The sequence below is a fragment of the Lepus europaeus genome, chromosome 13 (assembly GCF_033115175.1).
Source record: "Lepus europaeus isolate LE1 chromosome 13, mLepTim1.pri, whole genome shotgun sequence".
In the NCBI taxonomy this organism is placed as follows: Eukaryota; Metazoa; Chordata; class Mammalia; order Lagomorpha; family Leporidae; genus Lepus; species Lepus europaeus.
This window is the reverse complement of record NC_084839.1, coordinates 17,156,659-17,271,847: the sequence shown is the minus strand read 5'-3', so window position 1 is coordinate 17,271,847 and position 115,189 is coordinate 17,156,659. Positions and strand designations below refer to the sequence as shown.

The 115,189-nt window shown below is 44.3% G+C and overlaps 3 protein-coding genes across 3 annotated transcripts in view; all 3 read left to right on the top strand.

The window, feature by feature from the left end:
* Nucleotides 1–7,089: 7,089 nt before the first annotated feature.
* MATN3 (matrilin 3) lies at nt 7,090–34,106 on the top strand. The gene is made up of 9 exons (XM_062208815.1): nt 7,090–7,264; nt 12,888–13,454; nt 16,102–16,227; nt 17,574–17,699; nt 18,478–18,603; nt 21,268–21,393; nt 24,746–24,871; nt 32,053–32,163; nt 33,283–34,106. The coding sequence occupies exons 1-9, from the start codon at nt 7,090–7,092 to the stop codon at nt 33,336–33,338; spliced, it is 1,539 nt and encodes a 512-aa protein (XP_062064799.1). The 3' UTR covers nt 33,339–34,106.
* Nucleotides 34,107–36,026: 1,920 nt separating this feature from the next.
* On the top strand, nt 36,027–110,046 carry WDR35 (WD repeat domain 35). The gene is made up of 27 exons (XM_062209001.1): nt 36,027–36,175; nt 36,798–36,915; nt 41,835–41,906; nt 45,571–45,663; nt 47,267–47,395; nt 48,328–48,461; nt 50,479–50,644; nt 51,062–51,207; nt 56,343–56,468; nt 59,472–59,657; nt 62,795–62,855; nt 72,828–72,972; nt 76,984–77,053; nt 79,106–79,159; nt 80,370–80,479; nt 81,254–81,464; nt 86,786–86,866; nt 90,841–90,977; nt 91,293–91,496; nt 94,073–94,219; nt 94,839–94,971; nt 97,393–97,503; nt 98,425–98,589; nt 99,409–99,549; nt 100,406–100,562; nt 106,306–106,546; nt 106,867–110,046. Exons 1-27 carry the CDS (start codon nt 36,152–36,154, stop codon nt 107,015–107,017), a joined length of 3,513 nt encoding a protein of 1,170 aa, XP_062064985.1. The 5' UTR covers nt 36,027–36,151; the 3' UTR covers nt 107,018–110,046.
* A 4,557-nt stretch (nt 110,047–114,603) lies between these two features.
* The window catches only part of TTC32 (tetratricopeptide repeat domain 32), a 4,489-nt gene continuing 3,903 nt past the window's right edge, over nt 114,604–115,189 (top strand). The window contains exon 1 of the mRNA XM_062209000.1: nt 114,604–115,098. Within this exon, the coding sequence (XP_062064984.1) occupies nt 114,884–115,098 (215 nt within the window). The 5' untranslated portion in view covers nt 114,604–114,883. The remainder of the gene's footprint in view (nt 115,099–115,189) is intronic.

Genomic DNA, 115,189 nt, shown 5'->3' with positions numbered 1-115,189 from the left:
CAGTTTCTGCACCCATGAAATCAGGAAGAGGCAGATCCCCGACCTTGGTACTTCTTGGAGTTGTTCTGAGGATCAATTGAGGTGACAGACTGGGAGGGTTGGCAGACTATAAATCACTGTGCAAATATTATCAGAGGGTGTGCGAGAACAAGGAATGGCTGAGGAAGGGGTGAAGGGGGAGAAGAAAAGTGTTTGACCTGGACACCAGAGAAAGAGTGACTTTGTTTCTTGTCCTCTAGAAAAGAGCTGTGTATCTGTCGTCCCTCAGCTAGGTGACATCAGGAAACGATTTCTATTCCTGGGCCTCCGAAGCCACTGCATAACCTTAGTTAAGTAATTCAGGTTGGGGGAAAAAAGGTTCCTTCTTCCTTCTCCCTCTGATCTGCTGGGACCCTATTTTTGGTTATATAGTTGCCTTTTAAAGAGAAAATTAATTATTAAACTACCGGGTGGCCCCCTGTGTTTGTGGAGCCCTGCATTTCTTTGTGTACATCCACATTTCCCTCTGATGTAATTTTTCTTCTGCCAGAGATGTTTCCTCTAAGTTTGTTTTTCAGCGTGGTTCTGCTGCTGGCGAATTCTGTTGGCTTATGTAATCTGAAAGTGCCTTTATTTTCACCCTCATTTTCAAGAGATTTTCATTAGGCACAGAGTTCTAGTTGACACGACTTTTAAAAATTTCCTCTCACTATTTCAAAGATGCTGTTTCGTTGTCTTCTTGTACACATTGTTTCTGATGAAAAAATTTGCTGTCATTCTTAACTTTATTCCTCTATATGGAACATTTATTTTCAGATATTAAAAACCCTATTTTAGCACCAATTTGGAATGATTTGTTTATGATATTCTCTAACATAAGCTTTTTAATTTTTCATGTTTCTTGTATTTGGGGTTCACCAAGTTTCTTGAATGTGTGTTTGTAGATTTTTTTTTATGTCTAGAAATTTATTAGCCATTATTCCTTCAGCTGTTTCCTGTGTCCTCTCCTGTCCCACCTTTGGGATCCTGTGTGTCTGGAGAGATCCAGATATGTTTCCTACTCTGAGGTGATTTGAGACAGCCTGTGAGGGAGGCTTAGAAAGGATTTGAGTTGGTGGAAGCTTGGATAGAAGACGTGGCAGCTTATTTGATATAAGGGGATCAAGGGAGAAGGAGGACATCACGATTTTATGCCTGTGTGGCCAGGATGATAATGGCAAACATGGTGCATAAAAGAGGGAGGTCAGGACTGGCATTGTGGCGTAGCAGGTAAAGCCACTCCCTGTGAGGCTAGCATCCCCATATGGGCACCAATTTGAGTTCCTGCTGCTCAGCTTTCAATCCAGCTCCCTGCTAATGCACCTGGGAAAGCAGCAGAAGATGGCCCAAGTGCTTGCAAAGCCCCTGCACCCACGTGGGAGACCCAAAAGAAGCTCCTGGCTCCTGGCTTTGGATTGGCCTAGGTCCAGCACTTGTAGCCATTTGGGAAGTGAACCAGCGGATGCAAGAGCTTGTTCTCTGTAACTCTGCCTTGCAAACAAACAAATAAAAAAAAAAGGGGGGGGGTGGGGTGGGGCGGGGCGGAGAATTCATTGGACAGGAAGATGTTGAGTCCTTTCTTGGGTATGGCTGGGCCGAGGTACTCTTGGGACCTTTGGACAGTGCAAAAGGCAGAGTTGCAGAAGGAGTTCTCCTTTCCAGGAGCAGAGTTGGCAGGGAGACCAGGTTTAGAGATGCGCAATATAGAGGTGGTAGATTCCTAACAAGGGACCTAAGAACACACAGCGCCTCACTTGTAGCCTTTTCTTCTGAGGAAATAATGATCCCCAAAGATTCACAGAAGACTCACAGGAGCACTGTTCGCAGTTAAAAGCAAGTTAGTAAGTAAGTGTCCCACAAAGGAGAATTGACTAAATAAATGGAATATACAATGAAATATAATGCAGCCACTAAAAATGATGTATTAGAAGATTACTAACAATAGAAAAATGCTTACAACGAGTACTGAAAGCTAGTTACAAGACTGCAGTTTGGAATGTAATCTCATATTTGGTAAAATATAGGAATATGTGAGCAGAAGGAAAAGAAACATTGCCACATAACTTATCTTTGTGTGATAGTATATATGTGTTTTTTCTTTCCTTTTTTTTCTTTTCTATATTTTCTAAATTCCCCACTCTAAGCGTGTTACTTTTATAATAAGAAAAATATCCATTATAATTTTGCAAAAGCTGAACTAGATAAAAAGGCTGTGGACTTCGACATGGTGTGTGGAAATGAGAGGAGATGGATCCTTACTCTGGAGTCAGGACTGTGCACCTGCCTAGTTGGAAGGGGCACTGCTGGAAGTAGAGCAGTCTGAATGGGAGGCCTTTGCACTGAGTGATCTGAATCAGTGGTGCACTTAGAAGAGTACTTTTCCTGGGGATATGGAGAAAAGGCAAGGAGGAATAGGTCAAGAAGTGACAGTTCTGGGAAAGTGTGGTGGCAGAGAGAAGGAGGAGAAAAGACAGTCACTCCCTGGCTGCAGGAGACTCACGACCACAGGTCCAGCCCCCAGCAAGACCTGTTTGTAAGAGGCAGGCAGCATCACCACACACAGTTCTCTGTACCAGCTGTTACTGTACATAGACCCAGACCTGTCGCCAACACCATGAGACCAGATAGCACAGTCTTCCTGAGTGGCAGGTGCCTCCAGAGATTGTTAAATTCTTATTCCTGGCCCAGCCCCCAACCATCTAAATCAGAGAATCTGGGGTGGGGGTGGGAGCCCAGGAATCTGTTCAAGTTCCAGAACGCAGAGGCATTAGGACACGTACCTGACCACGCAGCTGACCTCCCCCTTAGGTGTCCTTGCCCACAGTCAGAGAGCACAGACTTCTACTGCAAGTTTCTTTAAACAGCACGACTGGATGTTCTAAATCCAGGGTGTGGCGGAAACACATCTTGGGATCTAACTCGCCCATGGCCTTGTGTGTGCCCCAGCAGCTTCTGGAGCTAAGCAGTTGAAGACAGGCAAAGAGGGACAGCTTGCTGGAAGAGGTTTGGTCACGCGTCCCAATCCCCAGGGCTGAGAGCCCTGAGCAGCCCTACTCCAGGATGCCAAGCCACACAAGCTAAGGCTAGCTAGGTAGGAGAGTGCCAGAGAGCAGCTAGGATCCGATCAGCCTAGTGAGAGGCCTCTTGCTGAGAAACTGATGTGAATTTCCAGAGACCAAAGAAAGCTCCTATGGAACCTCTGCGAGTGGGGACTGTCCACCCCCATCACAGACAATGGGTAAACAAACGTGCCAGGTCTTGTTATGGCTCCCAAAGCCTTGCTATCCTTCTAGTAATTCAGGTGAAAGTTCACACTGCCCAACCCAGGACCTCAGCCTTGACCACCTGACTCGCTTAGTGACATAGGAGTGGAACTGATTTACCACTGAAGTGCAATCAGCCACATATGTCAGGGTGCCAGAACGAAGTACAAAGGACACAGAACAAGATATCAATGCTTGGAGGCCGTGTGGCGCAGTGGGTTAACACCTTGGCCTGCAGTGCCGGCATCCCATGTGGACATCAGTTCAAGTCCCAGCTGCTCTACCTCTGAAGTGTTATGGCCTGGGAAAGCAGTAGAAGATGGCCTAAGTGCTTGGGCTCCTGCACCCATGTAGGAGACCTGGAAGAAGCTCCTGGCTCCTGGCTTTGGATTGGCTCAGCTCCAGCCATTGTGGCCAATTGGGGAGTGAACCAGCAGATGGAAGATAAAGAGCTCTCTCTCTCTCTCTCTCTCTCCTCTCTCTCTTTCTCTTTCTGCCTCTGCCTCTCTATAACTCTGCCTTTCAAATAAATAAATAAATAAACAAACAAACCTTTAAAAAAGAAAAAAATAAATCAGTACTTGTTGTAAGAAGACCCTGGGTCTGTGGGGTCTTCAGTTACCACGGTGGACCTAGCCATGGTGACAAATAGACACAGCCTATTAGAACCATAAAAACTGTACAGCAATCTTGTTAGAAGTGACCCAATGGTGCCTTTTCATAAGAACTTAGCTTAGCCTAAGTACAGCCATGATGATGGGGCCTAGTCCCCAGCTGCAATAGAGCTAAGTGAAAAAGCTGATGAGCTTTCTTAGTGGAGATGAGTGGAACAGGTTCTTGTCTTCAAGCAAGAAGTTCAGACATGAGAGAGAGGAGTGGTCGGCAAGGCAGCACAGGTTAGTGGGGGTGGGGTGTCCGTCAGAACGGATGGGCACCCAGAGAGGATCTGAGAGACAGTGCCCTGTATACATGTGGACTGGGGCTTATAAGGGAATGGGGGAATGGGATCCTGTTCTTCCCTGCCATGTCTTCTTTCCTTACCTTCCTCTTCCTGGACAAAGGGTTCGCTGAGTGCGAATTAGTTAAAATTCCTCCCAAGGTTTACTGCCTACTGTTAAACTGGGCGCCCCACCTGGCAAAGGGGAAAAGCAATCCCCTTGGGGGAAGGCTGGGACCACCTGCAGAGCTACTGGGGTATGGCAGGACTTTGTAGTGCAAAATACCCCATGCTTCTAAGGTGGGCCTCCAAGGCTTTTACCTTCCTTTTTGGGAGAAACTTGTTTTCAGGCCCTCACTCACACATAGGCTAACTGTTCCTACTATGTACCTCTCCCTCCCCTGTCTCATCTGCCCAGCCTCTCCTTCCCCAAGGAAACTGTGTCTAACACATACTAGAGGAACTAAACTTCTGAGAGCCCTGCTGGCGTCCACCTGCTGATCATTGCTCTGGGTATTAATAAACACCTCGTGTTTTGCTCCCTTCCTGTTTCTGAGTCCTTCCTTGGGGGTGTAGGTGGCCTCAGGGAGACTTCTTTCTCAGAAATACTACGTTTTCAGACACTACCCCTAATGCGTTCCTCACCTTTGGGGAACGGGTTTTAATTTCTCCAGATGCTTGTTGCCACCACGCTGAGGCAGAGCCCGACCCTCTCACTGCTTCCCCCTCTCTCCTGCCCATGCTTTCCCCAGAAGGAGCCTGCTGGGGGCAAGGACCAACCCCTGCTGGAGGAGGCTGAAGCGAGCGGCCAGCACAGAACCCACTGTGGTTGCTCAGTGAGGTGGAACTGCGCAGAGCTTTTCCTCTGGGCACAGCCACGCCAGGATGTGGTTTTTTTATGCATCATGTACTGCATTTGCAAGGCTCACTGTCAGCCCTGAGCTAGAATCTTCCACTTGTGAAGTCTTCGTCCTATCAGACTGTGAGCCCGTACGTGCAGGCCTTACCTCTGTGCTGCTGGGCTCTACACCCCAGTGCCCAGTGCCTGGTGAGGCAGACCCTGCCTGCTACCTGTGTCGCTGTCCCTCTCCTTCTAAAGCCACCAGTTCTTTTATGGAGGACTGCCATCAGGGTCTTGTCTAACCCCCCCCCCCCCATGACTCACTGCCAGACTATGAACGAACGGATGTAAGGATTCCATTTCTTTTCTTTTTTTTTTTTTATTTGTTAAAGATTTATTTATTTGAAGGGGAGAGAGAGAGAGAGAGAGAGAGAAAGAGAGAGGGAACACTTCCATTCATTGGTTCACTCCACAAATGGCTGCAAGCGCTGGGGCTAGGCCAAGCTGACACCTGGCACCTGGAACTCCACCTGGGTCTCCCACATGGGTGGCAGGGGCCCAAGCACTTGGGACGTCGTCCACTGCCTTCCCAGGTGTGGTAGTTGGGAGCTGGATCAGAAGTGGAGCAGCCTGGGTTCAAACGGGAGCTCCAATATGGGATGCCAGGGTTGCCCTGGTGGCTTAACCCCCCGTATTCAGTGTCTAACTCGCCCGAACTTTTGGGGGACACATCCCAGCCATGGCATTGCATCCACCTCACTGTGCAACCAACTGATCCGTGAACATTTCCAATCGCTGTAAAACTGAAACTATAAGCATTGACCAAGTCCCCATTCCTGCTTCTCCCCAGCCTCTGACAACCACTCGGGTACTTTGTGTTTCTACAAACTTGGCTTCTCCAGATGGCCCCTGTCCGAGGGGTCGTACAGTACTTCTCCCTCTGCGACTGTCTTATTTCACTTAGCACAATGTCCTTAGAGCCCATCCCTGTGCCAACACGTGTTAGAATTTCCTTCCTTTTTGAGGCCAAATACTATTCCACTGGGCCTAGAGGCCACATTTTCCTTGTCCACTCATCCAAAGGGAGGCGCCAGCTGCTGTCACCTCTTGGCTACGGTGCATAATCTCCTATGGACATGACGTCCAAATACGGCGAGTGATCACGGGGTTACTGTGAGCGTGGTTCGTAAAAGGCCAGTAGTGGACGCAGGAAGGCCGGAGTGGACCTGCTGGCTCTCAGGTTCACGCTGATGGTCAAGGCCCACCTGACTTCAGAAGTCCTCCTGTCTTTCCTGCGCCCGCCACGTTCCCTTAGACGGAACACCAACCGTCTCTGCGGGTTTCTCTCCCTGTCCGGGCGGTGAGGGTCGCCAGGGCGACTCCAGCCCTGAGCGACCGCAGCGGTTTCCGGAGAGCAGGGGCGATGGAGCTTGCGGCCCAAGGGGCTTTTGGGGGGAAAAGCGTGTTTGACTTTCTATTCCCGGCAGCGCGAGGCCAAACGTCTACGCGTTTGAAGACGGATGAAAGCGTTTCTGTGCACGACGCTAGAATCTGTGAGGCCTTTTCTTTCTTCCTCTTCGAAAAACAGGAGCCCACAGCAAACCCCGGGTGACTTGGCCCGGGAAAGGAATGCAGGGCGAGGGGCAAGGGCTCACCGCGGCGGGGCCCGGGGACCCGCAACCGGCGCGGAGACGGACGGCGGCGTCCGCGGGACCCCGCGCTGGAAGGGGACGCCGAGGGTCCGAGGGTCGCGGCCTCGGATAGGCGCCCCCGGCCCCGCGCCGGACAGGGTCAGGACAGGAGCTTGGAGAGAAGCGGAGCCCGGCCAGGAGGCGCCCACCGCGTCGCTGGCCGCCGCGCCCCAGACATTCCGCTCCCGCCGCTGGAATGCGCGGCCCGGGCTCCCCGGGCGCCGCGGGCGGGCCGGGGCGGGGCGCCGGGGCGGGGCCCCCGGCCGCGGGACCTTTAAATTGGGCGCCTCCGCACGCGCCCCAGGCCTGCGCCCGCCCCTGCCCCAAGCTGAGCCGGTCATGCCGCTCCCGCGCCTCCTCCTGGTGCTGCGGCCGCTGCCGCTGCTGCTGCTGCTGCTGCCGTCTCCCACCACCCCGGGCCCCCTGGCCCACCCGGGCTCCCGGCGGCTGGGGACCCGCGGCCCCGGGGGCAGCCCTGCACCCGCGGCGTCCACCCGCGCGCCCTACTCCGCAGGTACAGTCGGGCGCGGTGGGAGCGGCCCCAGCCCGGGGGGCAGCGCGCGGGGCGTCCGGCAGGGCAGGGGTGGGGACGGTCTGGGTCCGGCCAGGGGCGTGGGGGAGTCGCGCGGCCGTCAAGTTTCGCTGCATGAGGGCCTCCATCTCCTGCGCGAGGATCCTGCGGGGACCGGAGAAGGATGAGGGGATCCTCTGGGCGGGCTAGGATCCAGGCCAGCTCCAGCGTCCGACCCCGGAGATCCGCCTCCCTGCCCCGTGCCAGTCTCTTAGTTCAGCTGAACCAACCCTTCCTGAGATGCCCTTTTTGGCCCTCCTGGACTCCAGCACCCTGGGATCCTGTGGGGTCCTCCCCGTGTCCTCCGGTGCTCCAGTGGATTCGGCCAGGCAGGAGGGCATGGGTGTGAGGAGAGGCCAGGAGAGAAACCCGAGGAGCCCCCGGGTGCCGCCGACCTGCCCTGTAACAGTCCTGGCCTCAGCCCGGTCCGCCTCACCCTAACCAGATCCTCTGCCTAAGCCTAGGCTCTCTGAGATCCCCAGGGCCCCAAAGTGCTTTGGGGTGTTTGGCGAACATGGCTTTGCTTTTGGGCCAGTGGGTTTCCCAGGCAGAGCAAAGCTCCCGGCGTCGCACACCAGGCAGCTCAGCCACTACCTCCATGCCGTGCCCTGGGAAACTGGGGCTTGTCCCAGCGAAGGCACCCGCCAAGCAGGATCAGAGCCCAGAGTGAAGCTCCGGGCCCCCAACCCCCAGGCAAGAGCTCTTGCTGGTGCTTCAGCCTCCCGGGCTCCTACCGTGCTTTGTGTGATTTTGCTTTTCTTACCAAAGGCCAAGGGCAGTCCTGCTCAAGAGAGGCTGCATGCAACCAGTTCCTGGGGGTCCAGGGTTGACTTGCGGGTCTGTCCCACCTGCACCTTCTGGCCGGATTGGAAGGAGCTCTAGGGGCCGTGGGCTGCATCAGCCATGGATTAGAAGGAGCTCTAGGGACCATGGGCTGCATCAGCCATGGATTAGAAGGAGCTCTAGGGGCCGTGGGCTGCATCAGCCATGGATTAGAAGGAGCTCTAGGGACCGTGGGCTGCATCAGCCATGGATTAGAAGGAGCTCTAGGGGCCGTGGGCTGCATCAGCCATGGATTAGAAGGAGCTCTAGGGGCCGTGGGCTGCATCAGCCATGGATTAGAAGGAGCTCTAGGGGCCGTGGGCTGCATCAGCCATGGATTAGAAGGAGCTCTAGGGGCCGTGGGCTGCATCAGCCATGGATTAGAAGGAGCTCTAGGGACCATGGGCTGCATCAGCCATGGATTAGAAGGAGCTCTAGGGGCCGTGGGCTGCATCAGCCATGGATTAGAAGGAGCTCTAGGGGCCGTGGGCTGCACCAGCCATGGATTAGAAGGAGCTCTAGGGGCCGTGGGCTGCACCAGCCATGGATTAGAAGGAGCTCTAGGGGCCGTGGGCTGCACCAGCCATGGATTAGAAGGAGCTCTAGGGGCCGTGGGCTGCATCAGCCATGGATTAGAAGGAGCTCTAGGGGCCGTGGGCTGCACCAGCCATGGATTAGAAGGAGCTCTAGGGGCCGTGGGCTGCATCAGCCATGGATTAGAAGGAGCTCTAGGGGCCGTGGGCTGCATCAGCCATGGATTAGAAGGAGCTCTAGGGGCCGTGGGCTGCATCAGCCATGGATTAGAAGGAGCTCTAGGGGCCGTGGGCTGCACCAGCCATGGATTAGAAGGAGCTCTAGGGGCCGTGGGCTGCATCAGCCATGGATTAGAAGGAGCTCTAGGGGCCGTGGGCTGCACCGGTCCCAGTGATTGAGCGGGCAGCTTTGAAATGCTGAAGCCATCGCCGCTGAGGCAGGAGGTGCTGGGCTCAGAAGGGTTAAACGTGGCTGATGTGGCCAGGATGGGGACGACTGTTCTGGAAGCTGACCTTACCTTAGTCCTGACCCACCGCCCTGGGAGATGGGGCTGGGAGATTCTGCACGGTGGCCTTGCTCTTGTTACCCCAAGTCCAGCCCTGACCTTGGATGCTGGTCCCTCGGTGAGCACCACAGCCGACCCCTTGCCAGAGCCCGTCGTTCTGGTACCCAGAAGCCGCTGAGCTTTGCCACGGCCCTTTGTGTCCAGCAGGACTGTGGGAGACTAGTCTAGTGTGAGTGTGGAAACCTATTGTGGGAAACTTTCTTTGTTCTTGAGGATCAAACTGCTGCTGCTTAGTAAATGGGAGTGGGATTATAAGCAACTCATGGGGCCGGCCTTGTGGCACAGCGGGTTAAGCTACCTGCGACGCTGGCATCCCATGTCAGAGCACCAGCTGAGTCCTGGCTGCTCTGCTTCTGACCCAGCTCCCTGCTACGGCCTGGGAAAGCAGCAGAAGATGGCCCAAGTGCTTGGGTCCCTGTTTTCCGTGTGGGAGACCCGGATGGAGTTCCTGGCTCCTGGCTCCTGGCTTCAGCCTGCCCTGGCCCAAGTTTTTGAGTCCCTTTGGGGGGTGAAGCAGTGGATCGAAAATCTCTCTCCCTCCATCCCACTGGGTCATTCTGCCTTTCAAATAAATATTAAAAAAAAAAAAAAAAGTAATCTTTGTTGAGGGGGTACCAATCAGGAAGGCACCAGATGTTCTCAGAATCCCTGCCACCCTGGTGAAGCATCCTGAGTTTTCTATTGCTTCCAGAACCAATTACCATGACTCTCGTGGCTTAAAACATCACAGTGCAGAGTTCTGGGGGCGGACGCTGACTCTGGTCTCACTGGGGTGAAGTCAAGGCGTCAGCGGGCTCTGCTCCTGTTTGGGAGCTTCCGGGGAGAACGTTCCCTGCTTTTCCAGCATGGAGAGTCCTGCCGCATTGCTAGGCTCCTGGCTCCCTCCACCCTCAAAGCAGCAACTGCAGGTTGAGTCCTTGTTGCATCGTCAGCCCTCCTCTGCCTCCCTCTTCCACTTTAAGGGGCCTTGCAGGGGGCCCGCCCACGCCATCCGTCTCCTTCCCAAGGAGGTTTTCACCGCATCACACCGGCAAGGTCTCTTGCCCTGCAAGCTAACCCATGGGCACCTTTGCCGGGGGCCTTTCTGCCCTCCGCACCTCCTGTTTGTAGCCCCCTGAAGACAGGATTCAGGGTGCAGAGCCAAGTGCAGAAGGAAGAACTACTTCCATGTTTAATTAGAAGAACACAACCGTGATATTCATAAGGTCACCATCTGGGTGTTAGTGCCGCGTTGTCAGTTCTAGGGTTTGTATCTTTTGATTTTCCTTTTGCACCAATCTTGTAAAATATCCAGACCCATCTCCAGGAAGGATTTCCCCGCACAGCTCTTCCTTGCTCCTGACTCCTGGGAAATCTCTAAGGACGCAGTGGAATTCTGAGGTTGTTTAAAGAAAGATTAAAAATTCCCTTGTGGCCGGCGCAGCGGTTCAATAAGCTAATCCTCTGTCTTGCGGCGCCGGCACCCCGGGTTCTAGTCCCGGTCGGGGCGCCGGATTCTGTCCCGGTTGCCCCTCTTCCAGGCCAGCTCTCTGCTGTGGCCAGGGAGTGCAGTGGAGGATGGCCCAAGTGCTTGGGTCCTGCACCCGCATGGGAGACCAGGATAAGCATCTGGCTCCTGGCTTCGGATCAGCGCGGTGCACCGGCAGCAGCGCGCCGGCCACGGCGGCCGTTGGAGGGTGAACCAACAGCAAAAGGAAGACCTTTCTCTCTGTCTCTCTCTCTCACTGTCCACTCTGCCTGTCAAAAAAAAAAAAAAAATTCCCTTGCGCTTAACCAAATGTATGACATAGGGCATATTGCAGGGTATGTGTCAAAATCAACATGAGGTCCATGAGTTCATGTGGATTTTTGTGGTGGAAAATGTTGCCTCACAGAGATGCAACCTTGATGCAGTGCACAGCCCAGGTCGGGAGTCAGGAGGCCTGGATCCCGACCCGTGCCCTGCTGCTCTGCGGTCCTCACCTGTCCCCGAAGCTCAGGCTTCTCATCTGTGAAGTGGGCACGGGAATCTCTGCACCCCCAGCATCTCAGGGCTGTGTGTGGGTACTGTGATCCCCAAAGTGTGACCCGAAGCGAGGTATTATTTCCTAATGCCACCAGGCGGTGGGATAGATCCAAGAGGGTAATTTTCAGATTTTTAAGACAATGATACAGAGGTGAAAATGCGTGCTCCAGATAAGGCATTTTATTCTATGAACTGCCTAGCCTAGGGATTTATCTTTTTTTTTTTTTTTTGACAGGCAGAGTTAGACAGTGAGAGAGAGAGAGACAGAGAGAAAAGTCTTCCTTCCGTTGGTTCACCCCCCAAATGGCTGCTACGGCCGGTGCACTGTGCTGATCTGAAGCCAGGAGCCAGGTGCTTCCTCCTGTCTCCAATGCGGGTGCAGGGCCCAAGCACTTGGGCCATCCTCCACTGCACTCCTGGCCACAGCAGAGAGCTGGACTAGAAGAGGAGCAACTGGGGCAGAATCCGGCGCCCAGACCGGGACTAGAACCCGGGGTGCCGGTGCTGCAAGCGGAGGATCAGCCTAGTGAGCTGCAGCGCCGGCTGGGATTTATCTTGAGTCCACTCAAAACTTTACTCTCTGTGTAAACTGCCTTCTTAGAGTTGCATCAGCTTCCAGCCCCTTCTTAGGAGAGAGCCCTGTTTGACACTTCTTGCCCAAAGGTCTCATTTGCATTCAGGGCTGCACGTGTGTGCATATGCATGGGCACGTGTGTGCCTGTGCTGTGCATGTGTGTATATATATTGAGCAAGAAGGGGTCATGGCTTGCCAAAGTACCTGGTTTTATTTCTTGTATTCACGGAGGACTTACCAGCTGAGTTGAGGAAAACAGCAAAGAATAGATGACAGGGCCGGCTCTGTGGCATAGCGGGTAAAGCCGCAGCCTACAGTGCCAGCATTCCTTATGGGTGCCAGTTCAAGTCCTGGCTGCTCCACTTCCAATCCAGCTCTCTGCTGTGGCCTGGGAAAGCAGTGGAAGATAGCCCAAGTCCTTGGGCCCCTGCACTCATGTGAGAGACCTGGAAAAAGCTCCTGGCTTTGGATTGGCACAGCTCCGGTCATTGCAGGCAATTGGGGAACAAAACAGTGGATGGAAAATTCTCTCTCTCTCTCTCTCTCTCTCTCTGTATAACCCTGCCTCTCAAGTAAATAAATAAATCTTTAAAAAAAATAAAGACAGGGAAGCCACCCATAGCACGTAAGAGTGTCTTCCTCAATTTGCCTTTGGATGCCTGAACAGGGCTGGTGTGGTGAGGCTGGCCATCGTAGACCCTGCTCAGGGACGCCTGGTCTCATCTCCTCAAATAGCCAAGGTGCCCAAGAGATGTCTGGGATCCATTCACTCCTAGGAGTCACGAGGGACCTTGGAGCAAGCCCCTAAGTGTTTAAGTGAAATTTCAGGGCTCAGCCAGCCTATAGGTGAGGGATCCGGGAGACCCCACAACTCTTTGTGCACTGTCGCTAGGGGGTGCTGAGTGTCTTGGTGCTTTCAACACCTAGATGGGGGGAGGGTAGTGGGGAAGGCAGCAGGGTTGGGGGCTGCACCCAGCCTGGCCTCCTGGCGTTCTGTAGGAGTGAGGACTGGACCATTGGTCTTATCCCTGCCTGGTCTTTTCTGCTCCCACGCCCTTCTTGGCAGGTGTATGCAAGAGCAGGCCGCTGGACTTGGTCTTTATCATCGACAGTTCTCGGAGTGTACGGCCTCTGGAGTTCACCAAAGTGAAAACCTTTGTCTCCCGGATCATTGACACTCTGGACATCGGGGCGGCCGGCACACGGGTGGCCGTGGTGAACTACGCGAGCACCGTGAAGATCGAGTTCCAACTCCAGACCTACTCAGACAAGCAGTCCCTGAAGCAGGCCGTGGCGCGGATCACGCCCTTGTCGACAGGCACCATGTCGGGGCTGGCCATCCAGACAGCCATGGAGGAGGTCTTCACGGTGGAGGCGGGAGCCCGGGGGCCTGCCTCCAACATCCCTAAGGTGGCCATCATCGTGACAGACGGGCGGCCCCAGGACCAGGTGAATGAGGTGGCGGCTCGGGCCCGGGCATCCGGCATTGAGCTCTATGCCGTGGGTGTGGACCGGGCAGACAAGGAGTCTCTCCAGATGATGGCCAGTGATCCCCTGGACGAGCACGTGTTGTACGTGGAGACTTACGGGGTCATCGAGAAGCTGTCCTCCAGATTCCAGGAAACCTTCTGCGGTAAGTCAGTAGATCTTTCTAGGATGTTATAGGCCAGCATTAGGTAACCAGAGAAAGAGTGATTTATTCATTTTTTTCCCTTTGGTAGAAATTATATGGGAAATTTAAATATATGCAATAGTTTTTGGATGACTTTCCCCTATTTAAACACAGCTATGTTGGTGTGGGAATATAAGAGCTGCATTATATGGAACTCGGTTTGCTCATAAAACCTCTATGTTTGCATTACAAGTGGGAAGGTCTGGAAATGTCCAGGATAAATAATCCTGCTGTTGCCTGATGGGATCAGAAAAAATAAAACAAAAATCAAGACGCCTCTCTCCAGATATTTTCTTTCACTTTACCATCTCCAGGTGGAACAGAACCCCACTTGTTCTCCTTCCAGAGGTGGGGGTGATGGCTGCGCGCGGCAGACAGCGGCTTGTGGTCCAGCATAACCGTGGGTGTGGACCTGTGCAGATGGTGGCTGGTTTTCCAATTGGCTCTTTCTCTGGTTATTTCTCTGTGGAAGCACAGGATATGAGACTGAGAAGATTGGGGGTCTCAGCTCTGTTACCCTCCATTTATTTCTTTCTCCCTTTAGCACGGAGTTTGAATATGAATGTTGCTAATTTCATGGGAATTTTTGAGCATGAATTAGCCAAATCCATGAATATGAATTCACTCAAGGATGAGGTTTATTTTCAGTCACTGTCAGGATCATGATTTGTGGGGGTCATGCTTTATTTTTTGTCATTTGGTGATAACTTTTTGAAGCCCTCTGTGGAATTATCCAAGGAGGTGTGGACCAATGTCTAGTTCAGGTGAATTTTCACACGTAGATACCTTTTTGCCCACATTTGTGTGTTCAGCATGCGTTGATCACTGATGATACAAAGATACAAGTGGTCCCCACCATTCAGTGACTTCTGGCGCCGGGAGGGAAACCAGAAGTGAGCCGGTTGGGACAGCTGTACAGCGCAAGGAGAGTTTGCACTGAGATCACTGTGAGCCCAGCGACAGTGGTGGAGATGGGAGGTGAAGTCCTGGCCTGAGGCGAAGCCTGGCCTCATCTCAGCCACACCTGGCCGGCATGCCCTTGTCTTTCCTGCCCAGCACGCGGGGCCCTCACAAGCTGTCACTGGCTTTGGTGGCTCCTACTTGGCATTCATGAGCTTCCAAAAGAAAGTGGCTTTCTTTCTCCCAGGAAAGCCCCCAGGCTTGCTTGTGGGGGAGAGCTTAGGGATGCTGGTCTGCGGCAGAGGGCAGAGGTGGGTCTCATCGCCAGCATGGGGGGGGTGGGGGTGGGGGTGGCGAGAAGGCCATAAAGCAGCGAGCAGCGAGTCCGTAAAAGAGATGCTTGTTCTGGGGGAAAGATGCCTTCCCTATGGAAAAAGACTGAGGGGCAGCTTGTTGTAGTCCACAGGCTGGAAAGATCACGCCGTGAAAAGGCCCTTCTTGGGAAAATATTGGCTTTGTCCTGTTGCCAAGGGCAATGGAGGCTGGGTTACCTGCCTGGGGAGCGCCAGCCTCCTCGGTCTCAGAAATGACTAAATTCATTGATTCATCTTTCAAAACAAGTCACTAGGAGAAACCCAATGAGATATAAATGGGTCCAGGAGCAAACAGATGTAAGCCTAGCTAATAGAATCTCATTATTTTGTCCTTCCTTGTTTTCAAACAACCTGTTTGTACTCAACCCGGGAGTTCATTCTTGCAGATACCAGAGCCTTGAGGTTGAAGACGTAAGGCATGTGGCCTCTGTCACCCGTGCTGCATGTTCTGAAGGCGGCTCCCCGGATTGCCTTCCACCATTTGCTTGTCCCCATGTGTGTCACCTGCCAGGTGTGAATGAGTGGCAGACGCAGCAGCACACCTGTGTGTGGATGCTGTTTAGATGCGAATTGCAGAACCCCTGTGTAGCCACTTTCTTTTGGAAGCTCATGAATGCCAAGTAGGAGCCACCAAAGCCAGTGACAGCTTGTGAGGGCCCCGCGTGCTGGGCAGGAGAGACAAGGGCATGCTGGCCAGGTGTGGCTGAGATGAGGCCAGGCTTCGCCTCAGGCCAGGACTTCACCTCCATCTCCACCACTGTCGCCGGGCTCACAGTGATCTCAGTGCAAATTCTCCTTGCGCTGTACAGCTGTCCCGACCGGCTCACTTCTGGTTTCCTTCCCGGCGCCAGAAGTCACTGAATGGTGGGGACCACTTTTATCTTTGTATCATCAGTGATCAACGCATGCTGAACACACAAATGTGGGCAAAAAAGGTATCTACGTGTGAAAATTCACCTTCAATGGGGTGACTACCTCATGGCACTGCGGGCAGACGTACTTCCACGTCAGATGGCTGGGAAGCAGATGCCTTTTCCTCGGGCAGGTGGATGAAGCTGGATAACACATCCACCCGCTTGATCCGGGGTCCACAGTCAGAGTTCCCTTTCTGCTCTGAGGAAGTCCATAGCAAAATCAGTGCTTTTTGAAGTGAGGACCCTTTCTACTTTGAGACTGATGCTTGTAAGAGGCCCGAGGTAGAAGACACATAGCCGAGCCTTAGTGTGAGTGTAGGGAATTGGAAAGGCACCTGAAGAGCGATGCCTTTGGGATGGGGAGAAAGGTTCTTCAATGTTTCCTGCGTGTTGACACCATCGCTCCCTCCTTTTACACAGCTGTGGACCCCTGTGTGCTTGGCACGCACCAGTGCCAGCACGTGTGCATCAGTGATGGGGACGGCAGGCACCACTGCGAGTGCAGCCAAGGCTACACCTTGAATGCTGACAAGAGAACGTGTTCAGGTGAGGCCTGCTGGGGGCGCCAGGGCCTGCTAGAAGTTATCTGGGGGGACATACGCTCCAGGGTGTGGATTGGCCCCACACTTTGACTCCCTGACCCTTTTTTGCCTCGTTGCCTTTGGCTGGTGTACTTTTGATGATCAAACATTTTCCTTGGAAGGGAACACAGGGATAAAATCGAGATAAAACATAAGCCAGCTATTGCAGTACTTAATGCTAGTGTCAGAGGAAAGAGAAGGGGAAAAGGCTGGTAAGGATGGGCTCCTTTGAGAATTTGGAGTTTTTCCTGGATTTCATTTAATTAAGTACAAGCTATGGCTTCTTCTCTAGGGTCATAGATGCTCATGGAATGTAGAAGGAAAAGGAGATTTTGAGAAGTCCCTCACTAATCTGGCACATGGAGCCATGAAAGATGGGGAGTCAGTTCATTTGTTGTAGTCCACAGGCTAGAAAGATCACGCCATGAAAAGGCCCTTCCTGGGAAAATATTGGCTTTGTCCTGTGGCCAAGGGCGATGGAGGCTGGGTTACCTGCCTGGGGAGCGCCAGCCTCCTCCAACAGGCCTCCTTGGGCTCAGAAATGACTAAATTCATTGATTCATCTTTCAAAACAAGTCACTAGGAGAAACCCCAATGAGATATAAATGGGTCCAGGAGCAAACAGATGTAAGCTTAGCTAATAGAATCTCATTATTTTGTCCTTCCTTGTTTTCAAACAACCTGTTTGTACTCAACCCGGGAGTTCATTCTTACAGATAGATACCAGAGCCTTGAGGTTGAAGACGTAAGGCATGTGGCCTCTGTCACCCATGCTGCATGTTCTGAAGGCGGCTCCCCGGATTGCCTTCCACCATTTGCTTGTCCCCATGTGTCCCACCTGCCAGGTGTGAATGAGTGGCAGACACAGCGGCACACCTGTGTGTGGATGCTGTTCAGACACGAATTGCAGAGCCCCGGGAACCCGGGTTTTAGTTGCAATGGGGCGACTACCTCATGGCACTGCGGGCAGACGTACTTCCACGTCAGATGGCTGGGAAGCAGATGCCTTTTCCTTGGGCAGGTGGATGAAGCTGAATAACACATCCACCTGCCTGATCCGGGGGTCCACAGTCAGAGCTCCCTTTCTGCTCTGAGGAAGTCCATAGCAAAATCTGTCCTTTTTGAATTGAGGACCCTTTCTACTTTGTGACTGATGCTTGTAAGAGGCCCGAGGTAGAAGACACATAGTCGAGTCTTAGTGTGAGTGTAGGGAATTGGAAAGGCACCTGAAGAGCGATGCCTTTGGGACGGGGAGAAAGGTTCTGCAATGTTTCCTGCGTGTTGACACCACCGCTCCCTCCTTTTACACAGCTGTGGACCTGTGCGTGCTTGGCACGCACCAGTGCCAGCACGTGTGCATCAGTGATGGGGACGGCAGGCACCACTGCGAGTGTAGCCAAGGTTACACCTTGAATGCTGACAAGAGAACGTGTTCAGGTGAGGCCTGCTGGGGGCGCCAGGGCCTGCTAGAAGTTATCTGGGGGGACATACGCTCCAGGGTGTGGATTGGCCCCACACTTTGACTCCCTGACCCTTTTTTGCCTCGTTGCCTTTGGCTGGTGTTCTTTCGATGATCAAACATCTTCCTTGAAAGGGAACACGGGGATAAAATCGAGATAAAACATAAGCCAGCTATTGCAGTACTTAATGCTAGTGTCAGAGGAAAGAGAAGGGGAAAAGGCTGGTAAGGATGGGCTCCTTTGAGAATTTGGAGTTTTTCCTGGATTTCATTTAATTAAGTGCAAGCTACTGCTTCCTCTCTAGGGTCATAGATGCTCATGGAATGTAGAAGGAAAAGGAGATTTTGAGAAGTCCCTCACTAATCTGGCACATGGAGCCAGTGAAGGATGGGGAGTCAGTTCATTTGTCATTTAAACCCTAGGGAAATGTATTTCAAAGAGGCTGCCCTTGATCTCAGAAACTAAGCAAGGTCGGGCCTGGTTAGACTTGGATGGGAGAGGAAGAAAATGTAGAGATCATTTAATTCTACCTACTCACTTCCAATGAGATGCAACGAAAAAGCTTGCCCAAGTCACCAGAAAATTGGTACCCAATTCCGAGTCCAGTCCACTTTCTCTGAAACAAGCTGCCCCGCCCCCTGCACCTGCCGTTTCATTATCACTGTGTGTGTGTAAGAGTGTGGCTCATCATTGTTTGTTTACCCCTCGCTGTCTCTTTTTACCTGTTCACTTTTGTCCCGGCCATCTTTTATTAGCTATCAATAAGTGTGCTCTTAACACTCATGGATGTGAACACATCTGTGTGAATGACAGAACTGGCTCTTACCATTGCGAGTGCTACGATGGTTACACCTTGAATGAAGACAGAAAAACCTGCTCAGGTGAGTGGAGGAGGAGTCCCTACAGTCGCTCCTTGCCTGTCCACCCTGTGTTGAGAGTGGAGGGGACTTGGCCTGGGACCTTGGTCTGTTTTCTTCTGCTGCCACCTTTGGGCTTTTCCCATTTCTAAAAAAAGTATTTTTATTTATTTAATTGAGAGACAGATGGAAAGAGATCTTTCTTTGCTGGTTTACTCTCCAGATGCCTGCAGCAGCTGGGGCTGGGCCAGGCCAATGCAGGGAGCTGGGAGCTTAAATGAGTTCTGCCATGTGGGACATGGGGACCCAAGTACTTGAGCCATCACCTGTTGCCTCCCAGGGTGTGCATTATCAGGAAGCTGGAACATAAAGTGGAATTGGGACTCAAACCCAGACAATCTAATATGGGGTGTGGGTATCCCAAGCAGAGTGCTAACTGTCATGCTAAAGGCCCACCCCTTTTAAAATATTTATTTATGTATTTATTATTTATTTAAAAGTCAGAGAGATCTCCTATCTGCTAGTCCACTCTGCAAATGCCCACAACAGTTAGGGCTGGGCCAGGCTGGAGCCAGGAGCCAGGAGCTCAGTCTGTGTCTCCCATGTGAGTGGAAGAGCCTTGAGCACTCTTGCTATCCCCTGCTGCCTTCCAGGGTACACGTTAAAAGGACGCTGGAAGTGGGAGTGGACCTGGCACTTGAACCCAGGCATTCTGATATGGGTTGTGGCCATCAAGCAGTGTCTTAACCATTAGGCCGAATGCTTGCCCCTGCTGTGCCTGGTAGTAATAGTAATGCTTGTGTCTAATGGCTCACTTGGATAAATGAGTTGCTCCTCTCCTGTGTATTCAGCCCTACAGCCTTTCCGAATGCCACAGAAAATTTCGTCAGTTAAAACCCACAAACTCTTATGGCTTTCAAAGCCAAAGACAGCAACTTGATAGTGGTAAAAAAACAGGCAGATGCCACCTTCACCAGGTGAGCCGCGTGAACATTGTCAGTGATGACGCACAGTGGTGTCCTGCGTCCCCTGACGTGATAGGTGACACCACTGCAAGTCTGTGGAGAGCTTGCTAGAAGTTCACAGTCATAAGGAAACATCAGATAAACACACTGAGAGCCAGTCTGCGAAATCGTTTTCCAGAGCTTTTCCAATGGACAGCCGTAAAAGACAAAGACAACTGAGGGAATGTCCCAGAGTCGAGGAGACTGGCAACTTACTGCAGTGTGTGAGCCCGGGTTGTAAGGATTTATCTATTTATTTGAAAGACAGAGTTAACAGAAAGAAGGAGAGACAGCCAGAGAGAGAGAGAGAGAGGGAGAGAGAGAGATCCATCTTCCATACTGGGTCACTCTCCAGTGGCCACAGTGGTCAGGGCTGGGCTAGGCTGAAGCCAGAAACCTGGAACTGCAGCAGGGTCTCCCATGCGGGTGCAGGGGCCCTAGCACTGCGGCCATCCTCTGCTGCTTTCCCAGGCTCATTAGCAGGGAGCTGAATTGGAAGTGGAGCAACTGAGATTCGAACCTGTGCCTATATGGGATGCTGGCATTGCTGATGTTGGCTTAACCTGCTGTGCCACAACACCGGCCCTGGAGGAGCCCAGGTTGGACCCTGAATCAGACAGCGGACATTCCTGGGTTGATTGGCAACATCGAATGAGTCTGTAGATTAGTGCATCAGGTCGCATTCACATGGAAGTCCTGCTTTTCACAATCATACTACAGTTGTCAAGGTGTTAACATTTGGGGAAACAACACTCTTTTTTTTTTTTCCCCAATGATTTTGTTTTTTATTTATTTTTTTAATTTTAATTTTTTTTTTTTTAATTTTTGACAGGCAGAGTGGACAGTAGAGGGAGACAGAGAGAAAGGTCTTCCTTTTTGCCGTTGGTTCACCCTCCAATGGCCGCCGCGGTAGGCGCTCTGCGGCCGGCGCACCGCGCTGTTCCGATGGCAGGAACCAGGTGCTTATCCTGGTCTCCCATGAGGTGCAGGGCCCAAGAACTTGGGCCATCCTCCACTGCACTCCCTGGCCACAGCAGAGAGCTGGCCTGGAAGAGGGGCAACCGGGACAGAATCCGGCGCCCTGACCGGGACTAGAACCCGGTGTGCCGGCGCCGCAAGGCGGAGGATTAGCCTACTGAGCCGCGGCGCCGGCTTTTCCAATGATTTTGTAAGTCTGAACTTATTTAAAACATGAAAAGTTAAGAAAATAGGATAGAGTTGGAAGCATTTCGGGCCAGAGGAGATGCATTGAGTGCAAATTTGTGTCTCTCCTCTGGACTCATTTGCCTCTCTGAGCAAGCAGGAGAGCAGTGGACTGGACTTCTTCAAACTCGAGTTCTGTTTTTCTGATCCTAGTGCAATGAGCCACACAACTGCTGGTCTCCCTCTGAGTTGAGGTAACTGTGGCAAACCTTAAAGGAGTGTTGTAGAAAACATTGAGCAGATAGTAAGGCTATGAAAGCTTAGCATCGGTGGCTTTGACAAGGAACTGGGGATGGTCAGAGAATACTTATTTATTTACCCCAGCTAACTGCCACTCATCATGAATAGTACTGATTGCTTTGAATACTTTCCAAAAAGTTTTGCTCTTACAAATTTCTAGTAGCAGAGAAGTTTTCTATCTATGGATGATAAGACATGCTGCCACATTTTGTTTCTCTTTTCTTGCACTTTTGTTTGACAGCTCAAGATAAATGTGCTTCTGGCACCCATGGGTGCCAGCACCTTTGTGTGAATGACAGAGACGGCTCCCATCACTGTGAATGCTATGAGGGCTACACGCTGAATGCAGATAAAAAGACATGTTCAGGTGAGCTCCGAGCAACACACTCTCATCTCTGCCTGATTCTGACAGGGAAACTAAGGTGCGATTTGCCAGAAGCCAGGTTCTTCAAGGTAACTTGGGGATCAGATCTTCCACCCTGCATGTAGATTGAAGCGCACCCTGCCCAAAGGGTAGTGAGCCCAGTGTGTTTTGCAAACATAGATTACTTCAGAAAATTACTGTGAAATGGGTAGGGAATGGGGGATATGAGAAAAGTCCGTTAACTGTAGAGTCCTTGTCCAGGAAAAACTTAGAGCTACACACACTGGGGACTCTTGAAGTCAGTGGGAGACTTCGGAGGAGGTCAGTTGGACAGTAACCATTTGATGTGATAGGCAGAACTGATCGTCTTCCAGCTAAAACTTGGCCTAGAACTCTTCTGTAGCGTTCATCTTACAGCTGCCTCGTTCTAGCAAAGGAGACTTTGTCAGTGGCTGAACTGGACCCACACAGATGTTCCAGCAAGTTTGCAACAAGTCATTCCCTGCTGTTTCTACATGATTACTCTTAGTGAATCTGAGCCTTGTGACTTGGCTAACCAGCCCGTGCCAGGACTGCTAATCCTCATTAATTTGATTTAAACTCGCTGGCGGAACAGGGTGGCATTCATAAATGGAAGAACACACCTAAGAGAAGTTCCTAGCTCTCTAGGTGGTGTGTGCACTGGGTGTGTTGAATTTTTTTTTTTTTTTTTAGCTTTAACGTATATTTTCCTCTCCTTGAGGACGCATTCCTGTGCTCTGGGATCTTATCAAGACAGATGTGGGATGCATTTCTTAGAAATTGCAGTCAGTGTGCATCGAGCAGACATGCCCCAAGCACTGTGAGGACCCAGAAGACGTGTAATCATAGCCTGGGTGCAGAGAGCCAGCTCCTTTGTGAGCAGAGAGGAAAGGGCTCCGGAGAGCAAGTGACAGGAGCTGAGGGCTGTAAGTGTGGCGGAGCCTGGGAGGGACCCAGGGCGCTGGGGCCGGAACTGGGCCTTGAGAGGAGAGGAGAGCAGCAGGGCAGGGCCGGCTTGTGCTGGTTTGTCCAGGGGAGTGGCACAGGGCCCGCTGGGGTGGAGAGGGCTCACCTGCAGCCCTGCTCCTCAAACTGGTTCCCAGGATCCCAGCTGCAGATGCCAGGGACATTGAGGAGCTGTGAAATTGAAACAAACCCCAAATTCATTTAAACTAACAGATACCATGGAATAGAGCGAAGCACGTTACTTCCAGAAAACATAAAAGAGAAGTGTGACTTAAGGCTGACCCCTGAGGCCGCAGTCCCAGGGGACTGCTGCCAGCACTCCTCAGAGCCTCCTGTGGGCACGCCTCGTGCTAGGCGTTTGAGACACAATCGTGCCTTTAATTCGTGATCTCAGCAACTTTAGGAGGAAGCCGCAGCGCAGGCAGGGTGAGTTGCTTGCCCGTGGTGCTTGGTTGGTAGGGAGTAGAGCCAGGGTTTGAAGCCAGGCACTTGCTCCAGTGTTCCGTACACTCTTAACCACTGAACCACACTGCCTCATTGTACAAAGCACAGGTTAGCACAAAGGGATAGGAGAGAAAGACAGGGTGGCAGGAAACCAAGGATGTCTATACTTTAGGTTTTTTTTTGTTAAAGATTTATTGATTTACTTGAAAGGCAGAGTTACAGAGAAAGAGAGGGAGAGACGGAGAGAGAGAGGTCGTCCGTTCCTCTGTTTTATTCTCCAAATGGCCACAGTGGCCAGAGCTGGGCCAGTCCAAAGCTAGGAGCCAGGAGCTTCTTCCAGGTTTCCCACGTGGGTGCAGGGGCTCAAGCACTTGGGCCATCTTCCACTGCTTTCTCAGGCATATTAGCAGGGAGCAGGATGGGAAGTGGAGCAGCCAGGAGTCAAACTGGCACCCATATGGAATCCGAGAGCCACAGGCAGTGGCTTTACCTGCTGTGCCACAATGCTGACCACTGTGCTTTAGTTTTGAAAATAATTTTTTATTTATTTGAGAGTGAGAGGCCACTCTCATTTGCTGGTTCACTCCTCAAATGCCCGCAGTGTCTGGAGTTGGAGCCAGGAGCTGGGAACTCAATTCAGGTCTCCTACACAGCTGGCAGGAATCCAATTACTTGACCCATTGCCACCACCTCCCAGGGTCTGCATTGGTGGGAAGCTAGAGTCAGGAGCCAGAGCCAGGAGTCGCACCCAGATACAACGTGGGCATCTTAGTTGCAGGCTCTACACCACTCCCTGTACTAAACATTTTAAAGTTCTAAAGCTGAAGTGTATACCTTAGGTCTCATCATCCCTCGTGGCCTGCTTTCTCCTTGCGGGGAGGCGGGAAAGCTTGTGAATTCCACGTGGAGCCCCAGCCCGGGGCAGGAGCCAGAAGCACATCCCGTCATTACCTGTTGCCTGGGTACTGAGCTAGGATGTGAGGGAAGAGGAAACACTGTGCTCTGAGACATTTTACCGAACAAAATCTGAACGGCAGTGATGGTCGGGAGCGTCCGTGCTAGGGATGGAAAGGAGTTTTTGCATGGATTACACAGAACCTCGCATCTCACACAAAGCTGTTCTCAGGCGACAGGGAGCCGTGGGAGGTTTTGAGCATGGAATGACGCTGAAGAGATTAGAGGGGAATGAAGAGAACTACGATGGCTCCTGCAATGGCAAAGGAAGAAACTGCATCTCTCAGGAAGCCTTTCTGGTTCTCCTAAGGGCAGAGTTGCTGTATTCACTTGTCCTGGGCCAGACTGGACACAGGAGCAGCCTGGCACTTAGCCCTTGGGCTGCTGTCTCCTCCTTGACCAATTATTTCCTTGCAGTAGATAATACGTACGACCTGATCCAGCCCTACAGATCGCACAGATTAATATCATTAACACTGCAATTGTTTTTCTCTCTGTCTGTGCTCATGTGTGTGTGTGTGTGTGTGTCGCTGTTTTCCCTCCCATGTTGTAAGCTATCGAGGGCAGGCTGTTGGTCAGTAGCCCTTGTTTGTGCAGCGTGGAACTTAGCTCCCCGTGCAATTAGGTAAATTATTTGTGGTGATGGCGATGATGATCCACGGGTAGCTGGAGATGCTGGAGATGCCGACAGTCACCGGGAGGGCAAAGGTGAGTGCGGAGGATGGCCGAGAGCCAGGGACACCTGTGTGTTAGGAGGAGGAGGAGGCATCCTCAGAGCTTGCACGAGAGAGGAAGGAAGGGGAGTCTGTGACGGATGGGGAGGCCAAGGGAGCTGAGACGTGGAGAAGGAACCAGCTTTCGTCCTGAAACACAGGGCTGATACGCTGTCGGCCCCAAACCGCAGCTTCTTGCTCCCGCACGTTTGTGTTTCGTTTTCTCTGTGGCTGACCGTGACTGTTCTCTTCCCCAGTGCGTGACAAGTGTGCTCTGGGCACCCACGGCTGCCAGCATGTGTGCGTGAGCGATGGGACGGCGTCCTACCACTGCGATTGCTTTCCTGGCTACTCCCTGAATGAGGACAGGAAGACGTGTTCAGGTGAAGACGGGCCCTGAAAGCCCATTTTGTTTGGTGGGAGACTCTTCGAGGCACGGGCTTTTCTTCCTTCCGGTCCCAAGCACAGACACGATCCTTTGTCCTGGGCAGAATCCTCTAGCGGTTCCCAGTTGGCTGCAGAATAGAGCAGTGGTCCTCCTTGGCTACATAGCATCCGCCTTCCTGGATCCGAGTCCATCCTCTTTCTTTTTTCACTTGAATTAAAGTCTCTCTCTAAGACTGGATTTCTTTTTTTTGTGGTAAACACAACATCAAATTTACTTTTGATCATTTTTAAGTGTATAGTTCAGTGGCGTGAAGCATCCTCAGTTGTACAAATGTTATCACCATCCGTCGCCAGAATTTTTTTATTATCTCAAACTAAAACCTTGTACCCATTAATCCATTACTGCCCATTCCCCACTGCCCCCAGCTCCTGGTAACCACTGTCCCACTGCCCCCAGCTTCATTTCCTTCTAAAGCTTCTTTTCTGCTATATTTGCCCCAGACCACTCCTTCTCCCCTAGTCTTGTGGTGTGTTTGTTTGACATCGCAGTGGACTCCGACAGTCCAGCCCTTGCGCTTTCCTTCCTTCCCCGTGAGCCTCTTGCCTCACCCTGCTTTGCTTACAAAAGCCCAAGAGCCACGTCCGTGCCGACATTTGGTTTTGTCGTGTTACGTGTTTACCAGTCTACTAGATGCTGTCCATGTCCTTGTTCCTAAGGAGGGGAGGCGTCTGCCCTGTGTATATTAGTCATCAAGTTCTGTATCTGGAAATGCTACCTTTTTTTAAAAAAAATTTCCTGTTGGGTTACCTATATTTTTCTTGTTGATTCATAACAGTCCTTCACAGTGTAAGTTCTTTGTTGTTAATATGTATTGCAAACATCTGATTTATTGTATTCATCTTTTTTCTGTTTTAAAATGATGTCTTTTCCACAAGATTCATGTTTAATTCTTTTTTTTTTTTTTTTTGACAGGCAGAGTGGACAGTTAGAGAGAGAGAGAGACAGGGAGAAAGGTCTTCCTTTACCATTGGTTCACTTCCCAATGGCCGCTGCAGCCGGCGCGCCGCGCTGATCCAAAGCCAGGAGCCAGGTGCTTATCCTGGTCTCCCATGGGGTGCAGGGCCCAAGCACTTGGGCCATCCTCCACTGCACTTCCAGGCCATAGCAGAGAGCTGGCCTGGAAGAGGGGCAACCGGGACAGAATCGGCGCCCCGACCAGGACTAGAACCGGGTGTGCCGGTGCCGCAGGCAGAGGATTAGCCTATTGAGCCGCGGCGCCGGCCTCATGTTTAATTCTTAAGCTAGACAGTAGATTTGTTAATGTTTTTGTTTTGATTCATAGCATATATGTGTCCTACACAAGTTAATTTTCATGAATCAAACATTCCCAAACGATGTTTGTATTTTGAATTTCCAGGGCTGTCTTCATTTCCATCTCCTCTACTAGAGTTTCTCTTAAAATTCCATCAAACTTCATCTTGCTCTCAGCACAGAAGTTGGTGTGTTCTAATTCCTTCAATAATCTCTTCCTCCACCCAATTCATAGTACAGCGCCTACTGTGCTCTGGGTGCTAGCAAGAACATCTCTGAACAAAGCATGTGCGGTTCTGGATAACAGAATGAGTGCAGACAGGTGAACATGCACCCGGCAGCTCAGCAAGAGCAATGCTGACACACAGCAGGGAACGGAGAGGATGGGCCTGGGGCGAACTCGCTTCCAGTGGAGAGGGTCTCCCTGAGAGCTGGCTTCTGAGAACTGAGGGGAGCAGTGGCGAGGCTGGCATTTGGCATGCTGGGGAAAAACGAAGGAGAGAATTGAACGTCCTGTGTGGTGGCAGCCCTCGTGATCGGAGTGCAGTCAGCCGGAGCAGGCGTGGCTGAGACTGTGGGGAGCTGGGCAGGCGGGGGCCGAGTCTTGCTGCCTGTCTGGGCTCGGGGGACAGGACTTCACGCCTTGTTCCAAGGGCCACGGGAGCCCTGGAGGTTCTTAGGCAGTGAAGCAGTAGCGTTCCGTGCCTGCTTTCCAAGTCCCTCCAGCTGCTGCGTGAAGAGTGGATGGGGGAGGATGGAAAGCCGAAGGGAGACCAGTTAGGAGGCCATTGCAGCAGTCAGCCTGGAGCTGGGAGGCACCAGTGCTGATGCAAGTAAACTGGTCCACAGTCTATTATGGGTACAATGGACAGGGCTTAGTTGGAAGTTGGATGTGAGGGAGGGCAGGGCAGGAATAAGGATGCCGTTCAGATTTCAGATTTGAGCGACTGGAGGATGAGGGCAGATAGATGTGGGGTAGAAAAGGTCAGCAGTTCAGTTTGGACTTGTGTGTATATGCATGTTCAAATGTTTATTGTATGAGAGAGAGGGAGAGAGAGAGAGAGAGAGAGAGAGAGAGAGAGAGAGAGTTGTTTTATCTGCAGGATCACTCTCCAAATGCCTGTGCTAGACTGAAACCAGCAGTCAGGAACTCCATCCTGGTCACGTGGGTGGCCGGGGACCAAGTGCCTGCACCATCTTCTGCTGCCTTCCTAGGCACATTAGCAGGAAGCTGGATCAGAAGCAGAGAAACCAGGCCTCAAACTGGCACTCTGATATGGGACGCTGGTGTCACAAGTGGCCGCTTAACCTGTTGTGCCACAATGCCAGCTCCTTATCTTTTTTTTTACTTAAAAGTTTTGCTGAGATGCAATTTACATACCACAAAATTTTCTCTTTTAAAGTATACATTTCAGTGTTCTGTTGGTTTTTAATATAGTCATAGAAGTTGTGCTATTATCACCACTGTCTAGTTTAGAATATTTTTATGACTCTGAAAATAAACTTAAGCTATACTGACAATCACTCTTCAGTTCTTCTCAACCCATAAAGTGTTTCCACAAACACTAATTCTGTCTTTGTGAATTTGCTTATTCCAGACATTTGTTATAAATCATCATACAATATCATGTGATATGCATTTTTTTCTTCCCATTCTGTGGGTTATCTTTTCATTTTCTTGAAAGTGTCCTTTGAAGCAAACAGGTTTTAATTTTGATAAGGTCCAATTTATTTCTTCTTTCATTTGTTCTTATGCTTTTGGTGTTATCCCTAAGAAACCATTTACCTAAGTCATGATTTACTCCTGTTTTCTTCCCAGAGTTTTAGTCTTTACATTTAGGGCTGTGCTCTGTGTTGAGTTAGTTTTTTTTTTTTTTTTTTTTTAATATGGTGTGAGGTATGAGTCCAAGTTCACTCTTTTTTTTTTTTTTTTTTTTTTTTGACAGATAGAATTAGACAGTGAGAGAGAGAGAGAGAGACAGAGAGACAGGTCTTCCTTCTGTTGGTTCACCCCCTAAATGGCTGCTACAGCCGGAGCTATGCTGATCTGAAGCCAGGAGCCAGGTACTTCCTGGTCTCCCACACGGGTGCAGGCGCTCAAGCACGTGGGCCATCCTCTACTGCCTTCCCGGGTCACAGCAGAGAATTGGACTGGAAGAGGAGTAACTGGGACTAGAACCTGGTGCCCATATGGGATTCTGGCGCCATAGTCGGAGGATTAGCCAAGTGAGCCACAGCGCTGGCACCCCTAAGTTCACTCTTGTGCCTGCAGCTGTTTGGTTATCCTGGCATCCTTTGTTGAAAAGACCATTCTTAATTGCTTTTCAGCCTTTTGGCTAAGATGAAGTGAAGATCATTCTTTCCCTCGTTACGCTGGTACACTTGTTGAAAATCAACTGACCATCAATGTAAATTTATTTCTGAATTCTCTGTTCTTTCCATCGATCCACAACCTTATGCCAGAACCATACACTCTCAATTACTGTAGCTTCGTAATAGGATTTGAAATCATGAGTGTGAGTCCTTCAACTTAGTTCTTCTTTTTGGGAGGTTTTTTTTTTTTTTATCCTAGAACTTCTTTTCTTTTCTTTTTCCAAAGAAACCTTTTATTTGAGTAATACAAACAATGCATTTCATAAGTACAGCCTTAGGAATATAGTGATTCTTCCTGCCGTACCTGCCTCCCACCCATACTCCCACCCTAATTCCTCTCCCTCTCCTATTCCCAGTCTTATTTTTACTAAGATCTATTTTCAATTAACTTTATTAACAGAAGATTATACTAAGTAAAGAGTTCAACAATCTGTATGAAAAAACTAAAGAACTGTTTTTCAACAGTTGACACAAGGGCTCATTGCATCTCAAAGCTAATTTCACTTCTTTTTTTTTTTTTTGAGAAAATTAACTTTAAAGAAGCACTCAAGAATGATACATCTTTTGTGAGCACTTAGACATAACTATAATTTATGAGATATAAGAATATCCTCCACTTAACACATTAAAAGAAAGTAAGTCTTTGAGAACAAGTTTTATCATTAATTAAAGAAACACCCAAGAAAACAAGCAATGGAGTTGGACACTTAGGCATAACTAAAACTTATGAGACATAAGCATATCCTCCATTGAATAAACTAAAATGAAATAAATCTTTGAGAAAAAGTTTTTTTGTTAACTCTCATAATATAACTCTGAGGACAGAGGTCCTGCATAGGAAGTTAGTGCTCAGTGACTCTTGTTAATTTAACAACACGTTTATGTATGATGTCAGTGATCACCCGAGGCTCTTGACATGAGCTGCCTAAGCTATGGAAGTCTTTTGAATCCACAGACTCCGTCAGTATTTAGATAAGGTCATAAGCAAAGTAGAAGTTCTCTCCTCCCTTCAGAGAAAACTATATTCTTCTTTGATGACCACTTCTTTCCACTGGGGTCTCACCCACTGAGGTCCTTCATGTAGGACGTTTTTGCCACAGAGTCTTGGCGTTTCATGCCTGAAATGCTTTGAGAGTGTTTTGACTTTTCTGGGTCTCTTCTGTTTCCAGATAATTTTAGGATCCGTGTGTCAATTTCTACAAAAAATAGTGAGGACATTGATAGACATCATGTTGAAGCTATATATTAATTTTGATAGTATTGCTATTTTTTTTTATTTGACAGCTAGAGTTAGACAGTGAGAGAGAGAAACAGAGAAAGGTCTTCCTTCCGTTGGTTCACCCCCCAAATAGCACCGATCCAAAGCCAGCAGCCAGGAGTTTCTTCCCGGTCTCCCATGCGGGTGCCCGCGCCCAAGCACCTGGGCCATCCTCCACTGCCTTCCCAGGCCCCAGCAGAGAACTGGACTGGAAGAGGGGCAACCGGGACTAGAACCCAGCGCCCATATGGGATGCCGGTGCTGCAGGCGGAGGATTAACCAAGTGAGCCACGGCACTGGCCCCCGATAGTATTGCTATTTTAACAGTCTTCTAGTCCATTAACATGGAGTGTGTTTCCATTTATTTCAGCCTTCATTAATTTCTTTCAACAATGTTTTGTAGTTTTTAGTGTATAGCACTTGTACTTCTTTTAAATGCATTCCTAATTATTTTATTCCTTTTGGTGCTATTATGAATGGATCCAACTTTCAACTTTCAAATTTGCTACATCCCAGTTTGTGACATACATACATACAACTGTCTATGTTTTAATTAGAATATCCCACTGAGCCCATGCCCTATCCAGGCAAGACAACCACTGGGCGAGTATTGTAGGAGCTCATTTTATACTCTGTAAGGAGCGACAGGCATGTTGTGGAAGTTCAGTAGCTACTTTCTGGTTTGTAAGATGAGATTCGGGCTGGTTGTCCTTGTAAGGTGCAGTTGGATTTGGACAGGAAAATAGATTATATCTCATTAAGTGAATTTATGGTCTCCAGCCCAAAATTTTTGTAGAATGTGGGAGAAAATGTTAGAGCAAAGGCCCATTGCCTGTCCTCAGGCAAAGTATCACTCAATGGAAGATGATACAAGGTCTTCAGAGCTGGGAAGTAACTCATATCTATTTGTAGCCCTAGGGGCTATGATACTGAATAGAAACATCTGCTTTACTGAAAGAAATTGGAGTTACTTTTATCACTGTCTCTGAATTACTTAAATGTCAACACAGACCTGAAATTTAGTTTGAAAGTACTTATGGTTAAGAACTAGAACTCTCAATTCAAGCTATCAATAGAATAGCAGACTTGTTCGGGACATCAGAAATTACCTAGTTTCAATCTCTGAAATATTGAGGTCATAAAAATAGAGGACAATTGCACTTTTTTTCAGTTCTTAATGAGGACATAGTATCAGAATTGTCATGCCTCTGTATCCTGGGCCTTCACTATACCAGCTTTTTTGTTTTTCTTATTTAAATTTTTATTTGAAGGTGGGGAGAGAGAGCAAGAGCAAGAGCGAGAGCAAGAGAGAGAGAGAAATAGACATACATATATAGAGAGGCCTTCTATCCATTGCTTCACTTCAGAGATGCCTTCAACAGCCAGGGCTGGGCCAAGTACCAGCTAGGAGTCCAGATCACAATCTGAGACTCCCCTGTGGGTGGCAGGGACCCAACTACTTGAGCCGTCATCTATTGCCTCCCAGGGTCTGCATTAGTAGGGAGCTAGAATTGGGATTGGAGCTGGAACTTGAACCAAGGCATGTGGGATGTGGGCATCCCAAGTGGCATCTTTACTGTTGAGCAAAACACCTGCTCCCAAATAGCTTCTTAATAATTTACTTTTATTATCATGGATAACTGATGACAATCACAAAAGCATAGAGAATAATATAATGAACCTTCATAGAACCATCACCCAGCTCCGACAATTACACACATTTCCCTGTGTCTCCTAATACAAATTTCTCTGTGGCATTAACATTCCAAAGTATTCTCTCCTCCTTCTATTTGGTTTTACATCCTTTTGCTTCCTGGAAAATGAATTTAGATAAACCTTACAAATAGAAATATTGGAGATGGGTGTTGTGGCACAGTGGGATAAGCTGTATCCTGTATTGTAGTGCCTGGGTCAAGTCTCAGCTACTCCAGGATTCTGCTATAGCTTCCTGCTGCTGTGCCCTGGAGGCAGCAGATGATAGCTCATGTGCTTTGGTTCCTGGCTTGGATGGAGTTCTTGGCTGCTGTCACCTGGTGCAGCTCTGTTTGTCAAGGGTATTTGGGGTGTAATGGCAGACATCTCCCCTCTGCCCTCTGTCTTTCCTTCTCTCTTTCTGTCACTCTGCCTTTCAAATAAATGAATCTTAAAGAAATGGAACTGTTGAATTGTAGAGTTCCTGATTTGTTATAATTCCGGCATAGCTGTGACATTTTGCATACCGTCCTTGTCTTCAGCTGTTGAAGAAGCACGGAGACTGATTTCCACTGAAGACGTCTGTGGGTGTGAAGCCACGGTGGCTTTCCAGGAGAAGGTTAGCTCGTATCTTCAGAGACTCAACACCAAACATATCCTTTCTGGAAGGTTTTCTGCTTCTGCTTGAAGCCACACTAGGTGCTACAACTGACCAAAGATTTTAGGACATTCCACAGGCAAGTGTCCCGTTGGTTAAGTTTTAGGACAGGCAGTAGTAACACGTGGCTTTTTGTTTTTTAAATTTGTGGTTCTTTGGCAATGGTTTAATAGATCATTTTCATCCATGTAATATTTACAGGTAAAAGCTGCCCAGCTGTTACTTTCTCTAATGCTGTTTCATTCAGTTCTGTTGTATGCTTCCAATCAAGCCCTTATGTAACAGATAGAGGGCATTATACCATAATTCTTTAATATGGCTTTCTTAGTTCATAATCTGTATATACATAGAACAAGTCAGCTCATTAATGGGGTCTAGGATCTCAGGTTACACAGACCTGCACACTTGGCTAACAAAGTGATCAAAAGGCAGATTTCAACATCTAACATGCTATGGTCTCAGAGACTTTCAAAAATTAGTTCTTAAGTCAAAGGAGTAACTCAGGAAAAGTACTTTTTACCACACAGCTCAAGTTAATAACGTTTCTCTTATGTACTGTTGAAGAATGGAATCCACGTTGTGGTAGGTATAACTGGGGGTATGAAAAGACTTTTGGGGTTGGGGGAAGGCACAGTTTTAAAGGAATCGATTTTCCAGACCCATCCCTTGCTTAAGAAGCTCCTTGGACTCAATTGGAATTCTCTTGGCTTTATACAAGAAAGGCATTCCCTTCACTTACCCTGACTCGACTCAGCTCCATTTCCTGGAAAAGTCAGATCGCCAGAGAACCAAACAAAGGAAGAATTCAGTGATTCCTTTAACCAAAAGTTCATTATTAATATTGTTTCCCCCACCTACCCCACCAAGAGGTAATTTTAGAATTAAACTTTATATGGGCAAAAGCATTTGAAGATCACTGCAGTGGCCAGATTTTATCACGATCTGAAGATTAGAATTTCCAAGTTGTAGATAAAGTTGTACTTGCAGCAAAAAGGTCTTGTTCTTTTCCTTCATTTATAATAGGATGTAATTATTTTACCTTGAAGCTTTTGCAAGTGTTATCTCTGTTTTCTAATGTGTAGAAATAAATGCTGTTGCCTTAACAATGACCCACTTGATGACATCTTGGAGAAGCTGCAAGTAAATGAATATGGACAAATACATCGCTAACTTGCTCAAAATTTTCACCCAGCAGTGTGGAGAGCGTGGCGTACTTAATACTCATTCTTTTGCACACTTGTATCTTCAGTGTTCCTGCTAATAATTTGCCTTTATAAATGCTTGAAAACTACTGGGTAAATAGTATGAGGATCTTCTGAAAACCAGTATAATTTTTCCAAGGAAGTAAACTCTTCATTAAGAGCAAACTTTAGTGTCTCTGAGCTACAACTGTGAAATGTTTGGTGGGAAAGAGAAGAAAAAGTTTACTATCTCTTTCTTTATCTACTAATTGAGCCATTTAATTTTAAATGTTTATATTAGTAAGATAAACATGTTCACGATGGAGACTTTAGATCTACTCTTGACAGTATATAGAATATAAACCAGTTTTATTACTGAGAGTGCAAATTGTACAAATTACACATAAAAAAGTTTATATAATTGAGATAAGTACAATTTAGAAATGTTTCTTTGAACACTTTTTGGCCTTTGCTGAAGTATCATTGAAGTTGTGAGCAACGGATTGTAATTCATATAGCTAAAATGGGATAACAGATGAAGTGACCATTACATGACATTTTTTATTCATTCTGGTCTTCAAAATGCACAAACAGCAATAGATGTGAATTTAGGATGTTAAGCATTTTACCAAGGACAAAAAAATACAAATTTATCATTTTGCTTCAATTGATAAAATTATATATTTATAAAGTTGATATAACAAGCAACAAAATCTAACGTTGCTTTTTAATGTCAGCGATACACCTTTTTCACTTATGTATTTGAAACCTGTAACTTTTAGAACAAAACAGTCCTTTAAATTGTGTTCTTGGTTTGTACTGTCTTTAATAAAAGTTATTGTCTTTATATATTGTTGTCATGTTTGTTTTTTGATGACATATCAGTTTTGTTCACTCAACATCTTTCCTTAAATGGAATTAACAATTATTTTGAACGTGTAACCATTTCTTGTCGGAGAGGATGTTGAGACTCTTCCTATAATTTAATCTCACACTCCTCATGCAAAAAAATCTAAGTTCAGGTTAAACAGAAAGGTTTTAATCAAACATGATATTGTGGGAGAGGGAATAACATAAAATTTTAAAAAATTAAATAATTCTGAACTTTAATGAATATAAACTCCTGAAGAGCAAAGATAACCTATCAATGTAAACCTCAGATATAAACTTTAAGAAATGAAATAAATAATTCAAGGGAATATGTATTCTTTGAAACTTTTACTTTCCAGAATTTTTTAAGGACATGACTTAGAGCTACAATATTATTTTCCAAACTTAATTATGGACACAGAATCAGTAGTACACATTACTGTCTCAGAGGAGTGGTACCACACAAGGGATCAGCGAGAACGCATGGACAAGGAAGGAGAGGTATTTAGAGGGAGGGATGAGTTGGCCCAAGTGTGAGACTATCAGTAACTACCTTCACCTAATTATGTTTAACCACTTGACTGGAAACACCTGGCTTAGATTTGTAATCAGGTAAGTCCAGACCGGGAGCCTATGAGCAGGTGCCAAGGTATCTTAGGTGTTTGCAGGTAAGTGCTGAATGGCATACTGCCAGGTTTGGAAAGAATTCCTCAGGGAGACCTGACCTGTGCCCGTTTGGCTCCCAAAGGGCCAGGAGCAGCATCCGGTGCAAGTTGGTCTGGGAGGCACAGCCTGGTAAAACGCTGGGGGCAGGGAGCATCCTGGCTCGCTGGGCGCGAGGGCACCAGTGAAGGCACTTTAGGATGGACGAGAGATCTGATCTAAGAGGGAAAGCACGAGGGACCACTGTCAATCCTAGGACGTGCCAGGCGAGGCAACAGACCCACGTCCGCACGTTTGAAGATTATTTGAGATGGCGAAAGATTCCAGGTGCAGAAACTGCTCCTGCGTAAATTGCACGCTAGATTAAACTGGTGCAGATCAACAGTGATAATAAAAGGGAAAACTAGAAGTAAGAAGACGGGTGAGGCCACATAATGTCGCAGGCATGGCTGTGTCTGGGTCTCTGCCGTCTATGCCTTAGGTTTGGAGTCTCTGAAGCTCTCGGGCTTTCTAAAAGGATAAAGGAGAATGAAAAAAGAAATAAAAAAAGAAAACTGGACCAAGGCGAGGGAAGACTACACAGCTCAACATTTTAAAGGTGGAGGCTGCGCCCCAAGGCCAGTCATGTGTTCTGCAGGACTGGGGCTGCGGCAGCAGCTTAATTAAACTGTGAAAAAAAAAAAAAATCCAAAACAAACAACAAAATCTCCTCATTCCAAAGACACCGGGAAGGTTTGAAACCGCACGTTTGCTCCGCCACTGGGTCCACGGCGCAAGTATAGCGTACTGAATACAGTGAGCGACGTCTCAAGCGCGCTGGGATGGCGGGGCTTGCAAAAACCTCACTGGGACCCCCTCGGGACGGGTGCCTCTCCTGGGTCACAGCTCCGGACACGGGAGGCGCGGCTACACCGCAACCGCCCCAGCTGTGGCGTGTTCTCCCGCCCGCGCGCCTACGGCGGGCAGCCGCAGCTCGCCCAGCAGCCCCGGGGGAAAGCAGGAAGGCCCGCAGCCTGGGGGTCCTGCACCCCGCGTCCCGGCGCGCCTAGCCCCCTCCGCCGTCTGCGCAGGCGCACGACGCCGAGGAGACACCGGAAGTGTCCCTGGCCACACCGGAAGTGTCCCTGGCCGCCCCGGATGCGACCGGTGGCGGCGGTTGCCAGGGCGACGGGAGCTTCCCCAGGGCGCTGGGGCTGGTGACTGGAGACGCAGACGCGCTTAGCTGTGGCGGGCCTCGAAGGCGGCGGGCAGCCTCTCGGGGTTCCCACGATGTTCTTCTATCTGAGCAAGAAAGTGAGTTTCCCAGCGGCCGCCCGCGGGCGATTCCCGCCTTCCCTCCGCCAAGCCGGGCATCTTCACCTGGCTCCGGCAGCAGCGGCCAGCCTTCCCGGCGGGGCCAGCCTTGGGCCTCTTCCATGGGACCCAGAGCCCCAGCTAGCGTTTGTCCGAGCCAGCTGCCCTCCCGCACGGTTCTCCCATTCCTGCCCCGGCCGGGTCCTCGTGGGTGGCCAGCAGGACGGACCACAGGGCCCGCCCTCGCCTTCCTCCTCCGCTTGTTGCTGCTCCAGGCGAGACTTTGAGGGGAAAAGAAAAGTGACAGAAGGGTGGCTTACGTTTTGTGTGCGGAGAGGGAGAACTGATGGGCGGTACCGAGTCTGCCCGCAATCCCGGCCACTCCGAAAATCCATCAGGTGACACCCGCCGCGGGCTTCCTTCCTCTGCTGTCCGTGCGTGTGCACTTCTTTCCCCCTTCCCCAGTTGGAAGAGGCCAGGGTACTTCAGGGGACCATGCCCATTTTAATTACAGCTCATTTTTTCTGCAAAGCCATACGTTTTTCTTCTTGGAAGATTTTTTTCCCCCGTGGATTCCCAGTTCTCTTGGGAAAAGTTGCTAGAGTGCTGGTTGCTTTTACAGATTGCCATTCCCAACAACGTCAAGTTGAAGTGCATATCCTGGAACAAGGACCAAGGGTTCATAGCATGCGGTGGTGAAGATGGATTACTGAAAGTTTTGAAATTAGAGACACAGACAGGTAAATGCATGCAAGCCCAAGTGTTTGGTTCTGTGGATTTTTTTTTTCTTTATGGCTGCAACGGCTATAACCCGCGCCAATCCAGAGCCAGGAGCTTCTTCCAGGTCTTCCTACAGGGGTGCAAGGCCCAGGCATCTTCTACTGCTTTCCTAGGCCATTGCACAGAGCTGGATTGGAAGTAGAGCAGCTGGGTCTCGAACTGGCGCCCATATGAGATGCCTAGCCCTGCAGGTGGTGGCTTTACCCGCTATGCCATAGCGCCAGCCCCCGGTCCTGTGGGATTTGACATGGCATTTGTCAGCATGTGGTTCTGATTGTACTAAAAGGAATAAAAACCTGAACGCCTTGTGATGTTTTTTCCAGTGTGTTTTTGCAATAAAGTTCAGACAGTGTTGGATATAAGCATCAGATGGCTCTTGCTGAAGGAGTTGATGGAAAATGAAATAGAATGAAGAAAGAAAATGGAGTCATTGTGTTCTCTGGAGTTATGTCTCATGATTGTGCTATGCAGCTAGGAGTAGAGTAAAAATCATGAGTTAACATTCCTGTAAAGTCACGGGATCCCACATTTCATTACATGTAACATGTGTTCACAGTTAGGCACTTTGTGCCCAAGAACAGAGAATGGAATATGTTTTGCATTTTTGTTCATAAATCTCTTGTCTTTGTGGCTTCATTTCTTTTCCATGTCTCTGAAATTGCAGCAAACAGTCTAATTTTTTTTTATCCTCCCTATTGTTGCTCCCAATTGGGGATTCAGATCACCCCTGGTTTAGTTTGGAGAGAGAGATAAGGAGACTGAGTGATTTGCACTCTCAGCTCTGCCACAAAACTCTGCCTGGCTCTCAGCGAGTGCTGCGTGGCTTCAGACTTCAGTTCACGCTTCTGTAAAGTGAGGGGTTAAGTTAGGTTGCCTTTTGGAGTCCTTGCATCATTGCCTCTCCAACTTTATTGGGCGTAAGAATCACTAGAGGGCCGGCGGCCGCGGCTCAATAGGCTAATCCTCTGCCTTGCGGCGCCGGCACCCCGGGTTCTAGTCCCAGTTGGGGCGCCGGATTCTATCCCGGTTGCCCCTCTTCCAGGCCAGCTCAGAGGAGAAGCACCTGGCTCCTGCCTTCGGATCAGCGCGGTGCGCTGGCCGCAGCGCGCCAGCCGTGGCGGCCATTGGAGGGTGAAGCAACGGCAAAAGGGAGACCTTTCTCTCTGTCTCTCTCCCTCTCTCACTGTCCACTCTTCCTGTGGAAAAAAAAAAAAAGAATCACTGGAAGAGATTGCTAAAGTGGATTCTTGGGCTCTAATCCCCAGAGCAGATCTGGGATGGGGCCTGCGCATTTGCGTTTCTAGTGGTGCTCGTGTTGCTGGCCCTCAGGCCGCACTTTGAGAAGCACTGCCTTGGACTTTGAATCACAAACACTTATTTAATATTTCCCCATACTGATGTGTAACCTTTGCTGTTTCACTGGACTTCACAGGAGTCTTGAGAGGAAGGTGTTCCAGGTGAGAAATGGGGGCTCTGATTAGTTAATAACTTACCCAGGGTCACGCAGCCTAGAAGTGGTAGAGCTGGGACTTGAAACTCACTTTGCCTCACTTTTAAGTCCTTATTTGTAACCACTCTCCAGAGGGCTCATGGACAACATACACAGAGAAGAGCATATTTGTTTTGATGTAGTAGATTAATAACATAAAGGGCAAGGTTGGAAGATATAAGTACCGATCGAAGTTTAGCTTCTGATGTTTTGTAGTTTAATCTCTCAGTGTTTTAGTTTTCTTAACAGTGTTAAAAATGAATTCTTTCTATTATGGTTCTCAGATGTCTGTATAGATGTTCATATGTGTGTATTATGTTCTTATTTTGCTTAAAATCTGTGGTAAGCTTCAGTTACATTAAGAAATACACGGGAGGCTGGCGTTGTGACAGCGGGTCAAGCTGTCTCCCGCGATGCGCGCATTCCATATGGGTGCTAGTTAGAGTCCTGGCTGCTCCCCCTTGATCCAGCTCCCTGCTAATGCATCTGGGAAAGCAGCAGAAGATGGCCCAAGTCCTTGGGCCTCTGCACCCATGTGGGAGACCCTAATGAAGCTCCTGGCTCCTGGCTTTGGCCTGGCCCAGCCCTGGCAGTTGTAGCCATTAGGAGGAATGAAACTGAGGATGCAAGATCTCTTTCTTTCTCCCCTTCTCTGTGATTCTGCCTTTCAAATAAATAAATAAACAATCAAGCCTTTCTTTTGAAAGGAAGACTTGATTTTGTTCAACATTGAAGGCTTTTCAAAAAAAAGATTTATTGTATTGAAAGGCAGAGTGACAGAAAGGAAGAGACAGGGAGGAAGAACTTCCATCTGTTGGTTCACTTCCCAAATGGCTGCAATGGTTGGGGCTGGGCCAGGTACCAGGAACTCCATTCAGTGTTGCATGTGAATGGTAGGGCCCTAAAATACTTGGGCTATCTTCTTTTACCTTCTCAGATGCACTGCCTTCTTGCTGTGCACTTTTGATGAGTTGTGGTCAGAGTATTCTTTGGGCTTAGTGAGCAAGATTCACGGGAGATTTGGGAGATGGGGTAAATTATTTGTTTTGGAACTTGATGATTGTGAATCATGCTGGAAAAGATAAATATGAGAGAGATGGCTGGGGGGGGGTTCTCACGAGGTCACACCATATTTATTTACTAATATGGTGATGAGGTAGTAGATTCTTGTAGTAATAACCACCACGTATTACATCCCTACTACTTATCAAGCACTATCTGTGCTGAACAGGTTGTTTTGTAGCTTTGCTAATATAAGATAGTTAAGCTATTATCACTCAACAGTATGGTAACAGTCCTGTACTTCAGTAAGTCCTCTATGGCACCATTTTTAGTGGAGAGTTAGAATTGCATTCTATTGCGATGTTGTAATTTGCTTAGCCAGTTCTGGTGTTGAGTGCTTCTTCATCAGTGACTTTCATGTTTTAGACCTGTTGGAAAGTGTTTTCTCTCAGCATTGACCTTTCCTTGTGTTCTGAATGTTGTTCCCAAGACAGGAGAATTCAGACACTTCGCTTTATTATGTGTAAGCACGCTGTCCCCACCATTCTCTGGTAGTCCCCGCAGTCTTTTCTGGAGTCCCCCCTTCTAGCTGTCGGAATTCCTGCGGACTTGCGTCTGCGTCTCCTTATTCGCTCTCCGGATATTTTTCATTCCCATGGCCTTAAGTGCTACCGCTGGCATGAGGATCCCAATCTTCAGCCCAGTCTTGATTTTTCAGATTTGGACATCTCTACTGGAGTCTTTCACAGACATCTCATACTGATTTTGACCAAACATTGAACATTTTTCTTCAGGCATTTTTACTTATTTGTTGTACTTTTTATTTGAAAGATACAGACAGGGAGAGAGACCAATGGAGAGAGATCTCCCGCCTTTTGGTTCACTTCCAAAATGCCCACAACTGCCAGAGCTGAGCTAGGCTGAGGCTGGAGCCTGGAACTCCACCTGGGTCTTCCATGTGGGTGGCAGGGACCCAAGTACCAAAGCTATCACCTGCTGCCTCCCAGGATTCATATTCCAGGAGGCTGGATTGGAAGCAGAGTAGCTGGGACTCAAATCAGGCACTGTACTGTGTAATGCAGCTATCTCGAGCAGCGACTTAACCGCTGTGCCAGGAACCACTCCCAAAATCGAGATCTTCATCACCTCCAAAATAGCTTCCTTTATTTATCTCTGTTTGAACATATCTATAAAAATTTTTTCATTAATTTATTTATTTTCATTTTATTTGAAAGGCAGAGAGAAGAGAGAGAGGGAGGGAGGGAGAGAGAGAAAAGGAGAAAGAGAGAGAGATGGAGAGAGATCTATCTGCTGGTTCATTCTTCAAATGCCTGCAACAGCCAGGACTGGGCCAGGCTGAAGCCAGTAGTGACTCAACTGTTCCCAAATGTTAGCCATCCTAGCTGTGGTACACACACTTTGTTTCATGAACATAATTATTTAAAATATGGTGTAGGGTGGGTGCTGTAGCACAGCGTAGAAATCTGCTGCCTGGGACACCAGTAACCTACCTTGGAGTATGTGGTTCAGGTCCTGGCTACTCTGCTTCTGACCCAGCTTCCTGCTAATGCGCATCCGGGGAAGGCAGCAGATGACCGCTCAAGTGTTTGAGTCCCTATCGCCCACTTGGGAGTCCCGGGTGGTCACAGCTGCTATGGCATTTAGGAGAATGAACCAGCGGATGGACGATCTCTCTCTTCATCTCTTTCTTTCAGTTGCTCTACCTTTCAAATAGATAAGTATATATATATATATATATATATATATATATATATATATATATATATTTTACAGGCAGAGTGGACAGTGAGAGAGAGAGACAGAGAGAAAGGTCTTCCTTTTCTGTTGGTTCACCCTCCAATGGCCGCTGCGGCCGGCGCGTCACGCTGATCCGAAGCCAGGAGCCAGGTGCTTCTCCTGGTCTCCCATGGGATGCAGGGCCCAAGCTCTTGGGCCATCCTCCACTGCCTTCCCGGGCCATAGAGAGAGCTGGCCTGGAAGAGGGGCAACCGGGATAGAATCCGGCGCCCCAACCAGGACTAGAACCCGGTGTGCCAGCGCCGCAAGGCGGAGGATTAGCCTGTTAAGCCACAGCGCCGGCCAGTAAATATATTTTTTGAAAAAATGCATAAAATTATCTCCAGGCTATGTATATAAGGAATAGATGAAACACAAATAAATTTTATGTTTAGACTTGGTTCTCATCCCAAAGGTATATCATTATGTATATGCAATATTCCAAAATCTGGTTTCAAGCATTTCCGATAAGGGATAGTCAACCTGTAATATCTTCCAAGAGTAGTGAAAGAACTCAAGAAGTGTCAGAACCTTGTAATTGGTGACTTCTACAAATGCATCATAGTAGCTTATGTTTTGTTTTGTTTCCAGATGATGCAAAACTGAAGGGTCTCGCAGTTCCTAGTAACCTGTCCATGAATCAGACTCTGGAAGGTCATAGTGGTGAGTAGTGCAACCTTGATTTTTTTTTTTTTTTTTTTTTTTACTTTTATTTAATGAATATAAATTTCCAAAGTATAGCCCATGGGTTACAATGGCTTCCCCCCTCCCATAACTTCCCTCCCGCCCGCAATCCTCCCCCTTCCCGCTCCCTTTCCCCTTCCATTCATGTAAAGATTCATTTTCAATTCTCTTTGTATACAGAAGATCAGTTTAGTATATATTAGGTAAAGATTTCAACATTTTGCCCATATAGCAATATCAAGTGAAAAAACTACCATTGGATTACTAATTATAGCATTAAATAGCAATGTACAGCACATTAAAGACAGAGATCCTACATAATTTTTTTTTTCAAATTAATTAATTTTCTATGCCATTTCCATTTTAACACCAGGTTGTTTTTTTTTTTTCATTTCCAATTCTCTTTATATACAGAAGATCAATTCAGTATATAATTAGTAAAGACCTCATCAGTTTGTGCCCACACAGAAACGCAAAGTATAAAAATACTGTTTCAGTACTAGTTATAGCATCACTTGGCTTTAGACGACACATTAGGGACAGATCCCACATGGGGTGTAAGTACACAGTGACTCCTGTTGCTGATTTAACAATTTGACACTCCTGTTCATGGCGTCAGTAATCTCCCTAGGCTCTAGTCATGAGTTGCCAGGGCTATGGAAGCCTTTAGAGTTCGCTGACTTTGGTCTTATTCCGATAGGGTCATAGTCAAAGTGGAAGTTCTCTCCTCCCTTCGGAGAAGGGTACCTCCTTCTTTGATGGCCCCGTTCTTTCCACTGGGATCTCACTCACAGAGATCATTCATTTAGGTCTTTTTTTTTTTTCCATGATATCTGGCTTTCCATGCCTGCTATACTCTCATGGGCTCTTCAGCCAGATCTGAATGCCTTGAGGGCTGATTCTGAGGCCAGAGTGTTGTTTAGGACATCTGCCATCCTATGAGTCTGCTGTGTATCCCACTTCCCATGTTGGATCTTTCTCTCCCTTTTTGATTCTATCAGTTAGTATTAGCAGATACTTGTCTTGTTTGTGTGATCTCTTTGACTCTTAGACCTATCAAAACTATCAATTGTGAGCTGAAATTGATCACTTGGACTAGTGCGATGGCATTGGTACATGCCATCTTGATGGGATTGTGTTGGAATCCCCTGGCACATTTCTAACTCCACCATTTGCGGCCAGTCCGATTGAGCATGTTCCAAATTGTTCATCTCCTCCCTCTCTTTTTCCACTCTTAGATTTAACAGGGATCACTTTTCAGTTAAAATTTAAACACCTAAGAATAATTGTGTGTTAATTACTGAGTTCAACCAATAGTACTAGAACAACAACAACAACAACAAATACTAAAAAGGATAAAGTATTACATTGTACATCTAAAGTCAGGACAGGAGCTGATCAGTTCATTGTTGCTTATAGTGTCCATTTCACTTAACAGGTTTCCCCTTTGACGCTCAGTTGTCACCGATCAGGGAAAACAAATGATATTTTTCTCTTTGGGACTGGCTTAATTCACTCAGCATGATGTTTTCCAGATTGCTCCATCTTGTTGCAAATGACTGGGTTTCGTTGTTTCTTACTGCTGTATAGTATTCTATGGAGTACATGTCCCATAATTTCTTTATCCAGTCTACTGTTGATGGGCATTTGGGTTGGTTCCAGGTCTTAGCGATTGTGAATTGAGCTGCAATAAACATTAATGTGCAGATGGCTTTTTTATTTGCCAAATTAATTTCCTTTGGGTAAATTCCAAGGAGTGGAATGGCTGGGTCGTATGGTAGGGTTATGTTCAGGTTTCTGAGGAATCTCCAGACTGACTTCCATAGTGGCTTAACCAGTTTGCATTCCCACCAACAGTGGGTTAGTGTCCCTTTTTCCCCACATCCTCTCCAGCATCTGTTGTTGGTCGATTTCTGAATGTGAGCCATTCTCACCGGGGTGAGATGGAACCTCATTGTGGTTTTGATTTGCATTTCTCTGATTGCCAGTGATTTTGAACATTTTTTCATGTGTCTGTTGGCCATTTGGATTTCCTCTTTCGAAAAATGTCTATTGAGGTCCTTGGCCCATCTTTTAAGTGGGTTGTTTGTTTTGTTGTTGTGGATTTTCTTGATTTCTTTGTAGATTCTGGTTATCAATCCTTTATCTGTAGTATAGTTTGCGAATATTTTTTCCCATTCTGTTGGTTGCCTCTTCACTTTCCTGACTGTTTCTTTTGAAGTACAGAAACTTCTCAATTTGATGCAATCCCAAATGTTAATTTTGGTTTTGACTGCCTGTGCTGTTGGAGTATTTTCCAGGAAGTCTTTGCCTGTGCCTATATCTTGCAGGGTTTCTCCAATGCTCTCTAATAATTTGATGGTTTCGGGTCGTAGATTTAAGTCTTTAATCCATGTTGAGTGAATTTTTGTGTAAGGGCAACCTTGATTAAAATCACCTTTGCATAGTATTGTCTTAGGCATTTAGAAGCTATCTGCTTAATACAGAATTGTCAACATTTTAAATAATATTTAAAAAAAGCATTTTTAGTGACTCTATGACCTAGAGTCATTTAGTAACTTTTACATGATTAAGCAAGTCTTCAATAAATCTAAATTTGCTAGCTTTTATTTGGTATATTAAAAATACTGTTAGCTGCTATGGATGTTATATAAATAATCTTTTTATACTATGTCCTATGATTCCAGATTAAAGGAGGGTAAAGAGACATAGCAACTGAATGCATTGTATGATTCTGGATTGGATCACGGAAAGAGAAAACTAATATCTATAAAGGATATTATTTGGACCATTGATGAAATTTTAGTATAAACTATATGTTAGATAATAATAGTGTATCAGTGTTAAATTTTCTAATTTGTAATTTGTAAAATGTCATTAATCTTGGGAAATAATACCCTAACGTATTTGGGAAAAAACTAAAATAAATCAATTATTCATAAAACTCAGAGGTTGAACATACACTGAAGAGTATTACTAATAGAATGAAAAATACAGGGATGGAGAGGTGAAGACGTATCAACCAAAACAGATAGAAAAAAAATAGCCCAAACAAGTACTTAGTGTAGTGCCCCTTGGACATCTTATCTGTGTGAGGCAGAGCAGGGCAGTTGCGTACATCACGCTTCCCTTTGTTCTGTGATCAGACAGGTACACAGCAGCTCCTGCATCTGGCTGTGATAGGTGCCTCTGCTGGCATGAAGTAGGGATACATTTGAAAAGTATTATTATGCATTATTGTAGAAAGTTAGTGATATCAGCAACTGTATCCTATGCATTTTAAAAAATATTTATGTATTCAGAAGATAGTGGGGGGATCTTTTGTCCACTAGTTCATTCACAAAATGGCTCCAATAGCCAAGGCTGGCCTATGCTGAAGTCAGGAGCCAGGAACCCCATCCAGGTGTCTCACGTGGGCAGCAGGGAGCACTTGGCCCATCTTCCCCTTCTTTCCCAGGTGCATTAGCAGGGAGCTGGCACCACAATGCTGGACCCTGCTCTGAGTTTGCTGGATAATATTAAAGACCAGTTAGTTTCAGAGGAACCATATTGGTTTTAACATTCCTTTGGTGTGTATGTATATAAAGTATAACTAAAATTAATTGTCTTCTTAAAGTCTCAAAATTGTTTTGTAATGTTCTAGGTTCTGTTCAAGTTGTAACATGGAATGAACAGTATCAGAAGTTGACTACCAGTGACCAAAATGGGCTTATCATTGTGTGGATGTTATATAAAGGTACATTAAGAAAGCTTATTTAGTATTTCACAAATTGGAGTCTGCATCCCAGGGTTGGGATGGGGAAATAGCAGCTCTGAAACTGGCCCTTTTAGGCAGCAGCAGGAGTCATCCTGACTGCACAATTTCAGGTTTTAGTGCGGCCAGCTTTTTTCTCTTCACTTTAATTTCCTTTGAACTGTAACATACTGTGTTAAGAAAGTGAATTAGGTGACCACTGGTTGTCTCCAAAATTGACTAAGACATTAGTAGAAGAATAATTTCTACCTGAGATTGCTCCCTCCCTGTCCCCACCTGGATTTCCAGTAAGATTCATCACTGTGTGTTTGGTGGCTGGTGTTAGCTCATTAGATGAAAAATGCGTTTATATATTTATGAAGAAGTCCAACATAATAATTCACTGGGCCAGTTAACTTTCTTTTCTTTGATGGATGCAGATTTTATCTCGGCTCTTACTGCTGGCTCACCATTTGTGCGTCTTGTTCACAAGAGAGCATGAGAGAAGGATTAATTTGGCTACATCACTGTTAACCAGGAATAATGCTGGTATATGTTCTCCTGATTCCAAGTTACATTATTATTTCCTTGGCCACAGACCTGAGTTGCTTGTATCAGAGTCTGGTAAAAACTTTAAAAGACATAAAAACCAAATTCTCTGATTTTTGCCTCTAATTTGATTATACTATGAAACAGTTCACATCTCACTCCAACCTGTGCACAGCTGGAATGTTTTTATCGTCAGTATTAGTGATGGATATCACTGATGTAATATGAGCTGTTAAAATTTTTTTCAGTCAGGATTAGAGTTTTGCCTAATATGTTATGCTTAACATGCTTATAATTAATCATTGGAGGATTTATGCAGGCGTATAAAGTTGTTATTATGTTTTTCCCTTCGTTTTGGTTTAAAATATGCTGTCCAAGTGGGAAAAGTTAGACATTCAGAAAAATCAATTTTTTGGGGGCACTACAGAAGCAATTAAAGTTTTATTTAAAAAATTTTTAGGTTTATTTATTTGAAAGGCAGAGGGAAAGAGAGAAAGAAGAGGGAGGAGGTGTAGGGGAGGGGAGGGGACGGGAGGGGAGGAAGGCTTCCATCCGCTGATTCACTCCCCAAATGGCCAAAATAGCCACAGCTAGTCCAGTCCGAAGCCAGGAGCTGGAAACTCTGAGTCTCCCACGTGGGTTCAGGGGCCAAAGTGCTTGGGCCATCCTCCTCTGCCTTCCCAGGCGCATTAGCAGGAAACTGGAGTGGAAGCAGAGCAGCCAGGACCCATGTGGGAAGCTGGCATCACAAGTGGTGGCTTAGTCTGCTGTGTGTCAACACTGGTCCCAGAAGCTTTATTTTCTTAAATGAAAGAAAAAAGATGGGTGTTTATTATATTTTCTGTGATAATCTTTGAAGCAATTGTTAGTCAAGCCAAGTTCATATTTCATTTTGTGTATGTTGGATTTGAAGGCTTTGTAGTTTAATGTCTCCGGTTGTAGAAAACTTTGCAATTATTTGTCCTACAGTATACTTTATGGAATTTTTTCAGGTCTGAAGTACCACTTAATGGATGTGAAAGTTTTGACCTGTAATTTTTTTGACTTCTAAAAATAGGCTCTTGGTATGAGGAGATGATCAACAATCGAAATAAATCAGTGGTTCGGAGTATGAGCTGGAATGCCGACGGGCAGAAGATCTGCATCGTGTATGAAGATGGCGCTGTGATAGTTGGTTCCGTGGACGGTAATGCATTAATTGGATATTTAGGCTTTTTTCCTAACCTAATCTTTAGAAATTTAAGTTAATTATCTATGTTAGAATTATTTTTTTTTTAAGATTTTATTTTATTTATTTGAAAGAGTTACAGAGAGAGGTACAGACAGAGAAAGAAGTCTTCCGTCTTCTGGTTCACTCCTCAGATGGCTGCAACAGTTGGAGCTGCACCGATCTGAAGGCAGGAGCTGGGAGCTGGGAGGTGTGAACTCTTCCGTGAAGTCGGGTTGGGAAAGGAGTGGTAGACACTGGATCATCATCAGAGGGGAGATTTAGGATTGAGGGAAATGGTTTTTTTAATTTTGTTTTTATTTGAGGTAGTTTTGGAGAGGAAGAGGTCTGGTATGTGTAAGTGCTCATAAGAAGGGGCCTGGAGAGATGAGTGTAGTGGAGAGGAAGGTGAGAACAAGCGATAGAAGGAGGTCTGCTCAAAGCTAGGGGGGTTGGCATTAGGTCAGAGCACAGTGGAGGGATTATCCTCAGACGGGGACTGGCTGGTGGGATTCTTCTTGCTTTCTATTAGGGCCAAAAGCAGAAAGGGTAAGTGTGCATTCAGTCATGTTCTGTGTGTTTGAAAATGTGAATGAGGAATTTCTTTTTTGAGAACGTTTATTTGTTTTTTCTTAAGCAGAAGATGGGCCTATCTACTAATTGGCAGTGAGATTTGCATCACAATTTGGAAGAAGAGGGAAAAGCGATTGAACAACTGCTATTTCAAATGTCTTGTGGGGAATTAGCTCAGATAGGTGCTCAGTAAACATTTATTGACCAAGTAAATTGAATAACTGTAAGAATGCTTTGAAGAATGGGAAGGCTTTTTGGGTGTAACAAAGATTTTGAAAGCAGGTGTTGGAGAAACATGACTTTGAGCTTTTAATAATAATGTTTATGTTTTGTTCTAGGGAATCGTATTTGGGGAAAAGACCTGAAGGGCATACAGCTGTGCCATGTAGCATGGTCTGCGGATAGCAAAGTCTTACTTTTTGGAATGGCAAATGGGGAAATACATGTTTATGATAATCAAGGGAATTTTATAGTAAGTATATATTTTCATTAGTTTCATTAATATAATTTTACTATTTCTGTATTTATACACATACATATACACAATTATTTATTGTGACGGTTTGTATTATCAAAGTCTTCAATTCAGGATTTATATTTTTTTCCAATCACCTGTTTAAAAATGCCTTATTTATTTTCTCTCTCTCTTTTTTTGAAGATTTATTTATTTATTTGAAAGGCAGAGTTACAGAGGCAGAGAGAGAGAGGTCTTCCATCTGCTGGTTCACTCCCCAGATGGTTGCAATGGCCAGAGCTGGGCTGATCCAAAGCCAGAAGCCAGGAGCCAGGAGCCAGTAGCCAGGAGCCAGGAGCTTCTTCCAGGTCTCCCATTGTGGGTGCAGGGGCCCAAGCACTTGGGCCATCTTCTGCTGCTTTCCCAGGCCATAGCAGAGAGCTGGATCGGAAGTGGAACAGCTGGGTCTCTAACTGGCGCTCATATTGGATGCCAGCACTGCAGGTGGTAGCTTTACCTGCTACACCGCAGCACAGGCCCCTTTTGGGGCCCAGCGCTGTGGCTCAGTAGGTTGATCTTCCACCTGTGGTGCCGGCATCCCCATGTGGGCGCCGGTTCTAGTCCTGGCTGCTCCTCTTCCAGTCCAACTCTCTGCTGTGGCCTGGGAAAGCAGTAGAAGATGCCCCAAGTGCTTGGGCCCCTGCACCCACATGGGAGACCGGGAAGAAGCTCCTGGCTCCTGGCTTCGGATCGGTGCAACTCTGACCATTTCGGCCATCTGGGGAGTAAACTAGTGGATGGAAGACCTCTCTGTCTGTTTCTCCCTCTCACTGTCTGTAACTCTACCTCTCAAATAAATAGAATCTTAAAAAAGATGCCTTATTTTCTTAAAAGTAAGTTAATGCAACATTGGTTAGAGTGTAGCCGTTAGTTCAGATTTTCTGGTAGCTGGAAGGGCAAGGTGTCAGTGCATGGAAGCAGGGGAATGATGAGTAGGATGGGATGTAGTTTAAGTTTGGTAAGTGACTTCTGGTGTCTGAAGCCAGAGTTTACATGCAGATACCTAAGATGTTGTTGTAATGAGATACTGTAAATCTATAGAAAGCAGGAGACTTAAGCACTAAGGGAGAAAAGTCAATTCCTGGTTAGAAGGTAAAATAGGAGGATTGGGTAGCTTCATCTGGAGAAAAATAATGGCTTTGCACGATTTAACTGTTGTAGGTCTGTGTATACTGATGGTATAGCAAGGGTTAAGATGTTATATAAATTTACTCATTGGTAGAAGTAAAATAGCTTATGACCCTGCTGTTTTCAAAGTAGTTTCATATTCCTCTTGTCATTGAATCTCACAAAACACGCTTTTTTAAAAAAAATCCTCATTTTACACACAGGTAAAATGGAGACTTAAGTAACATGATTTGTCCAGGGTTGGTAAACCAGTAAGTGAGTAAGCTTGCATTTGCAACCTTATACTTTCAATATATATATATATATATATATATATATATATATATATATTTTTTTTTGACAGGCAGAGTGGACAGTGAGAGAGAGAGAGAGAAAGGTCTTCCTTTTTGCCGTTGGTTCACCCTCCAATGGCTGCCGCGGTTGGTGCGCTGCGGCCGGCGCACCGCGCTGATCCGATGGCAGGAGCCAGGTGCTTCTCCTGGTCTCCCATGGGGTGCAGGGCCCAAGCACTTGGGCCATCCTCCACTGCACTCCCTGGCCATAGCAGAGAGCTGGCCTGGAAGAGGGGCAACCGGGACAGAATCCAGTGCCCCGACCGGGACTAGAACCCGGTGTGCCGGCGCCGCAAGGCGGAGGATTAGCCTAGTGAGCCGTGGCGCCGGCCTCAATAAATATTTTTATCTTTAACTGACATATAGTACTTCACAGATTTCTGGGTTTCAGTGTATTATTTCAGTAAAATGTGTAATGATCAGAGCAGCTGGTTTTTTGAATCCTTTGTATGATAATCTGTGTGTCTCATTTGTTTTAAAAGGTAAAGCATTTAAACCTAACCAATTTTCTTTAGGCAAAAATGAAACTGAATTGTTTGGTGAATGTTACTGGAGCAATCAGTATTGCTGGAATTCACTGGTACCATGGAACAGAGGGCTATGTGGAGCCTGATTGCCCTTGCCTTGCTATTTGTTTTGACAATGGAAGGTGCCAAATAATGAGACATCAGAATGACCAAAGTAAGACATTTCTCATTGCTTTGTAGGTCTGAGTCCAAGATCAGGGAGGCCTCATTAGTTTGGCCTCTGGGTGACGTTGTCGCTGGCAGAGTCCCCAGGTTGCACAAAGAACCTCCTGGCAGAAGGCAGGGAGTGTGCTAGCTTGTCTGTGTCTTTGCGGTTCCTTGTAAAACTACCAGCATTCAGTCATGGGGGCGCCACTCTGGTGATGTAACCCAATCTAATCATGTCCCAAAGGCCCTGTTTCTAAACATTGTGCCTGGAGTATTTGCACCCTCTTAGTTATCGTGTTTAACATAAATTTTCAGGACTAAACTCCTGAATTGGAGGGGTGGTAGGAAACAAGTATTCAAACCATAGCACTAGGCTAAGTGTTTTTACCACATTACCTCACCTGCCTGTTTTCTTGTGGTACAGACCCGGTTCTGATCGACACTGGCATGTATGTGGTGAGCATCCAGTGGAACCATATTGGCAGTGTGCTGGCCGTGGCGGGCACCCAGAAGGCAGTCACCCAGGATAAAGATGTCAACATTGTGCAGTTTTATACTCCATTTGGGGAGGTAAATTCATTAAAGCTTTATCTTTTTTCTTTGTTTTTTTTTTTTTAAAAAATTTTAAAAAGATTTATTTATTTGTTTGAAAGGCAGTTACAGAGAGGCAGAGTGAGAGAAGGGGGACGGAGAGAGGTCTTCCATCTGCTGGTTCACTCCCCAGATGGCCGCAACTGCTGGAACTGGGCCAATCCAAAGCCAGGAGCTGGGAGCTTCTTTGGGTCTCCTTTGAGGTGCAGGGGCCCAAGCACTTGGGCCATCTACTGCTTTCCTGGGGCCCATATGGGATGCCAGCACTTCAGGCAGTGGCATTACCCGCTACGCCACAGCACCGGCCCCCTTTCTTTCTGTTTAAAGGTGCATGAGGTAACTAGGAGTAAAAAAATGGGGGAAAAGGTGTAACCTGCCATACTTTCATTTAGGGACATTTTCAGTAATGGTGAGACATTAAATTTAATGTATGTCTGAATAACAGGTTCATATTCTAAGCATTCTATGGTGTATTTTATCATGGAATTTATTTGATAATTTTTACATTTGGAAAATCCAAAGTTTGATGTAAAAATTACTTTGAAATAACAATATTTGGAATGTTTTTTCTATAATTTGAATATATATTTCTTTTCACAGCTGGCTTTTGACTAGTTTCTAGAATAATATAGTTATTTCAGATTAACTTTTCTGATTTTAATGTGATATTTTAGGTGCACTTAGATATTAAGCAGAAATAATTGTCTCTCAAATTTCTAATAGTTTCAATTTGTTGCAGAGCAATTATTTTTTGAAAATCTATCTTAGTAATTAATCTTAGATGTTGCTACATTAAAATACAAAGGTAATTCAAGAAGTTCTTGGAAAATAGAATTAACAGATAAATTTATTTTTGTGCAAGAAGTTTTGGAATCCACACATACTTTTTTCATAACACACATTTTCCATGAATTTTTTGAATTATCCGAGTATTTATCCTTTTCAATAGTATTATTAATAAATTTAAAGATAATTTTCTGAAGTAGCATTATAACAAGTAGAATTGATAAATTGTGAGTTTTAAAGAATTAGAAAAATGAGAGCTTAATAATTAAGCATGGTCTATTTTTGCATAACTTATTTTCTAAACCAGTACTCTACCCCTGTTGGGTTTTTAAACACATCACAGACTACAGTAATATGTGATTTTGGCTGCATAAAACCTTTCCCAGTTATTTAAATGTTGTACTCATCTGTAAGGTAAGAAATAGCATTATTTGATGTTTTTGAGTCAGTCACTCAGTTACCCAGCAGAATGTGCTGTAGAGAATAGGTGCTCTTTCACTGTCAGCTAACAATGTTTGCAGTAGGTATAGAAGCTAAGGAAAAACAAAATCATAATTTTTAAGGTTCATAAATAGCTAAGATTCTGAATTCTAAGTATTTCTTTGTATATAACCTCCTAATCTTAATTTACATTATTTCTTGGTTATTTTTGTTGGTCACCATTGGCTTATTTTTCATCATATTGTTTTCCGTTTATTTTCACTAATTCAACCTTTTGTAAGCAGAAAAACTTATCTGTTCTAACGCCTATTTTTCTTTTTTATCTTACAAAACAATGTGTTAAGTGTTAAAATGAAACAAAATCAGTGGGCTTTGGGACAGCTGTAGTGAAAGGCATTTAGCCTAATTCCTCGGGGCATATTAATCTTAGTATTTTCTGAATGAGTGAGTATATAGGGGATTTGTTTTCAGATACATGCGATTGTCAGGGTAGAGAAGATAACTTGGAAGGAAGTTATCTTAAGGTTTAAACTTAAGAAAAACTCAAGGAAGAGTTTGCTTTTGATTCTGAGGGCTTGAGTCTCCAGGTTTTGCATGGTTGTCATGGCCATGGAGAAAGAGAACAGAACATGGTGTCTATAGTCAGGCTGAGCTGGCTTCAACTTCCATTTCTTTCTTTCTTTTTTTTTTTTTTTAAGGTTTATTTATTATTTTATTATTTGGAAGGCAGAGTTACTGAGCGGCAGAGGCAGAGAGAGGTCCTCCATCTGCTAATTCACTCCCCAAATGGCCGCAACAGCCAGAACGGGGCCGATACAAAGGCAGGAACCAGGAGCTTCCTCCAGGTCTCCCATGCGGGTGCTGGGGCCTGAGCATGTGGGCCATCTTCCACTGCTTTACCAGGCCATAGCAGGAAGCTAGATCAGAAGTGGAGTAGCTGGGAACCGAACGGGCACCCATATTGGATGCCTGCTCCTCTTTTTTTTTTTTTTTTTTTGGACAGGCAGAGTTAGTGAGAGAGAAAGAGAGTTATAGACAGTGAGAGAGAGACAGAGAGAAAGGTCTTTCTTCCGTTGGTTCACCCCCTAAATGGCCGCTACGGCTGGCGCTGCGCTGATCTGAAGCCAGGAGCCAGGTGCTTCTTCCTGGTCTCCCATGCGGGTGCAGGGACCCAAACACTTGGGCCATCCTCCAGTGCCTTCCCGGGCCACAGCAGAGAGCTAGACTGGAAGAGGAGCAACCGGGACTAGTACCTGGCGCCCCAACCAGGACTAGAATCTGGGGTTTTGGCGCCACAGGCTGAGGATTAGCCAAGTGAGCCACGGCGCCGGCCAAGATGCCGGCTCCTTATGTGTTTTGACCCGATATGCCACAACAACAGCCCCAACTTCATTTCCATAGTATAGTTTCATTTGCAGACTTTATTTCACCTTTGAGACTCTGTTTATTTTCTGAAATAAGTACATCATGGTGTTTTTGTAAAGATTATAGGCGACCACAGTGAAGAAATGCCACTACAGCGCTTGGCACTTAGTGAGTGCCTGCTGACAAGTCGGTTTCTTTCTTGCTGTTGCCACCACCTGGCTGGTTTGCACAGTTAGGAGGTGGCCTCATTCTGCTCCTGTAGATGGGTTAATACCAAGAGTACTGTTGTAAGAGCTGGCTTGTTCCCCGTTGGTTTCATGTAGACAGTAAGACACCTAGAAAGGACCCTCCTACATTAAAACCTGTGTGTGTGTTTCTGTTGGTGTCCCTGGCTACATGGTTTAATACCTTCCTCTTAGTCCCTTGTGTGCTGCTGGAACAGAACACCAAAGACTGAGTAATTTATGATTACCAGGGATTTACTGACTCGCAGTTCTGGAGGCTGTGAAATCTGGTGTTCAGGCAGCAGCGTCTGGTGAGGGCCTTCTTGCTCTGTCAGCACGTGGCAGAAGGCAGAGGGCGAAGAGGACAGAGAGACACAGGAGCAGGCTGAGCTCAGGCTTTCACAGCAGCATTCATCCTGCAGGGAGGGCTAGTCTATCACCTCTTAACGGTTCCACTTCCTTTTTTTTTTTTTCCTTAAAAATTTATTTATTTATTTGAAAGGCAGAATTACAGAGAGGCAGAGGCAGAGAGAGAGAATCTTCCATCTGCCGGTTCACTCCCCAGGTGGCCGCAATGGCTGGAGCTATGCCGATGATCTGAAGCCAGGAGCCAGAAGCTCCTTCCAGGTCTCCTATGCGGGTGCAGGGGCCCAAGCACTTGGGCCATCTTCTACTGCTTTCCCAGGCCACAGCAGAGAGCTGAATCAGAAGCGGAGCAACTGGGACTCGAACTGGCGCCTACATGGGATGCCAGCATTACAAGTGGTGACTTTACCCACTACGCCACAGTACCGGCCTCTTCACTTCTTAATACAGTTACAATGGCAATTAAATTTCAACATGAGTTTTGGAGGGAATAACTATTCAAAACCGTAGCAACCTAAAATTTGACTTTGGAACTTATCTGCTTAAGAACAAGGGATGTTGGTACAATTTATTGAAATTCTTGGGATTATACTGTTCTGTCAAATAAGAACTGTGGATTAACAATGTTTATGGTGATTTTAAAAAGGTATTTTTACTTATTCACTCATTAATTCAGTCATAAACACAGTATATGAGGAAATGAATTTGAATATAGGCACATCAAAAAGTTTATGGAAAAATGCCATGCAAAAATGTTTTGAAATTCTTGCATAATTTTTTACAATACACATTTCCGTGAACTTATTGGACATCCCTCATTGTTGAATGCACAGTTTATTTACTTAATAGATATTATCAAATACTTGTTTATCAAGTAATCTAAAGGAGTAGGAAATGCATGTGACTATGATGAAGTTAGTGTTCTCAAGGAGCTCCCTATCCAGTTTTCTGGAACCACAGAGGGAGCGGAGAAGGCAGGACTCCCTACGGGGTCAGTGTTTGTTGTTTCTTGAAGGATAGGGACGGATGCCCCATATGAATGTGGAACATGAGGATAGGGGAGGGGTAGGGGGAAGAAGAGGGAGATATTAGGCAGAAAGGATATTATATGGGCCAAGGGCATGAAGACACGTTAGTTCCCTTGTGAGTGAGCACATAGTAATTATTGCTAAGTAGTGGAGTATTAAGCCAAAGAATGTAATTTTGGGCTAGATGGGAAAAAGACAGTGTATGTCATACTAAAGGATGTCATGGTAGGAGCTATTGATTTTTAAAAATTATTAAACTTTATTAAAGCAGGGAAGGATATGATCAAATTTGTGTTCCAGAAAGATGAATGTGACAGCAGCAGAGTGGAAATTGAATTTGGGAGTTGAGCATAAGAATGAGGAAAGGGATCAGAAGAAAGAGTTGAAGTTAGGAGGCCATTACCACAGTCTAGTCAAACAAAGAGGCAAGTGTGAGGAGTTGCAAGGAGTAAGAGCAAGAGGACTTGATGCCTAGCTGATCGTGGGGGATCAGAGAGAGAGGCCACATCAGGACTGAGTTTACTAATAATATTGCATTGATTCTAAAATGCACAGTATTTTCAACTCTGAAAATAGAGTGTGTCTTATACTCAAGGTTGTCATATTTTAATTAGCAATATGTTTTTTCCTTAGTTGTACATAAGAATAAAGATGTCTATTTCAATCTATGGCATATTAGATTTGATGAAATTTAATATTGAATTCTTTGGATATAGTTTGTAAATTTCTCATAAAATAGGTATGCTTTTTCATTATAAAAATTGAAGGGAAATGATTTTGAAATAAATAGCAATCTTTCATAAAATAATTTCCAGGCTACTTTTGATCTCTGTGAAGTGATTGCTGTTAATTGGTATTTGAGTTCATTGTGACACTTTTGGGTAAATATGACTTTTTCCCCCAGCATCTGGGTACTTTGAAAGTTCCTGGAAAACAGATGTCTGCACTGTCTTGGGAAGGAGGTGGACTGAAAATTGCACTAGCTGTTGATTCCTATATATATTTTGCAAATATTCGACCTGATTATAAGGTGAGTATTAAGAGCAGTCTTAAAATAGTTTTTAATTAAATAATTTTGTTATAGCTAAAATATATTCATAATTTTTATTTTAGAAACTCGAAAGGAGACTTTTTGTTCAAAGACATTAGCATTAATAAAATTTTCTGTAATACTTCATGTAGTTAGTAAATTTAATCCAAGCGCCAGGGTCTCAGCAGGAAGCAGATGCACACTCAGAGGAGTAACTGAAGAGATTTAGATGAGGAACTTGTTACAGAGGGGCAGGCGGGGCTCAGGGGAACAGCAAAGAACGATAAAGCAAGCACCCAGGGGTCAGCAGTGAGATGTCAACACCATCCCTGGGCCGGAAGGGCAAGTTAAGGGAGTGGTGTTCCTGGAACCCTTGAGAGCTGTGGCTGTACAAGGAGAGGTCCTGCCCTGCAGGAACATAGCACGGCCAACTGGCCAGGCAGAGGGAATGGGGGAATGTCTCTCCATTTGCTGGTGTCTTCTATTTGGTTTTTTTTTTTTAATTTTTATTTATTTATTTAATTTGTTTGAATGCCAGAGAGAGAAAGAGATCACCCATCTCCCATCCACTGGTTCACTCCCCAAATGCGTACAACATCTGGGACTAGGCAGACGAAAGTCAAGAACCAGGAACTCAGTCTAGATCTCCCATGTGGGTGTCAGGGGCCCAGCCAGTTGAGCCATCGTCTGCTGTTTCCAGCGTGTGCATTGGTGGAAAGCTGAAATTAGAAACAGCTGGCATGCAAACACAGACATTCTGATATGGGATTTTGGTATCCCAGGTGGTGACTTAACTGCTGTGCCAAACAAACACTTGCCCCTGGCGCCTTCTATTGGCCAAATTCAACCAGAAGGCTAGTAGTTGGAATTCATAAAAATCATCTTCTGGCTGTCAGAGCAAAGTAGAGAAAGGCAGAGAATGGATCAGAAGGGGAAAATGAAAATAAGCAACACTGTCTAATCAATATTTTATCTTAAATTTAACATTTGATCTGAAATATGTTCTGAAATATGAGATTGATCTGTAAAACTGTGTTAAGAAAAATCTTACATATTTAATTTTTAAAGGGCCAAACACCTTGGAGAAATGGTTGATTCTAGGACTAGGGCAGGGCAAATACAAGATAAGCCTGGAGCAGTTTTTGATGCTGGGAAGTAGAGAAGTGTTCAAACAACAAAGGATAGGAGCGTGGCAGACAACGGAAAGCAACTTCCAGTGACCAAAACCAGAACAATAAGGGAATAAAATAAATGATGAACATCTTATCGTAACCCAGATTATAAAGTAATATCCTTGAGTCAATACTGATATAAATAAATAGTTTATTTACATAAGGAAGAGGGAGAGAAGAAACACATCTCCTTTATAGAAGTTCTGGTTACTTCCATACCACCTCCAGCAGATGGGGCAGAGCCCTGTGTCCTAGCCTGAGTGGAGTATGGAGAGGGTACAAAGGAAGTTGCTTTCTGGTGGGAAAACCTGGCAAATCCCACCATGGCCAAATGGGCAAGGTTAATGCCATCAGTGATGTCAAGTACCCTGATAGGACGTGACAGAGTCATACAGAAGAGCACTTTACTTCTATAGTGGTATTCCCAGCACATGGTAATTCCAGTATGAACATGAGAAAAACATTAGAGAAGCCTCAACTGAGGGACATTCTACAAAGTACCTGACTAGTCCTCAAAACTGTCGAGGTCTTCCAAAGCAGGGAGCACCCGAGAAACCCTCACAGTCCAGAGGAGCCTAAGGAGACATGCTGGCTGGATATACTATCTCCAGAATGGGGTTCTGAAGCAGACAAAGGACATGAGGGAAGAGCTAATGAAGTCCAAATAGAGTATGGAGTTTAGTTAGCAGTAATCTAGGTAACAGCAGCTTGGTTTCTAGTTGGCACAGATGTACCATGGACGTGTCAGATGTAACTGTTGGCAACCTTCCGGTCAATCTGGTAGACAAGTCATAGTAAAGACACTGAATATGGATTCACAACCACAGATACGTACACTGGGGAGAGTTAGAAGGAGAAGCTGTGAGTGTGTAAGTTCCATAATCAATCAATGGATGACGTGAGAGGAGAAAAATGCCAGAACAGTTCAGCTCGGAGCTGGTCACGACTATTCCCGAGACGAAACTGGACTGGGGTCTTCATCGTGTTTCCGTTTGTTTTAAATAACCCACGCAGGGTTATTTGAACATAAACTATGTGCATATGCTACTCTGATAAAAACAAATGCTATAAAAAATACAGATGGGGAGAAAAGGCAAACAGCTGTTTTTGAATTTTGGCTGGGGACCCCAGATTTAAACTTCTGGCCAGAGTCACTCTACCTGTTCTCCCCAGAAGCTGTCATCGATTGCTGAAATGTTCACCTCTGAAGCTTGAATCTTACAAATGAAAACAAGGAAAGTTAAACTAAGTTTATTTCTGCAGCACATTCTTTGTTTTAAAAATGCTTTTTTTACTTTTAGAATCTTTCTTATTTTAGTGAGAAAAGGTATTAAGCTTAAACTTCAGTCCTGTTTTCTATTTCTGAAGGATATATATATATATATATATTTATTTGACAGATAGAGTTAGACAGTGAGAGAGACAGAGAGAAAGGTCTTCCTTCAGTTGGTTCACCCCTCAAATGGCCGCCATGGCCTGCACTGTGCCGATCCGAAGCCAGGAGCCAGGTGCTTCCTCCTGGTCTCCCATGTGGGTGCAGGGCCCAAGCACTTGGGCCATCCTCCAGTGCCCTCCCAGGCCACAGCAGAGAGCTGGACTGGAAGAGGGGCAGCTGGGACTAGAACCGGTCGCCCATATGGGATGCCGGCGCTGCAGGTGGAGGATTAACCAAGTGAGCCACAGCGCCGGCCCCTGAAGGATATATTGATTGTTCACTCACTTATCTGTGGTATTTTTAGAGTAAAAATAAATATGATTTTCTTTCCCAGTGCTAAATATTCCTTCTCTCCCTTTCCTCCTACTCTTTCTCTGTCCCGCTTCCTCTTCCTAGTGGGGTTACTGCTCAAACACTGTAGTTTATGCATACACCAGACCTGACCGCCCGGAGTACTGTGTTGTCTTTTGGGATACGAAAAACAATGAGAAATATGTTAAATATGTGAAGAGTCTAATTTCTATCACCACCTGTGGTGATTTCTGTGTTTTGGCTAAGAAGGCTGATGAAAACCACCCCCAGGTAAGTCTCCCGTGAGTCAGCCACCTGGCAGAGCTGGACTGCAGTGGTCTTCCAGTCGTGACCTTCACGCTGGCAAGTGCAGCAAAGTCTAGACTTGTTTTGGAAAACTATGTGACTTCATTGGTTCTGTATCTCCTGACTTTTCCTCCAGGCAGCCAGTCCTTGCCAGTTTATGTAGACCAGTTCAATACTGAAGTTTTTTGTCTCTGAGGTCTATTTGAAATGCCACAATCTTTCCCCAAGTTAAAATTTTATAGGCAAAAATGAATATGTACCCAGGTGTTCAGTACAAATGCTGTAACAGTGACCATTTACAGTAGTTTGGGTAGCTTTTGATGTTGAGAAATCTACTTTTATTTGGAGTTTCATTGCTTTTAAAGTCAATTTATCATAGCATAAAACAAATAATATAAAGATTGTCTTTTTAAAAAGTATACTGGCAATGTAAGAATTTGCAGAAGTATTTAAATATTTCACAGTAGGACTACTAATGCTTTTGGCTGTGTTCTAAGTTATTTTTTCATCAAAGGTGATCATTTGAACAACCACATTCGATTTTGTTCTTGAAGCTCATTAAAACAACGTTAGAAGTATTTTTAAAAAAATTCATAGGCCCTTAGGGACCAGAAGGGAGAGGAAATAGCAGCAGAGTTTTGGGGTTAGAGGGTAGGTGGATTAGTGGCAATTACCTTAGCAGATCTAGGAAGCTGAATCATAAGCCCTTCGTGAAGAAAGCAGAGAGGCAACCGCTTGACATCACAGCCCCCAAGAGGCACGAGATTGGAGGGTACCTGGTAGGAGAAGGCAACAAGCATGAAAGCAGTTTGGCAGTAATAGTGATTATTCAGAAAGGAGAAAACTTAAAAAACAAGAAAGCTTAGAAAGGAAGCAGGTTCCCAGGTCTCCTCCCCATCAGTGCCGCCCTTCCACCACCTCTCAATGCTGTGCTTGTCTCTGGAGAGCAGCAGGCACTGAGCAGGTGGAGGAGCACTGATGAGAACAGGCCAGGAAGTGCTGCCCTTAGTGTTCTTTCACCACTCCCGCCAAGCATGGATCAGAAGCAGAGCAGCTGGGCCTTGAACTGGTGCTTCCATATGGGATGCTAGTGTTGCAAGTGGTGGCCCAGCTTGCTGTGTCACAGTGCAGGCCCCAGGGTCTCATTTTTAAATATGAGCAGATAGACAAGGATTATTAGACATTTGAGGAAAGCAGCTAATTTAACAGACGCCAAAAGTAAGCACAAGTAGAAAAGAACTTGGAGGAAGCAGAGACTTTGCAGGAAGAATGCTGTAAAAAATAATGATTTCCGAAGAACCAGCGTTATGATCTTCAGAGGTTAAGAGGTGTGCCATGAAATAAGAGGAGGGTACATAGAACAGGAAGTGGGGGCGGGGAAAAGGGGATGGAAGAAAGCTGCATACTTCTCTGTCAGAGTGGGAAGGTGGTAGGGGAAGCACCACGTGAAACAGCAGAGCAAGAAGGAGCACTACAAACACGTTCCTTAGATTTGTGGAGTCCATAGCAAAAGGCTGAGCTAAAGGGAGCTAGGGAATGGAAAGTTAGGGGAGACCACCGTTTTTATTAAAACGTCTTGTGGAGCTATTTTTTTCTTGAAACTATGAATATGATAAAATGAAAGTAAATTTAAAATAAAACACACAGCATTTTATGCCAGTAAATAAGCTTATTTTAAGTAATGGGTGTAAGTTATGATATATTTAGAATAATTTATCATTTGCATTATGTTTATGAAATGAAACAAGTTTTAATTGAGGTACTTGAAACTTTTTAAAAAATATTATTTATTTGAGGGGCCAGCGCTGTGGCAAGTCCTGGCTGCTCCTCTTCCAATCCAGCTCTGCTATGGCCTGGGAAAGCAGTAGAAGATGGTCCAAGCCCTTGGGCCCCTACACCCACGTGGGAGACCCGGAAGAAGCTCCTGGCTCCTGGCTTTGGATTGGCGCAGCTCTGGCCATTGCAGCCAGTTGGGGAGTGAATCAGCGGATGGAAGACCTCTCTCTCTCTCTCTCTGCCTCTCCTTCTCTCTGTGTAACTCTTGACTTTCAAATAAATAAATAAATAAATAAATAAATCTTTTTTAAAAAAGTTATACACATTGTGATTTAAAAAAAGATTATATATTTGAAAGTCAGACTTACAGAGAGAGAAGAGAGAGAGAGGTCTTCCATCCACTGGTTCACTCCCCAAATGACCACAATGGCTGGAGCTGGGCAGGTCCGAGGCCAGGGGTCAAGGGCTTCTCTTAGTCTCCTTTGTGGGTGCAGGGGCCCAAGCACTTGGGACATCTTCTACTTTTGCAGGAGCATTAGCAGGAGCTAGATCAGAAGCAGAGCAGCCGGGACTCAAACCAGTGCCCATGTCTAGGATACTGGTACTGAAGACTGACTTAATTTGCTGTGCCACAGTGCCGGCCCCAAAAAAGGTTAAATAGCCCAGAGATTTGGTTTATTTGAAATTGTTTTTCTAGTCAGAAGACCATCTAAATAGAATAGTATTCTTAGTACAAGATACAGAAAATAACTAAGAAAACAGAAAAGATCATAACGTAAAGTATTGCTTTATTGTTTTCCTGATACTAGCCATTGGCAATTATTTATATATAAGTCATTTTCATCAGGTTGGATTATGTCTTTTCTGTATTAACGGACTTTTTCTGAATTTTTATGTCATTTATATATTGCTTCAAAGGAGGAGAACGAGATGGAGACATTTGGTGCAATGGTAACACATTAAGTTAGCTCTTATATAGCTATTTGTAGGCTAAAAATGAATTTTGAGGTTATCCAATCAAGAATTTTAGAAATATAAATGATGAAAAGTAGCTAACTATCTTATGTTTGTTAAGTGTCCTTATATAAACTGACATGTTCAGTTGTATTGAAAAAGCAGCCTTGGTTGAATTTTAATTCATACTTCTTGATGTTTAATGCTGTATTGTTATCTTTCTTTTTCTCTGTTGTTCTTTGCACTTAATAATTTTATTAACTACTTCTCAGTAATACTTGAAAGAGATAAGCTATATGTATTATATGTTAATTTTTGTATATATTAAGCATGTTTTCTTTATTATTCCTAAACAGAAGTTCTGATACTCTTTTTGTGTCATTTGTTCATAGTTTGTGCTCGTTCTTTGTAACTCTATTGGTACACCCTTGGATCCTAAGTACATTGACATTGGTAAGGAAATTTTTACTATTTCTCCCCTTTCTAGTTAGGGTTTATTTGTAAGGCTAATCTAAAACCCTAACAATGGTATTAGTAGTTAGAATGGTATTCTCTAGGGATGACTGTACTTCCTGGTTGTCAGGTCCAGTACCAGTTTATACTGTTGTCATGGTAAATAATTAATTACACCCCATTTCACTATCAAGCATTCTGGCTAAGGTAATCAATTATAAGGTTGCTCTATGTAAAATTCAAAAGAATTTCACTATCTGCCGTTCTGCCATCACTTGCTCTAATGGGAAATATAATTGCCCAGGAATTGGTATGCAGTATAATGATTAGCATGTAGTGAACTGAGGATTATAGAAAGAATTTTGCTGGTAAACCACTTTTATTAGTAGTAAACTGCTTGTAAATACCCCTCTTCCCTAAAAACACTTTAGCTGCTTGTGAAAGTAAGCTTGCCCTTTCCAGATTTTTCTAATGAAATGAATCTATTAATAGGGACAGCTTTTAAGAATTTCTGATTTTTTTGTTTTCAGAGGACATTTAACTTTAGTTGCTTCTATCCATTGGTTCTATCCAACAGCTATGGAAGTTGCCCCTTAAAACATTCCAAATCTTATTCCAAGTGGTTGGTTAAAATCATTAACAAATGTAACTTCTGAAAATAATTGTTTCCTTTTTTAAAAGATTTTATTTATTTATTTGAGAGGTAGAGTTACAGACAGTGAGAGGGAGAGATAGAGAGAAAGGTCCTCCTTTTGTTGGTTCACTCCCCAAATGGCCACAATGGCCAGAACTGCACCGATCCCAAGCCAGGAGCCAGGAGCCTCCTCCGGGTCTCCTATGTGGGTGCAGGGGACCAAGCACTTGAGCCACAGCAGAGAGCTGGATTTAAAGAGGAGCAGTCGAGACTAGAACCGGTGCTCATATGGGATGAGAATTAACCCACTGCGCCATGGTGCCGGCCCTGATTGGTTCCTTTTAAAGTGGGTAGTGGTATGTTGGATACAGTATGATGAAAATTATTTGATCTGGAAAATTGAAAATCCGTTAAATTGTTTTTTGACCCCGAGAATTTATTAGTTGTTTTTTCAGATTGGACACTCAGTTTTAACAATAAGATGTTAATGTCTGCCTTCTGAGTGTTCACATTTGTTCTTTGTTTAGGCTTAAAATTATTAGTCTCTTGTCATGTGAATATATTTTTAGAAGCCTAAATCATTAACATAAAGGATACATTTTGTGAATCTTCAGATGATGTGCTTTTTCTTTTAATATCACAAGTTTCAACATAGGCTTGATAGGGTCAGCCTCAGAGTAATTTGTATCCTAGGTAGTCTATTTTAAAACAAAGTGTCCTTCCCCTTCACGAAATGGTGAATTCTAGAGGGCATGATTGTTTGTGTTTTTTTGAGTCTCAAAACATTTTTGCAGTCTCAGAAGCTGAAGTTTTTTTTTTACAGGCAGAGTGGACAGTGAGAGAGAATCAGAGAGAAAGGTCTTCCTTTTGCCGTTGGTTCACCCTCCAATGGCCGCTGCGGGAGGCGCGTTGTGGCCGGCGCACCGCGCCGATCCGATGGCAGGAGCCAGGTGCTCCTCCTGGTCTCCCATGGGGTGCAGGGCCCAAGGACTTGGGCCATCCTCCACTGCACTCCCAGGCCACAGCAGAGAGCTGGCCTGGAAGAGGGGCAACCAGGACAGAATCTGGCGCCCCGACCGGGACTAGAACCCGGTGTGCCGGCGCCGCAAGGCGGAGGATTAGCCTAGTGAGCCGCGGCGCCGGCCTTCAGAAGCTGAAGTTTTAACAAACAGCCCTTTCACTGGCTTGTAGCAAACACAGCCATATGTATCCTGAGAAATTCTTTTTTTAAGTTTCTGTGCCAAATTTTCTTGAGGACTAATGGCTAAAACAAAAAGATACTGTGTGCAGTTGATACTGTTGTAGAAGGTATTGCTTTTGTTTTTGCCATTTGCATTACTGAAGTATTTCAGTCGGTGGAACTCCAGTACTCTACATGTAGGAGATAGGTGCCCGTTTTTGGTGCTCTTCTGTTGAGTCCCAATGAAACATTTGGTGTATTTTATCTAGAGTACTTCGTGCTCTGCACTGTGATCACTGATTTTCTTGTCTGTCTTCCTCACTAGGCTTTGAACTACTAAAAAATCTATGCATCATTAATTTTTGTATTCCTACTAACTACATTGTGTTTGACACATAATCTTTATTGAATACATGGAAAATATTTATTTTTTATCATGTAAATAAAAATGATAATTCATTTATTTAGCAAACCATCAAGTATGTATTATTTAAGGTACTCAATTGGCCTCTGGGGGTAATAATAAGTTAATTATGACATTTCCTATAGGGTATATAACAAATAATAAAAAGATAGTCAATCCATTGAAAAATGACTTATTGCTGTGTGCTGGGTATTTTTCTAGGTGTTGGATAAATTGATGTTGGTGCCTGTGCACATAAGAGGCACCTTTTTTTAAGCTTATTTTATTTATTTGAAAGGCAGAAAGAGAAAGAGCGATTGATCTTCCATCTGCTGGTTCACTCCCCAAACGCTGACAACAACAGGGGCTGTGCCAGGCTGAAGAGCTAGGAGCCAGCAACTCCATCTCATCTCAGACATGGGTGGCAGGGACCCACGTACTTAAATCATCTACTACCTTCCAGTATGCGCTTTAGTAAGCAAGCTGGATTGGGAGCAGAGGTGGGACTTGAAACTGGGCATCTGATACAGGATACGGCCATTCCAAGTGGCAGCGTAACCCACCATACCACAGCACCTGCCCCAGAGAAATTTCTTCTACTTAGAAGTTTCATTTGAGCTGAGTTTTAAAGTTTTGAAGTGTTTCCTCAGGCAGTATTTTAAGTGGAGACAGCTGGCTTGCAGAGATACTGAACGTAGCTAGAAAGCAGTGGCTTGCCTGTGTTGTGGTCATTTTGGCAGAGCCCATGGGTAGCTTTCTAATGGCCTCTAACACATGCACTGAGTTTTCCATGTGTTCCAGAGAAAGTTAATTTAATGAAAACATTTAGTTCTGTTTCAGTTCAGCAGCTCTTGGAAGGTCTATGAAATCAGTAGAAAAGTGGAGGAACCTGACAGATGTAGGCATTTATTTCAGGCATCGGCATTCAAATATTATAAGCAGTGTTTTTCTTTCTTTTTTCTTTTTTCCCCCCAGAAACCTTTTATTAAAGATATACAACTTTATGCGTTCCATAAATACAACTTCAGGAACACAGTGATTCTTCCCACCATATTCACCCTCCCACCCACCCTCCCACCTTTCTTCCTCCTCCCTCTCCTATTCCCATTCTTATTTTTTACTAAGAGCTATTTTCAGTTAACTTTATATACATAAGGTTAATTCTATACTAAGTAAAGAGTTCAACAAATAGTATATTTAAAAAAACACAGGGGGCCGACGCTGTGGCGTGATGGGTTAACACCCTGGCCTGAAGCTCCGGCATCCCATATGGGTGCTGGTTCTAGTCTTGGCTGCTCCTCTTCTGATCTAGCTCTTTGCTATGGCCTGGGATAGCATTGGAAGATGGCCCAAGTCCTTGGGCCCCTGCACCCGTGTGGGAGACCCAGAAGAAGCTCCTGGCTCCTGGCTTTGGATTGGCACAGCTTTGGCTGTTGTGGCCGTCTGGGGAATGAACCAATGGATGGAAGACCTCTCTCTCTGTCTCTACCTCTCTTTGTAACTCTGTCTTTAAAAAACAAAAACAAAAACTGTTCTGCAACAGTCGAGACAAGGGCTGTTCAAAGTCAACACATCTCATAGTGTCAATTTTACTTCTATAGATTACTTTTTAGGTACTGTATTAGGTGTCACAGATCAGGGAGAACATATAGTGTTTGTCCTTTTGGGATTGGCTAATTTCACTAAGTATGATGTTTTCAGTTTCATCCATTTTGTTGTAAACAGTAGGAATTCATTTTTTTTTTGCCACTATGTAGTATTCCATGGTGTACATATCCCATAATTTCTTTATCCAGTCTTCAGTTGATGGACATTCCTTATCTTAGCTATTGTGGATTGAGCTGCAATAAACATGGAAGCACATGTTTATAACATGAAAGAGTTATCTTTCATATGCTGATTTCATTTCCCTTGGCTAGATTCCCAAGAGTAAGATGGCTGGGTCATATGATAGGTCTATATTCAGATTTCTGTCTTTCATGCTGTCAATCTAGAGGAATACTGTCTTCCACAGTGGCTGTACCAGTTTACATTCCCACCAGTGGTGGATTAAGGTACCTTTTTCTCCAGATCCTCACCAGCCTTTGTTGTTTGTTGATTTCTAACAGGGGTGAGGTGAAACCTCATTGTGGTTTTGAGTTTCATTTCCCTGACAGCAAGTAATCCTGAGCATTTTTTCATGTGTCTGTTGACCATTTGAATTTCCTCTTTTGAAAAATGTCTATTTAGGTCCTTGGCCTATCTCTTAAGTGGGTTGTTTGTTTTGTTGTTGTGGAGTTTCTTGATCTCTGTATATATTCTGGTTATTAATCCTTTGTCAGTTGCATAGTTTGCAAATAATTTCTCCTATTCTGCCAGTTGCCTCTTCACTTTCCTGAGTGTTTCTTTGTTAGTGCAGAAGATTCTCAATTTGATGTAATCCCATTTGTTAATTTTGGCTTTGACAAAGCGTGTGCCTCTGAGGTCTCTTCTGAGAACTCTTTGCCTATGCCAAAGTCTTGCAGGGTTTCCCCAATGTTCTCTAATAATTTGATGGTATTAGGTTGTAGATTTAGGTCTTTAATCCATTTCAGTGTATTTTTCTGTAAGATGTAAGGTAGGGGTCTTGCATCATGCTTCTGCATGTGGAGATCCAGTTTTTCCAGCACCATTTGTTGAAGAGACTGTCCTTGCTCCAGGGATTGATTTTAGCTCCTTTGTCAAAGATAAGTTGATTGTAGATGTGTGGGTTGACTTCTGGAGTTTCTATTCTCTTTCATTGGTCTATCCATCTGTTTTTGTACCAGTAAGAAGATGTTTTGATTGTTATTGCTCTGTAGTATGTCTTGAAATCTGGTGTTGTGATGCCTCCAGCTTTTTGTTTTTTTGTTTGTTTTTTTGACAGGCAGAGTTTGATAGGGAGAGAGAGAGACAGAGAGAAAGGTCTTCCTTTTTCCGTTGGTTCACCCCCCAAATGGCCGATGTGTCGATCGGAAGTCAGGAGCCAGGTGCTTCCTCCTGGTCTCCCATGCGGGTGCAGGGCCCAAGCACTTGGGCCATCCTCCACTGCACTCCCAGGCCACAGCAGAGAGCTAGACTGGAAGAGGAGCAACCAGGACAGAACCAGCACCCCAACCAGGACTAGAACCCAGGGTGCTGGCGCCACAGGCAGAGGATTAGCCCAGTGAGTCGCGGCGCCAGCCTCCAGCTTTGTTTTTGTTGTGTAAGATTGCTTTAGCTTCGAGGTCTCCTGTGTTTTCATAGTCTCACGGTCACCCCCTCTCCTCTAAGGAGACCAGTGCCTGGGTGCTAGCTCCAGTGGGTACAATATTCATCCGTGCTGCCACAAGAACCACACAAAGTGTCTGTGCAGCCCTTGGTGTGAGGACGATCCCGCAGTAGTGACCCTCACTGGGGAATCAGGGAGCCCAGAGTGTGTGGAGCTACCCGCAGTGACTGCCCAAAGACCCAGCCACACGCTGTGGCCTCGCACACAGCCACAGTGTTGTCACAGTCCCAGCACACACAGGGCTCCCACAGTCATGAGCACCCAGCCCCCTGTCGTTTCCCAGTCACTGAGTTGTCTCCTCTCAGCTGGTTGCTGACGCAGCTGTTAGTATGTCCAAAATGGCACCCACCCTCTCTGGACTAGTTACAGGATTCTGGTGCTGGCTGGTCAGAGAGAGAGAAATGTACCCCCTTTTATTCCCCTAGATTAACAGGTACAGTGTCCCCGTTAGGGCTCCCAGCGGGACTCGCTCCAGGCTCTTCCTGCAGCTTTATTGCCAGTGGCTTGGGCTGCTACAGTCTGGTCTCACCTCTCTCTCCAAAGCTGGTGCTGAGGCTCTCGGCTGCTGGGTCCTGAGTTGTGTGTGTCCACACCCTCCACATAGATCCACAGTGTCCCTCCAGTTTACCGAGCTTCCTCTGCAGTTTTCTCCCTGACTCTTCCCTGAGACTGCACTCTCTCCACTTTTTTTTTTAACTGTCTTCCCCTGGACTCGAGCAGTAAGCGCCTTCCCTATTCTGCCATCTTGGAGTTTTCGCAGGTTTTTCTTATACGTGAGTTTCTAGATTGTTTTAAATTATTTTACATCCTTGCTTGACTAGTTACTAGTAACATTAACCTACTAGTGTTAGAAGGTTCAATTAATGGAAGCATCATTTTTTTTTAGATTTTTTTTTTTCTGATAATTTTCCCGATATTTTAATTTTTTTCTTTACAGATACTGAATAGCTGAGAAAGGCAACAGGTGCTTCTATCTTGGTTGTGTTCTTTTCCCAAGAGATCTTGTCTATTAAATTTTGATCTTTTTTCTAGAAGCTAAATCTGGGAGGGATATATTTTTAACAAAGATCTAGCAAAATTTACATAGGGAATTATTATGTACCCATATGAATTTACTGAAATTACTACTGTATTAATTAAAAAAACCATATATTTCAGTTGTTTCTGTATTTTTTATACAACTGGCTTATTATAAAAACCTAGGTAGATAATGAAGTGAAAATGATAATATTTCCTAATCCTTAATGAGGGCCAATATGCTTCAGTGGCTAAGAGCATATTCTGGAGCCACGCTGACTACATGTGTGTCCAGTTTTACCACTTTCTAGCTGTGTGACATGGGCAAATTATAACTGTCTCAGGCCTCCATTTCTTCATCTGCTAAATGCTGATAACAATGCCTACCTGGGGCCGGTGCTGTGGCATAGCAGGTAAAGCCACCACCTGAAGTCTGGGCATCTCATATCGGTGCCGTTTCGGCTCCTGGCTGTTCCACTTCCGATCCGGCTCTCTGCTATGGCCTGGGAAAGCAGTAGAGGATGGCCCAAGTCCTTGGGCCCCTGCACCCATGTGGGAGACCCAGAGGAAGCTCCTGGCTCCTGGCTTCAGATCGGTGCAGCTCTGGCCATTGTGGCCAACTGGGGAGTTAACCAGCAGATGGAGGACTTCTCTCTCTCTCCACCTCTCCTCCTCTCTTTGTGTAACTCTGACTTTCAAATAAATACATATTTTTTAAAAAATCCACACCAAAAAACTAAAAAAAAAACAAAAAAAATAATGCCTGCCTTATCAGGGTATTTGAGTTAATATGGGTGATCTGTTTGGAGCAGTGTCTGGCATATATGCATTTAGAAATTAATAAATATAGCTTTTAAAATTACCGAGCACTTGCTATAGGCACTGTGCTATGCTCCATTATTGTTTTTTAAAACATGAAACAGCTATATAGGGTTGGCATTATTATCTTTAAGTTACAGTAAGTAAACTGAGGTTCAGAGAGAAGTACGTATGTATCTAAGTCCTGCTTATAGACTTGCCAGGTGCCTGCTCTGTGAATCTAAGAAGTCTGACTCTTACCTTGAACCACATAGATTTTAACTGAATTAATCAGACTAGCAATAAACCCTTATATTTACTGTGTTATCAAAAAGAAAGAAGCATGAGTTTAAACATAGTAAACCTTGGTCGGAAAAATGTTTTGTATACGCATAGGAAAAGTCATATTTTATTGGAAGGTCATTAAAGTTTGCCAGTTTATTTCAAAGCATACTAAAGGTACAGTAGTTACTAGCATCCGAGTTTCCATGGTGGAGTTTACCACATGTTTGCCAAATGCCTTAAGATTCAGTGAGCATGGAGTCAGGAAGAGAAGAGCAGACTGGGCCTGGTGGAGTGCCTCCTGGAGCCCTGGCTGCGCTCTCCAGGCCTCGCTGTTGAGGCCTTGTTCCCTGCCGGGAAAGGCTCCCTGCTCCCCCTAGAGGTCGGTGGTAGAACACATTGTGAATAGAAAAAACACTGACAAGTGTAATGAAAAAAAGGATTTGTTTATGACTCAGTCACAACAGGTATTTGGCATATAAAAATTCTTGAATTTGATTCCCCCGAATTGTTAATCTACTCAGTTGACATCATACTATGAAGCTTTTTTCTAATTCTTTGTTCGGTTTCTAAGCCCCTTACTAATAATGCCTTAAAAATCTTAATTTGGACTCTGACAAGAACTCCATAAGTGGTAGGTCCTGGTTGTTAATTCCATGTTAATGATTGTATAATATTTATAAATGGAAAAATTAAGTTTTATACTGTTTTAATTAGTCATGATTTTAGAAAACATAAAAAACTAAAATGATTTTTCATGAAGTTTTTTTATTTTTGAGTATGTATATACTATTTTTTATTGAAGATTTTTATTTATTTGTGTGAAAGGCAAAGTTACAAAGAGAAGAGACAGAGACCTCCCATCTGCTGGTTCACTCCACAGATGGCCACAATGGCCAGGGCTGGGCCAGGCCGAAGGCAGGAGCCACTAGTTTCATCTAGGTTTCCCATGTGGGTGACAGGGGCCCAAGTACTTGGACCATCTTCCACTGCTTTTTCCCAGGCCATTAACAGGGAGCAGGATCAGAAGTGGAGCAGCTGAGACATGAACGGGCACCCATATGGGATGTTAATATTGTAATCAGTGGCTTAAGTTGCTATACCACAATGCTAGCTCCGTGTATGTTTATTTTATTTATTTGGGTTTTATGATCTTGGGGAAGCTAGTTTACTTCTTTAATCCTGTGTTTACTTGTCCATAAGATGGACTTGACAAGACTTTCTCCTTCATAAATGGATGCACAGTAGGAGCTGAATTAAATATTCTCCAAGAAATGTAACAGATGACAAGAATGATTTGTTGAGAATACATTTCTGGGTTAGGAAGGAGGCTGGGAGAATTCTCTTTTCAGAATTAAGGTGGAAATATAGGACATACGAGATGAGAAGAAAAGATAAAGGCCTGAACTAAGCAGTACTTGGTGGTGGAGATAGGAAGGAGGGGTGGGGTTTTATTCAACTGTTCCTTAGTTAGTGGACATTTGGGCCATTTCTACCTTTTGGCTATTATACATGATGCTGGTATGAGCATTTGCATATGATATTTGGTGTAGACATATATTTTAATTTCTCTTGGGTATTTACCTAGGAGTGAACTTATTGGAGTAATTAAGCATATGCTAATTCCATATTTAACATTTGGAGGCATTGCAAACTGATTTTCACAGTGGATGTGCTATTTGAGGTTCCTGACATTGCTCCACTTCCTTGTGAACACTTGTTATTGTTTGACCTTTTGATTCTATCCATCCTAGTGGATGTGAAATGGTATCTCATTGTGGTTTTGATTTGCATTTCCCTAATGGTTAATGCTGTTGAGCATCTTGTCATTTGCTTAATTGCCATTTTTGTATTTTCCCTGGGGAAATGTCTAATCGGATCCTTTGCCCAGTTTTTAGGGTTCTTCACATACGATAGATACAGATATGTGGTTTGCAGCTGTTTTCTCCCATCACAGGGTTCTCTATTCACTTTCTTGATGGTATTCTTTGAAGTATGCACGTTTTTAATTTTGATGATGTCAAGTTTACCTGCTTTTTCTTTTGACTTTTGTGCTTTTGATATCATATCTAAAAAACCAACCACTGCTTAGGCCAAGGTTATGAAAATTTACTCCCAAGTATTTTTTTAAAGAGTTTTACTTCATGATTTTACTTTGTGGATCTAGGTCTTTGATTTTATGTTAATATTTTTGTGTGGTTGCCCACAAAATATGTGAGTTTTGATTATTTTCTGATTTGAGAGACCATGTGGATATTTTGAGACTGTGGGTGGATATATTGTCCATAAAATTAGGAGTTGGATACATTTGTCTGAAGTCCTTTGTAGTACAAACATTCTGTGTTGTTGTGTAACTATAACTTAATCGTCTTAATGTTCTTTTTTAATAGTACCATTATTTGTTACAATGACAAAAACCCATGTGATAGCAGCTTCAAAAGAAGCATTTTATACCTGGCAGTATCGTGTGGCAAAGAAACTCACAGCATTGGAGATTAATCAGATCACACGGTCTCGAAAAGAAGGAAGAGAAAGGTATATGTTTCGATTTCTATCTTTATAAACTCATTCACATCACATTCACATTAGGCATAGGTGACTGTAAGTTTTCGTGCTTAAGAAATGTAAATTGACTTTGATTAGTAAAAATATTTTTCTATTAAATTTGAATATCTTTCAAATTGATCCGTTTAAGTTAACCAAAATAAAAGAGTGGTATCATGGTGTAATTAAAGCTTTCAGTAATATAGGCTAGAAATCTGTTTTATAAGGACATGGTCCCACTGTTTTAGGGTCGTTACGCTGCACTGAAATGGGGTTGTGTGGTCACAGTTCATGTGTCATCCTAAAGCTTCATTTCTCCGGGTTCGCACTGCAGGCCTTTCCAGGAGGGTGGGTGATTCTAGTGTGAGAGAGGCAGGTCATGTGACACAGAGGTGGCGGCGAGGTCGTTAGGTGGGATGAGCTGGGGACTTGGCTCCTTTTAGCACCCCGGATTCCAGGGAAGCTGGAGTTGGAATGACTGGCGTGTGGGAGGCAGGAGGGCTCTACCAGGTGGTGAGGTCCTAGCAGCCAGCGCAGGGGCACCTCTGGTAAGTCTGAGGTGAAGATGTGTCTACTGCATTTTTAAGTTATTCAGGAGTCTCCCCTTATCTGCAGTTCCTCTTTCTACAGTTTCGGTTATCTGCTGTCAACTGTAATCTGAAAATATTAAATGGAAAATTCCAGAGATAATAAATGACTTTTATTACAGTATACTATTATTATTTTATTGTTGGTTATTGGTACTCTCTTACTGAGCCTATTTATAAATTAAACTTTACCATAGATATGTAAGTATAGGAAAAAATATAGTATATATACAGAATTTGGTAGTGTGTGTGACATTGTGGGACATCTTGGAACATATTCCTTATGGATAAAGGGGACCTACTCTAGTATCTGTGTTAGGGATACTATGTTGCTTGAGGGAGAAGGAGAGGGAAAGGAGACAGGAAGGGGGAGATGGAGTAGGGGAAGATCTCTCCTATCCACTGGTTCATTCCTCAGATGCCCACAGCACCTGGGACTGGGGAGATACAAACCAGGAGCTGGGAACTCGATGTGAGTCTGCCACATGGGTGGCAAGGACTCAACCACTTGAGCATTACCTGCTGCCTCTTAGGGTGCACATTTGCAGGAAGTTGGAGTTGGGAGTGGAACTGGGACTCAAGCCCAGGCACTGCTGTATGGGGTGTGGGCATCCCAAGTGACATCTTGACCCCTGTGCCGAATGCCTTCCCTCATATTGAGATCTCAGTGCAGACTTCCCTTCTCTTCCCTCCCAGCCTCACTCATGTACTCAGAATAATGTCTCTAGGGAAAGGATTCTGGGCATTTGAATTCACTTGGAAGCAGGAAAACGCAGTTGAAAATACTGCATCTGTTCTCGAAGACCAGTGGAAATTGTCCCTTGTCTTCTGGAAAGACTGGCATCTTAGAGGACAACATGTGCAGGTCCTCCAGCTGGTAGGATTTTCTGAGGGAGCAGTAATAAGCAGAGACCTGCAGGCTCTGGGGGAAGCTGGATCTTAGGACAGAGCTGGGCAGAGACAGAGCCCCTCCACAGCTCCTGTCCTCCTTTAGCCCAGCTAAAGAGAGTCTGACTCTTTTAAAGTCAAGAAGGCGGCATATATGAGGATACTTCAAAAAGTTAATGGGGCAGTGAAATTAAATATGGTTATTTTAGTGTAAGGTAATTGGAAATCTCTACATAGTTTTTTCATAATACACGAGCTGTTTTGAGACCCTTCTTTCTGGAATATGCTCTGTAGTTCTAAGAACTTTGGAGGGGGGATTCCCCCTGGACCTGAGTTTTCTATTCTGTAAAATGTGGTTGGTGGTGGTGATTCCAGCCCACGTTGATCAAGTGCCGGACACTGGAGGAGGCCTTGTCAGCACTCTCGCTGTTCCTCTTTACGGAGAGGAAACCGAGGCATGGGAGCTTTAGTTTTGCCGAAGGTCATGAGCTGGTGAGTAGAGATGGGACAGAAAGCCGGGTTCTTTGACTCTGATCCACTTTACTCAGACTGGCCTTTCTTGTTTTAAGACAGGAGCTGGACTAAATCATCTCTGGAGAGTCCTTTTATGCTAGGGACTTTGTCTTTTATTTTGTGATAAAACTGACTGTGGTGATAATTAAGTAGGACTACAGAGACTTAACAGAAATGTAGTAAAGTGCAGAAACATACTATACCTCTAAATCAGTACATGTTTCCGTCTTAATATATCCTATTGAATTTATTTAAAATATCTCATTTTAAAAAATATTTATTTTATTTATTTGAAAGCACTACAGAGAGGGGGGAAAGACAGACAGAGGTCTTCCATCCCCTGCTTCACTCCTCAAATGAATCACAATGACTGGCGCTGAACCCTGAAGCCAGGAGGCAGGAGCTTCTCCTACATGGGTGCAGGGGCCCAAGGACTTGAGCTATCCTCTGCTACTTTCCCAGGTGCATTAGCTGGGAGCTGGAACTGGTGCCCATATGGGATACTGGCCGGGCAGGCAGCGGCTTTACCTGCTGTGCCACAGCACCAGCCCAAATCTGATCTTTTATTGATGAAAATATAAATTGTGATTTCAAATTATCAATGATAAATGTAATGGTATTTAAAGAATAGAAAATGGCATGATTTTTCTATAATTATATTACAGCCATAATTTTTTAAAAAATTTGTTTTAAAAATTTATTTATTTATTTTTTATTTGACAGATAGAGTTAGACAGTGTGAGAGAAACAGAGAGAAAGTTCTTCCTTCCGTTGGTTCACCCCCCAAATGGCTGCCACGGCTGGTGCTGCGCTGATCCGAAGCCAGGAGCCAGGTGCTTCTCCTGGTCTCCATGCGAGTGCAGGCACCCAAACACTTGGGCCATCCTCCACTACCCTCCAGGGCCACAGCAGAGAGCTGGACTGGAAGATGAGCAACCGGGACTAGAATCCAATGCCCATATGGGATGCTGGTGCCACAGGCAAAGGATTAACCAAGTGAGCCATGGCACTGGCCCCCAAAATTTATTTATTTGAAAGGCAGAGTTACACACAGAGGGAGGGAGAGACAGAGACAGATCTTCCATCCCCTGGTTCTCTCCCTAAATGGCTGCAATGGCTAGAGCTGGGCCGGTACGAAGCCAGGAGCCAGGAGCTGCTTCTGGGTCTGCCACATAGTGGCGGGGGCCCACGCAAATGGACCATCCTTCACTGCTTCCCCAGGCTCATTAGAGAGCATGATTGGAGTATTTGGGACTCCAACCGGTGCCCATATGGGGTGCCAGCTTTACCCAGTATCCCACAACACCAGCCCCACCCATCATTCCTCAAGCCCCTTCTAAAGGTCAGGCTCTATACTGATGTTCTTTACAAAAATCATTTTACTTATGCCTCTCAGAAATGCTGCAAAGGGAAAAGTTATCTATATTTTACAGAGGGAGCGAGTGAGACTCAGAGAAGTTTCATAATTCCCCAGAACTCAAAACCGCTCTGTGCTGTCTTGCCCACTCACTTCCACTCACTTGGGTGGTCATACAGAAGTGGGGCATCTTCATTGGACAGAAAGGGTAGGAAGGTTTCTTGGCTTCAGGACGAACGTTCTATTAATTAGTGATCCCCAAATCCATTTATAAGTTTTACTTTTATTATACACATTGATCGAAGGGAAATTATGGAGAAACAACAGAGAAAATTCATGTGGTGGGAATTATTCCTGACATTTATCTGGAGAGGAAGGCAGAGCACCTCTTGGGCGTAATGAAGTTCATTGGGAATATATGACGTAATGCTCGAATTCTTTTTGGCACAACTGTTAGGAACATTTAACTTGCGTAACTAGAAAACACCTGGTAGGTAGGTTCTACCTTTATGAGATTCAGCTGTGTCAGGAGCTTTTAAAATAATCAGGATATTTGTATAACAGTATCATTGATGTTATCAATCCTTTAATTGTTCTAGAAATAATGAAATAATGTAAACTTAAGCTTTCTTTGAAATGTTGATTTTTTTTTTGCAGAATTTATCATGTCGATGATACTCCTTCTGGATCCGTGGATGGGGTGCTTGATTATAGTAAAGCCATTCAAGTAGGTGATTTTAATTTAGCCAGAAAATGTTAATATCTGGATTTGGAAATATTTTAATTTTGTTTTGAGCCCTGTAAAGAATTTGTTTCTAGTGAGTGGGATATTATATTAGCAAGTCTCAAAAATTTTTTTTATTTTGGAAAACTTTTTCTAGATCTTAATAGCTTTGAAGGTGATAGATGGTGATCAGTAGCTAATATGATACTACTTAGAAACCATATTATTTAAAAATATTGAGGAATATAATTCCTCTTCCTCTTTTGGTCCATCCCTTCTTAGCATTCATTTATTGATTGCTTTTTATCTATCACTTGACCATAGACTGATCTGCCTTTACTTATAAACCTCATGCAGTATTAATGACCGCAGATATTTTAATAGTTTACCTTTATGGGCCGCCACCGTGGCTCATTTGGCTAATCCTCCGCCTGCGGTGCTAGCACCCCGGGGTTCTAGTCCTGGTTGGGGCACCGGGTACTAGTTCCGGTTGCTCCTCTTCCAGTCCAGCTCTCTGCTGTGGCCCGGGAAGGCAGTGGAGGATGGCCCAAGTGCTTGGGCCCTGCACCCACATGGGAGACCGGGAGGAAGCACCTGGCTCCTGGCTTCAGATTGGTGCAGCGCTGGCCGTGGCAACCATTAGGGGTGTGAACCAACGGAAGGAAGACCTTTCTCTCTCTCTCTCACTGTCTATAACTCTACCTGTCAAAAAAAAAAAAAAAAAACTTAAAAAGAAAATAGTTTACCTTTATGGACATATGTTCAGTCTGGTGTTAGTTCCTTCCTAGGTAACTGCAGTAACTTTCTATCTGGCACCATCAGCAGAACCTTCTGTGATGATGGAAATAGTCCATGTCTTTGTTGTCTAATGCAGAAGCCGCTAGTCATATGTCACTGTTGAACTCTTACAGTATGGCTAGTTTGACAAAAGTGAATTTTAAATTTTATTTCACTGTAATTAATTGAAATTTTCATTTAAATGGTAACACGTGGCAAGTGGCAGCCATACTGGACTGCACAGAATCGTCTCTCTACGCTCAGTCTTCCCCACCATGCCAATCTGTTTATCGTACTGCTGGCCCATTCACTCTCTCTCAATTGCAGGCCTTCAGCAAGACCCTGTATTTTTCAGAGTAATAGATGCCACAGCTGCTCCCCCTTCCTGGCCCACTTCTCTTCCCAGCACATTCCTCAGATATCAGCTGGGTTAACCAACCAACTTGGAATTTCTGGAATGTGCCATGCTTTTTTTGGAAAAAATAAAATAAAATAAATGCTTGTATTTTGAAATAATTACGGGCTCACAGGCAATGGCAAAAGTAGTTCTTTAACTTTTCTTCCTGAAATGAGGACATATAACTCTAGGATAATATCAAAACCAGGAAGTTGACAGTGCTGCAACACCATCCGCTCCACAATGACTTTATTTCTTATTCACGTACTTGTAGGTACGTGTAGTTTTCTGTGGTTTTATCGCCAAGAAGGAGCTCCCCTCGTGCTTCTTCTTCAGTGTCTCCCTTACCCCCCAATCCTGTCCCTGTCCCTTGGCAGTCACTAGTCTGGTCTCCATCTCTTTAGTTTTGCCACTTTGAGAATGCTTTATTGATGGAACCAGACAATATAAAACCATTCGAGATCGACATGGGGTATACTGAATGGCCTGGCGGTGCAGCCCATTGCCCTGCCTGCCATTTCACCCTTCTTCGGCACCTGCTGGGTCTCCTGCGTTTGGTTCCTGTTTTAGGAGTGAGCTCAGGTGTTTGCCTGTCTCAGTGTTAGATGCTGCTCCTTTGTGCTCTCACTGCCCCTGTGTACCTCTTCTCTCATCATGCTGTCTGAAACATCTCCTGTAGACCTCTGTAATGCACAAGGTAAAGATTTCATCTGAGGATCTCTTATGCTTAGGTAGGTGTCTGTAGTAGGTGCTCAATAAATAAATGCTTATTAAGTTAATGTATTATTGACATATTCTTGGCAAATTGCATATTACTTAGTTCTAGATTAGGTATTCAATACAGCGTTGTTAAATAATAATGATTGATTAATTTATTTTAGGGCACAAGGGATCCAATTTGTGCCATAACCGCATTTGATAGGACATTGATTGTGGTAAGTTGTGAAAAGTATTTTTTTGAATAATGATTGTTGAAATTACAAAAATAGGATAAAAATGAGTTTTGGATTTGAATATCATCTGGTAGGCACCCCAGCTTTTACTAAGTCCAGTATAAGAAAAAAGTGCAGGCTGAGAAGATGAAGTGCACTTGTGGTGGTTGAAAGTCTTAGAAAGTTTCCTCCTCCATGTAGCTTGATCCCCTGAAGGAAGGGCTTTGGCTCAGCTGCTTTCTCAAGACTCAGAGTGAGGAGGTGTGTGTTTGCCAGCATGTGAGATAGAGCAGTCCCTGGTAAATTTCTGCTCAAGTTTTCAGATAGAATCAGTGGTAATAGTGTCAGTTCTTGAGTTCTGGCATATGAAAATATTAATTGTAGAAGTAAATGTTTACTTTAGTTCAGTACTACTGGTGGAGCTATTGAATTTGACTTATATAAACAGTGTGTATTTCCAGTTGTAGTTACGTTCTTTTACCACTAATGTTATGGGGAAAAAAATCTGAAGAGTGTAGTATTCATCCTTTCTGGCTGGCCCCCCTTGAGAGTCCTGCTGCAGGAGCCGTGCTGCTCTGGTTAAAGACAGGAAAGGTGAGGGTAGGCTGTGTGCAGCAGGGCCAGGCGTGGGATTTGAAAGCCACGCCCAGCGTTGCAGAGATTGCGCTTACATTCTCATTTTTCACAAAAGCATATTTAAACTGATACTCAGCCCTGCTGTTCGGTCATCCTTTCTCGTCACAGACTGGTGTCAGCTGGATGGTTATAGGATAAAAACCTAGCTTTCTCTAATAGCTGTTTTGTATTATGATCTTCTGTTGTTTTTTATATATGAAACTTAATTCAACAAGTGCTTTATGCGATAGCTTTTCATATGCCCTGAGTATTAACCTGGACAACTGTAAATAGCTTCAGGCATTTCTTCCGTATGATGTAGAAATTTGTATGTTACATAATCAAAGAGCTAGGTTTCTGACTTCTTTCTTGAATGTTATGTTCAGCCACTTTTAAAAGGTTTTAATTAAATTAGGAGGTAAATGTATACTGAATAATATGATTTAGTATCTGAGTTGGGGATTTGTTTAGTTTTTAAGCAAATGTTTAAAAATTGTTGAGTTTTTAAACAAATGTATGGCCATATAAAGAGAACTGTAGCTATAGTTTAATATTATTATAGTGAGTATGCCTTAGTCATCAAAAGTCATTTCCACAGGGTCGTGAATCTGGCACCATTCAGAGATACAGTCTTCCTAACGTTGGTTTGATTCAAAAATACTCCCTTAATTGTCGAGCCTATCAGTTATCCTTGAATTGCAACTCTAGGTAAGCCCGCAAACTCTCCTCATGCAATCTCAGACAGACCTTAGCAGCTGAAATGGTGTAATATGAACAAAGATGAGCCTGTTAGTAACCTGTGTTAAAATTCGGTGTGGTTTTACTATATAGTTTTTAGTGTAAATGTCTTTTTCTAATTGGGCATATGGGAATTCTAGTATATTTTTTACTCCTAAAGCTTAAAAGTATTGAGATTATATTGTGTTTTCTATCAGTTGTTTTAATCTCTCTGGATAATCCTCCTCACGAGCAAGCCACATGGGGGGTGTGTGTTTGGCGTAACGGGACCCAGTGAAGATGTCTGCGTTGTGGGCTTGACTCGCTGCTTTAGCTCCCTGTTCCAGCTTCTTGCCACTGCAGACTTTGGGAGGCTGTGGTGATGCTCAGGCCGTTGAGTGCCTGCCACCTGCCACCCACGCTGGAGACTTGGATTGTGTTCTTGGCTCCTGGCCTAGGTCCTGGCCCAGCCCTTGCTGTTAGGTGAATTTGGAGAGGGAACCATTGGATGGGAGCTCTCTCTCTGTCTGTCTCTGACTGTGTCTGTGTGTCTGTCTCTGTCTCAGATAGGGAAAAAAAAAAAAAAAAAAGCAAAATGGATAGTAGCCTGTGTTATCAATCAAATGTATAAAAATTTAGAAATCCTGTCTACTATGTTCCAGGTTTTGGGTACAGTGATTCTGGAGAAGAGTGGGTCTAGATAATTAGCCGTGATAGCTGAGAGTAATTTACCTTTCCCCCTATCTCCAACTGCGTGCTCCTTAGTCGTCTGGCTATCATCGACGTCTCAGGTGTGCTGACCTTCTTTGACTTGGACGCTCGAGTAACAGACAGCACAGGACAGCAAGTCGTTGGCGAGTTGTTAAAACTGGAGAGAAAAGATGTCTGGGATATGAAATGGGCTAAGGACAATCCTGATTTGTTTGCAATGATGGAGAAGACAAGAATGTATGTGTTCAGAAACTTGGATCCTGAGGTAACAATAAGAAATGGGTATTAACTGTCCAAGATCCCAACCCGAGAGTGTTAACTGAGCCACATACCGAATCCTGGGAGTTTCCCCTGGTTTCTGTAAGAGGCTGCACAAATTTGTGAAAGTAAATAGAAACATTTCTGTGGACCTTAAAAATATTTGACTTTAGGTGGAAGAAAAGTAATACTCATCTTTGAAATAGTCTCTTTTTCTCAGGGGAGCTTCCTAGGTTTTTATCTGTTCTTTATAGGTGATGCAGCTGTGGTTACTAAAGTCTTTTTATTTTCCTAGTCAAAGTTAAAAATAAAATCAGTAGTCGTATTTACCACAGTTTCTTAAAACAACCTACCCTTTTCTGCCTGTTTATCCATTTTTTTCTGTGCTTGCCTTGTCTTATTTATATTTACATTGACTGTGTCACTCACGGATTTGTGTCCCTTTCCAACCCATATAGTCTTAGGAATATGCACGTGTGAGCTGTGATTAATCGCTCTCTTGCATGTCCGGAAACTCCTTTCTCACTCATTTTTAAGGCCATATTTTGATTTTCTATTAGGGGCTCCTACCAATTAATTTTTATGTTCTGGATTCTCCTATCACTTAGCCTTCTCTGGACAAACCGTGACTGCTTGTGTTTAGGTGATACGTAATAGTTTGATTAGGTTACTAATCAAAACATCATTAAGCTGATAAATCTTTTAAACAATTTTTGAATTGGTAATGTATTTTCAGTTTGGAACTTCCTCTACCTGGGCTGATTTCTAGTAATGTAAATAATAATAGCTGAGTTAAAAAGTGCTTCTTGTCATAATTTCTGTTTGCACCTATGGCTTCCATCTTGGGAAGAAAGTGTGGGCTTGTGCCCCTGAGCTGCTGAAGATCTTCTGTAGTTATTTATTTAGTGGAAGACTGTTTGCGCCTTTAATATTGTAAATTGTTTTCCCCTTTCCCCATTTGTGCCTTATTCAGCATTTTTGGTTTGGCAAATGACCTGATGAAAATTGCTCTCAAAAGCTCTGTTAAAGCTTTTAGGAGTCTTGGGGTCTTTGTAATTATAAGACCCTGAGACATGGTTCAAAGACTCCTGCGTGGTTCAGTGCTGCCGCATTTGACCCAAATGCATGGGATTCTTGCAAAGGCTCAAGGGACATTTGACGTAACCACGGCGCAGCCTTGAGCGAGGAAGCAGAATGCTTTTTGAATGCTGGGGGCCTTTTCTATCCCTGGCCCTACTCAGTCCAACTCGGAAATCGTATGTTCTAACTGGCTGCTCAAACGTGTGTGTGGCACACATGGTTCAGGTGCAATCTTTGCCTGGTGGAAAGTTTTTCTTAAGTAGTTTTAACAGAACAGCATCTATTTTTTTGAAATCTTTATTATTTTATTTCAGTTTGTTTTCTGACTTGGCATGTCGTTCATTTTCTCTCTGGTTTAGATCTAGAGGGAGTTGTTAACAACCTTACCACTGTCTGGATTTCTTTATAAACCATGCTGCTGTGTTTTGTTTTCTGTTCTTCATTTTTGTTGTGAGATGGGAACTTTAACTTTGCTTGAGTTATAAAATTCTTTTTTTTTTTTTTTTATGCGAGACGGATGACATCCCTTAGAGGACATACTTTTAGTTCAAGAGCACCATCTGAGTCTTGAGGAAGCTGACTGCTGCCTTATTCTCTTTGCTCCAAGAAGACTCCAGGGCAGTTACTGTACAGTGAATGAGGGAGAGAGAGAGAGAGAGAAAGAGAACGGTTATCTTGGCCTTCCTGGGCTGAGAGGTGTTGGCAGGACTAACTGTTATCTCTACCACATTTTGTTTCCAGTTATCATCTAAAATTTTTTAAAAATTTATTTGAAAGGTAGAACTAGAGAGAGAGGAGGAGAGAGAAGGAGAGCGAGTGATCTTGCTGGTTCACTCCTCAAATGGCAGCAATGGCTGGGGCTGGGCCAGGCCAAAGCCAGGCGCCCAGAGCTTCTGGGTCTCCCACGTGGATGGAGGGACCCAAGCAGTTGGGCCGTCTTCCAGTGCTTTTCCAGGTGCATTAGCAGAGAGCTGGATTGGAAGTGCAGAAGCTGAGTCTTGAACTGGTGCCCCTATGGGATTCTGGCGTCGAAGCAGAGGCTTAACCTGCTGTGCCCACAATGCTGGTCCCCTCATTTTTTTTTAAAGGTTTATTTATTTGAAAGGCAGAGTTAGAGAGAGGGAGACACAGTGAGAGAGATCTTCTGTTGCTACTTTACTTCCCAAATGGCTACAATTGCTGGGTTTGGGACAGGCAGAAGCCAGGAGTCATACTGGTTTCCTACATGGGTGCAGGGGCCCAAGCACTTGGGCCATCTTCCACTGCATTCCCAAGTGCATTAGCAGGCAACTGGATCGGAAGCGGAGCAGCCAGGGCTCGACTCGAACTGGCGCTCATCTGGGATGCAGCCATTGCAGGCAGCAGCTTAACCCACTACACCACAGCACTGGCCCCTTCTTTGTGTTCGTTTTTGCTCATGAGGAGACTGGCCAACTGTGATCACTGCTTACTTAGTTACTTGCTAATCATTTCTTTACCTGCTTACTGGTCATGTAAGAACATACACGTCAGAACAGAATTTACTTTATCTGCAGAACTGTGGGACCAAGAATCCTAATTTATTATTCAGGAGGAGATAAGCTGTTGTTTGAAGGTTGAGAGCTGACTATTTTTAATCCATTGGGAGGATAGATTAGACTGTCATTGTAATGTGACTGACTCTTACTCAAGGAGTAGGAGAGGAGTCATCTCTGTCTTTGTGTGGGTGTGCTTGTATTATCCATAGTACCTTTGATTCATTCACAAATTCTTTCAGGAAGCATTTTAAGTCACTTGTCCAATTCGTGAGGGCCAGCTAAAATTAGATAATGTAATACTTAAATAGACTTAATTAGGTATAGACTGCAAACTTCAGGAGGTCACGGTGTGCCGAAATTAAGTGGTTAAGCAAGGGCACTTCAGGTGCCTGCTGTGTGGTGCGTGTGTGCTGAGCAGAGGCACCAGTGTTTCTTATATGGTTCGGATCAGGAAGGCGTGACGTGCTTTTTACTTTGGTAAAAAGAAGTACTTTGCATCCTGCTTTGAAAATCACTATCCTAAAACTTCACATCCAAATGAAGTATGGATGGTCACCTGGTGAATTTTGAAAACGAAAATAGTTTGAGGTAATTCAAGCAGAAGCTGAATTTTAATAAATCTGAATTTTGTAAATGTCCATATTTACTTATGTGCCAATAATCATAGACTGTTTTTGGAAACTCTAGTTTTTCAGTTCTGTACTTTTCCTTCCTTTCTCTTTGTTTTTGGTATTTTTATCCATGGATCATCTTTTATGACTTTATCTTTTCACTAGCTTACTTTATTGCATTATCTAGCCAAAAGCAATAAATTTTCCTGATGATAAACATGTTTAAATATTTGTTTTTACAGAGAGTATTGAATAATTGATGTATACAAGAGAAATACCTTACAATATATGCTTCCTTTTTGAATTTAATTTTATTCTATTTTAATTCTTATTATTTTTACAGTAATGAAGATATTTTATAAAATTTTCTCATATAATTTGACTGTTTTAATCAGCTGCATTTTTTTAAAGAGAATATACATTGTAGGGGTCGGCGCCGTGGTTCACTTGGTTAATCCTCTGCCTGCGGCGCCGTCATCCCATATGGGCGCTGGTTCTAGTCCCAGTTGCTCCTCTTCCAGTCCAGCTCTCTGCTGTGGCCTGGAAGGGCAGTGGAGGATGGTACAAGTCTTTGGGCCCCTGCACCTGGCTCCTGGCTTCAGATCAGTGCTGTGCCGGCCATAGCGGCCATTTGGGGAGTGAACCAACGAAAGGAAGATCTTTCTCTCTCTCACTGTCTATAACTCTACTTGTCAAATAAAAAAAAAAAAGAAAGAAAGAAAGAAAGAAACTATACATTGTAAAACCCAATAAATCCATGTACTGTGCCTAGAGTCTTTTTCTTAGGCCTACTAACCAAGCTAAATGATTCCCTTTGTACTTTCATCATTTTGCTATCTTCCTTTTATTATAGTTTTTGTAGTTTCTACCGTGTGTGAAGCACTAACTGTGAGAGTTATAAATCTGATTGGTTATTTCATTTGGATTTTGGTTACTTTCTACTTCACTGTGATGCAGATGCTTCTGGACTTCCAATGGGGCCACGTCCCAACAAACTCAGCCTCAGTTGAGAATATGGTTAAGTAGACGATGCTCTAGTGCAGCCAACCTGCTGAACTGCCTGGCTCCGCGGCACAGGGCCCTGAGCCTGCCTGTCAGTGGTTTTGCCCTGCGGTGGCTGGGCAGCCTGGGAGCTGCGGCTGCCATTGCTGCTCAGCATCATGAGAGATGATCTGACTGCACTGTGAGTTGCTAGCCTCGCAAAAGCTCAAAATTCCGAATTCACAGTGTGATTTCTGCTGAATGCTTGTTGCTTTCGCAACATTTGTAAAGCTGGAAAATCTTATGTTCACCCATTGTAAGTTGAGGACCATCTGCATACATTTGCACATGCTTTTAAAAACTGCATTTTACTGTGATTTCCATTATCAGACAACGTTGTATCTTATTCCTTTTTTAGTATTCTTGGAGGTATTGAGTATTTTAGAGGTTAACTTGCATTAGTTTATATAGTATTTGTATCTGTGTCAGAAAGGATTTAGGGCAGCTACTTTACATTTACCCCATGATATAGAGTATAATATGTACCCCCATACACTGTGTTTCTATAAGCCTCTAACCCTGGGATAAAAGACAGACATGTGGCAGACTCAGGCATTTACATACTGGCTCATGTCACAGCGGACAGACTTTGCAACATGTGTGGGATTTCTTTGGTAGATGTACTTAGACACAAAGACACTGTTTATCAATCTTACTAAGAATTAAATTCAGTACTGAATTAGAATTATTGTAATATATAAACACTTATATTAATTTGAAAAATGAGGACTGAACGTTATGTGCTATTGGTGCATTACTGTTAATTTTGTAAGATGTGATAATGGTAACGTGGCTGCATCAGAGAACATTCTGTTCTTTTAGAGATAAGTACTGAAGTATTTGGGTTTGAAATGTCATGATGTCTAATATATTTATTTTGTAATACTTCAGCCAATAGCTTAAATGAGGCCTGTTTAACAAACTGTTAATAATTATTTTGGTTTTGGTATATGGGTGCTAATGACATTCCTTGTGCCTTTTTTTTGAAAATTTTGATAATAAAATTTAAAATCATGATTTGCTAAAAGGAGGGGAAATTTTGCATAATGCAGCATTAACACATGTTCTTATCTTTAAAGGAACCCATTCAGACCTCTGGGTATATTTGTAACTTTGAGGATTTAGAAATTAAGCTTGTTCTTTTGGATGAGATATTGAAGGTAAGTCTTTAAAAAAAAGTTGTTGTTTCTACTGCTAGCTCAACTGAGATTCCTGTGTGGAGCAGGCAGTGTAATGTGCAGCTAGGTGTGTGGGCGCAGGGCTCACGGCACCCCAGTCTGATCCTGTGCCTTGCCTGTGCTTTGGGTCCCATGGGGAGGAGCTTGTGCTATGGGAAGCTGGTTCCACAGGAGGGAGCACCTGGGCTTTCTCCTCCACTTGCCCCTAGTGAGGCGAGGACAGGAGGGGGTGGGGGTTTGGAGAGGGGAGGTCTAAAAGCTACCAGCTGTCAGACATCAAAACTGGAATCTGAGTCTGTTACAACATGAGATTATATAATTTTCAGATGTCTCTATATGAATAGCACTTCTGTAAAGAGTACAGAAAAAGATCCTGTCCTAGTTTAAAGTATAAAATGTATAAAACTAATAGACGCATTTCATTGCCTATTAAACTTGTATACAGTAACTTCAAAGAATATTTTCCTCACATGTGAAGGAAGATAAGTCTTTTTGTTTGTCTTGTCCTCTTTCTCAAAAGATTTAAGCGTTGAGAGCTCTTTTTAGAAGATGTGATTTTTGTCAATGTTCTTTTAAAAACCAAAGAGATACATAAGTGGAATCAAGCTAAGGTGGCTGAGTGTCTTTTCTGTTTTTATGTACTAATGGTTTTATAAAGAGTATCTTGAATCCCCAGCATCTGACGAGGGCGTGGTTCATAGTTGGTTCTCAGGAAGTGTTTGTTAAATAGATTTTTAAAAAGGATTAGTGCCGGCGCTGCTGCTCAATAGGCTAATCCTCCGCCTTGCGGTGCTGGCACACCGGGTTCTAGTCCCGATCGGGGCACCGGGGCACCAGATTCTGTCCTGGTTGCCCCTCTTCCAGGCCAGCTCTCTGCTGTGGCCAGGGAGTGCAGTGGAGGATGGCCCAAGTGCTTGGGCTCTGCACCCCATGGGAGACCAGGAGAAGCACCTGGCTCCTGCCATCGGATCAGCACGGTGCGCCGGCCGCAGCGCGCCAGCCGCGGCGGCCATTGGAGGGTGAACCAACGGCAAAGGAAGACCTTTCTCTCTGTCTCTCTCACTGTCTACTCTGCCTGTCAAAAAAAAAAAAAAAAAAAAAAAAAAGATTAGCATCACTTCTTGGTCTTTTGGCTGAGATCAAGTATAAAAAATGGGTAGTGATTTCATGGCTGTTAAGAAGGTGGTAACTAGTTAATATATAGAATTCAAGCAATGCAGTAAAGTGCTGAAAAAAAAAAATCACCCTAAATCCTACCACTGAGACACCTCTCTCTCTTAATTTATTTGAGAAGTAGACAGGTTGAGAGAGTGAGCTCCAATTTGCTGATTCATAAATGCTTGCAATGGCTGAGGCTGGGCCCTGCTGAAATCAGGAGCCAGGAAGTCAACCCAGGTTTCCTGTGTGGGTGTCAGGAACCCAATTATGTGTCACTGCTGCCTCCCAGGTCTACATTGGCAGGAAGCTGGAGTCAGGAACCAGCGCCGGGCATGGATCCCAGGCACTCCAGCATCTTTGTTGATGCTCCCAACTCAGATACTTTAATCATTAGCACTAGAGAGGTAGCACATCACTCCATACAGTAAGCTACATGCAGGACAGACTAATGGATTAGACAGAAGTAGTTTTATATGGCATCATAAAGTTATTGTTAAATTCAACTAGAGAAACTGAAAGTAAATTTTAAGGAATTTTAGACCTTCAGATATTCTCTCTCATCATACTACACGCACCTTTTTAGAGCATGGAAACCCTTAGTAGGTAAAACAATCTGCCCAAACTTCATCTGTTCCTTGATTCAGCAAATACCGAGAGCCAGAACGACACGATTCCGGGCCTTGAATAGAGGAGACGGGTTGACAGCAGGAAGCTCAGTCTGCAGCGGGTGTTGGGAATCTGCGATCCAGTCAGGGTTGTGCCTGCTCATGGCTCTGGAACGGGGAAGCGCTGAGTCACCTCTGAGGCCGTGAGTGATGTGAAGAGTACAGCTGGATGTCGTACCGAGTGCTGTGTGGTCTCTCATTTGATCCTTACAGCTTGAGAAAGTCGGTGTGATTGTTGGGTTTTTTAGATGAGGAATTTGAGGCTTGAAGAGATAAGCTGGTTTGCCAGGGTCACTTAGTTAGCCACGGACAGAGACATGACTTGACCTCAAGCTGTCTGGCTTTAGGCTGTTGTGTGTGATTGGTTGGCACCGGCAGAACTGAGGCTGGAGGTCCTGGGAATGGGTCCATAGGACCCTCTATGCCTAGCTATGGAGACTTTTTATAAAAAAAAAAATGATTTATTTTGTATTTATTTGAAAGAGTTACTGGGGTGGGGGTGGGGGGAGGAGAAAACAGAGAGAGGTCTTTCATCTGCTGGTTCACTCCTCAAATGGCTGCAACAGCCAGGGCTGGGCCGGGCCTAAGCCAGGAGACAGGAGCTTCTTCCAGATCTCCCACATGGGTGCAGGGGCCCAAGGACTTGGGCCATCTTGCACTGCTTTCCCAGGCCATTAGCAGGGAGCTGGATTGGGAGTGGAGCAGCCAGGACTCAAACCGTGCCCACAAGGGACGCCAACATTGCAGGCAGTGGCTTTACGCACTGTACGATGATTTGTACTTTATCCTGGAGTAGGTGGTGGAGGAAAGCAGGAGGGTGAGATGATTTGTTTTTTTTTTTTTTTTTTTTGTTTGTTTTTTTTTTTTTGGACAGGCAGAGTGGATAGTGAGAGACAGAGAGAAAGGTCTTCCTTTTTGCCGTTGGTTCATCCTCCAATGGCCACCGCGGCCGGTGCATCATGCTGATCCGAAGCCAGGAGCCAGGTGCTTCTCCTGGTCGCCCATGTGGGTGCAGGGCCCAAGGACTTGGGCCATCCTCCACTGCCTTCCGGGCCATAGCAGAGAGCTGGCCTGGAAGAGGGGCAACCGGGATAGAATCTGGCGCCCCGACCGGGACTAGAACCCGGTGTGCCGGCGCCGCAAGGCGGAGGATTAGCCTGTTAAGCCACGGCGCCGGCCGATGATTTGGTTTTTATTCAGGAAATGTGGCTCCTAGCTTTTTGAGTGGGAAGGGAGAGGGATAGGGAAGGTTCTAGAAAGAGTTGTCACGTAGCCATATATTAGAAAGAATTAGGATTTGAACTCAGGTCTGACTGGATCTAAACTTCATGTCTTTTCTTTACTACTTCCTCCTTTGTACTTGAGAGCTCCCCGAGGATTTTTCTGTTTCTAGCTTTTGTACTTTACTGGTGGAGGTGGGTGGGGAGTGTTTGCAGCTCAGCTTTCCTTTTCAGGAAACTTCTGACCCCTTCCTGTTTCATGCATTGGACTCTGGTTGTCTTGTGTGCTTCGTTTTTGCATCACTTGGGATGTGCAGAATTTCAGTGCATTGATCGTAACTGCTTGTTTCCTGGCTTTGGCATTACCTAGCTCTTTCCTGCAAGACACCCTTCACTTATTTTATTTTTTTTAACCAGTCTGCTAAATTGTGACAGAAATTGAATTATGAAAAAAACTGGCCCCTCTTCTTTTATCTCTTTGTTTGCTGCCTTAACACTGCATGGAACAGATTTTATTGCTCCTGGTAGGGAAAGGGTAGATTTAGGAGCGAGGAAGTGGAGGCTGCTGCACACCATGACTGTCGGTGCCACGGCAGCACTTTGGGGGAGTGGAGAGTAGCCCCTGGGGAGCAGTGAACTGGGACAAGGGAAACGGGTGCATGGCTAGAAGGCGTCCCTGCGACCACTGTCCCTTTCTCCCCTTAGGCAGCCTGGTCGCCTCAGAAGCAGCTTTCCTGTGGGTGTATACTTTTGGATGATTTCCAGATAACTCAAGACTCAAACAGAGGGATTTCTTCTCAGTTGTGGTTCCAATTTGAGATAATTTTTAGGTTTTTTTCCCCTTAATTGTAAAAGGAAGCACATATTCTAAAGGCAACTAGTTCAATTCCTTTGTTTTTGTCTCTACTTTTAGAATGCAGACCTTCCAAACAAGGATTATATAATTAACTTTGAGATTCGGTCCCTGCGAGATAGCCGAGCATTGATTGAGATGGTTGGAATCGAAGATGCGTCTCAGTTCATAGAGGACAATCCACACCCCCGACTTTGGTATTTAAAAAAAAAACAAAACGAAAAAACCTGCCAAGGTGTCAGGTGTATGCTTTAAAATCTCAGCTCTGTCTTCTCATTCAAGCCTCCTTGATGGGAACGACTTCCTCTTTTTTTTTTTTGTAAATATAGGAATTCATTTTAGGTTTGAAAGTACTTGGTATAAGCAAAATATTATATGAAACTTGTTTGTATATGTTAATCACTTGCCAGCATGCTTCACGAAAAACAATCGGTATAATGATTGATTTGTGAATCAACACTTGTTCATCCGGGACTTGCAATGGGCCTTTCTGTTTCTTTTTCCCACGAAAGGCGCCTACTAGCTGAGGCTGCTCTTCAGAAACTAGACTTGTACACCGCAGAGCAGGCCTTTGTGCGCTGCAAAGATTACCAAGGCATTAAGTTTGTGAAGCGCCTGGGCAACCTGCAGACCGAGTCCATGAAGCAGGCTGAAGTCGTCGCCTACTTCGGCAGGTTCGAGGAGGCTGAGCGGATGTATCTTGATATGGACAGAAGGTGAGTTAGGACGCGGCAGGCGGCCCCAGGTACTTCAGAGTTGTGTGGGTTTTTGTTTTTTTTTTTTTGGTAAGTGGAGAATCTAAAATAAATATATCACTTCTTTTGACCAAATTATTTTCAAGTGAGATTATAACCTGGAGTCCACACACCCCTCATTCATTTGCATTTTCTAGTAGAGGAAGTTTTCTTCTCTGTGTTCATGTCTGTTAATGACTAACTATGGGAATGACTAACTGGTGCGGGGAAAAAAAGATGATGGGGCTGTAGCACTGGGGGCTTTTTATCGTTTATTCCGTGGTTCAATTTCATTATTTGTGTTCTCTTTCTCAATTTAGACCATTTAATTTTCTGTCGTCAAGAGGCATAAAATTTAAAAGAAGTTTTGGGCTTGAGTTTGTTTGTATTCCATTTTTTGTTTATATAAAATGCGTCTGAACCTCATTTCAGCTATAAACATGCCTCATTTTCTTTACTGTTATTTATCCCCCAGGAGATTACTAATATAACTTAAGCCCTGCAAATGAATATGAAACCAAACACGTGTTTATGCTATATGCTTGATTTTGTAATAAGTCTGGTCATGTCTTCAGAGATTACTGAAAAGAAATGATTGTTCTTGAAATCATCATGTTGCTAAATAAATTGGAAGTCCAGGGAAACAAAAGAGAAGAAATTTTTTTTCCCCTTTTCCAGCACCTAGTCTGTTCATGTAGCTGTAACAAAATATCTGAGACTGGGCAATATATTAAGAATAGACTTGTAGTTCAGGCCACCGAAGATTAGAGATGGGAAACGGGCACTCCCTTGACTTGCATCCTCTGGTCTGCTTTAACACAAACCAGGAGGAAAAGAAAGCTCGGCATCAGAAGCAATGGGTGGCAGGCCTATTAATGGCTGATCTGTACAGTGATCTGCCCTCAAGCAGACCCAACAGGCCAGTCCACTGCAGTGGCTTTCAATGTGGTAAGCCTGGGCTTCAGCAGAAGTCAGCTTGTGAAGAGCCCTGGCAGCTCTGCCAAGAGTTGGATCACTGGAAATGGACCTGCCCTGGAGTCGAAGGATGCCCAGGTCAGAGCCACAGATCTATTTGGCTCTAAGCTGAAAAGCCCTTCACTCAGCCCAACTTCCAAAGTGACCACTGCAGCTGAGGGGATGGTCAAGTAGGGTCAGCAACATTGCAGGCAGAACTGTCAATTTCTTGTTAGAGATGCCCCCTGCCTTTACCTGGCCAGCTCTCCTCCCAGGCCAGCCAAGTAATGAAAGTCAACAGAGTGCCTTCCCCTAGGAGGTTCACACCTCCCTTAGGATATACCCCATGTGAAGAGATAGATAGGTCTGGGCCTCTGAATTTACAAGGCCTAAAGCCCACCAGATTATTATCAAGCCCCTTCTATCAGGTTCTATTTGCCTCTCAATCAGAAAACTTAATTGTAGATTAGACAGCACCTTTCTTAGCTCCTCTAATAATGACTCTGTCCTTTGTTCTAGGCCCTGTCTAGTGCACTTGGGCCTCATTCCTTTGTAATCATAACCTCTACTCTACCACCAATGGCTCTACTCCCAACATGTGTGTACTGATGGTCCTCTTCCCCACTTAATGCTGTATAATTGTTCAAACCTGGTAAATGCCACTCTTAGGATCATTGGTTACTATCCTCACTCTGTCTTGTATGACCTTGTCTAAATATGATCAGAGTCGGCAAACTTGGAAGGCTTCCATAGCCTTGGCAACTCATGACGACAGCCTAGGATGGTTACTGGCGCCATAAACTAGAGTGTCAATTTGTTGGGTCAACAACAGGAGCCACTGTGCACTTGCTCCTCATGTGGGATCTCTGTCCTTAATGTGCTGTACAGTGTGATTTAATGCTATAACTAGTACTCAAACAGTATGTTTCACTTTGTGTTTCTATGTGGGTGCAAACTGTTGAAATCTTTATACTAAATTGATCTTCTGTATATAAAGAGAATTGAAAATGAATCTTGATGCAAATGGAAGGGGAGAGGGAGCGGGAGAGGGGAGGGTTGCGGGTGGGAGGGAAGTTATGGGGGGGGGGGAAGCCATTGTAATCCATAAGCTGTACACTGGAAATTTATATTCATTAAATAAAAGTTAAAAAAAAAAGAATAGAAATTTATTTCTTACTGTTCTGGATTCTGGGGAGTACAAGATCAAGGCAAGTTTGGTGTCTGACGAGGGCTGTTCTCTGCTTCCAAGATGGTACTTTGAACACTGTACCTGCACATGGCAGAAAGCAGAGGGCCAAATCTTTGAAACATCTTGTAATGGCATCTATCAGCCCATGAGCTGGACCTAATGACTTCCTGAAAGGCCCCGCCTCTTAGTACTACCGCAGTGGGGATTAAAATTTGGAGGGGACGCATATTCAAACTATAGCATCAGCTCTCTCCATTGCCTCTTACCTGTCAGGCTAAGTAGCTAAAATATTTAGAGTTACCTCATCTGTCTAGTAACTACTGTATTCTCAGTACCTGGAACCATACCTAGTACAGAGTGGGTATTTGATAAATATTTGTCAAATGGATGAATGAATGAATGTCATCATTTGTAGGGATCTCGCTATTGGTCTCCGGCTGAAACTAGGAGACTGGTTTAGAGTACTCCAACTCCTGAAAACTGGGTCTGGTGATGCGGACGACAGTCTCCTTGAGCAAGCCCACAACGCCATTGGAGACTACTTTGCTGATCGACAGAAGTGGTATGTGACTTACCTGGAGCACTTTGTGTGTTCATGCATCCCTTATATTGTAGCTGCCTAAGTGCTGGGAAATAAAGACCATCCTTGTAGATCCCAAAATTCACGTAGTGCTAGATTCACAGTGGAGGGTCAGAGGTCCTTGAAACTGTGAGATAAGCACTGCAAGGTTTGCAGTTGGCAGCCCTAAAACTTGCACTTGGCTCTGCGCAGCTCTCTGCTGTTTGAGCCACAGTGTACAATTCCAAGATGATAGATAATTTATTTCTGAACAAAGTTAAAAATGTATCCTATATCTGTGTATTTTTTAATTAGCTTACTTCCAGAAATCATTGTCTTTTGTGCGTGGAGTTTCAGTTTGATCGATATACTTAGTATTTGTGTCAGTGTTTGAGAATACTACGGATTAAAGCCTTCCTAAGGATATTCAAAGACTGTTACTAGAATATACTGCACACTCTTTAGATTTCTCCCTCTCCCCGACATACACATGCTTCAAAGGTTTTCTGTGGTTGATATGATGAATAGGGTGATCTTACTACTGGTAGTTCTAATGAAGGAACATTTTTGGTAAAAGAGATTTCCATTCGTTTTAAATTTTCTCCTTTTCCTCTTTGCATAGGTTGAATGCTGTACAATATTACGTACAAGGCCGGAACCAGGAGCGCTTAGCTGAATGTTATTATATGTTAGAAGACTATGAGGGATTAGAGAATCTTGCCAATTCACTTCCAGAGAACCACAAGCTGCTTCCAGTAGGTATTTCAAAGTGTAGTTTTGTGGAGTTGATAGGTTATTTTATAAAATTTAATGTTACAGTCTGCAAATAATCTTTGTAATAAGAAAAATTTAAAGTTATTTTATAATTCTATAGTTTTTTAGACACAGAATAATACTTTTAATTATAAAATGCTATATCATTATTCCAGAATACTTGAAAGTAGAGGGGGCAAATCAGTCATGCTACACTACTATGATCACAGTCTTGTATTCCCTTCAGTTTTATATTTTTTTTAAGATTTTTATTTATTTATTTGAGAAGTAGAGCTACAGACAGAGAGAAAGGTCTTCCATCCACTGGTTCACTCCCCAAATAGCAGCAATGGCTGCAGCTGGGCCAGTCTGAAGCCAGGAGTCAGAAGCTTCTTCCTGGTCTCCTACATAGGTGCAGGGGCCCAAGGAGTTGGGCCATCTTCTACTGCTTTTCTGGGCCATTGGCAGAGAGCTGGGTTGGAAGAGGAGCAGCCGGGACACAAACTGGTGCCCATATGGGATGCTGGTGCCTCAGGTGGAGGCTTAGTCTACTATGCCGTAGCACCGGGCCCTATAACATTTCTTTTGAAAGTTAACTGAATACTTGAAATATTTTTAGATGAAGTGACAGATTGCCAGAGATTTGCTTCAGAATAATCTGAAATTATTTGAAATTTGCTAAGCTTGTGTTTGAAAAAGTAGCTCAATTCTATTAGGGTCACAATAAAATATTTAATGTTAAAAAAACTCCCCAAATCAGTGTTCTCTTTCTTTTGAATATCCTTTTTAAGCTTTTTAAAATTAATTGTTGAATACTTTAAATGGATTTGCATTTTATTTGTTTACTATATTAATTGCTAAGCTGAATATTACAGAGTTAATAGCTCTTGGGGTAGGCATCTGATTAGGACACCCATGTCCCATATCTGAGTATCCGAGTTTGATACCTGGCTCCAGCTCCTAACCTCAGCCTCCTGCTGGTGCAGCCCCTAGGAGGCAGCAGTGGTAGCTCAAGGAATTGGGTTCCTACCACCACTTGGGAGTTCCCAGCTCTTGTGTCTGGCCCTGGTACATTTCCGCCATTGTAGGTATTTGGGGGAATAAATCAGAGGATGGAGGCTCTCTCTGTTTGTCTGTCTCCCTGTATTTGTGCCTCTCAAATAAATAAGTAAAAATTAAGGAGAAAACTTAGTTCTGAACTGTAGGATTTGGACAATTGTATGTATCTGTTAATTGGTTGACAAGGATTAACTAGAAATATCATTCGCTTTTCTCTGTTGTGATTTAGAGCAGTTAAGCTTGCAATAATGGCATTTTCACCCACTCTCATCCAGGAAAGAAGCTGAAATGACTCGGAATGCTGGGTGTGGGAAACCACTAGTGTGTCATGTGTTAGTGTCCTGTGTGTCTGATGAAGCAGAAAACATTGTGCTGTAGACGATCCAGAATTGTAGTGTTACTGAGGAAATGCTAATAACAAGTAACTCAAATAATACACATTTTTAAGGAGTAGCGTTCACTTTAAATGCTTTTAGAAGTACATGATACTTACATGGTAAACACAGGATGCACATCTGTGTCTAGTGCGATCACCATCCATACACAAACACCTGTGCTTAGGAGAAGGCTTCCGAAAGCTCATGGGAAATGAGTATTTTCTCTGAATTCCATTCCTTCATGAATCTTCTGAAGCCCCCACTTATGTCGTCATAGGACACAGATGTGAGGAAGTCACCCCAGGCTGTTCCTTACGGATAGTAAGATTATGAGGAACTTTACTTTCTTGGGCTTTGTAAATATTTTCCTCATTAGAATTGTTACTTTATAATCAGACAAATATAAGCATTATTTAAAAGATCTTTGGAAGTGGGGTGGGGAGATAAAAATGAGATATTCTGAAAGGAAAAAAGAGTGACTTGAAAATGGAGATTGCAGACGAAGAGGCAGGGTTTCTTGTGGTTCCCTCACTGCTCTCACCCTCCAGCTGGGGGCTCTGCTCTGGGCCTCGCTGCCTGCACTGGTAAATGGCAGACTTCTCCAGGGCATTTCTTCATGGAGCCATTTGCGAGCTCTGTAAATGCAGGTTTTCCGTAAGCCTGCAACTAATGATTAGCTCTGAACATACTGCCAGTTGTTTTAGCTTGTGATTGGTGGGAGCCTGAGGCTTCTGTACACTGGTGGCTGGCGTGGGAAGAGTGGAGTAGTGCAGTGTCTTCAGGCCCATTGGCAGCCTAAGCCTGCGCGGATCTTAGGGAAACATCCCCTCCGACTTGCAGCCTCTGCCCCATGTCTGTTTAAAGAAAACACCACTCTGACTGCCAGTAAATGTAATATTCATAGGCCCCTGTGGACTTTGGCTGAATTAAAGTGTAAGTGATTTCATTCGTCTGTGAAGTCTGACAGTACCCTTTTTGTCTTTCCAGGAAATAGCACAAATGTTTGTGAGAGTTGGAATGTGTGAACAAGCAGTGGCCGCGTTTTTGAAATGTAATCAACCAAAGGCAGCGGTGGATAGCTGTGTACATCTCAACCAAGTAAGGAACTGGAACCGGGGTCTGTGCGCTTGTGGGCTCAGAAGTTTTTGAGTCAAAGACAAGTTACAGTTGCCATGGTCATCCCGTAGGGACTGCTGCCCGTGTGAGGGCTGGAGAGCTGACCTGCATTTAGTGGAAGGATCCAGCCAGGTGTTCTGTCCCTGAGAGCTGGAGTTTGCTCTTGGCTCTGGAGGTGCCACCATGAGGGGTGACTACTCATAACCAATCTGCAGTGGGAACATGAACAAACCCTGTGCTGTTAGTCTGGCAAATGTGTGTCTGGAAGTAATTTCTTAATTTTCTGCATTTGATTACGGTTGAGTTTTGATCCCAAGAAGGACCAGTTCATGGCTGATCACTGCCTGTGGAAGGAATTGAGTTACTTTATCAATATTTATTTTGGCAAATCTATTTTTCTTACCCTTTATAGAAAACATATTTGACATTTTTATGAGCTGAAATTTAAGTAAAATTAAAGTACAAAATTATAGAAACTGTTGACTATCAAAGAATACCTTTAAATATTTTTCTTAAAGTATTTTATAGAGCTCCATTTACTTAAAAATAATTTTTAAATGTTAAATTTGATAGGATGTTTTCATAACTGAAATTACATGTTTTGTTTTATTGTAAAAATATCTTTTTTTGCTCAGAGTTTGTGCAAGAATAAAATTGGAAGGTTAATGTGATCCTAAATTTTGAAATTTTCCTTTCAGATGCACCTCTGAAGCAAATCAGTCTTAGCTTATTTATTCATTTTGACACATATTTAGCTTATAGAAATTATAATCACTCTGAATTTAAGTGATTTTCAAGACATAAATCAGTTTTTTATTCTGAGTTGTGTTATTTATTATCTTAAATTATTTTACATTTTGTGAGTATAAATAGTTGAGTGAATGGTGTATTTTTTTTTCCTAGTGGAACAAAGCTGTTGAGTTGGCTAAGAGTCATAGTATGAAAGAAATTGGGCCCCTGTTAGCTAGGTACGCATCTCACTTACTGGAGAAGAACAAAACTCTTGATGCCATAGAGCTCTATCGGAAAGCCAATTATTTTTTCGATGCCGCTAAACTGATGTTTAAGGTAATGTCTCAGTCTTGGTGAGTATTTGGTTTATCCTAGCTACGGGTCTTTTTTATATGTTAAAGGACACATTTTCCATTTTCTGTGGAAACAAATATTTGTTACAGCGAAATCTCTCTGATTTTATTACTAGTGGAACAATGTGTTATTTATATGATTACCTTTCACCACAAGGCTATTAACATTGGCATTTAAACAAGGACACGTTTAATGCTGAAGTTAATGAAGAATTAAAGAATTTACTGGGAACTCAAAGTACGGTTTCCCTTAGCTGACAGTTAAATCCTGTCAGTAGTAGGGTTGTGAGTCCTTTTCAGTGTGTAAGTCTTAAACATTACACTTTCACAATATTTATTTGGAGGGACTTTAGCTAGAGCAATATTCATGTGTCTAAATTTTACCTTCTGTTCTCTTCCCATTTAACTTAAAGAAAAGGGAAGAATTTCCCTCAAAATCAAGTAAAAGACTTCTGAGGGCTGCATCATCCTAAGAGCGTCACTTCTTTGTGTACGTGAACTTGATTCTTAGAATCTCTGCTGTGGAAGGCACCGCCCCTTCCACCGCACTTCCCTGGCTCTGGTTGAGTGATTTGCCAGTGGCTGTTGTTTTCTGACGTTGATTTGAGTTCTAACTCCAGGGCCTACGTACAGAAGTACTGAAGAAAAGAAAATGGGTTTAAAATATTTACCAGTAACATGTAGTATTTATATTCCATTCTCCTTTTTTAGAGAATTAAATTTTAATTAATCTTGGAAATGATTATATTTGTACAAATATAGATTAAGAAATACCTTCTCTAAATCCTTTCAATATGTGAAGATTGCCGATGAAGAGGCCAAGAAAAGAACTAAACCCTTGCGTGTTAAGAAGCTGTATGTTCTCGCAGCGTTACTTATAGAGCAATACCATGAACAAGTGAAAAATGCCCAACGAGGAAAAGTTCAAGGAAAGAATTCAGAGGTAAGGTAGAATTTTCAATAACATTAATTCATTTAAATAATCTGAAGTGTTTAAGACTAAAATGAGGCCTGCCAACTTCTCTTTACGGACAGGTCATTTAGCTTGCATTTCTGCGTCTGTTTCCCTAATAAGTAAGTTTCAGGCTTCTGTTTCACCCTGGCCCAGTCGCAGCTGTTGTGAACATTTGGGGTGGGAACCAGCAGATGGAAGATCTCTGTCTGTCTCTATCTTTAAAAAAAAATTTTTTTTTAATTTCCTAGCCTAGTAAATGCTCCTTCCTAAACAGTGAGTTTTTACAACTTTCCTGGAATATGTAGATTATGTGTTAATGAACCTAATATTAAGTTTAATCAATTCTGTATTAAAGTATGATTACACCAGTTTAACAAAATGAATTATAATGGAAAAAATTCAGCCTATAATGACAGTTTTGTAATCAGAAAATCTGCTAATTTAGGAATGAGCATTTGGCACAGTGGTTAAGCTGCCTGCTTGGGATACCTGCAGCCCATAATGCAGTGCCTGGTTCAGCTGCTGGCTGCTCTGCGTTTGATCCAGTCTCTGCTAATGCCCATGGTGGGAGGCAGCAGGTAGTGGCTCTGGTTCTTGGGCTCCTGCACCATGTTGGAGACCCTTCTGGCTGCTCCTCTGGCTCACCCTGGCTTTTGCAGACATGTGGGGAGTGAACCAGCAGATGGAAGATCTGTCTATCTCTCCTCCTTTCAAATAAAAAAATTAAAAATCTGCTTATTTCAACATTTTAATGCATAACAGTTTCAGAAACTATGTTCATTGCAGTGATCATGGTTAGGTGGGAGTTGATACTGATGGAGACGGTGGCTGCCTTTATCTGTAGGCCACTTCTGCACTGGCTGGTTTGCTGGAAGAGGAGGTTCTGTCTCCAGCTGGTCGTCTCACAGACAATGCGTGGAGAGGGGCGGAGGCGTACCACTTCTTCATTCTCGCACAGAGGCAGCTCTACGAGGGCTACGCTGACACCGCATTGAAGACAGGTGGGCCTGGCATCTATTGTGTGTAGTCAGCTGAGTGTGGCGGGGCAGCTCCTTTGTTTGTCTTTATGTTAATTTTAATAACATTTCTCCTATGGACTTATTTTCATATGTTTGAGATTATGCTGCATATAATTTGTTTTGTGAATTCCTGTTTTTGAACTTCTAATTTTTCTTTTTACATTAAATGCAGTATATATAGTTGACAGAAATATCAGAAGTTTGAGATAAGCAGAAAGAACATGTATAATGTGCAGTGGATGTCCATTCAAATATTTAATATCCTTCTCTGTAGCTCTCTTGATATACACGTACTTTTAAAATAAGAAGAAAGGGGCCAGCGCTGTGGCTTAATAGGCTGGGCCTCTGCCTGTGGCTCCAGCATCCTAAATGGGCACCAGTTCAAGTCCCAGCTGCTCCTTTTCTGATCCTGGTCTCTACTATGGCCTGGGAAGGCAGTAGAAGATGGCCTAAGTGCTTGGGCCCCTGCACCCGAGTAGGAGACCTGGAAGAGTCTCCTGGCTTCGGATCAGCCCAGCTCTGGCCGTTACGGCCTTTTGGGGAGTGAACCAGCAGATGAAAGACCTTTCTCTCTGTTTGTAACTCTCTCTCTCAAATAAATAAATAAATAAATAAAATCTTAAAAAAAAAAAAGGAACAAAAAAAAAAAGAAGGTACACTTTTGTGTACTTTTTAAAAACAAGGATATGTTATAAAATATTTTAAGATTTGCATATATTTCTAAAACATTTGAAATTATTTATAAGATGATACTCAGCTAATAATCTCAACTAAAACAAAAAGAGAAAGAAAAAAGGTGGCTGGCGCTGCGGCTCACTAGGCTAATCCTCCGCCTGCGGCAGCAGCACCCTGGGCTCTAGTCCCGGTCAGGGCGCCAGATGCTGTCTGGGTTGCCCCTCTTCCAGGCCAGTCCTCTGCTGTGGTCTGGGAGTGCAGTGGAGGATGGCCCCAGTGCTTGGGCCCTGCACCCCATGGGAGACCACGAGGAAGCACCTGGCTCTTGATCAGCGCCGGCCGGCCGCAGCAGCCATTTTGGGGGGTGAGCCAACGGAAGGAAGGCCTTTCTCTCTGTCTCTCTCTCTCACTGTCTAACTCTGCCTGTCAAAAAAATAAAAATACAAAAGAAAAAAGGTAAAATAATGATTCAGAAATAATCATTGCTAACATTTGGGCAGACTTCCTGGTAGGCATTACTCTATGCCAGGCTTCCTTTTCCCTTCAAGAATATGTCATTATTTTTCTTTACTGGAAAATGTGGAAACATTCATTTTTTTTTTTTTTTTTTTGACAAGCAGAGTGGACAGTGAGAGAGAGAGACAGAGAGAAAGGTCTTCCTTTGCTGTTGGTTCACCCTCCAATGGCTGGCGCGCTGTGGCCAACTCATCGCGCTGATCCGAAGCCAGGAGCCAGGTGCTTCTCCTGGTCTCCCTTGCGGGTGCAGGGCCCAAGCACTTGGGCCATCCTCCACTGCACTCCCAGGCCACAGCAGAGAGCTGGACTGGAAGAGGGGCAACCGGGACAGAATCCAATGCCCTGACTGGGACTAGAACTCGGTGTGCCGGCGCCGCAGGTGGAGGATTAGCCTAGTGAGCTGCTGCGCCGGCCAATATTCATCATTTTTAATAGCTACCCAATATTCAGTGGTCTTTGTAGGCTGTGATTTATAGTGTACTTGTATTTACATGCAATATCAAGATCTTAATTTCTTCTGGATTAACAACAGTCAGAGATGTTTAGAGTTTTAGGGATGTTGACTCCACGGGGTGTAACCTTGAGAATGACGTTACAAACCACAGCACACGGGCACTGGACTCTTCCTGCTCCCTCCGCTTGGCCGCGGCTGCAGTGCAAACACTGTCACAATCCACCCCACCCTCCTCTGTCACGTTCGGTGTGACGCCCTGAAATCACCACATTGTGGTCCCTGGACAGTGTGAGTCCTTAGTGTTAGCTGTGATGATGATACAAATAGTGTTTTGGTACTGTTTCATCTGTCATTCTTTTACTTATGTTTAATGCTTAGGAAGTTTTTTACTTCAATGTTTTAAAATACTATATTTTTTTATAATTTCTGAGTTATCCTAAAGCCATTTGTTAATCATCTTATTATGTCTTCACAGATTTAAAATTCTGCCTTCGCGAAACTGAATTTATATTTTTAATCTCTTCCTAGACTGTTATTTTCTATTCATGTATTTCTGTGCCAGCACTGACCTTGTATTTGCTTTTACATTTTATATCTGGAATTTAAGCTCTACTTCTCACTAGTCTTACTTTTGGAAAAATAGTTTGGGTATTTTTTCCTGTATTTGTTCATACAGATCAGGCTTACACTTTTTTGAGAGGGGAGAGTTTCAATGAAGTCTCATTGAGTTTTGAATTAGAATTGCATTAGTCTATTGATATTGAGACCTCAGTATGTGTGCTTATGAATTTTCTCATCCAGAAACATCATTTAAAAATGTTTTATTAGTATAAAGAGAACAGATTTCATATATTTTGGAGGAACAATTCTAAGAAGATAGCTGTATTTCCCTCCCTCCCTTTCTCCTTCCTTCAGTCCCATTCCTTCCTTTTTTGCTTTAATTTCAGTCCACTCTATAATCACAGGCTTAATGCCCCGCTAATCATAATATTCAACAAGTAAAAGTAGGAGACCACAGTTCCACAGGAGTATAAACAAGGGCTAAAAACAGTCAAATCGCAAGATTCCATTTCATTCCTATACATTTTTTTGTATTCTATGTTAACTGTCATACATCAGAGAAAATGTATGATACTTGTCTTTTTGGGACTGTCTTATTTCACTAAAAATAATGGTTTCTAGTTTTATCTGTTTTGTTGCAAAAGACAAGATTTCATTCTTTTTTATGGCTGAGTAATATTCCATATTGTATATATACCATATTATCTGTATCCGGTCATCAGAGTTGATGGACCGTTGGCTTGATTTCAAATCTTAGCTATTGTGAGTTGAACTGCAATAAGCATGGGGTATAGATAACTCTTTCATGTGCTGATTTCATTTCCTTTGGGTAAATTCCAAGGAGTGAGATGGCAGGTCATTTGGTAGATCTATTTTCAGATCAGAAACATCAGCTTTAAAAAAACATTTGAGTATCTGTTTTTCTCCTAAGATTTGTAATTTTTCCCTTGTATGTGCAAGCATTTCTTTTTATTATTTATTTATTTATTTATTGGCAGGCAGAGTTAGACTGAGAGAGAGAGAGACAGAGAAAGGCCTTCCTTTTCCGTTGGTTCACCCCCTCAAGTGGCCACTACGGCCGGCGCACTGCGGCCGCTGCGCTGTGGCAATCCGAAGCCAGGAGCCAGGTGCCTCCTCCTGGTCTCCCATGCAGGTGCAGGGCCCAAGCACTTGGGCCATCCTCCACTGTACTCCCAGGCCACAACAGAGAGCTGGACTGGAAGAGAAGCAACCAGGACAAAACCGGCGCCCCAACCGGGACTAGAACCCGGGGTGCCAGTGCTGCAGGCAAAGGATCAGCCAAGTGAGCTGTAGTGTGGCAAGCATTTTTTTAAATATTTCTTTCAGAGTTTATTCCTGTTTTTGTTGACAGTAACGGTGGGATTGTGAAATTTTTAAATTTAGTTTTATATAGAAATCATTTTTATTTTATGCATTTATTTCTGAACTGACTTTAATTGAATAATATGTGATATAAGTTGTGCACTGTTAAAATGGTTGTATTTTATACCATTTATACATCATTTCTAGACTTAATAAGAAAAATTAGACCTTAACCTTGAAATTCTTCTACTGGGTGAATGTATCCATATACTTTAGTAATGATCCAAAACAATGTATGCCTTATATTATTATTGCCTGTGAGCCTATTGTGTCCTGGGTGTAAAATTAGGGGGTATTGTTTATTAACAACTAATTGAATATATTTTTTACAAATTTCTTTCAGTAAACATGTACATTCTTGTCCCCAAATCCAGTTTATAGGACTCTAACTGTAAAATACTGAGTGTATTTAAATTTGTTTTTTAGAATTTTATATATACAATAAAGTATTTTTATAATTACAAGATATAGAGAAGAAAATACAATTTGGTTACAACTCTCATTTAGTTCTACAGAATATTTTTTTAAATTTTTTTTATTTATTTGACAGAGTTAGACAGTGAGAGAGAGAGAGAAAGGTCTTCCTTCCATTGGTTCACCCCTCAAATGGCCGCCATGGCCTGAACTGCGCTGATCCGAAGCCAGGAGCCAGGTACCTCCTCCCGGTCTCCCATGCGGGTGCAGGGCCCAAGGACCTGGGCCATCCTCCACTGCCCTCCCGGGCCACAGCAGAAAGCTGGACTGGAAGAGGAAGAACCGGGACTAAACCCCGGTGCCCATATGGGATGCCGGCGCCACAGGTGGAGGACTAACCAAGTGAGCCACGGTGCTGCCCCTCCAGAATATTTTTTTTAAAAGATTTTATTTTCCATGTAGAACAATTTCAAATACAATATGGAGGCCTCTGGGGCTGGTGCCATGGCATAGCAGGTTAAGCTTGCACCTGTGGGATTGGTATTCCATATGGGCATTGGTACGAGTCCCTGCTGCTCCACTTCCAATCCAGCTCTCTGCTATGGCCTGGGAAAGCAGTGGAAGATGGACCAAGTGCTTGGGCCCCTGCACCCACATGGGAGACCCAGAGGAGGCTCCAGGCTCCTGGCTTTTGCCTAGCCCAGCCATGGCTGTTGCTGCCATTTGGGGGAGTGACCAGCGGAAGGAAGATATCTCTCTGTCTCTCCTCCTCTCTTGAAAAACAAAACAAACAAACAAACAAAAAAACAAGAAACAGTATGGAGGCAATTAAAGTAAGTTTTCTGAACAACTTAGATGCTCATTTTTCCTTTTCCTCAAAGTCTTATTCTTTGAGTTAGACAAATAAAAAGGCAATGATTTGCTCAAAGATATGGAGAGACCACAGGATCTTGTACTGCTTTGCTTTATTTTACAAAAATAAATAAATAAATAAATAAATAATGGGATACTATCTTGAGAATTATGAACACTATAGTTTAATGTTAACTTTGGAATGCCACAGAAATTTCTAATTTAAGTCAAAGAAAACATGCTTTTTTTTAAAAAAAGATTGATTTATTTATTTGAAAGGCAGAGTTACAGGGAGACAGAAGCAGGGCAGAGAGAAATCTTCCAACTGCTGGTTCACTCCCCAGATGGCTGCAATGGCCAGAGCTGCACCAATCTGAAGCCAGGAGCCAGGAGCTTCTTCTGGGTCTCCCACGCAGGTGCAGGGGCCCAAGGGCTTGGGCCATCGTCTGCTGCTTTCTCAGGCCATAGCAGAGAGCTAGACAGGAAGTGGAGCAGCCAGGATTTGAACTGGCGCCCATATAGGATGCTGGCGCTGCAGGTGACTTCTTTACCTGCTACACCACAGCGCCTTACTCAAAAGATGGTGTTTTGTCACCAACATTTGTTTTTGTCTGTGTGTACACTTCTAAGTGGGCATAGCCATCTGCACCATTTAAATGTTTCACAGAACCCGAGCCGTTAACTGGCTTCACAGAACCTTGGTGATCTCAAACGTACTTCTTCCTCCAGCATTCCTGTCTCTAAACATTGTTTTCTTGAAGATTTGTTAAAGTTTATGTGGGTTAAACCAAAACGCATGAACGCAGAGTCTTCCCCAGGTTTGCTCCTCTCATGACTGTTTACCAAGCCCACGTTGTCTTCTCTTTGCAGCTCTTCACCTGAGAGACTATGAAGACATCATCCCTGCTGTCGAGATCTACTCTCTGCTAGCACTCTGCGCCTGCGCCAGTAGAGCTTTTGGTACTTGTTCCAAAGCCTTTATTAAACTTGAATCTTTAGAGACCCTCAGTTCAGAGCAGAAGCAGCAGTATGAAGATCTTGCTCTGGAAATCTTCACCAAACACACTCCGAAAGATAACAGGAAGTCGGAACTGGACAGCCTTCTTGAAGGGTAGGCTACCTCTGAGTAGTAGATGCCCTTCTAGCTCACTGGCAGCTTGGATTTCTGCATGCGTAAAGTCTAATGAAACCGCTAAAACTTGAAGTAATTTGCCCTACCATTTACTCCATTGTATGTAGCCTTTCAAGTATATCAATACAGTAGTTCTTCATTGGGAGAAAAGTTTTTATTTGAAAACTTTTTTTGAAATAGAAGTATTTTATTTGAAGTTTATTTTGAAAATGTTTCATTTGGTTTTTAAGTACATTAAGTAAAGTTAGACTGATTAGATATTTTAAAGTATAACTGACATTTTCCCTTTATTTTTATAGCGGAGAAGGAAAACTACCAACATGCATTGCCACAGGAAGCCCCATTACTGAGTATCAGTTCTGGATGTGCAGCGTATGCAAGCACTGCGTTCTTGCCCAGGAAATACGCAACTACAACTTCTGTCCGCTGTGCCACAGTTCGGTGGGCTAAAGAAGTGATGAACTATATATATCATTGTGAAAAACATGTAGCATATGTAATATGTAAATGTGTATGAAGGTTGATTTTCATAAGTTCTATATTTTGTAGTTATATTTTTATAGAATATATATATAATGAATAAAATGCAGCTACTTATAGAAATACAGCTATGAAATAATAAGGCTGATTTTTATATAAAATATATGGAAATCAATCTTATTTTCTATCTCTATTATTTTTCTATATATGATCTGTCTTGTAGTTGGTTATGTGATTCCAGGAAAATATTCCAAATAAGAAATGTTTTTTCCTATAGTTTCAAGGTTACTGATTTATTAAAACATCTTGGGAGTTGGGGATTAAGGAGGTATGGGAAGGGGCAGAGTTGAACTCAGGGAGTTGACATCGGCCGTATTAGCAAGAGGTCAAGCTATTGTAGTGTTGAAATGAGCACTTTCTAGCTGAATTTACTTTAAATATTGACTGTCTTCTATATTTTTCTTATCAGAAGTGAGGAGATAGCATTGTAAGAACATTTTTATAATTTGTATTTTTTTAAAGCCTTATTCTTCATCCTTTAAAAAAACCTATCCTTTTAGCCTTATTCAAGAGGTAGAAGTTGATAGTTACTCTTTCATTCCATTGTGCAGAAAACTGGGCTGCACAATGGAATCAATACAGAAATATCCATTTTGTAGGTACAATTTCAGTTGAAACATTGTCACCAGGTTGGACCCTTCTTGCTATAGGAGTGGTTCTTGAAAATATCTGTTTTGATTTATTGTCATTCATGTAAAAGAGTTGTGATAAATAATTGATAATTTCTGACTTCTCTTACATAGCTACTAGTGTTCTCTTTTTATTTTTTGTGAACTCACATCCTCTCATTTTGTAGCTCAAGACCAGACTTTAGCACTATTTCATCAAGATTAGTTGCCTGGCTGATATTTAGTGGAGACAATAAATAAAGAAAAATATGCAGCATTGCTGCTACAGCCACAGTACTAAGATTAATTTACTCTCTAAATGTAGTATGTTTCTGATAGACAGTGAGCTCATGTGCTGATTAAAATGAAATCAGTCTTTGAAGTTTCTTTGTTCATGTGTCTTGCAGGAAATTACTGGTACAGTGGCAGCCTACAAATATGCTCCCAAGCAATCGGTCGCAGAGGTCACAGGACAGACAGGTTCATGAGAATGCTCTAAATGTGTTTTATTGAACAGGTGACATGCACAGAGAACACTGAGAAGGGGTGGTGGGTTGACTCTATCGTGCAGCGTGCCAGGTACTGAGAACAGCACAGAATGTGAATCCTGGATGAAGTGATGCTCTGTGTCCTACCTCTCACTCGGTTGTGTCAGCCTCCCCCAGCGGGGAGTTATGGAGAGAACCAGAGCTGAGGTTTGAGGCAGGGACTCAGTCAGACGGAGTGTGTCTTGAGGCCAGCAGCGCACACTTGCTCTACAGAAAAGGCTCAGGGGCAAGTACACCTGGCCAAGCTGTGGCTTGCCAGTTAGTCTGCTGAGCAGCCATGGGCTTTGCAGGCAAGAATAAGTATGACCGATGGATAATTGAGTCAAGACCTCACACACACTAAGGGCCTCGTAGGGGTCAAGCATACTCAGTGTGTCATAAATATTTTAGTGCCTTTGTTGCCTTTTGTATTTTTCCTGCTTCATGAATATGGGTAATCTCTTGCTTTCTCTTTCTATCTGTGGTCATGCATATATATTCTATTAACTGATTCTAAAATGTCTCATAAGTTACTTATCTAAATATAACACAATGAATTTCCTGTGTTCCTTTTGTTTTCTCTATAGAATAGAATATTTACGCTTATCAAAAATTATATTTTAACAAAGAGATTGGCCCGAGAGACTCTTTTATTGAACTTGATTACATTTTTCTATAGGACTTTCTATTTTTCTTTGCCTCATCCATGAAAGAGAAATGTCCAGGGGTGTAGAGATGGCTCACCTGGGTGAAGTGTCCTGCAGGACATTTTGTTCAGAGCTGTGATGTTTGCTCTTTGGCCTGATGCCTGAATATCTTTTCTTCTTTTTTCCCTTTACTAGCCCAGGAATCAGCTGAGAGCTCATTAGATTGTCACGCCACTAGCCCTTACTGTGAGCTTTTGATTATACTTCCATTTGCTTGAATCCAGAATCATCTGTTGACCCTCAAGCTTCTTCTAACCTCTTATCACCATAAATCCTATGACGCTTGAGCCTTATAACTTTTCCTTTACCTAATTATTTCAAATAGATCTTGAGTTGCGGTAGATGACCTTCTTGTTCAGTTTTGATTTAGAAACCAAAAGCTCTTTAAAAAAAGTTCATACCTTGTGTACCTGCTTATCGTGTACATGTATGTGTACATGTACATGTATGTGTACCTCTTTTATACTATAAAAATTTATGGCTCTTTGGGATCCATATCTGTGGAAGTTTTAATGAACTGCCATAATGTCTTTTGGACTTCTGTCAGAAATGGTACTAGAGAGAAAACCCATCCCACAGAATGAATTGATCCTATTGGTTTTATTCAACATGAAGGAAACTTCAAGATAACAGACTAATAAACTCTCCCCGACACAGAGAAGCAAAAATGATCTATGTAAAACAAATAGAGACAAATTAGATAGACAGAATTAGGTAGTATATTGAAGATAGCATAAAGAAGCAGTTGTGTTTTCTCTCTTCATTCAATAAACGTGAAATGGCTCACTTTGAATAATGCTGAGTTGTTCTTTATCATAAAACTTGCCTGGAATTATGTTATATTTCAAAGTAGTATGGTAGACCAAGCTGTGGCAATGATGGAACCAGCTGATAAAGCTGCACACACACAATGTACCTAACAAGTAACACGCCCTGAGCATTGTTGACTTGCTGTCATTCACAGATGCTAATTTCCTTACGAATTGTTCTACTGCAATGCATTTTGAAACGATATTTCTGTATTTCCAGAGCTGAGATCTTAGGTTTTATGAGGTATTAACTGAAAAATATGAAAATAAATCCTGAAGCAAAAATGACTTGTGTTCCTTTATCTATAACTATGGATTACATGGTGTTTGCTTTGATTTCATGTAAACATTTTCATGGGTGCTGGGTAGGAGAGTATTTGGCTCCAGATGGACAGGGGGACAGGGAGCAGGAGGTACAATGGAGGTACAATGGATGTGCAACACCGCTTTGCTACCAAATTGGGGGGAAACAGCAACCTTATAAAGGTACTAGTTTGGGGTGAGCATTGTGGCTCATGCTTCAGCCATTACTTGGGACACTGCATCCCATATTGGAGTGCTTGGGGTTGAGTCCCGCCTCTGCTTCTGATCCAGCTTCCTGCTAACCAGAACCCTAGGAGGCAGCAGGTGATGACTCAAATACTTGAATCCCTGCCACCCATGTTGGAAACCTGGATTGACGTGCTGGCTTCTGGCTTCAGCCTGGCCCAGAACTGGCTGTTTGCTTTTGGGGAATGAACCAGCAGATGGAAGATTTCTCTCTCTCTCTCTCATTTTTTTTTTTAAAGATTTATTAATTTATTTATTTCCTTGAAAGAGTTACACAGAGAGAGGAGAGGCAGAGAGAGAGAGGAGAGAGAGAGAGAGAGAGAGAGAGAGGTCCTCCATCCAGTGGTTCACTCCCCAATTAGCCACAATGGCCAGAGCTGTGCCAATCCGAAGCCAGGAGCCAGGAGCTTCTTCCGGTTCTCCCACACAGGTTCGGGGCCCAAGGACCTGGGGCATCCTGTACTGTTCTCCCAAGCCCCAGCAGAGAGCCGGGTCAGAAGTGGAGCAGCCGGGACTAGAACTGGCACCCATATGGGATGCCGGTGCTTCAGGCCAGGGCATTAACCCACTGCGCCACAGCACTGGCCCTCTCGCTCTCATTTTGACCTACAAATAAAATTCAGTAAATCAGAATTTCTTCTTTGGATGGTAGGCCCATGTCAGATAATTAGGGGTTGCTGTGAATAACTCCTTAGAGGTCAGACAGAGCTCTGCTTTGTGCCTGTCTGTGATAAAGAAAGCAGCATGGACTGAGGGTGCAAAAGAAAAAAAAAGGGGGGGGGGATTGTCACCAGACTTTTAAGATAAATCAAGAGTGTTGAATTTGATAATGTTGTAGCTCCGCGATCTTAACCAGTTTCTCAAATGAAAATAGCAATATTATGTTGCCCCCTGCTGTCTATTTTTATGATTTTCTCAATTCATTTTTTAAAAAAACTAACATTTATGGTTTTTTAAGTATGAAAGTAACATGCTCATGGTAGAAAATTTCAAAAATTATGTAAGAGTATAGAGAAGAAAGTTAAAAATCCTACCCTTTTGGAAAATAAAAAGCATAAATTAATATTTTAGCTGAATTTGAGAAGAAAAAAACAGGTAAAACTGAAGAAATTGGTATATTACAAATAAGTGCATTTTGACAAGAGCATGTTTGTTCTTAAGATATTTCTCTTAAAAAGTAGACCTTAAGAATCTTAGGGCTACTTTACTTAACTACTCATTTCTTGTTTGGCATAGTGTACATTTCCAGTTAATAAAATTGAGAGAAAAATGAGGTCCTTCTACATCCTTTACAGTAGCTCAAACTAAAACCGACAAAACAAATACTGGTGAGGATATAAAGCAGTTGAAACTCTTGATACATTGCTTATGGAAATTCAAAATAAGTCCTACTTCTTTGGAAAAGTTCAGAAGGTTCTTCTAAATTTAAACATACACTTACCATAGACCTCAGCAATCCTACTCTTTGCAAGTTACCCCGGAGAAGTAAAAACATTATTCCACGAAGACCTCTATGCAAATGTACATAACAGCTTCATTCATAACTGGGAAGCAGCCCTGTGTCCATCAGTGTGAACATGTAAACAAGTTGTGGGATGTCCATACTGTGAATCCCTTCTCTGCCACAAAAAGGAACATTGACGTGTGGTCCTGTGGGAGAATCTCAAGAGCATCCTGCTGAGTGAAAGAAGCCAGACACAAAAGATGACCTATTGTATGATGTTATGTATAGAAAATTCTACGAAAGACAAAAAGTGCTGAGGTATCCGAGGTCCAGGAGAAGGCTAGGGGTTTGACTTCAAAGAAGTACAAAGGAACTTTTGGGAAAATTGGGAAGTTCTACATCTTTGTTTTGGGTGGTAAGTACATTATTATGCATTTGTCAAAACTCATCCAATGGTACACTTAACATTGGTAATTTTATTTTTATTTGGATTTAAGAAAAAGATATTGAGGTGAAATTGAGTTGCTGTATGAGTATTATATCTTTATAATGAGAGACCAGTTCCTAAGAGATTTCTCTAAAATTACATCAAAGCTGATTAACAAAGCAAAAGTAAAGATACTAGAGAAAAAAATGGAACAAGAACCATTTAATGTAGAAGAACTTAAGAAAAAAAAGGACAAGTTGTAGTTGAGACAAATAGAAATCAAATAACAAGGTGGTAGACCTAAAATCTGCTATTTGAAGGATTTTAAATGTTAATGGACTAAGCCTTCCAAGTAAAAGATTATCCAAATATATTTTAAAAAGCAATATTCTGTTTAAAAGTAGAGATAGGTCAGAAGTAAAGGAGGCCGGCGCCGTGGCTCAACAGGCTAATCCTCCACCTTGCGGCACCAGCACACTGGGTTCTAGTCCCGCTCAGGGCGCCGGATTCTGTCCTGGTTGCCCCTCTTCCAGGCCAGCTCTCTGCTGTGGCCCGGGAAGGCAGTGGAGGATGGCCCAAGTGCTCGGGCCCTGCACCTGCATGGGAGACCAGGAGGAAGCACCTGGCTCCTGGCTTTGGATCGGCGCAATGCGCTGGCCGCAGCGTGCCAGCTGCGGAGGCCATTGGAGGGTGAACCAACGGCAAAGGAAGACCTTTCTCTGTCTCTCACTGTCCACGCTGTCAAAAATTTAAAAAAAAAAAAAAGAAGAAGTAAAGGAATGAGAAAAGATGTGGCATGCAAATAGTAAGGATGGGAAAACATGTGCTTCTGTTAACACCAAAGTAGACATGAAGCCATGAGTATTGCTAGAGATAAAAAGAAGTATGTATAGTTGTATAGAAATGCAACCGATTCCTGTATGCTGATTATTTATCCTGGTACTTTGCTGAATTCATTTTTTTGTTTTCTAATATTTAGGTTGTTTATATATGAAGAAATTTCAAAAGGTTAGTGAAAAGTGGAATTAAAAGATACAAATATAAATTTTCTTCTCAACATAAATTCTAGACACTTCTCTGAGCAATGAATCCAACCATTTAGTCCCATCACTGAAGAACTGAGACCCTGGGAAACACAGTGTCACTAACCAAAGACAAATGGGCACCCTTAAAGGTGTTTTTTGATCTTGGGAAACAACACGATGACAACAGGAAGCAAACCAGGCCCATAAGGTGGGTGTCTAAGAATTTCCCAGCACAACTCACAAAATGGCCGTTGTTTGATGAGAGGAACGAGCGGGAGCAGGGCTGGAGAAGGGTGGAGAAGGGCTCTGTTGTCAAACTGCCCTGGGCTTTTTTTTTTTTTTTTTTTTAAACTTTCTCACACCCTTTGGCCCTCAAGAAAGTCGTTGGGCAAAATGTCAAACAAAGATATTGGCATTTCAAATCAGTGCCTAGATTTTACCCAGTTCCACTTCTGACTCCAGCTTCCCACAAATGTGGACTCTGAGAGCAGCAGTAATGGCTCCGGTAACGCAGTTCCTGCCAGTCCATGTGGGAGACCTGGATTGTGCTCCTGGCTTCTGGCTCCCAACTGCACCCCCCAGGGGCCGCTGTGGGCATCTGGGGAATGACCCATCACATGGGATCCACCTCTCCCTCTCCCTCCTCCCTCCCTCCTTGATACTCAAATTAAAAATGCCTTGTTGGGGGGCAGGTGTTGTGGTGCAGTAAGGAGAGGGGAGAGGGCGGTCTTCCACCTGCTGGCTCACTCTCCACAATGGCCGGAGCTGCGCTCATCGGAGCCAGGAGCCAGGAGCTTCTTCCAGGTCTCCCACGTGGGTGCAGGGGCCCAAGGCTTGGGCCATCTTCCACTGCTTTCCCAGGCCACAGCAGAGAGCTGGATCAGAAGAGGAGCAGCCAGGACTCAACCCGGAGCTCACATGGGATGCCAATGCCGCAGGCCGAGGATTAACCTACTGCGCCACCGGGGTGACCCCTACCCCAGTATACTTTTCATCTTCACTTTGTTTTTTCTGGTGGGCAGGTGCTAAAGGAGTCTGGGAAGTTACACAGCGTGGAGGGACCCAGAGACGGCCAGGCAAGGTTAGCAGTTTAAGTGTAATTTTTAGTCGAGCTACGCGTCCCGCACTTCATAAATTACTGCTCGAGTCCGTCTCTGGCACAGCCAGCCAGGCGGTGAGCCCTGCCGTCAGACCACGGCCTCTGGACACGCGCGCTTCAGCTCCTCACGCAGCGCCACGGGGCCGACGGCCACCGAGGCATCCGAGGCGGCGCCCTGAATGCGGACTGGACGCCGACACCGAGCGTCTCGGGTGACGCAGCCCACTCGGAACCCCTACAGGCGGGTGTGGCGGGCGGAGACGCCGACCGGAGCCACGCGGGGCTCCCGGCCCGTCAGCCATTCCTCCAGCAAGCCACGGCGCCTTCTGCTTCCGGCGCTGCCCCGGCCGCGGGAGCTCAGGCCGCAGACTCGGGGCGGCGTTGGAGCCCATCCGTCCGCCGCTTCTCTAGCAAGCGGAGCCAGGAGGCACCAATGGAAACCGAAGCACAGAGGGGCCCGGGAAAGCTCCCCTGGGCCCCCCAGCTTTCTGCCCGCAGAGGGCGACATCTCGCGAGACGACGGGTCCGCGGAGGGCACAAACTCCCTCCGCCTCAGCGCCGAGGCTGTGCGGTCGCGCTGGATGCCGGGATGCGGAAGTGACTTTGAGGCTTTGCTACTCAAGCCAAGTCCGCCGTCCGCCGCGATGGAAGGGCAGCGGAGGCAGGCAGGCCACGCCACCGTGGTACTCGCCCAGGCTCACTTCGAGAAGGGCGAGTACGCGGAGGCCGAGGCGCTGTACTCCGCTTACATTGGCCAGTGCGCCTGTGCGGCCGCCGGCGGCGCGAGTCTCGGGAGGTAACTATCGCGAGAAGTGGGGTCGCGGCGAGGCCTGCGGGGAGCGTGGCCCGGGCTGGCTGGGCCCGGCTCCTCCGCCAGGGCTAGCAGT

Bases quoted from the DNA above. Each gene is read 5' to 3' on its own strand.
- MATN3 (XM_062208815.1), top strand. From the start codon at position 7,090: ATGCCGCTCCCGCGCCTCCTCCTGGTGCTGCGGCCGCTGCCGCTGCTG. The intron at 18,604-21,267 runs GTGAGTGGAGGA...TTTGTTTGACAG, and splicing joins AGACAGAAAAACCTGCTCAG to CTCAAGATAAATGTGCTTCT. The intron at 21,394-24,745 runs GTGAGCTCCGAG...TCTCTTCCCCAG, and splicing joins AGATAAAAAGACATGTTCAG to TGCGTGACAAGTGTGCTCTG.
- WDR35 (XM_062209001.1), top strand. From the start codon at position 36,152: ATGTTCTTCTATCTGAGCAAGAAA. The intron at 50,645-51,061 runs GTAAGACATTTC...CTTGTGGTACAG, and splicing joins GAGACATCAGAATGACCAAA to ACCCGGTTCTGATCGACACT. The intron at 94,972-97,392 runs GTAGGTATTTCA...TTGTCTTTCCAG, and splicing joins AGAACCACAAGCTGCTTCCA to GAAATAGCACAAATGTTTGT.